General features: G+C 41.6%; 9 protein-coding genes and 1 long non-coding RNA gene across 14 annotated transcripts; 4 read left to right on the plus strand and 6 right to left on the minus strand.

Annotated features, from left to right (window-relative positions):
- Nucleotides 1-3531: 3531 nt before the first annotated feature.
- On the plus strand, nucleotides 3532-11957 carry LOC114357194 (otolith matrix protein 1-like). 2 transcript variants are annotated; one of them, XR_003656282.1, is made up of 6 exons: nucleotides 3532-3690; nucleotides 8394-8469; nucleotides 9176-9286; nucleotides 9855-9996; nucleotides 11250-11657; nucleotides 11848-11957. XR_003656282.1 is itself a non-coding variant. In XM_028310701.1 (5 exons), exons 1-5 carry the CDS (start codon nucleotides 3547-3549, stop codon nucleotides 11605-11607), a joined length of 831 nt encoding a protein of 276 aa, XP_028166502.1. In that variant the 5' UTR covers nucleotides 3532-3546; the 3' UTR covers nucleotides 11608-11710. The 2 variants fall into 2 exon arrangements, 1 of the variants encoding a protein (XP_028166502.1); XM_028310701.1 differs by lacking the exon at nucleotides 11848-11957 and having other exon boundaries at nucleotides 11250-11710.
- A 5828-nt stretch (nucleotides 11958-17785) lies between these two features.
- Nucleotides 17786-19948, minus strand: LOC114357198 (uncharacterized). Its single transcript, XR_003656283.1, has 2 exons — nucleotides 19834-19948; nucleotides 17786-18421 (listed from the first exon to the last, which is right to left on the minus strand). It is a non-coding gene; the product is annotated as an uncharacterized LOC114357198 (long non-coding RNA).
- A 325-nt stretch (nucleotides 19949-20273) lies between these two features.
- Nucleotides 20274-42996, minus strand: LOC114357185 (uncharacterized). Its single transcript, XM_028310691.1, has 16 exons — nucleotides 42427-42996; nucleotides 40424-40605; nucleotides 39521-39630; nucleotides 37703-37824; nucleotides 36496-36612; nucleotides 33068-33187; nucleotides 30875-30990; nucleotides 29390-29581; nucleotides 27712-27849; nucleotides 26083-26220; nucleotides 24933-25045; nucleotides 24008-24128; nucleotides 22729-22825; nucleotides 22324-22409; nucleotides 21537-21590; nucleotides 20274-20406 (listed from the first exon to the last, which is right to left on the minus strand). Exons 1-16 carry the CDS (start codon nucleotides 42677-42679, stop codon nucleotides 20281-20283), a joined length of 2085 nt encoding a protein of 694 aa, XP_028166492.1. The 5' UTR covers nucleotides 42680-42996; the 3' UTR covers nucleotides 20274-20280.
- Nucleotides 42997-43134: 138 nt separating this feature from the next.
- On the plus strand, nucleotides 43135-44999 carry LOC114357184 (4,5-DOPA dioxygenase extradiol-like). The gene has a single exon (XM_028310690.1). It carries the CDS (start codon nucleotides 43247-43249, stop codon nucleotides 44159-44161), a length of 915 nt encoding a protein of 304 aa, XP_028166491.1. The 5' UTR covers nucleotides 43135-43246; the 3' UTR covers nucleotides 44162-44999.
- Nucleotides 45000-47980: 2981 nt separating this feature from the next.
- Nucleotides 47981-64375, minus strand: LOC114357179 (modular serine protease-like). Of its 2 annotated transcripts, XM_028310682.1 has the most exons (19): nucleotides 64193-64375; nucleotides 61345-61396; nucleotides 60569-60685; nucleotides 59776-59835; nucleotides 57758-57874; nucleotides 57292-57423; nucleotides 57131-57184; nucleotides 56588-56704; nucleotides 55897-56028; nucleotides 55253-55436; nucleotides 54961-55031; nucleotides 54482-54690; nucleotides 54284-54349; nucleotides 53783-53926; nucleotides 52331-52489; nucleotides 51379-51503; nucleotides 49673-49849; nucleotides 49060-49219; nucleotides 47981-48752 (listed from the first exon to the last, which is right to left on the minus strand). In XM_028310682.1, exons 1-19 carry the CDS (start codon nucleotides 64224-64226, stop codon nucleotides 48562-48564), a joined length of 2301 nt encoding a protein of 766 aa, XP_028166483.1. In that variant the 5' UTR covers nucleotides 64227-64375; the 3' UTR covers nucleotides 47981-48561. The 2 variants fall into 2 exon arrangements, with proteins under 2 accessions (XP_028166483.1, XP_028166484.1); XM_028310683.1 differs by lacking the exon at nucleotides 59776-59835.
- A 3983-nt stretch (nucleotides 64376-68358) lies between these two features.
- On the minus strand, nucleotides 68359-81488 carry LOC114357181 (uncharacterized). Of its 2 annotated transcripts, XM_028310686.1 has the most exons (9): nucleotides 81389-81488; nucleotides 77143-77219; nucleotides 76277-76375; nucleotides 72414-72545; nucleotides 72051-72125; nucleotides 70755-70831; nucleotides 69797-69884; nucleotides 68862-69024; nucleotides 68359-68764 (listed from the first exon to the last, which is right to left on the minus strand). In XM_028310686.1, the coding sequence occupies exons 2-8, from the start codon at nucleotides 77212-77214 to the stop codon at nucleotides 68887-68889; spliced, it is 681 nt and encodes a 226-aa protein (XP_028166487.1). In that variant the 5' UTR covers nucleotides 77215-77219; nucleotides 81389-81488; the 3' UTR covers nucleotides 68359-68764; nucleotides 68862-68886. The 2 variants fall into 2 exon arrangements, with proteins under 2 accessions (XP_028166487.1, XP_028166488.1); XM_028310687.1 differs by lacking the exons at nucleotides 76277-76375; nucleotides 77143-77219; nucleotides 81389-81488 and adding an exon at nucleotides 72624-72713 and having other exon boundaries at nucleotides 72414-72589.
- Nucleotides 81489-82617: 1129 nt separating this feature from the next.
- LOC114357180 (modular serine protease-like) lies at nucleotides 82618-97892 on the plus strand. Its single transcript, XM_028310685.1, has 17 exons — nucleotides 82618-82774; nucleotides 84032-84071; nucleotides 85048-85164; nucleotides 85749-85880; nucleotides 85964-86017; nucleotides 86413-86529; nucleotides 89928-90059; nucleotides 90706-90889; nucleotides 91076-91146; nucleotides 91593-91801; nucleotides 91934-91999; nucleotides 92477-92620; nucleotides 93276-93440; nucleotides 94126-94250; nucleotides 95937-96113; nucleotides 97099-97258; nucleotides 97657-97892. Exons 1-17 carry the CDS (start codon nucleotides 82741-82743, stop codon nucleotides 97845-97847), a joined length of 2118 nt encoding a protein of 705 aa, XP_028166486.1. The 5' UTR covers nucleotides 82618-82740; the 3' UTR covers nucleotides 97848-97892.
- Nucleotides 97893-98844: 952 nt separating this feature from the next.
- On the minus strand, nucleotides 98845-107076 carry LOC114357204 (modular serine protease-like). The gene is made up of 9 exons (XM_028310716.1): nucleotides 106926-107076; nucleotides 105063-105104; nucleotides 104440-104640; nucleotides 103831-103992; nucleotides 103119-103243; nucleotides 102438-102671; nucleotides 101775-101922; nucleotides 100237-100300; nucleotides 98845-99306 (listed from the first exon to the last, which is right to left on the minus strand). Exons 1-9 carry the CDS (start codon nucleotides 106954-106956, stop codon nucleotides 99162-99164), a joined length of 1152 nt encoding a protein of 383 aa, XP_028166517.1. The 5' UTR covers nucleotides 106957-107076; the 3' UTR covers nucleotides 98845-99161.
- Nucleotides 107077-117167: 10091 nt separating this feature from the next.
- On the plus strand, nucleotides 117168-118873 carry LOC114357196 (ATP synthase subunit s, mitochondrial). Of its 2 annotated transcripts, none has more exons than XM_028310705.1 (4): nucleotides 117168-117289; nucleotides 117502-117796; nucleotides 118402-118665; nucleotides 118761-118873. In XM_028310705.1, the coding sequence occupies exons 1-4, from the start codon at nucleotides 117260-117262 to the stop codon at nucleotides 118787-118789; spliced, it is 618 nt and encodes a 205-aa protein (XP_028166506.1). In that variant the 5' UTR covers nucleotides 117168-117259; the 3' UTR covers nucleotides 118790-118873. The 2 variants fall into 2 exon arrangements, with proteins under 2 accessions (XP_028166506.1, XP_028166505.1); XM_028310704.1 differs by having other exon boundaries at nucleotides 118402-118683; nucleotides 118761-118808.
- On the minus strand, nucleotides 118865-120709 carry Dhod (dihydroorotate dehydrogenase 2). Its single transcript, XM_028310702.1, has 5 exons — nucleotides 120598-120709; nucleotides 120254-120463; nucleotides 119752-120146; nucleotides 119339-119673; nucleotides 118865-119263 (listed from the first exon to the last, which is right to left on the minus strand). Exons 1-5 carry the CDS (start codon nucleotides 120619-120621, stop codon nucleotides 119052-119054), a joined length of 1176 nt encoding a protein of 391 aa, XP_028166503.1. The 5' UTR covers nucleotides 120622-120709; the 3' UTR covers nucleotides 118865-119051.
- Between the last annotated feature and the right edge of the window lie 1187 nt (nucleotides 120710-121896).

The following is a 121896-nucleotide window of genomic DNA, read 5'->3' on the forward strand; positions in this document are numbered from 1 at the left end:
AGAGACAAAAAATAGACTTTATAGGGAGACAGACAGAGAAAGCAGAGTCATCCATCAGCTCGTCGATCCATTTCCCGCAGAGCGCGCGGTATGAGTGGCTTTGACGTAAGTAGAAAGAGAGACAAAACATACACTTTATAAGGAGACAGACAGAGACAACAGTCATCAGCTCCACGCAGTGCAACTACCAGCGCGCGGTCGGAGAGTTCTTCAGCGGCGCGTGCGCACCGGGCGCGCTGCACCACTCGCACACCATCTCCGACGCCTCGGACGTAAGTGGAGAGAGGGAGAAGATAGACTTTATAGGGAGACAGACAGAGAGAGATAAAAGATAGACTTGATAAGGAGACAGACAGAGAGTCATCAGCGAGCATAGCCATCTCCATAGCACACTGTGCAGCTTTCAGCTTCTTGAAGGTCTTTAGTGAGAGGCCACGTAAGAAACTAGGGAGACAGACAGAGAAAGCAGAGTCATCAGTTCTACCCAGTACAACTACCAGCGGTGGGAGTGGCTCTGACGTAAGTGGAGAGGGACAAAAGATTGACTTGATAAGGAGACAGACAGAGACAACACAGTCATCAGCGAGCATAGCCCTTTCCATAGCACACTATTCAACTTCCAGCTTATAAAGAAGGCCCTTTAGTGTCAGCAACAATTATAATATCAGCTCGACGTCCATATCTGACGCTTCTGAAGTAAGTAGAGAGAGAACAAAAGATCGACTTTACAGGGAGACAGACAGAGAGAACACAGTCATCAGCGAGCATAGCCCTTTCCATAGCACACTGTTCAACTTCCAGCTTCTTTATAAGGCCTTTAGTGTCAGCAACAATATCAGCTCGACCTCCATATCTGACGCTTCTGATGTAAGTGGAGAGAGAGATAAAAGATAGACTTTATAAGGAGCCAGACAGAGACAACAGTCATCAGCTCCTCGCAGTGCAACTACCAGCGCGCGGTCGGAGAGTTCTTCAGCGGCGCGTGCGCACCGGGCGCGCTGCACCACTCGCACACCATCTCCGACGCCTCGGACGTAAGTGGAGAGAGAAATATACTTTATAGGGAGACAGACAGAGAGAGATAAAAGATAGACTTGATAAGGAGACAGACAGAGAGTCATCAGCGAGCATAGCCATCTCCATAGCACACTGTTCAACTTCCAGCTTCTTGAAGGTCTTTAGTGAGAGGCCACGTAAGAAACTAGGGAGACAGACTGAGAAAGCAGAGTCATCAGTTCTACCCAGTACAACTACCAGCGGTGGGAGTGGCTCTGACGTAAGTGGAAAGAGAGACAAAAGCTAGACTTAGTAAGGAGAGAGACAGAGACAACAGTCATCAGCTCCACGCAGTGCAACTACCAGCGCGCTGTCGGAGAGTTCTTCTGTCACTCGCACACCATCTCCGACGCTTCGGACGTAAGTGGAGAGAGGGAGAGAGGGAGATAGAGAGGGAGAGAGACAGAAGATAGACTTTATAGGGAGACAGACAGAGAGAACAAACATCAGCTCGTCGCATTGCAACTACCAGCGCGCGGTGGGAGTGGGTCTGACGACGGTAGAGAGAGAGAGAGACAGAACATAGACTTTATAGGGAGACATACAGAGAAAACAGTCATCACCCAGTGCAACTACCAGCGCGCGGTGGGAGTGGCTCTGAGGTAAGTGGAGAGAAAAAAAAAGATTTTATAAGGAGACAGACAGGGAAAGTAAAGTCATCAGTTACTACTCAGTGCAACTACAAGCTCAGTGCTGCTACCAGCGGTGGGAGTGGCTTTGACGTAAGTAGAAAGAGAGACAAAAAATATGCTCGCTACAGGGCAACTACAAGTACGCGGTGGGAATGGCTCTGACGTAAGTAGAAAGAGAGACAAAACATAGACTTTATGAGGAGACAGACAGAGACAACGGTCATCAGCTCCACTCAGTGCAACTACCAGCGCGCGGTCGGAGAGTTCTTCAGCGGCGCGTGCGCACCGGGCGCGCTCCACCACTCGCACACCATCTCCGACGCTTCGGACGTAAGTGGAGAGAGAAGATAGACTTTATAGGGAGACAGACAGAGAGAGATAAAAGATAGACTTTATAAGGAGGGAGACAGAGAGAACTCAATCATCAGCGAGCAAAGCCCTTTCCATAGCACACTGTTCAACTTCTAGCTTCTTTATAAGGCCTTTAGTGTAAGCAACAATATCAGCTCGACCTCCATATCTGATGCCTCGGACGTACCTAAGTGGAGAGGGACAAAAGATAGACTTGATAAGGAGACAGACATAACACAGTCATCAGCGAGCATAGCCCTTTCTATAGCACACAACACAACTTCCAGCTTTTTGAAGGTCTTAGTGAGAGGCCACGAAAAAACACTTTAGTTGACGAAAACAAACAAAATCAGCTCGACCTCCATCTTGTACGTAAGTAGAGAGAGAGAGAGAGACAAAAAATATGCTCTTTATTGAGACAGAGAGAGAGATAATAGACAACAGCTCGCCGCAGTGTAACTACCAGCGCGCGGTAGGAGTGGCTGACGTAAGTAAAGAGAAAGAGACAAAACATAGGGAGAAACTTTATAGGGAGACAGACAGAGAGAAAAAAAAATAACTTTCTATAGCACACAACACAACTTCCAGCTTTTTGAAGGTCTTAGTGAGAGGCCACGAAAAAACACTTTAGTTGACGAAAACATACAAAATCAGCTCGACCTCCATCTTTGACGCCTTGGACGTAAGTGGAGAAAGAGAGAGACTAAAATCTAATAGACTTTATAAGGAGACAGACAAAGTAAGCAGTCATCCATCAGCTCGTTGCAGAGTAGGTAACTGCCAGCGCGCGGTAGGAGTCGCTCTGACGCAAGTGGAGAAAGAGAGAGAGACAGAAATAGACTTTATAGGAAGACAGACAGAGACAACAGTCATCAGCTCGTCGCAGTGCAACTACCAGCGCGCGGTCGGAGAGTTCTTCAGCGGCGCGTGCGCACCGGGCGCGCTGCACCACTCGCACACCATCTCCGACGCCTCGGACGTAAGTGGAGAGAGAGAGAGAGGGAGAGAGAGAGAGAGAGAGAGAGAAATTGTTGTGTTCCGGCAGTTAGAGGTAAGATAGCCAGTTCCTCTGTGGTTGAGGATTCCGGGTGAAGCTCGCTTCCACCTTCGGCCTGATCATCACTTACCATCAGGTGAGATACAGGCCAAGAGCTTCCTCGTTGTGGATAAAAAAAATAGATTTTATAAGGAGACAGACAGGGAAAGTAAAGTCATCAGTGTCACAGTCATCAGTGGGAGTCGCTCTGACGTAAGTAGAAAGAGAGACAAAAAATGTGCTCTATGATGAGACAGAGAGAGAGTATAGACATCAGCTCGCTGCAGGGAAACTACAAGCGCGCGGTAGGAGTGGCTCTGAGGTCATCAGCGAGCATAACCCTTTCCATAGCACACTGTGCAACATTCAGTTTCTTAATAAGGTCTTTAATGACAGGCCACGAAAGAAATACTTTAGTTGATATCAGCTCGACCACAATCTCTGCGAGTTAAGTATAGAGAGAGACAGAACATGTACTTTATAAGGAGCCAGACAGAGACAACAGTCATCAGCTCGTCGCAGTGCAACTACCAGCGCGCGGTCGGAGAGTTCTTCAGCGGCGCGTGCGCACCGGGCGCGCTGCACCACTCGCACACCATCTCCGACGCTTCGGACGTAAGTGGAGAGAGGGAGAGAAAAATAGACTTTATAGGGAGACAGACAGAGAGAGACAAAAGATAGACTTGATAAGGAGATAGAGAGAACACAGTCATCAGCGAGCAAAGCCCTTTTCATAGCACACTGTTCAACTTCTAGCTTCTTTATAAGGCCTTTAGTGTCAGCAACAATATCAGCTCGACCTCCATATCTGATGCCTCGGATGTACCTAAGTGGAGAGAGAAATAGACTTTATAGGGAGACAGACAGAGAGAACACAGTCATCAGCGAGCATAGCATCTCCATCGCACACTGTGCAACTTTCAGCTTTTTGAAGGTCTTTAGTGAGAGGCCACGTAAGAAACTAGGGAGACAGACAGAAAAAGCAGAGTCATCAGCTCCACCCGGTGCAACTACCAGCGGTGGGAGTGGCTCTGACGTAAGTGGAAAGAGAGACAAAAGGTAGACTTAGGAAGGAGAGAGACAGAGACAACAGTCATCAGCTCCACGCAGTGCAACTACCAGCGCGCTGTCGGAGAGTTCTTCTGTCACTCGCACACCATCTCCGACGCTTCGGACGTAAGTGGAGAGAGGGAGAGAGAGAGAGAGGGAGAGAGAGAGGGAGAGAGAGAGAAAGAGGGAGAGAGACAAAAGATAGACTTTATAAGGTGACAGAAAGAGAAAGCAGAGTCATCAGCTCGTCGCAGAGTAACTACCAGCGCGCGGTAGGAGTGGCTGACGTAAGTAAAGAGAAAGAGACAAAACATAGGGAGAAACTTTATAGGGAGACAGACAGAGAGAAAAAAAAAACTTTCTATAGCACACAACACAACTTCCAGCTTTTTGAAGGTCTTAGTGAGAGGTCACGAAAAAACACTTTAGTTGACGAAAACATACAAAATCAGCTCGACCTCCATCTTTGACGCCTTGGACGTAAGTGGAGAAAGAGAGAGACTAAAATTTAATAGACTTTATAAGGAGACAGGGAAAGTAAAGTCATCAGTGTCACAGTCATCAGTGGGAGTCGCTCTGACGTAAGTAGAAAGAGAGACAAAAAATGTGCTCTATGATGAGACAGAGAGAGAGTATAGACATCAGCTCGCTGCAGGGAAACTACAAGCGCGCGGTATGAGTGGCTCTGAGGTCATTAACGAGCATAGCCCTTTCCATAGCACACTGTGCAACATTCAGCTTCTTAATAAGGTCTTTAATGACAGGCCACGAAAGAAATACTTTAGTTGATATCAGCTCGACCACAATCTCTACGAAGTAAGTATAGAGAGAGACAGAACATACACTTTATAAGGAGCCAGACAGAGACAACAGTCATCAGCTCGTCGCAGTGCAACTACCAGCGCGCGGTCGGAGAGTTCTTCAGCGGCGCGTGCGCACCGGGCGCGCTGCACCACTCGCACACCATCTCCGACGCCTCGGACGTAAGTGGAGAGAGACAGAAGATAGACTTTATAGGGAGACAGACAGAGAGAGACAAAAGATAGACTTGATAAGGAGACAGACAGAGAGTCATCAGCGAGCATAGCCATCTCCATAGCACACTGTGCAGCTTTCAGCTTCTTGAAGGTCTTTAGTGAGAGGCCACGTAAGAAACTTGGGAGACAGACAGAGAAAGCAGAGTCATCAGTTCTACCCAGTACAACTACCAGCGGTGGGAGTGGCTCTGACGTAAGTGGAAAGAGAGACAAAAGGTAGACTTAGTAAGGAGAGAGACAGAGATAACAGTCATCAGCTCCACCCAGTGCAACTACCATCGGTGGGAATGGTACGTCAGAGCCATAGTAGAGAGAGAGAGAGAGAGAGAAAACATAGGCTTTATAGGGAGACAGACAGAGACAACAGTCATCAGCTCGTCGCAGTGCAACTACCAGCGCGCGGTCGGAGAGTTCTTCACCGGCGCGTGCGCACCGGGCGCGCTGCACCACTCGCACACCATCTCCGACGCTTCGGACGTAAGTGGAGAGAGAAGATAGGCTTTATAGGGAAACAGACAGAGAGAGACAAAAGATAGACTTGATAAGGAGGGAGACAGAGAGAACTCAATTATCAGCGAGCAAAGCCCTTTCCATAGCACACTGTTCAACTTCTAGCTTCTTTATAAGGCCTTTAGTGTCAGCAACAATATCAGCTCGACCTCCATATCTGATGCCTCGGACGTACCTAAGTGGAGAGGGACAGAAGATAGGCTTTATAGGGAGACAGACAGAGAGAACACAGTCATCAGCGAGCATAGCCCTTTCCATAGCACACTGTTCAACTTCCAGCTTCTTTATAAGGCCTTTAGTGTCAGCAACAATATCAGCTCGACCTCCATATCTGACGCTTCTGATGTAAGTGGAGAGAGAGATAAAAGATAGACTTAGTAAGGAGAGAGACAGAGACAACAGTCATCAGCTCCACGCAGTGCAACTACCAGCGCGCGGTCGGAGAGTTCTTCAGCGGCGCGTGCGCACCGGGCGCGCTGCACCACTCGCACACCATCTCCGACGCCTCGGACGTAAGTGGAGAGAGAGAGAGAGAAATTGTTGTGTTCCGGCAGTTAGAGGTAAGATAGCCAGTTCCTCTGTGGTTGAGGATTCCGGGTGAAGCTCGCTTCCACCTTCGGCCTGATCGTCACTTACCATCAGGTGAGATACAGGCCAAGAGCTTCCTCGTTGTGGATAAAAAAAATAGATTTTATAAGGAGACAGACAGGGAAAGTAAAGTCATCAGTGTCACAGTCATCAGTGGGAGTCGCTCTGACGTAAGTAGAAAGAGAGACTAAAAAATATGCTCTATGATGAGATAGCGAGAGAGAACAGATATTTTTTTTTTTTTGGATGGACCTTACTTTTAGCCGTGAGCGGCTTTTTCAGCTTCATCGGACAATAGGTGAGCGCAGATGGCTCTCAACCTCAAGAATAGATATCAGCTTGCTACAGTGTAACTACCAGCACGTGGTAGGATTGGCTCTGAGGTAAAGTAGAGAGAGAGAGAGAGACAAAAGATAGACTTTATAAGGAGACAGACAAAGTAAGCAGAGTCATCCATCAGCTCGTTGCAGAGTAGGTAACTACCAGCGCGCGGTAGGAGTGGCTCTGACGTAAATAGAAAGAGAGACAAAAAATAGACTTTATAGGGAGACAGACAGAGAAAGCAGAGTCATCCATCAGCTCGTCGATCCATTTCCCGCAGAGCGCGCGGTATGAGTGGCTTTGACGTAAGTAGAAAGAGAGACAAAACATACACTTTATAAGGAGCCAGACAGAGACAACAGTCATCAGCTCCACGCAGTGCAACTACCAGCGCGCGGTCGGAGAGTTCTTCAGCGGCGCGTGCGCACCGGGCGCGCTGCACCACTCGCACACCATCTCCGACGCTTCTGACGTAAGTGGAGAGAGACAGAAGATAGACTTTATAGGGAAACAGACAGAGAGAACACAGTCATCAGCGAGCATAGCCCTTTCTACAGCACACAACACAACTTCCAGCTTCTTTATAAGGCCTTTAGTAAGAGGCCACGAAAGCACACTTTTAGCACCACTCGCACACCATCTCGGACGCCTCGGATGTAAGTTAAACAAGAATTTTCTCTTGACCTGATGGAAGGTGATGATCAGGCCGAAGGTGGAAGCGTGCTTCACCCGGAATCCTCAACCACAGAGGAACTTTAACACGTTTGTATGTAATTACGCATGGCTTTGAAACGTCACGTTATATCTGTCGCTGTACTGGTTACATAGCACCACTGGGTGCCCACGACACAGGTTATTCCTAGTGTGAACCCGCAGACAAAGCAATATAATGTTTACCGATTTAATTGTTACCAATTTGTAAGTATTTGAAGGTGTACTTATGCGTAAACGGTGAGTAAATAAAATATTTGTATATTATGAAAGTATTGTGTGTTATTGTGTGTCAAAACTGTCAAGGAAGAAACAGAACTAACTATTCTCACTTAAGTACCTCTCGTTCCCACTGCTGCACTGCAACTTGATACTTTTGGCGACCTGCTTTTGCTAAGTAAAGTCAGTCTTCAGACATAAACCCTATCGAATTCTTCTAGTGAAGATTTATTTCGGTCATTGAGGTAGACATACTAGATACAAATAAGAGTTTGTCCACTCAATAAAAATCTAATACTTAAGCGCTTTCCTATTGGCAGCATTAGGTACTGAAACTTATTAACTGACATTTTACTGTTAGGTTGGTGAAAAGAAACCAACTCGGCCATATTGCCACAAATCTAAAGAAAAGGGATGCCTCGTCAAACGTGGAAAGGTCAGTTTCCTTTACCACACAGTGGTTTTGTTTTTCAAATTTAAATTGTTTAGTCATGGAATATGAGGTACATGTGACACCCTGCAAAGGCATGGCAAAACATCAGAGAGGGTTAGCCTTCAATAGAATCTAAATTCTTTATTTAGCCTTGTGCGTGGCTATTCGTGCTATTGGTCTATCACAAAAATTAAGAATATCGCGCGCATCCTATTTCAAAAACCGGGATTAAACTTTTGTGTGGTTTTCTCTATATCCTAACATAATACTTACCTATTTAAGTACCTGAGTACCTATTTAATTACTCGTGTCTCTCTGCGTTTGCTAATTAATTATTGCGCCTAATAAACTAACTAAATACTGTGCGCAAACGATGAAAGGGAAATTGACGTTTCCTAGACCTGCTTCCTTCACGAGCAATTTCATAAAATAATCTTTCGTTTTTTCAGCAATTCGACGCCACGACCCTGTGTACGGCTTGCAGACCCAACCTCAGCGTACTCAACGGAACTGACGTTTCAAACTGTGAGTATAGTATCTAAAAGGTAAAAGTACAAGTTCGAATCCGACTGACTACACGCAGCAGCAGCAGACCACGCGTCTCATCCGCTTTGCAACGGAGGGAAGTCGAACCTTAACTTCGAACTCCTCCTATGTTCTTCTGATTAATTTCGTTGCGGGTCCAATGACAGTTTAACTTTCCCCCGGGACAAACTTGACCTTCACTGGTTGGGTTTTTATGGCGGTCAAGCTGTAGATCCTGGCTACACAGGAGTTGCAGCGGTGGGAACGAGAGGTGGGACTGGGTTTCTATTGTATTTATATGAAATACGAGTAGCTTCAACGCGTCTGTAGCGAACGCTACAGTAGTTTCCGTCGCGACGACATCGCGACACGTCGTCTACTGCTGTTGCTTGTAGTCAACTTCTGAGCTTCTATAGATCGTTTCATCCACGACGACGCGCCCCACCAATTTTTGGTCGAAGGAAGCGCGGGGTGCGGGGAGTTTGATCCGAGCAATCCGAGCGGCATTATTATGTACATTGTGTGCGTGGATAATTTAGCGTGTACCGATAACACTCAAACATTAGCTGAAGAATGGTGGGGCGCGTCTTCGTTGATGAAACGAGAAACGATCTATGACTTGTACCGTATTACCTACGAGATCGATGTTAAAAAATGTTGATAGGGAGTGAGGTACTTAAGTAATTGCATTTTTTTCTTCTTCCAGTCACCTGTGCCTTCAACTCCTCCAACCTGTTCTTCGGGAACCAAGGATCCGTCAGCTGCCTCGCCAGCGAGCACACAGATGTCGCTGTCGTCGAGTTGCAAAACATTGACGGTAAGCATGAAGAGAACCTTAGAAAAAAAAATAATTGGAAACATGAGACTGAGATGAGATTTACTATTTCAAGTATTTTCCTACATTACAAAGTTACTAAATGTTATCGTTCTGAGACGGCCAAAGCTTAGCAAATCGAATAGAACCGGCCTATGCCCATAAGCACAAACATTACTGTGAGGTCTCACAGTGCGCGTGCATGCACAGGGTGACACACGAACCAATCACAGAGCTCTATTCAACGCTGTGCGTTCGATTTTCTGCTTCACTTATGCAAGCATCGTTTGTAAATATGATCTGGTTACTCCAAGCATTACTCCAAGTACTTAACCATTAATCTTTACTCAATTTTTTAATGAATGATGCAAGTGGTTACTGGCAAAAACAAATGGCAAATACCTACCTAGAACCCAACAGTAATTTTCACTATATTATGTAGATGCGGTCGAAAACGTATCTTCTTTGTCGTATAAAACTGGCATTTAGAATCACAAAAACATGCTTAATTTCTGAAAAATGTTGCCTTTGAAAGAAAGAATGAAAAAGTCACATTTAAATTCTGTCACAGCACAACTGCGAGCTCTGAACATTGACGGCACGCGATTCCGCGCGTTGTGCTCCAACAACACCCTGGCGCTGTTCCCTGGTACCAACATCGATGATGGCTGCCTCATCGCGCACGTGGTTGACGCTGAAGTCCTCACGAGAAGGTAAGAAAGACTTAAGCACGAACGCATGCAGATCGCCATCGCCGGCGCGATCATAGGCCAATGACAGGTCGCGCGATCCATGACAGTCCACGCGTCCATGCCTATGGTGTGGTTGAAGCTTTACACCATAGCAGTCCTAGACCAAAAAGGAAGAAAGACTATCTTCAAGAGAATATCAGGACCTTTAAATGATGCCGTGGTCCTCACGAGAAGGTAGCTTGTATCTATTAAAAGGAACAGAAAGCACTTTAAATAAAATAAATAAACCTTTATTGTCACCATAACAAAAAAATACAACTTTAACACAGCTTAACAATTAAAAATAAGGTGACAAGGGCATCCGGCTCAGCGTAAGCTGTACGGCACTAGGTCCATGCAGCGCTGGTTTTCAGCCGGTGCCAGTCTCCTGCACAGTAATACAGCGTACATAGGTAGGTGCAGTGATATAAGACAGCAACGATGTTGGTACTTTAGAAGTACCAACATCGTTGCTGTCTTATCGCGCATGTGGTGGATGCCGAGGTCCTGACGAGAAGGTAAGAACACTACACCTTAGCCATGGGCGTACCCAGCTTCCGGTACGCCCATGATCATAACAGCCTTCCCTAGATCTGAAAGATAATATTCAGGAGACTACGTCTATAAGTAAGAATTATGACGCTAACATCCTGACAAGAAGGTAAGAACATCTTGTGTTAACAGGACCAGAAATAATCAGTCTTTAGAAGAATGGAGATAGACTTGGAATGTGGTTCTTGCGTAGACTTGTCTTAGATCTACTATTTTTCGAGACTTGATAGTGACACACGACCTTTATACTCAGGGTGGATGCTCACGAAACTCAGATTTCCAGGATCTACGATTTGTCTGAACCAAGGCAGAAGTCTGGACCGACGACCTCATAAAGGTAGCAGGAAGGCGTTGGACGCAGGCCGCTACCAACCGGGCAACATGGAAAGCACTGGGGGAGGCCTATGTTCAGCAGTGGACGTCCTATGGCTGAGATGATGATGATGATGATGATGAAGGCAGACACTTGATAAGTGGCATCCTCCTTTCTAGCGTTTGAGATATTGTGAAAAAACAATCACTATGGTTAAAAGACTGACTTGACTTCTCTATTATGTAAGACAACAGAAAACGGTAGAAAGATGTAGCGCCTTTGTTAGATGCCTAGAGCGACCGCTCACTCGTTCCGCCCCTCGGCTAGCTCTAATATCAATAGAATCTAATGGTTCCCAAATTCTTTTCAGAAACGACCCAATCTTCAACAGCATCAACGTCTTCTTGGACGCGATCGACGAGCATTTCGGCTACAACGCTGTCTCTGAACAACTCATCAACATGCACATCTACGATCCCTTCGACGGGACCAGCGACCTTCTGTTCAAGGACTCCACCGTAGGCTTGACAGAACCTAACGTGTTCGTCTCCCATCAACCGGCTAGGAACTACATCAACTTATTCACCCATTTGGAGGCGTGCACCAGTGCAGCGACCACACCCACTCCTGGAATTATTCCGGGGGTGAATGGTTTGGCCAATAGGAATATTATGTCAGTCATGACCATGGCAGTTATGGGACTGATGGCCAGATTCGTGGTGTATTAGCGAGTTTAGAGTATGACCAACAGCACATCAAGAAAGCAATGTGGCATCTTACGGCCGGTTCACACATATTGTCTCCGTTTTATCGTGTACGATTTTTTTCGTCGATGGCGTATGTAGTTGTATGAGCGACTTCACACATGACACAGTATTCTGTATACAGTAATACATACATCGACGAAAAAAAAACGTACACGATAAAACGGAACAGTAAAACGGAGACATGTGTGAACCGGCCGTTAAGTAGGTTGTATTTATAAGTCAAGCGCTTAAATCAGTGCCAGGAGGGTGTTTTTGAGACGTTAGCGAGACTTCAGATATGCTCTACTAGCTTTCCGCCCACGGCTTCGCTTCGCCCGCGTGGAATTTTGTCTGTCACAGAAAAACTTTATCGCGCGCGTCCCTGTTTCAAAAACCGGGATAAAAACTATCCTATGTCCTTTCCCGGGACTCGAACTGTCTCTATGCCAAATTTCATCAAAATCGGTTCAGTGGTTTAGGCGTGAAAGCGAGACAGACAGACAGAGTTATTTTCGCATTTATAATATTAGTATAGATTTGTACGCTTTGTCACGTCATATTATGTCAATGTCACTCCTCCCGTGCTGCTCCCATGCCTCAGTTACTGAGTTGAGCGCTAGTTGACCCATAGCTAGAGACCCATAGGTGCCATTTTGGAACAAAAATTTAAAGTATGATGTGCTGTCACTGTAGGTACACAAAATAACTAATTTCTGCAATGGATTCTATTTCTTCAGGCCCAAAGTCCATAATGGATTGATGCAATTTGACATTTGAGGTTGGTTAATATGGCCGCCAAATCGAAGTACCACAGATTATGTACCTTAGTGAACTTTCAACTTAATTTCTTAGTAAAACAGTCTAAATTGAGGAATTAGTTATTTTGTGATGGTATTACCATTAAAAATATGGCTATTTCTTTATTGCCATATCAAAAGACGTTTCTGTGTCTTTTTAGTTATTTCATTATGAATGTAAATGTTTTTCAGTCCAGTAGTAATTCAGGCAGGTTAAAAATATGTATTACACCGATAAAATAGTGAATGTACAAAATTAAGATAAAGAACAGTCAGTATCAATTAGTTCGTGATACCTAGTGACCAAAAAGTTGATACCACCTTATTCCAATGAGGCGATTGACAGTACCTTACTCTATAGTGGCGCCATCCTGATGAGTGCAAATGCGATAGTCCTCCTACCACTTTAGCGCTCACAAGTTGGCGCCACTGTCTTCGCTACTAGCAAGTGACAGGTCCTTACTCTACAGTGGCGCCAACTGGTGAGCGCTAAAACGATAGCCCTCATTGTAACAAAGACGTGTTGCGAACTTTTTGGCTACTTTGACTTGACTTAAGGTCCTATGTCCCATAGATGGGGCAGAGGGCGTTCACAACAGTCCTCCATCGCGTTCGGTCTTGAGCTTCGCGTTTGATCTCGCTCCAAATCTTGCCGATTTTCTTTTGGCTACTTTGGGTGTCACGAACTATTTGGCGCTGACTGTACTAATATGAAAATAATGTTGTACTAGAAGGCCTTTTAACATTTAAGTAATAATGAAGTATAATGGACATTAGTGTATAAGTATTGTGTGTATTTGTGCAGGTAACAGTAGAGCATAAAGTTAAAATTTATATTTTTGTGATTTTAATAAATAAATACAGTTTCGTAATTTGTCGTTTTATTTATTTGGATATTTCTGCAGTTATTTAAGGAATTTGAATGAAAAATTGAGAAAATTACGCAAAATGTTGGATAATGTCAGAGAACTTAACAACTAAAGCTTGGTCCGTGAGCACGTAGAATTTTGTCCAATGACCCCAAGCTACCCATCCTTATCGCTCGCGCGTAATTATGTTGCTGTCGCGCTCGCACACACTCACTGCGGGCGCCCGTCGCACAGTCGCGACAGCAATATAATTATGCGCGAGCGATAAGGTTAGGTAGCTTGGCGTCATTGGACAAAATTCTACGTGCTCCGCGACCAGACTTAGTGATTTTCAGCTAACTTTGCATTAAATAAATGAGAGAACTTGGTCGAAAACGATTTTCACGCGAAGTTGCGTGCACTGTTAAGTATACGTTTAGCGCTTAACTCCGTCAGCACCTGAGGTATGGTAGGGTGATTTTGTGACAATTAAACGTCAGCGAGACTTCAGATTGAAGCTCTGTTCCGTCATATTACGTCAATGTCAGGCTAAAAACTCACGGCGGTTGTGAAATGCGGTTTTATTTCAAAAGTCACGGGAGCGGTTATTTGCGCGGTTATTCTAAGAACTCACGTCACTGGTACAAAATGGTCGCCCGCATACAACCGCGCCCGCTGCGGGCGAAAACCGCGTCGTGAGTTGTGCATTAGTTTTTACATAAGTATCTGCATTCTACAGAAGCTGCGGGCCCGCAACCGCCGGTGAAAATCGCGCCATAAGTTCTTAGCCTCACCCTAAGCGCTAGACCTAGTCAGAAATAAATACAAAAACATAATTAGTTCATAAAGTTTATTCGTACAATATTTATAAAATGCAACACTATACCTAAGTAATAAGTTACAGTACAAATGTAAATAAAACCGACCTATTCCACGTCCTGCAATAACAATTATTGTAAATTCATATCATTTGCTGATTATTATAATTATAATGTGACGTTATTTAAAAAATACTAGGTTGGAAATTGCTTTCAATGGCAACATTCCATTCCCAAACTTTCATCTCAGCACGATCGATCACGTCGCGCAACCGTCACGTCACGGACACGTCGCGTAACTTTCACGCCACAGTCACGTCACGATCACTACGCATTACCACGGCATTACTATCGCAACACACGCCACGACGCGTAACTGTCGCGTCACGGTCACGTCATGTTCACGCCAGTTGTGTGCCAGACTATACAGGGTGTTAGGTAAATGGGTATATGAGTCGACACTAGCCCATGTTAACATCCCAACTAATATTATAAATGCGAAAGTAACTCTGTCTGTCTGTCTGTCTGTCTGTCTGTCTGTCTGTCTGTCTGTTACGCTTTCCCGCTTAAACCTCGCAACCGATTTTGATGAAATTTGGCATAGAGATAGTTTGAGTCCCGGGAAAGAACATAGGATAGTTTTTATCCCGGTTTTTGAAACAGGGACGCGCGCGATAAAGTTTTTCTGTGACAGACAAAATTCCACGCGGGCGAAGCCGCGGGCGGAAAGCTAGTAGGCATATAAATGGTATGGTGAAGTCAGAAATTTGATATCATCATTTTAATTTTTTTAATTTTCATACAAAATAAATTTTATAAAATCCGGTTTGTATGAAAATTAATATGATTAAAATGAAGATATCAATTTTCTGACTTCACCATACCATTTATATGCCCATGTTAACATGGGCTAGTGTCGGATCATATACCCATTTACCTAACACCCTGTATTTACATTATTTATAGTAATCGATCCGTATTGTTGAATAGGAACTATTCCTTAACTATCTTAGAATTCGAATGTAAAAACATTAATGAACACATTATTTGTGTAAAAATACAACACACCTTCATTGATAACACATGCGCCGGCGCATCAAGCCAAACACTGTCTTAGTATAGTTGTAATACGAGCTAGTTTGGTGCAAAAGTGTTGAGTTTGATGCGCTGTCGACTGTAGGTACACTGGTTGAATATAACTTTCGTCTCCAATATTCGAAGAAAAGATAAAAATAATATGTGTATAATATATGTTACAAGAGCGGTATCTTAGAAACAAATACCTACTCCTTCCTTCGTATTCTATCTACGAATACTCCAATTGTGTGACACGATTATTAAAAAGACGGTAGCTTGCTTTGAAAACCGCGAGGGTTTCCTTGATTGAGCTCACTAGTTGGCGCGTGACAACAAAGTTGCGTCGCACAGTCGCGACAGCAATATAATTACGCGCGAGCGATAAGGATAGGTAGCTTGGGGTCATTGGACAAAATTCTACGTGCACCGCGACCAGACTTAGTGATTTCCAGCCAATAACTAAAACAATTTAAAATAAATTTCAATCATTTTATTGGTTCCAAACCGTTCCATATACACACGTACTTGTACAAATTTCAAAAGTGTATTCACACCATTGCGGGGCGTCCGCAGGGCTTACATCATTCTTGTTTGTATACAAGAGAATAACCTGGTACATACAATATACATTTTACACGAACATTACCAATGACGTAACAGACGTATAGACAATATTTTTTGGGATTTTACACTTACCACCAACGCCCCGCGTACGACCCGTTACAGTGTGAATATACCTCTACCGGCGGCAGTGTTGCCACCATATTTCAAACTTTATGTAGATTGAACAAGCTTCAAAATGCATTATTTTGATTAAAAAAAAAACAACAGTGAATAAATGGGGGTAAACATTATTTTTTATTTCGACGTAGGCAGTAAAAAATTACAAATATCAATCACTGAAATATCTATTTGGCTATTATGCACCTTACGCCCCCACAAATAGAGCACATTCTACTACAGTGTAGTGTAATACGGGAGAACAGGAAAAATTGACCACACGTTTTAAAGGAAAATAATAAAATGCAAAAAAGAGTCCCAAGATCACACTAATATTATAAAAGCGAAAGTTTGTGAGTAGTTTGGAACCTCAAAATGGTTGATCTTTGAGATGGAATGGAGGTTCATGATATACATGTGTATAAGTGCCCTGAAAACGTGCTTAAGTAGTACTAATATAGGGTTTGAATTGGGTCTATTCCACTTCGATCACCCAAAGTAGACTCCAAGCGACAGTTTGGTGTCGTTTGATCACCCATGGATAAGATAGCCTGGGTGATCAAAGTGGATTCCAGTTAAATTATTATTTTACTTTCCTTTGATGACATAATTATAAATAAATCACACCTCCTCTGAATAGTCACATGTCCAATTTGTTTGTTGCGGTTTTTAGAAAATATCATGAATGTTACAAAACAAAATATGTAAGTACAACAATTGGACATGTGACTGACTATTCAGAGGGCAGAGGAGGTGGGATTTATTTAAAGGTGATCAAATGAAACTAAAATAATAATTTATTGTCACCCAGGTCATCTTATCCATGGGTGATCAAAGCCAGGTGATCAAAATGTAATAGACCAAAAGTTGAATGTAGATCGCAGAAAAGAAATAAGTAATAATAGGTACAATTTTCCCAGTTCTCCTTTAATTTCTTGACCAATGTCTATTTCCATACAACATCATTTGTTAATTCATATAGCATCTCAACCATCTTATAAAATTAAAAATGAGATTTCCTAAAACAAAACCATTTGCCTCTAACAATCTTAGTCTACCATTACCTAGTTGTATTTATATAAAAGTTATATAATAATTATATACACCTTAATCTAGTTTATAGCTATTACATTTCACTAGCGATTCCCTTCCTTGCGTTGATATAATTTAAATACATTAGTTTCGTCAAATTAGATATACGTTTTTGTTGGTATTGACTGTATTGGCTACAGCAGCTGTATGACGGATTGTACAACGCCCCTAGCGGATTCTTTCAAGAAATAGAATCTTCATAGATTTTTTTGCGAAGTTCACTAAGCTCCCTGAATGTGTGCATTGTGTAAGATTCAGGCTGTCGAGCTTCCGAAGAACTTAAGTCGCTCTTGGGATAGCTCATGAGATGCCACCGTGGGTCACGAGTTCACGAATTATGCTTGTGGGGTCACTATGGTCACACTGCCTTGTGATTACTTGCTGAGAGTCACTTTTAGACAGCTCTTCACCACCGTGGGTACCACAATCGTCACCGTGGGTCACGACTTATGCTTGTGGGGTCACTATGGTCACACTGCCTTGTGATTACTTGCTGAGAGTCACTCTTAGACAGCTCTTCACCACCGTGGGTACCACAATCGTCACCGTGGGTCACGACTTATGCTTGTGGGGTCACTATGGTCACACTGCCTTGTGATTACTTGCTGAGAGAGTCACTCTTAGACAGCTCTTCATCACCGTGGGTCACGACTTATGCTTGTGGGGTCACTATGGTCACACTGCCTTGTGATTACTTGCTGAGAGTCACTCTTAGACAGCTCTTCACCACCGTGGGTACCACAATCGTCACCGTGGGTCACGACTTATGCTTGTGGGGTCACTATGGTCACACTGCCTTGTGATTACTTGCTGAGAGTCACTCTTAGACAGCTCTTCACCACCGTGGGTACCACAATCGTCACCGTGGGTCACGACTTATGCTTGTGGGGTCACTATGGTCACACTGCCTTGTGATTACTTGCTGAGAGACACTCTTAGACAGCTCTTCACCACCGTGGGTACCACAATCGTCACCGTGGGTCACGACTTATGCTTGTGGGGTCACTATGGTCACACTGCCTTGTGATTACTTGCTGAGAGTCACTCTTAGACAGCTCTTCACCACCGTGGGTACCACAATCGTCACCGTGGGTCACGACTTATGCTTGTGGGGTCACTATGGTCACACTGCCTTGTGATTACTTGCTGAGAGTCACTCTTAGACAGCTCTTCACCACCGTGGGTACCACAATCGTCACCGTGGGTCACGACTTATGCTTGTGGGGTCACTATGGTCACACTGCCTTGTGATTACTTGCTGAGAGACACTCTTAGACAGCTCTTCACCACCGTGGGTACCACAATCGTCACCGTGGGTCACGACTTATGCTTGTGGGGTCACTAGGGTCATATTGCCCAGTGCCCTCGTTGCCTCCGTAAAATATCACTTGCTGTGAGTCACGCTGTGACAGTTTATTAGAAGTACGTCACTATAGGTCACAACCTTGGACGAATAAACCACTGGACGCGTAACGAGTGACGTTTTCGCCTTTACCCCGCTAGCACTTACCATGGCTAAATTAGCCATGGTAAATGTTGTCAGGTTGTCACTTTGTCAGTATGACGCCAGCTCTCGAAGAGTAAAAATATCACGAAAAATGGGTAAATGCGCCGTACTTTATTCCAAAAATTATTCCTGTCACACAAGAAATGTTTCTTATCACGCGTAAGTACATTTTAAATCTATTATAGTAGCTATTTTTTCGTAAAATAAATAAAATTTGATATGTAAACAAAATATGATTACGTCATTTTAAAAAGTACTCATTGTACATGTAAATGCTTAAAACATGTAGCATATTTAATTTGGTTGGATTATAGGTTTCATTCATTCATTCACATCTCATTTTTTATGACGTAAAGGGCTTGAAAAATGTCGATAAGTTTATCGATATACCAAACAAACTGAAACTGAAATTATTCAAATTAGCATCACTTGACTTCTTTCTGAATCTCAGACATTTAGACCTCATTATTCAGGAGGAAGCACAAGCACCCACTCTAAGACTTAAAGGAAACGATCTATGAAAGCAAAACAAGGAGACAGGATATTCCGCGATTCTGCACAAAACCCTAAAAGAAATACCCCTCATCAACAGGATAGGTACCCTGTGTACACATCTTCGACCAAAGATAATATCCAGCTTACAGCGGAAACGCGAAATTGCTCTGGAATCAATGAAGTTAGGATATACCGACGTCTTCAAAACTGAAATAAGTACTAGGAGGTCTTCTCGAATGACCTAAACATAAGAATATCAACAACATTAGATAAGAATTAAATATTCTCAGATAGTGCATCCGTACTGCAAGCGCTACAAAGCAATACATTGTCATAATGTTATCAAATTGTGTTTCATGAAATGTATAGAAATAGGCTATTGATGAAACTTTTGTCCGTGACGTGAGACAGATTATAACATTTGTTGAGACCAAAAGCTAGTTAGCAGTCGATCGTAACAGAATATTACTTGTTTATTGCTTTACGAATTTGATAATGATAACACAGCCAAAAAATATTTCACCTAGTTACCTACCTATATGAATAATTTGTAATATTATTTGTACCTATGATTTACCAATGGCATTATAATAAACACGATACAATAATTAATTATAGTCTTTCAATTAAAGAAACTTTCAATATTAAATCAATCCATAATTCATTTATCTCGTTAGGTTCATTCATTCATTTATTTACATAACTATCGATAAAAAATTACGATCTTTTCCCAGCACTAAATGTCATTATTTGACAATTGTCAAACCTCTCCCCCCGCAAAAAGTGGTTGATCGTGTTTCCTTAGAAATCTTGTAGGTTTCGTGTCCAGTGGTTTATTCGTCCAAGGTCACAACATAATATGCCGAGTGTCATATTTCAATGGGCATCGCAATTTTGTGCGTTTTGACAGCTCATCAGATGTCACCGTGGGTCACGACATAGATTGAGCGGGGTACCGGGGCACATTGCAAGGGGCATTGCTATTGCGACAAGGTGACAAGGCTGTTACGACAAGGTGGCATGGCTATTGCGACAAGGTGACAAGGTTGTTGCGACAAGGTGACAAGGCTATTGCGACAAGGTGACCAGGCTATTGCGACAAGGTGACCAGGCTATTGCGTGCGACAAGGTTATTGCGACAAGGTGGCACTGCTTAGTACACTTATTCCTCCTCCAAACATAATATGTTTCTTTTCTTTTCTATTTTTTATGTGCGTTTTTGTCTTTGTGTGATGTTCAATGCAATGTTTCTGTCTCTCTCTTGTTACTTCTCCTGTGTGTGTACCACCAGCGACTCACTCTCACTGGTGTATCGCGTGGTGTGGTGTTAGAACGGCGCCGCCTGCTGGCAACACTGATGTGATAACGGGTGCTGCGCTCGTCACAGAGCCCACTCCGCCCACGTTGCCGCCGCAGAATATCACTTGCTGTGGAAGGAATTACAAAAACTTAATAAAAAGAAAAATTAGCAAAAAACTTAAATCATTAGGTGCGTTTGGCAAAAAAACGCTTATAAGCAAAATGGCGATTGCTAAGGCAGTTTTCGGCGAGGACACGTTTATAGTTCCAAAATACTGAACTGTCCTGTGCATGACATTGACAGTGGGGCGCCACCGTCAATACCGGATCGCTGGTTCCGATTTTTGCCATGTTGGAAACCCTATAGTTGAACGATGGTAGCGCCCCCTGTCATTGAGTTTGGTGGGACAGTTCAGCGTGGGTCATCTATACTAACATTTGCTAACTTCAATAGTGACGTGTTTCATTCATTTTTTAGCAGTGACAGTGCTAACCGCTTAGCGATCGCCATTTTGATTATAAGCGCTTCCAAGTGCTATTTTCCGGCAAACGCATTCGTTGCCTTTCAGCTAGTCTGTTCGCCGAGAGTTGATAAAAAAAAATATCAGAGGTTCTAAACTCATAATAAATTGCGGCCCGCTAATTATTTTTGTCGATATAATGAAAAAGTTGGTAGATTATCATTATTATCTCTTTTAAATTTACGGGAATTATTCCGGTTAGGGTATACGTGGGGATACGGATCAAACACGTGGCGTCCATGTGTTGGATAAAAAGTATTTCATTATTATCAAGTGGCTTATAGTGTATCCCAATGTTGGGCAAAGCCCTACCCACTGTCATACCATTCATGTCGGTCTTATGTAAAATTTTAATAAAACTATTCCGTTTCACACATTGCGGCCCGCCGGGCGCTTGACGACAGCTGCGTGGCTCGTACCATGGTACTCAGTGCGCGTTGTGACAAACGACGCCCACCATACAGAATGCGATAATTAAGCGACAGTCGCTATTGCAAGACATTTCATAATATTTATCAACTCTCGGCGAACAGACTTTAAGCGGACTAATGTTTTGAATTACTAAGGCCCGATTCGACCACTTTTATCCAAGAATAATCCCTGGTATAACTGGCACATTGACAATTTCAGTTAGGGTGGATTTTCGACCAAACAAGAGTATTGTTATACTGGTTATCGTTATAGTTACGGTCAAAGTTAGGTAGTGAAACTCAGCCTTAGTTTTATCACAAACTTACCGGTGGCTGGCCGGGCGTCGCTAGTACATACTGCTGTTGTCTGACACCTCCTACCTGGCGGATAAACAACGCAATTAATAATCGTATGTGACGGATTAGTTCGTGATAGGGATGTTATGGATATGTACTTTCGGTTACGGTTACGGATTTTTTTATTTTATTTCGGGTATTGAAAGTTTCGGTTAAGGTTACTGTAATATCTGTGCTTTAGAATGCAATAATTGTTGTCCAACAATTATGGCCGCACACTTTACATCGAATAAAAAGTAACGAAAAAATAAAAATTGATACTAGATGGCATTATAAAGGTAAATCAGGCTGTTATACCTTTACATATAATGCTATACAAAAAACAATTTAAACTGCCTACATCCGAAACTATCCGAAACTTTTGAATCGGTTACGGTTTCGGATATTCTTTTATTTTGGATATCCGAAAGTTTCGGTTACGGTTACGGATATCCATAACATCCCTGGTTCGATCCCTTTCAAAAAACAAAAAACTGGAAACAAATAGTGGGATTTATCTGGCAGATAAGTTTCTGAAAGGCTATAAGGTCAGCAATTCGTCTAAGTCAAAGTCAGATCTAGTAGATAAGTTCCTGATTTTCTTGAAGTTGGCCCAAGTAGTAGTCTATCTGATAGATAAGTTGCTGATAAACTGTCTGTCCAAGACCTTATCAGCAGGTGGTAAAACAATTCCCCGGCTTGCAGTTGTATTTGAGAGATAAGTTCCAGATAGTTTATCAGGCACTTTATCAGCAAGTAGTCAGTGTTGCCAGCTCACCTGGTGTATCTGCTGCGGCTGCTGCTGTATCTGGCGGTGTTGCCCGTCTGTTTCCACTACCACTTGCTCCATGAATGTACTGTTGCCTGTGAAATATTAAAAAACGTTATAAGAACAAAAAAATGACTTTTAAAATGACAAATATTTTGTCAACAATGGACTTTTAGGTAGGACTTTAATGATTTTGAAACAACCAAAAAACATTTCTTTTTTCAGTATAAGCAGAGTAAATACAAATGAGTAGGTCATCTTCATAGAAACGTACCGAGCGCGGTTTGTATGTGAGCGCGCAAACAAACCGCGCTCGGTGAGTTTCTATGAAGATGACCTACTCATTTGTATTTACTCTGGTATAAGTTACCTATTTTAGTTTAAAGTTAAGTAAGTTTAAGTTATTTAATTTACCTGTGTTATTACTAGTGGTCGTGTTTGGGTTGTTCTCACACCCGAACAAACAGTGCTGCACCGTCCACCGAGGCTCGAAGGGTATGTGTGTTTTCACCTGGAAACGAAATATAAAAATTAAAATATAACATGAAATCAACATCAAAAACATTGGCGGAGGCCTATGTTCAGCAGTGGACGTCCTATGGCTGAAATGATGATGATGATGAATATGAAAGAAACATGGTTTACTTGGTTCTTACACAAGAAAAACGCAGAGAAATATACAGGTGAGGAGAAGGTCCACAACGTATGAAGAAAAACCCAGAATCGATTGGGATTATATGGGTGTCAGTAGATTCATTATAACCCACTTTACCGCACCGAAAGCTCAATGTGCCCTGCCTATTGCTACTTCAGCTTGCTAATCTGACAGGCTATGTCAGCGACTTTTAATTCGTTTACGGATCTCCTCATTTATTTATTTATTTAAGGCACAGCTACAAAGAACTTCCACTGAAGGCGCCGGATTCAGTAGCGTTATTCACGTAACAAAACTTCAAAGACAACAAATCGCTGAGTTGCGATCCTATCGAGTAATCGTTCTATCAAAATGAACTTTGTGAATACGGATTTAGAACTGTTTTTCAATGGGACGACTTCTGAACGTCAGCGAGATCTTGACTGTCAAAATACGTGAATTAGGCCTCAAGTCGCTTCTAACCGGTAAATCTGGAAATCATTGGGGGAGGCATATGGTCAGCAGTGGACGTCCTGTGGCTGAAATGATGATGCACTCGATTCTCGTCCATAGTTAATATTACTATGAGGATAATAGTGCTGGTTGCGTAATAGTATAAGTTAATGTTAAGCAGTTGTATTTGCAATATTGCGCAATTGTTTGTTATCCCAAATAAAATAAAATAAAATAGTTCACAGGGGGACTGTCGTGGACTGAAATGATGAGTGATGATATTGCAGATCAAGCGCCGCAAGAGGAACTGGATTGGCCACACTCTCCGAAGGGACCCCGATCACATCCCCAAGCAGGCCCTGGATTGGAACTCCCAAGGAAAACGCAAACGTGGCGTTTGGATTGGAACCCCAAGGAAACTTGGAAGCGCACTGTAGCAGACGAGGCGAAGAAAATCGGCAAGACTTGGAGCGAGATTTAACGCGAAGCTCAAGACCGAACGCCATGGAGGACTGTTGTGGACGCCCTCTGCCCCATCTAGGGGACATAGGACCATACGTCAAAGTCATGTACGTCATGATGATGATGATGATGATGATGACGTACCTTTAGCTCGGTGGTGAGCATTAGTATATGGCGGCAAGGCAACCGGAACACCTTGCTGAACAAGCAGGAGCATTCTTGCGTGGATGTGCCGTACATGCAGATTGCTTGACTGCTTTGCCTTCTGCGAAAAATTAAAATACATTTTATTGGACAAAATCAATCAAAATCAAAAATTTTTATTCAGTTTAGACCACAAGTGACACTTATAAACGTCAAAATATAATAAATAATAAAAAAAGAAAAGGTAGCCCTTATGGGGCACTTTACATGTCACCTTATCTTTTGGGGGCCCTACCAGCGCTTAGAGACAAACATAATATGTTAACATAATAATTATATGGAACATAACGCCGGAACAAACTCAGTCACTACTAATTGCCAGAAATTATCTAACGGTAAGAATAACCAAATTCGAGTACATCAAATATGTGCAGACTGAACTGACCACGCATCCTTGTCATCAATAATAGTCTTGAACCTTGTAGTACCCAAAAATGAGATTGCAAACAGACCGTCAGATTTTACGACATTCGATCTCGTCAATTCGACTTCATGACAGCTCAACCCTATGACAAGTCGACTCCTACGATTTTGTTTAAAATAAAGAAAAGGGAAGGGGAGAAGATCACAATCATAATATTAATTTTTATAGCTCATTTCATTGTCAATATAATTATTGTATGCAGTCCCCGCTTGCTGTATACCGAGTATCGACCAATGAAAAACGACGGTCGAGACAATGGCCAATACGAATTATTTGCACAAATGTTTGCAAATGACCTAGCACAAATAATTTAAGCATAATTACAACCTCACAAAGGTAGAAGGCGCTGTATTCAGGAAATCATTGGGGGAGGCCTATGTTCAGCAGTGGACGTCCTGTGGCTGACCGGCATTACATTATGCATTTGGTATTATGTCGTACCTTCCACTGCGGTCGTCCAAGCACTTCTGCGCCAACTTAGTCTGGTGGCTCATCAAGTTGTAAGCGTACTGCGTTATGGTGTCCGTCGGCGACTGCTTTAGGGTTTCTGTGTCCTGGAGATTGGAAAAGATATTGATTAAATAATAAGCTAAATATTCTTGCGTCATTTAGTACTAACTGGGCATACGTACAGGGTAGAAACGATAAGCATAGGCGCAGACCATCTATTTTTCGTCGGTCGATAGTTTAGTCGGGCAGTTGATCAGTATGGGCAATGGGCATGTATGGGAGTGCGCACATTGCACCGATTTGATTTGGTACATTCTTCATACATTTTAAAATTGGGGACAAAATCGGTGGTCTGCGCCTAGTCTTAGTGATCTCACTCGATTATTTCTAAATCTAAACTATACAAGATATCCAAAAACTGATTACTGTTCCTGAAAGTGCTTTATCTAACGCTATCAATAATAAGTTACAGGATAAACTGGATCGATTCGAAAATTCATTGTTTCCAGCCTTCGGTAGAGGAAGAGGTCTCCCGTGTCGCTGCCATACCTCAGGCCTATGAGAAGTTTTCTTACCCTCAGCCCACTGATGGCGAAGTTCCTTCTCTCTTCTAGAGATTGATACCAGATTTCACCATCAATCCTTAATTTTTTAAGTGACGCTTATGAAAACAAAATTCCTGCTATGTGTTACTATAGGGGTCACTTAAAAATTAGGGATTGATGGTGAAAAAGGGCATGAGATTGTAAGACGAAACTCGCGACTGCATGTGGACAGAATGTATGAACCTTCAGTACCTAAAGATCGCGCGATTCGAAGCTCGCGAGTAAAAACGCGTCATCTAGACAGTCACAGTCGCTAAAACGCGCGATAAAAACCGCGCAACAGATTGTCTAAAGTCCTGTCGCCGAGCAGATGGAATTTCGTCCAATGACCCCAAGCTACCCATCCTTATCGCTCGCGCGTAATTATATTGCTGTCGCGACTGTGCGACGGGCGCCCGCAGTGAGTGTGCGAGCGCCACAGCAATATAATTTGACGCGAGTGATAAGTATGGGTAGCTTGGGGTCACTGGACGAAATTCGATCTGCTCGGCGACAGGACTTTAGTATACCAACTAAGAATTTTGTGAGAATCTTACCCGCAGCCTGCTGATGGCGAAGTTCCTTCGTTCTTCTTCCAGCTGGTTGGCCACGTTAAAGAACACAGACACAAACTCGTCCGGCTGCATCTGGCTCCGGACTAGGTTCTGGAACTTGGTCACCAGCCTCTCCAGACCCTGGGAAAGATGGACACTTTTTAAAGTACTGCGAAGATCCTTTGCTCCCAACCCGCCTGGCCTTCTCATAAAGTTAACGCTCGTGGTTGTTGCTCTATTGAATAGAGTGTTTTTCAACCTTTTTCATGACGTAACCCCCCTAGTATGAAAAAAATTTTTGCTACCCCTCGACCGCTCGCTTTTTTTAAGCCTTTTACAAAGATGTTGTAGGGAACGAATTCTTCAATTTATACAACATTTATGCATTTGTATAATTAGATTTCGGATAAATCTAGCTTTTAAACTTCTTTGGTATTTTTACTGAGGTAGTTTTTACCACCTCTCGCGACCCGGAGGCTTCGCGACCCCCCAGTGGGTCACGACCCACAGGTTGAAAAACACAGCTCTATTCCAAAGGAATAACAACTTGATGGGACATCTAGACGGGTTTGATGCAGACCGTCCTATTCGAAAATGCGATCCTATCGAGTAATCGTTCTATCAAAATGACCCTTGTGAATACGGATTTACAACTGTTTTTCAATGGGACGACTTCTGAACGTCAGCGAGATCTTGACTGTCAAAATACGTGAATTAGGCCACCGAAGCCTTTGACCGTCAAAAAAACAGGTTTCCGTGCCGCTCCTATACGATAGGCACTCAGTTAATTCTAATCTCGTCTTATGTTCCCACTGAAAATCAGTGTCTTGGCAGTCACACTGTCAAGATATTACTGAGTGGGTGACCTTTTTTGGCAACTAAAGTCCGATTTTTAATTCGACGGAATTCAGACAGCTGTCATTTTTTGACAATTCAGATGTAATAAGCCTTTTTTGCTTTGAATTAATAATAAATAATATGAAATGAAATTTCATCAAGTACAACTTATAAGAATGAACTATTGTTTGTTTTATGAATTCAATGTACACTAATTATTATGTACATTTTAGAGATTAAATAGAAAAAAACTTGTTTTTAACACAGTAAAACAACATATTATCATAAATGAAAATATGTATTGATCATCAATCATCATTATCGTCATCATAATCAACTTGGATTATAAAATTGGCATCTTGTTAAATTGATTATTTTATGAAGCTAAGATTTTATTAACAAAATTATTTTCATAAAAAAGGTTTGTAACCCATGGATTATTGGCCAGGGAGTCCAGTAATTGAAAAATAATTTCCCAATTTTTTTTGTAACTTCGAAAATATGATAATAAAAATTCAAATAACCATTTTGAAATGATCAGTACATTTTTAAGACTTAGTTTTTCAAGTGAAACCTTATATTCAAGAAAGGATTATTTTTTAATTTGTGAAAATGCTCTCCCTTCTTAGTGGGAATGTTTCAATGTTGCCAACACTTCTGAAATGTCAAAATTCCGTCGAATTAAAAATCAGAGTTTAAGTAATATTTTTTTAATGTATGTCTTTGTTCCCTGAATCTGTTGTTGTCAAAATAAAATTATTTACTTTCTTTCTTTCTTTGTGATGTATGCCTTACCTTATGTAATATATTAGTGTAGTTGTCAGCTTCCAGCCACGCGTCTAATTTCGCTATGGCGCCAGTGTTAGGTCGGGTCAGTATTTCCCACAGTCGTAACGTCCCCGCACCGGTGCCGATTATGCCGCGTTTCAGGACCTGAAACAATATAATAGTTGTATTTGGGAGTCGGTAAGAACCTATCTGAAGTCGGATCTGAGACGTGGTCGCTTACTATCGGCCTCATAAGATGGCCCAAGGTCATCCAAAGGGCGATGGAGTCCCCTGCGTGATCGAATCAGAAATGAGGAGATCCGTAGGAGAACCAGAGTGACTGATATAGTACGCAGAATTGCTAAAATCGAGTGGCAGTGGGCGGGGCACATAGCTCGAAGAGCTGATGGCCGCTGGGGCAGGAAAGTTCTTGAGGGGAGACCACGAGCCGGAAGACGTAGCGTGGGCAGGCCTCCCACTAGATGGACCGACGATCGCGGAAGGCGCCTGGATGCGAGCGGCGCAGGACCGGTGTTTGTGGAAATCCTTGGGGGAGGCCTTTGTCCAGCAGTGGACGTCTTTCGGCTGAAACGAACGAACGAAGAACCTATAAGACTACGGTCTCCTATAAAACGCTATAAGCAGCGTACGACGTCAGTATCAAACGTTCCTATCGACGTCCATAGTCAACAATACGTCTTTCAACGTCGGGCCGCGCGTAGCGTGCAGTGGCCGAGTGTAGCGTGCAGTGGCTGAGTGTAGCGTGTAGTGGCTGAGTGTAGCGTGTAGTGGCTGAGTGTAGCGTGTAGTGGCTGAGTGTAGCTTGTAGTGACTGAGTGTAGGGTGTTGTGGCCAAGTGTAGCGTGTAATGGCCAAGTGTAGCAGCCGCATGTAGCTTGCAGTGACCTTGTGGCCGCGTGTAGCGTAAAGTGGCCGCAGTTTCCGAGTGTAGCGTACAATGACGGAGTGTAGCGTATAGTCATCTGCAGTTGCGCCGGCGCGTGTTCTCCCCTCAATAAAGCGAGAGCGTACGTCTTGCATCGAGCCGCGACGTCTGCTATCGCGGGCGCGGACGCTGAATGGCCAGTAGTAGTGTAGCGTTCAGTGGCCGCGTGTAGCGTTCATTGTCGTTTTATAGTGGTCGCGTGTAGCGTACAGTGGCCGCATATATTCACCTGAAGTTGTGTGGGCGCGTGTTCTCCCCTCAATAAAGCGAGCGCATACGTCTTGCATCGAGCCGCGACGTCTGCTATCGCAGGCGCCCCGTCGTTGCGTCACGTATAACGTACAGAGCTCACGTGTAACGTGCAGTTGCCGCGTGTAGCGTGCAGTGGCCGTGTGTAGCGTGCAGTGGCCTTGTATAATGTAGCGTGTAGTGGACGAGTGTAGCGTATATTTACCTGCAGTTGCGCCGGCGCGTGTTCTCCCCTCAATAAAGCGAGCGCATAAGTCTTGCATCGGGCCGCGACGTCTGCTATCGCAGGCGCCGTGTTGGGCCGAGTGTAGAGTGCAGAGGTCACGTGTAGCGTTCAGTGGCCGCGTGTAACGTTCAGTGGACGAGTGTAGCGCGCAGTGGCCGAGTGTAGCAGCCGCGTGTAGCTTGCAGTGACCTTGTATAGTGGCCGCGTGTAGCGTAAAGTGGCCGCAGTTTCCGAGTGTAGCGCACAGTGGCCGAGTGTAGCGTACAGTGGCCGCATATATTCACCTGAAGTTGTGCCGGCGCGTGTTCTCCCCTCAATAAAGCGAGCGCATACGTCTTGCATCGGGCGGCGACGTCTGCTATCGCGGGCGCCCCGTCATTGCGTCGTGTCGCGTCGACGCATAGCGCTGCGCACGCGACCGACGCTTGCCAGACGGAGCAGGTCACGTGGGCCGATGGGAATGCTGTGCGGACAGCCTGGAAGAGATAAATAGTGTTATCAAATATGGTAGTCATGTCGTTACTCTGGTACTCACTACAGTTAGGCCGCTTGTAAACATCCGTTTTTTTGACCGGACAACGGCCCGATTTTTTCACCGGATTTAGCGGTTGTGTATGGTTTATAATGAACGTGTGCACATGCATCGGACATAGGTCCGGCGAGAAAATTGACAGCAAACAAAGGATATCCGTTTTTTGACGGAACAACGGTCCGTCGTCGTCCGGTGAAAAAACGGATGTCTACAAACGGCCTTATAGCACATAACTTATGACCGTATTCACAAACGATGCCTGCTTAAGTGATGCAGCAAATCGAACGCACATCGTTTGTGTGTCACTGTGCGTCCACGCGCACTGTGAGACCTCATAGTAATGTTTGTGAATACGGCTGTTAGTGCCTTAGAGGAGTCGCACGGGAGGGACGTCAAAGTCGTCAAACGTCAGCGAGACTTCAGATTTGCTTCAGTTTTATTATGTTCTGTCATGTCATAATACACCAATGTCACTTCTCGTGCCGCTAATATACCTCTGGCACTGATTGAGTTAAGACCTGTATAACCAACGTTAACTCACTTCATTAGCAAGCTGAAGTGGCACGTAGAATTTTGTCCAATGACCCCAAGCTACCCATCCTTATCGCTCGCGCGTAATTATATTGCTGTCGCGACTGTGCGACGGGCGGAGTCTTGGATGGGTAGCTTGGGGTCATTGGACAAAATTCTACGTGCTCGTGGACCAGACTATACAAAAAGTTACTATGTCACCATCTAGCTCGCTCGGGAATCCATTGAAAGAAAGAAAGAAAGAAGAATGGGGTTATTAGTTCCCATTTTTGCTATAGACGTTTCAGAATCGTTCAACAGCGTTAGCTTACCTGTTGACATTTAGTAGGGTCGCAGACGACACATCTCACGTGTCTCCAGGCCGGGTTGCAGGACTTGAACGTGTCTAGCAGCCACGTGAGATCGTAGTCTATGAGCGTTGATTTTTGATAGCTCACTATAGTCTGGTCTGCGAGCACGTAGAATTTTGACCAATGACCCTAAGCTACCCATCCTTATCGCTCGCGCGTAATTATGTTGCTGTCGCGCTCGCACACTCACTGCGGGCGCCCGTCGCACAGTCGTGACAGTAATATAATTACGCGCAAGCGATAAGGATGGTAGCTTGGGGTCATTGGACAAAATTCTACGTGTTCACAGACCGGGCTTTAGTTCTGATTTTTGCTATTTGACGTTTCAGAATCGCCCAACTACAGCGTTAACTCACCTGTTGGCATTTAGTAGGGTCGCAGACAACACATCTCACGTGTCTCCAGGCCGGGTTGCAGGATTTAAACGTGTCTAACAGCCACGTGAGATCATCATCTATGAGCGTTGATATGCCTGGAAATTGATTACAGTTAAACCGGTTGTCTGTTTAACTTATACAATAACCCATATCAAGAATGGTATGTCCCAGGCACCAAGCTATGGCGCCTGGAATAGTAATTTTTTTTCTGTTTTGAAAATAAGCAAAATAAAGTATTTGTTTAATATTAAGTTAGCGAATATTCGTTTTATAGTAGCGGAGTATTAAGCCTAGGCGCAGACCACCGACTTTTAGTTGGCCGATAGTTGGACCCGATTTTAATTTAAACTAGCTTTCCGCCCGCGGCTTCGCCCGCGTGGTTTGTTATTCCAAGTCTGATTCGTTTTTGTTATACCACGTTTTATAGTGACTGACGTTTCATGTCAAGTCACACGGGAATGCTGTCGAACGGGATAAAAAGTATCCTATGTCCTTCTCCTGGCTCTAAACTACCTCCCTGACAATTTTCAGCTAAATCGGTTCAGCCGTTCTTGAGTTATAAGTGGAGTAACTAACACGACTTTCTTTTATTATATAGATGAATAGAATAGAATTTCTTTATTGCGGTAAATGTGGTACAAAGTAGTGATAAACAATGAATGTCCGTTTCACACATCTAACCAACGACAATTGGCATGCAACATACAGTGAAACAGAAAGCACACAATTATGTCCAAATAAATAAGTCTCTAAGACTATAAAAATTCAACTAAAATAATTAATAAATTAATTAAGAATAGAACTATACCAAATCGGTGTAATGTGCGCACTTTCATACATGTCTATACTAGAATAGAATAGAATAGAAAGTAAGTATTTATTTGTCTCAAAACAGGTTTCATTTACAGTTTTTCACAGATACAAAAAATCATAAGAGACAAAAAGGTCTATGACTCAGTGATTGCAGGAGACCCACAAACCCTGTTATTCTGCCATAGCCAAGATATACATAAGTAAATAAATATTAATTTATAGGTACTTAAAATTACAATTTCCTAAAATTACAAATTGCTATGTGAACTTATAATTAGCCAGTGCCAGAGATTGCTCTTGAAGCAGCCAGTTGCGACATCTTTTGCGGAAGGTCGGTAGCGTAAGATCCAATGCGGCGCGAACCGGTGGTGGCAGGTCATTCCAAATTTTTGCAGCGGCAAATCTAAAGCAGCCCCCTAGCACTAGCCAATTTTATTTTTGGTATAAGTAGCTGATGCCCCCTGTATACTGATTAACAGTCCGACTCAACTATTGGCCGACAAAAAGTAGTTGGTCTACGTCTAGGCTAACTAAACAGTCGTGCTCTTGCAATGCAGACTAAAGATCATAGCAGACTTATCAACTCGGAAAGGGATCAACAACGTATCACCTTTCGCGCGCTAACAACCGACAGGCAAGGCGTTTACGTTACGGTGCGAATAAGTGTGCGTTGCTTGGAGTTTCATACTAAGAATACTGACCGCCTCGAGTTGATACGGTTACGATCCCTTTCCGTGTTGATAAGTGTGCTACGTGCTTTAATGACCAGCGGGTGTAGTGCGAGTTTACATCAAATGTATTCGATATCGAGTGCGTAAAAATGTATGACGGATCAAAATCAAATCAAAATAAAAAATCAAAAATATTTATTCGTAAAAATAATATATTAAATAATAAAAAAGAAAAGGTAGCCCTTATGGGGCACTTTACATGTCTCCTTATCTTTTGGGCCCTACCAGATTGACCATACCGGATTGTACAGCGCCCCTAGCGGATAATTTGAAAGACTAAAATCTTCATAGATTTTTTGACGCACTCGATATCGAATACATTTGATGTAAACTCACACTAAGGCCCAGAATACACGGTGAAACGCAATTGCGACGAAACTGCAACTTCTAGTTACTTTTGAGTTGCATCTAATTTTGTACTCAATCTAAGTTGTAGACCACACATGACGCGACCAGTTTGAAACCGGTTTGAAATGGTCGCGTCATGTGTGGTGGTTTCTCAACGGAATCTATGGCAGAAACTTAGATGCAACTCAAACTAACTAGAAGTTGCAGTTTCGTTGCAATTGCGTTTCACCGTGTGTTCTGGGCCTAAGCTCCCTGATGATGATGATGATGATCAACTTACCAGCGCTGACAATGACCGACTTGCCGTTCCCATCTTCAGCTAAGAACAGAGTGACGTAGTGCTTGACGCTTGGACTGCCCGCGCCGCCTACCGTCGGGATCGCGCTGTTGAACTCTATGCCTGGAGCAATAAGGTACAGTTTAGTAAAGCTTGGAGTGTTATAATTAAGAGGCTGCGCTGACGTATGCAGTTTTCTTTACCGATATGGTATAAAATCACAAGAAACAGTCGTTTTAAGGTGTCAAATGGAAGCAACTGGACACAAAAAATGTCTGATGTTTGCGCGAGACACGGCAGAAATTATATGAACAAAAATATCACTGGTGACTGTTATAGGTGTACCGCTTACCTCACTCAGTGCCTAAAGCATGGGAGCGTACTATGCCTTTGCCTACTAAAGGAAAGAAAAAACTCACCGGTTTTTTTTTAAACTAAAGACTGGGCTGTATAGGATTTATGCCTTTGCCTAAATCTGTTAAGGAACGATAAAAAAAAACTCACCAGTGTTATGGCGCAAGTACACTGCGAGAAAATGGCCAAGACGCGTAGACGTAATAGTGTGAACACCGTCTCGGTTACTTTTTCCTCTCTCCTCGCGTGTGTCGCTCATACTTCGGTGTGCGAGCTAGCGCTTCGACTGAGACAATTTGCAGCATAGTGTACTTGCGCCATTATAAAAACTGAAGACTGGGCTGTATGGCATATTATGCCCTTGCCTTTTTCTAATAAAAAAATCATCAAAAATCCTGTTGAAATAAGGGGCTGTTTAGCTACCGGTCTCCATCATTGGTTTAAGGTGTCATCCTCTTCAGAGTAAATTCCTGTCGAAATAGGGAACTCTTTAGCTCTAAAACCCACCGGTCTCTATGCACAGGAACTGAGGTACCGCGTTGAAGGCCAGCTGCATGCTGGGCGTGGTCAGGTACACGCACTGGATGCAGCCCGACTGGAGGCATGGCTGTATGATGTATGCCTTTGCCTATTCTTACAAAAGGATTTTAAAAAAAACCTAACGCGTCACTTAAAAAGGACTTGGCTGTATGGGATATTATGCCCTTGCCATAATCTGCTAAGGAGAGAAAATTAAAAATTCACTAGCCTTTGAAAAAAAATGAAGACTGAGCTGTATGGGATATTATGCACTTGCCATAATCTGCCAAGGAGAGAAAAGAAAAAAAAGTCACCAGCATTTTGAAACTGAAGGCCTGGCTGTATGGTATGCCTTTGCCTGCTAAAAGGAAGAATAGAAAAAAAAACTTACCATAATATTTACAAGAAAACTTGGCTGTATGGCGTATGCTTTTGCTACAAAAGAAAAAAAAATGAAAGACCTCCGCGTGACTTCCAAATTGAAGACAGCCCCCCTAGACAAAACGCACTTTTTGATCGAATCGAAAATCGAATCCGTCAAAACTCCATACAAAAAAGGGGCTTTTCGACCACTTTTCGACTGGTTTGCGATTATAATTTGCACTTTGTCTAGACCCACTGGGCTGTATGAAATATTATGCCCTTGCCTAAGGAGAGAAAAGAAAAAACTCACCAGTGTTAGGGCGCAAGTACACTGCGGGACGTAATAGTGTGAACACCGTCTCGGTTACTTTTTCCTTCCTCCCCGCGTGCGTCACTCATACTTCGGTGTGCATGCTAGTGCTTCGACTTGGACAATTTGCAGCATAGTGTACTTGCGCCATTATAAAAACTGAAGACTGGGCTGTATGGCATATTATGTCCTTGCCTTTTTCTAATAAAAAAATCATCAAAAATCCTGTTGAAATAAGGGGCTGTTTAGCTACCGGTCTCCATCATTGNTGTCATTGTTTTAGGGTGTCATCCTCTTCAGCGTAAATTCCTTTAGAATTAGGGGGCTCTTTAGCCCCAAAACCCACCGGTCTCTATGCACAGGAACTGAGGGACCGCGTTGAAGGCCAGCTGCATGCTGGGCGTGGTCAGGTACACGCACTGGATGCAGCCCGACTGGAGGCTTGGCTGTATGATGCATGCCTTTGCCTATTCTTACGAAAGGATTTAAAAAAAAACCTAACGCGTCACTTAAAAAGGACTTGGCTGTATGGGATATTATGCCCTTGCCATAATCTGCTAAGGAGAGAAAATTAAAAATTCACTAGCCTTTGAAAAAAAATGAAGACTGAGCTGTATGGGATATTATGCACTTGCCATAATCTGCCAAGGAGAGAAAAGAAAAAAAAGTCACCAGCATTTTGAAACTGAGGGCCTAGCTGTATGGTATTTATGCCTTTGCCTGCTAAAAGGAAGAATAGAAAAAAAACTTACCATAATATTTACAAGAAAACTTGGCTGTATGGCGTAAGCTTTTGCTACAAAAGAAAAAAAAATGAAAAACCTCCGCTTGACTTCCAAATTGAAGACTGGGCCGCATGAAATATTATGCCCTTGCCTAAGGAGAGAAAAGAAAAAACTCACCAGTGTTTAGGGCGCAAGTACACTGCGGGACGTAATAGTGTGAACACCGTCTCGGTTACTTTTTCCTCTCTCCTCGCGTGTGTCGCTCATACTTCGGTGTTCATGCTAGTGCTTCGACTTGGACAATTTGCAGCATAGTGTACTTCCGCCATTATAAAAACTGAAGACTGGGCTGTATAGCATATTATGCCCATGCCTTTTCCTAATAAAAAAAAAACTCCCCGGTCATTCTAAAATCCTGTTGAAATAGTTGGCTGTTTAGCTACCGGTCTCTGTCATTGGTTTAGGGTGTCATCCTCTTCAGCGTAAATTCCTGTTGAAATAGGGGGCTCTTTAGCTCTAAAACCCACCGGTCTCTATGCACAGGAACTGAGGCACCGCGTTGAAGGCCAGCTGCATGCTGGGCGTGGTCAGGTACACGCACTGGATGCAGCCCGACTGGAGGCTTGGCTGTATGGTGTATGCCTTTGCCTATTCTTACAAAAGGATTAAAAAAAAACCTAACGCGTCACTTAAAAAGGACTTGGCTGCATGGTGTATGCTTTTGCCTTTTTCTAAAAAAAAAAAACTCCCGTGTCACTTGCAAACCGAAGATTGGGCTGTATGAAATATTATGCCCTTGCCTAAGGAGAGAAAAGAAAAAACTCACCAGTGTTAGGGCGCAAGTACACTGCGGGACGTAATAGTGTGAACACCATCTTGGTTACTTTTTCCTTCCTCCCCGCGTGCGTCGCTCATACTTCGGTGTGCATGCTAGTGCTTCGACTTGGACAATTTGCAGCATAGTGTACTTGCGCCATTATAAAAACTGAAGACTGGGCTGTATGGCATATTATGCCCTTGCCTTTTCCTAATAAAAAAATCATCAAAAATCCTGTTGAAATAAGGGGCTGTTTAGCTACCGGTGTCTGTCATTGGTTTAGGTCATCCTCTTCAGGGTAAATTCCTGTTGAAATAGGGGACTCTTTAGCTCTAAAACCCACCGGTCTCTATGCACAGGAACTGAGGCACCGCGTTGAAGGCCAGCTGCATGCTGGGCGTGGTCAGATACACACATTGGATGCAGCCCGACGCAGAATGCAGGAGCTTCACGCCCGCGTCTGAAATACAAAGATATAAGTGAAATGTCAGTGTCTGAGGCCGCGTTCCCACTATGCCGGACCGGCCGATTTGCCGGAAACCGGACGCTGGACAGAGTTTTCACGTTACACCGGATCCCGCAAGAAAATAAGTCACTTAACAAGTCATAGTCATAAATGTTTATTGCAAACTCGTTCACACTGCTCCGATCCGGTGGTTCTGCCGGAACTTCGCAGTGACACAACCCTCGGCTAAAATGCCGGATCCGGGATAATGTGAATAGCTTCATATAAATTGTACAGCAACTAGCCCTTCCGGGAGTTTTACCGGTCCGGCGTAGTGGGAACCGGGCCTTACTCATCACGAAATCTCTGAAACTACAAGTGCTAGGAGTCTCAAATATTGCATGGGTTCCTTTTAGAACATAGGTGCTCACTAAAGGTAAGTCGCAGCGTCGACGCTGCTACGTTTTCTATATACTTTTTACTAGCTTTTGCCCGCGGCTTCACCCGCGTGAAATTTCGTTTGTCACAGATCGTCATAAATTATAGCCTCTATGTTATTCTTGGTTATAAACAATAATACTGTAAAGTTTCATCAAAATCCGTTCAGTAGTTTTTGCGTGAAAGAGTAACAAACGGCCAGACATTCAGACATCCAAACTTTCACATTTATAATATTAGTAGGATAGGACGACGAGACGCAGGGCAACGGACTAATGGGGTCTCAACCTAAGACGGGATTTTGCAAAATTCTACCCCAAAGGGCGTAATAACCGGGGTTAGAAGTTTATATGGAAGTTTTCACGCGTACAAAGTCGCGAGCGACCGCTAGTAATTGATAGATATGATTTTTTGACGATTTTTACGATATAAATAAAGATATTTTTGATTTTGATAATAAATGTTGTGGATAAAAAAAAATATAAATTCATCACTATGATTAGCAGTCGACTGCTAGACAGACATAGGCCTCCACAGTACTACAATATTTTGAATTATAAAAAAAAATAACCAATTTCTCGTTGTCTTTGGCATGTGGCATCCTTCCAGCTACCTGTCGAAGCTTTCGTAAGTGGAAATCAGGATTAATTTTGAGCATCAAACTCACCATAATTAAGCTGCAGCTTCCTCACAACGAAGTCGTACTTCTGGTTGAGCCAGCGCACAGCGAACGCTCCTATCGCGACCAACTGCTCCTCTGTAGTTATCACTTGGGGATCCGTTGTTCTGCTGTAATAGAAAATAGAAATAAAGAAAAACTTTGACTTTTTGTATGGAGACGTGTTTTTTTTTTATAATTTACTCCATCATGTAATCAGTCAGAACACTATAAGCAGATTTTTTGTGATTAAAAGCAATGAGCGCAGAATCCCCACTGGGAGTCCCTCCATGATTAATTCTGGCTCTCCATGTCCAGAAAGTGAAGACAAGTTTAAAAACGCACTACAAATTGTCATTGGCTTTCGGCCTTATAAATGTATTATGTCCGGGTTCGATTCCCAGTGGGGGCATATTTTTCTGTTCGGTTAGGTTGGTGGTACAGCCTGTTATAAGTCCGCATGGCTAGCTACCACCATCTTACTGTCTGTCATAACAACAATGTTAACAGCATTGTTGTGTTCCGGCAGTTGAAAGTAAGATAGCCAATTCCTCTGTGGTTGAGGATCCCGGGTGAACACTTTCCACAGGTACGATGCAGGCCATGATTTTCCTTGTTGTGGTTAAAAAGAAACCTGCTCAGTCAGTACGGAGTTAAATGCAAAGGCAAAAAGCAAGGCAAAGCAAGCTGAGGTAAGGGAGCACAGGAGGGTGTTTTTAAAACGTTATACGTCAGTGTAAGGCCTCAGCCTCGAACTTAGCGGGCAGCGGGGCGGCGGCGGCGGCGGCGGCGCGGTAGCGGGGCGGGCAACGCAGACCCGTTCTCGAAACCAGCGGGCAGCTCGCGCGGCGCTTTAGCGGCGAAGTGTTGTGTTCGGGGTTGTGTTGTCGAGATATTTGTTTTTATTCGCGAACGAAATGTCTGAACAACGGTGACAATTTTATTTCGATTTAAATTTATTCCTTACGCTGACTTCCTTACGTGAAAAATACAAAGAATATTTTGTAAATAATCGCATCAGTTACTAATTAATATGTGTAACATAATAAACAGTTGACATAATAAATCATTTTTATATTTACCTTCAATATTAAGTTCGTTTTTTATTTCTTCCCATAATTGGTTAATCACTCTTCTATGTTTATGGTTTACATCTTTGCTGTTCCATATAGGTCTCAAAGATTGCTGAAATTATTCGCTCTTACTCGTCCGAGGACATTTTGACACACGTAACAAAACAATTGGACAGCACTACCCTAGAATGCAGACGCGCGTTGCGCAGCGCGAGCGGTCGCCGCTAGACTGGAGTGCGTGCGCCGCCCGCTCGTTGCCCGCTCCCGCGCCGCTGTTTTCGAGAACCGATCTATTTGATTTTACGCATAAGATCCTGCCGCTTCCGCCCCGCGGCCGCTCCCGCGCCGCTGCCCGCTAAGTTCGAGGCTGAGGCCTAAGACTTCAGACTTGTATGCTCTGTCACGTCATTATGTCAATGTCACCCCTCCCGTGTCTCTCCTATACCTCAGGTACTAAGTTAAGCGCTACTTGACTTATGGTCCACAACAGTCCTCCATCGCGTTCGGTCTTGAGCTTCGTGTTTGATCTCGCTCCAAGTCTTGGCGATTTTCTTCGCCTCGTTAGTTAAGCGCTAGAACTAGTTCGTTCGTTTCAGCCAAATTATGTCCACTAAAGCCTCCCCCAAGGTTTTCCACAATGAAGGATCCTGCGCTGCCCGCATCCAGGCTCTTCCCGCGACCTCGTCGTCGACCGTCGGTCCACCTAGTAGGAGGCCTGCCCACGCTAGTATAGTAAATCAGTTTCACAGCGTACCTTTCCGTAGCCTCCGGGTTCTCGATGATGGCCACTTCATACTCCTGCTGCCCCTGGGTGCCGCTGATCTCATACTGCTGGTATGTGTTCGTCTGCTCTTCCACTTGTTGCTGGAAGAGACAGACAGATTAGACCTTGGAGGATATCATCATCATCATTCAGCCACAGGACGTCCACTGCTTAAGCCACGATAGCCGAACGGTGAAGGGGTCGGACTGGTCGACTCGCGATCCGGGGAACGCGGGTTCGGTCCCCGCCGGCTCGACTATTGTGGTGATTGTGGCTCGCTCATGATACAAACATATTTAGCTTAGTGCGAGGGGCTAACGGGACTATTAGTAATTTGTGTAATAACAAATAATTACTTAAAAAAAAATGCTGCACATAAGCTTCACCCAATAATTTCCATATCGCCCGGTTGGTAGTTTGGTAGTGGCTTGCATCCAGGACCTTCCTGCTTATGAGGTCATCAGTCTTTCTGTTACCACTATATACACTGAGTACTACAGTATATGTAGTTATTCAGTGTTTCTTTACGAGGTTGAAACAAAAATGAGGAGAACCGTAAATGAACTGTCGCTGTCATAGCCCGACGGATTAGCAAGCTGATGTGGCAATGGGCAGTCCACATAGTTCGCAGAACTGACGACCGATGGGGCAGCAAGGTTGTGGAGTGGAGGCCGCGTACCGGAAAACGCAGCGTTCGACGTCCACCCACAAGGTGGACCGACGACATCATCGTAAAGGTAGCAGGAAGGCGCTGGACGCAGGCCGCTACTAACCGGGCAACATGGAAAGCATTGGGGGAGGCCTATGTTCAGCAGTGGACGTCCTATGGCTGAGATGATGATGATGATGAGGTTGGTGCAACAGCCTTACTATGGATAGGTGGCAAATACTTACATTAGTATTAACCTCTGTAGTGTTCTGGACGAACGTAGCACTCTCTTCTTCCGGCTCCCCTTTCACGTCGTATATGGTCTCAGCCATGACAATCCGACCCGACTGGTCCATCGTCCACATGCCTCCGAAGGCAAAGTTGGACGGGTTACCGCTTTGTTCGTACAGTATTACTGTGTTCGGGCCTGGAATTCGAGATGCCATAGTCAGTTTATGTGTACTGTTTGTAAGGCCGATGTATAGGGAATATGCATGATTTTTTGATATCTTGATGAGTCTTGTCATTATTTTTATTTAATTTTAAGTAAAAAAATTACATACACAATCATAACATAACCTCATTTTAGAAGGTTAGTATGTAGTATGTATTGTCAGATCTAATGCTTTTCTTGTTTAAAATTCTCTAGAAAAAGTTTTTTTTTAATGGCCTCACTGGACTTAGTTGAAGAACACTGGTTTCTCTAATTGTAATCTTATGAAATCACACTCATCAGTTAATTGCATGCAATGTTTAAAGTACTCCTATATCTTTCTTATTTATAGTTTGATCCCAGTAGATATTTCTTTTAAAGATTGCATAAGCTTTAAGTAGATATATTATCTTGTAAAAACTATGCATGCATGCATATTCCCTATTCCATGCATTCAACCCCCTTACTGAAAAAAGTTATGTGCATGTAAAGCCCGGTCGCCGAGCACGTAGAATTTCGTCCAATGACCCCAAGCTACCCATCCTTATCGCTCGCGCGTAATTATATTGCTGTCGCGCTCGTACACTAACTGCGGCCGCCCGTCGCACAGTCGCGATGAGTCGCTAAGGATGGGTAGCTTGGGGTCATTGGACGAAATTCTACGTGTTCGGCGACCGGACTATAGAAGAGTAGTTTTAAAGGACATTTCCATAATGAATGTCACTTTAAAGTTAAACTAGGTTTTAACACAAGTTCACATAGTAAATGTAACTTTTAATAGTAAGGGGTAATACTTTGAAGTTCGCTGATGCAGGCATTCCTCTATCAAGGTTTATGGTCTCTCTCTATGATTATGAACTTTCAAGATGCTGAAAGTGATTAAAATGCATAATAATGATGATTTTTTTTATTTTACACCTGTAAAACCTATTGGGTGACTAAATGATAGGCTCGTATAATGGATGACGTAATCCTCATCTTGTTGTCTCCGCATTATTTACATTATTACCCATATCAAAGCCGATAAAATTATTTTGTTCGTGTTTATTGGCTTATAGTTTCAATGAAAGTCAACCATCTCAGATAATTTTGTGACTAATTATAGTCTTTTTTCAAATTGGCCAATTGGAACTAAGCAGCGTCTAATCTAGCTAAAGCCTGGTCCGTGAGCACGTAGAATTTTGTCCAATGACCCCAAGCTACCCATCCTTATCGCTCGCGCGTAATTATATTGCTGTCGCGACTGTGCGACTGCCACCCGCAATGAGTGTGCGAGCGCGATAGCAACATAATTACGCGCGAGCGATAAGGATGGGTAGCTTGGGGTCATTGGACAAAATTCTACGTGCTCACGGACCAGACTATAGTTGACGTTACAATTCGTTATATTCGATAGTTAGTATTTGCAGTAAATACTATTTATATGCTTAGTTTGATTATTTTGAGATTGTATACTTTCATTTTAATTTATAAACCACAGATTGCATTGAGCAGTAGGCAGAATGCTTTTTGCCCTTGCCTGCTCCTCGCAGAACATTAAAAAGAAAAGGAAGCCCAAACCAATAAGGCATTCGGTAAGCCAAGTATTTTCGTAATTAATGAAGCAGTTAGTGCTATTGTTAGTGATAAATGTGAAAAGCGCTTTGTTTTAGTGGACCCATGAAGCAAAAGCTTGTCTCAGTAGACTTTAAATCAGCGTTAAAACAAGTTATTTTATGACTAAATTATGACCCAAAAAACCATAAAACAGGGTCCTAAGAGCAGGTTATGAGTTCTAAATCGCGTTTTTTAACACTATGTTTACAAAATACTGACCTAATTGAACTGGCTCCCCTTTCATGTTGACAAACACTGGCTGTTCAAAGTTACCTTCGACCAGTTGTCCTGTGTGCACTATCTGCTGTCCCTGGTCCACAGGCACCTCCACAACTTGGTTCACTACCTCCACCTTCTCTTTATCACCCTCAGTCTTCGGCCTGTTTACCATGATTTTTGCTTTCTTCTCCGACTCCGCTGGTTCATCACTTTTCCGCTTTATAACCACTTTCTTCTTGTTTTTCTTGTCCATTTTTACACTTTACACCTTCGAATACCACTAGAACGCGCGAATAATGCGTAAAGACGCGTTTTTGTACAAATAATCAGCAGGAAATACGCCTCGCCCAAAATAAGGCATTGTCCCAGTTTTCTAATGTATTCTACATATATTTTTAACGAAACTTAGTTTGATGAATGTGTTCTAACTTTCTACAATACTTGCGAACAAACTTGCAGGTTAAAATACGCGAAAATCTAATCAGTTTGAAGAAATTTTGAAATTATGCTTGCGCGAAAAGGACAACTCAGAAAGACGCCATTTTTGTTCGTGCAAATCTCTTTCTCTTTCTAGCGTGTATTTCCGTTTCACTCTAGCAACTATTTCCCTCCTTTTTCTGTACATTTTCGTTCAGAAATTAGATCGAAGATAAGTGTTTTTTTTATAAACGAAAATGTCAAAACATGAATTTTTTATGGCAGCATGTGAAAGTCAATGAAACGTTAAAATAAGCGAGTCAAATACATAACCTTGGTGTAATCAACAAACTGCATTTTTTTGTATCATTATTTACTCTGACGTATTTAATTAGTCATATTCATGCTTATTTTGAATACACTTTCCATTCTACTTCAAGTGGCATTCATAGTGTGCATGACCTTAGTGTCTATGAACATTCTTCGATATTTTACTGGACCTCTTCGAAAAATGTCTGTGATCGCTCCAGCGCTGTTCGTGAACCACGGTGGGGGACCTTTACCACTTCTCGGGGACAAGGACCATGCAGAACTCACGAAACATTTGCGTGACGATGTGAAAAAGTACCTAGATTTGTCTACCACAAAGGCCATCATTCTTGTTACTGCCCATTGGGAAGAAGAGAGTGTGACTATATCTTCAGGTAAAAAACACAGTTTATACTTCGATTATTACGGTTTCCCAGCCGAATCGTACAAATACAAGTACGATGCTCCTGGTGACCCACACTTAGCTGCTCGTATTCAAGCAGCGTTACAAAAATCCAACATAAAGTCCAAACTTGATCCAGTTAGAGGCTGGGACCATGGAGTTTTCGTTCCTATGATGCTTATAAACCCTTCGGCAGACATTCCTATAATACAAGTGTCCGTACTGAGCAGCCAGGATCCTGAAGAACATTATAAATTGGGGGAAGTCTTATATCAGTTCCGGAAAGAAGGCGTGGCTGTGATGGGTTCCGGTATGTCTTACCATAACATGAGAGAATTTATGTACGGACGCCACGGGAAAGTTGTGAACGAAGAGTTCGATCAGTATTTGTATAAAGTTTGTACAGCCGAGGATGAGGTGAAGAGAAAAGAGGGACTTATATCGTGGCGTGATCAACCTGGAGCGACTCATCCGGTGCAAGCTGCGGAACATTTCATGCCGTTGATCGTAGTGGCAGGGGCGGGTGGGCCTAAAGCTGGTACGAGGGTCTTTAAGTGGGATATGAGCAATTCGTTCAGGTTGAGTGGTTACGTCTGGAAGGAATAGGTAGGATTTTAAGACACTATTCACAAATAGCTTTAAGATGTATTATTATGCAGAAACGTTGAAGTACATTTAAAAATATTATTTGCATTCTATTAATTTTTTACAAACGTTTTGGTGTTTATGACATGTTGATACCATAAATTAGAGAATCGAATTGTTAGACTAATTGAGAAATAAACGTCCAACTATACTCACAAACGCACCAGTAAGATAATGTTTATTTATTTATTAGGTATATCAACAGCTTACTGATTTATTAATAACTTAATACTATGGAAAGCCAATGTTATTTAAATAGAACCGAAAAATCGTTTGTGTTTGAGTCACACCTTTTTGTGTAACACTGTTGTCTGTTACCCATTGGTAAAAAAATACCGATTTGTAACACTGTTACTCAATGCCACATTTTTTTCCCATTGAGTGACAGTGTTTGTTTCATGAAATGCCGAAGGCAAATTAGCTTCTTGTTCAATTGATATTTCGACTATGATTGTTGCAATAGGGTGACCATCATAAAACACATGTTGGACAATACAATGGGTAAATTAGCCACACAGCAGTTTTCTGTTGGAGGAGTTTTTGATTGTTTTAAACTTTCATGGTCACTAACATTAGAATAATTATTTTTTAAGGGAAAATAATTATTCAAATTTTGTTATGGAAAATCTTATGTGAATTATGGTAACTATTATAATTTATTCATGGTGTTGAATCATACAATGAATTGCAACAAGGTTGTGGGTTTTCCTCACATTAATCATTTATCTATGTATTGTTGTTGTTTAAGAGTTGGTTAGTAATAAGGGATAAATAAATTATTTTTACATTGCCATGAAAATTGCTTTTTATTTACCAGTATTTAATTTTCTTAGACTAGGCGCAGACCACCCATTTTTAGTTGACCGATAGTTGTTGTGCCCGATTTTAAATTGTATGAAGAATCAGCCAAATGAAATCAGTGTAATGTGCGCACTTCCATACATACCCCTACTGATCAACTGCCCGACTAAACTATCGGCCGACGAAAAATCGATGGTCTGCACCTAAGCTTGAGGTCAGCCCCCCTAACAAGTTGCAAAATGTGACAGTTTTTATGTCAAAAGCTGGTCGAAAAGAAGGCCCTTTTCGATTTTCGATTCGATCAAATGCCACTCGTTAGACCAATGGTTTCTTTAAAATTAAGCATCTTCCATCATCATTATTTCAGCCACCAGACATCCACTGCCGAACATAGGCCTCCACCAATGATTTCCACATCGCTGGGTTGGTTGGTAGCGGCCTGCATCCAGCGTCTTCCTGCTACCTTTATGAGGTCGATGATACAGTATCTTTTGTAAGTAATTTTAATAAAATATAAGATGTTTAACAAAATAATTCCTGTCCCTTTCTAAATTTTTATTGTTCTACTCGTATCTTAGGTACAAAGGAGAAATAATAAACATAATCGGTATAAAAGTATTTAATATTTTTAGAAATCACTTGTATGAACACTATACCGACTTAATATTTGAAAGACTAAATTTTATTTTTTAAGAAAAATTGAGCAAATATTCAAAACTCTTTGTTTTTATTCATTGCGCACACCTTTGTTTTTCGTCGGCCGATAGTTTAGTCGGGCTGTTGATCAGTAGATATGGGCATGTTGGGAGTGCGCACACTACGCCCAGTGCCGTATTATCCATAAGGCACTTTAGGCCAGTGCCTAGGGGCCCACTATGACCAGGGGCCCAGCACTCCCGATAAAAACATGAAAAAAAAATGTTAAAGATTATTTTTATTCAACAATACTTAAACCACCTCAAAACTTCGCCTTATTTTGGTTTACACATTCAATCGTCATATTTCGATATTGTGGAACCTAATTCAATTTCGTAACGTTGGCATTACTGCTTTGGTTTACATGACAGGTCGACCGTCGACGCCCTTCAGAGGCTAAAAAGCCTCACTGTGGAGGCTAGGGAGAGGGGTGAGGGTGTGTTGGGTGTATCATTGGATAAAGTCAACGCTTTAAATACCATCCCTCATTCCAACATACTCTAGGCACTTAAACATCACAGAGTGCCTCAGTACCTTCGAGCGCTGCTGGCCGATGACTTACGGGACCGCGAAGTCCTGTATGTTAACAGAGACGGCCAGCTCAAACGGCGCGACGTAGCCAGCGGGGTTCCGCAGGGTTCGGTGCTCGGTCCACTCTTGTGGAACCTAGGCTTCAACTGGCTCCTCCGGGGCGTCCTTCTCGCGGGCATGAGTGTCATATGCTATGCGGATGACACTCTGGTCACTGCCTGGGGGAAGACATTTAGGGCCGCGGCATGGCTGGCGTCGGCGGGCGGCACATTAGTCGCTTGCAGAATACGACGCCTCGGCCTGAAAGTCTGGAGAAGACTGAGGCCCTCTTCTTTCCGGGGCCTCGCCAGCGCACCCCTCCCGATGCCCACATTGTAGTTGAGGACGTTAGGATTGACGTCAGATGCCAGATGAAATATCTGGGCCTCACGCTTGACGGGAGGTGGCATTTTAGCCTGCACTTCAACGGGCTAGCGCCACGCCTCCTCAAGGCAGCTGGCGGACTGAGTTCTGGCTCCTCCCGAATTTGGGAGGGCCACAAACGAGGTGTCGTCGACTTTATGCCGGCATTCTGAGGAGCATGGCGCTGTATGGCGCCCCAATCTGGGCGGAAGGAGGCGCAGGCCCCAGCGCAGAAAGTCGCAAGGACCTACCGCACCTGGCGTACTTTTGTCTGTCAACTATCACTGGATGGCAGACCAGAAGGCGCGTGGAAAGCGCCCGGCCCCGGAGCGGCGCGGCGCCGTCAGACAGGAAGCGCGCGAGATCATGATCGACCGCTGGAAGGAAGACATGACTCGTGCGCAGTTTGGCCGCCGCACTCTGGACGCCATTGGTCCCGTTCTGGACCAATTGTTGGAACGGCTGCACGGGTTCCTCACGTTCCGTCTGGCGCAGGTGCTGACCGGGCATGGCTGCAATCCCCGCTGTGCCACAAATGCGGCGCGGCGGATGACACGGTGCACCACACCCTTGCGGTCTGCACAGGCTGTGAGGAGCAGCGCCGTTTCCTCACTGCGGTCGTGGGCCGGGATCTTTCGCTTCCGAGCCTGGTCAACGCCATGCTGGGAAGTGAAGGATGCTGGATGGCGGTCGCCTTCTTTCGCGAAGAGGTCATCCTTCAGAAGGAGGCAGCGGAGCGCGAGCGGGAGAACGATCCTCTCGCGTCATCGCACCGCAGGCGGAGAAGGGGTAGAGAAGGCGGTTGTACGACCGTTCTACTGCAGGTGGCGGCCAGCAGGCCGGGGGTGCGGGGGCACCCTTGTCACCTCCGTCTGACGGGAACGGCTTAGCGTTTCGGGCATTCCCGTCAGACTCCCTCAAGGGGGGCGTGTAGGGTCCACCGTGTAGGCGAGCTGTCGCCGGTGGTGTCGCGGAAGTCTAAGGCTACGGCCGGATACTCGCGACACCCCCACTTGGGCGATGACGGAACGCCGCTGAGGTTTTAGTGGGTATACCCCGTCCTTTTCAGGACGGAGCAGCACCCTTTTAGGGCGCCGGGAGTCCCACACACCACCTTGTCCCCCGGTAGTGGTGACGGTGCGCAAATCATTTCCTCCGCGACAGATAAAGGGGGGCCCGAAGCGAGCTGTGCCTAGGGGCCCCGAGATGGTTAATCCGGCCCTGACTACGCCGATTCGATTTGACCGATTCTTCATAGGTACAATTTGAAATCGAGCACAACTATCGGCCAACTAAAAATCAACGGTGTGCGCCTACTCTTAATTTTATTACATTATTTTAAAACTAAGAATTATTAAACTAATAACACTGGCCGTTGACGTAAAGATTTCACCCAATACACTATCGTACAATCCGATTGAGCAAACTGCGCACCTCGCTGAATGCGACTCTCCTAGCACACACCTGGGCCCCGATTGCGCTAATTTGTAATGTCTCCAATTAATCATCTCTAGTCCACACTCCAGTAACACTTCATTTTCATTCCAGCTGATGTGCAATTTGGTATCGCGGTAAAAGTTCGCGCAAACAAAGACAAAACAACGGATTTATGCACTTTCCGTTAAAATTCCGAACACCTTATTTTTTAAACTAAAATGCATTATTATGTTCGTGAAGCGTTTGAGAGAAAGTAGCTTTCTGTCTGATTTACGAAAAGGAGCAGTTGCGCTTCGTTTACGTTTCAACCTCATTTCAACTAGCAAACTTATCGAAACAGCTGATTATCGTTCGTCGTCCAGTCGCGTTGCAGTAAAAATTTTATTAGCATAATCGGGGCGCAAGACTTGTAGCCAACTTGTGCCTTATGAAATAATGGACCAACGTTGGTACGAGCTTTGGCGGCAACGTGGATAAAGAAAACTGGCGTTAACCTAAATGTATTCTTTGATAAAATTCTCATGGCGCGAGATCTGTGTGAAGGTGGTGAGCCAGTTAACATTGCACAGGTGGTCGTCATCGGGAGCGGTGGAGACGATTCCTCTAAGGTAGTACCGGATCGTCCCCTTATCGGAATCAGGGAAGGCGAGCCCGCCGCCGCTGTCCCCTTTGCATAACGACGTCCCTAAAAATGGAACAAATTATAACGTATTAAGGCATCATCATAAAGGTATAGTCTGGTCTGTGAGCACGTAGAATTATGTCCAATGACCCCAAGCTACCCATCCTTATCGCTCGCGCGTAATTATGTTGCTGTTGCGCTCGCACACTCACTGCAGGCGCCCGTCGCACAGTCGCGACAGCAATATAATTACGCGCGAGCGATAAGGATGGGTAGCTTGGGGTCATTGGACAGAATTCTACGTGCTCATAGACCGTGCTTTAGTGAAGAAGTTAGATGTAAACTCATACTAAGCCCTCTGTTTACTCACCATTTTCATAACCAGCGCAGATTTTGTCTCCAGTTATATACGCCCTGAAGTCTGGAGGGGCCTTCGATTGGCACTCACTGATGGAGATGTAGGGCAGGTGCACCACCTTGAGGAATGGAGACTCTGGTTCATCGGCGCCGGTTAAGCCCCAGCCAGCCACCTAAAATTGTTGACGTTTATAATGAGGGCATAGTCCCACGGAGACAATCCTTTTTTTTTCAGGATATTAGGTAGCTACGTCTTTAATATTAACGTTCACACGAACATCCTGTTTAAAAATCTAATCCGCTCGAATTTGCAATTAGAATTTCGCTAGAAACATATCCCAGCTCTCGTTCCCACCGCTGCAACTCCTGTGTAGCCAGGATCGACAGCTTGACCGCCAATAACCCAACCAATGAAGGTCAAGTTTGTCCCGGGGGAAAATTAAACTGTCATTGGACCCGAGTCGACTTCCCTTCATTGCAAAGCTGATTACAGTCTATATTAAAACGTAGGCATACAAATCTGAAGGTCTGAAGTCTCGCTGACATTTGACCGTCACAAAATCACAGTCCTCAGGCAATGACTGAGATAAGCGCCTAATGAAGCCACAATAAAAAGTATTTCGTACCTTTCCTAAACTCTGTTCTTTCAGCTGTCGCTTCTCAAACAGCACGCCGAAATCGACGCACACCGGCCGAACTAAATTGGAGTAGGTTATTGTAGTTTGTAATAAGAGTATAGCGATGTCGTCCTGATAGTTGGTGGCTCCACCAAGAAAGTGAGGAGGCATTTTTATGTCCGCAACCTGCAAAGAAAATAGTATTTAAATAAGGCTCGGTTTCTACCAAAGCGGAGCGGAGAGAAGATTTTTGAATAGCTAATCAGATTCCACATCTCTACTCTGGGAGCATTCAAGTACCTATTAAGTACGTAACGCAATTTGGGGGGTCCCCCCGGTCTCGTAAAACGTTACAATGCGTTACAGGGGCGGGAGGGGGTCTTTCTTACAAGACGTTACGTAACATTGTTTCTTTTTTTAATACTTAATTAATAAAAATTTAGGGAATTAAAACTCTCAAATTGGCAACATTTTTCGTTTACGTTTTACGGGGAAGCCTTCGATTGTATTATAGTCATTTTTCATTTATTTTGTTCTCGCAAGTTGGCAAACCTTTAGGGTAAAAATGGTCACTTGAGTGTTAGGTACGTAACGTTAAGAGAGGGGGAGGGGGGGTACAGAAAAACGTTACGGTGCGTTACAAGGNTAAAACTCTCAAATTGGCAACATTTTTCGTTTACGTTTTACGGGGAAGCCTTCGATTGTATTATAGTCATTTTTCATTTATTTTGTTCTCGCAAGTTGGCAAACCTTTAGGGTAAAAATGGTCACTTGAGTGTTAGGTACGTAACGTTAAGAGAGGGGGAGGGGGGGTACAGAAAAACGTTACGGTGCGTTACAAGGGGGGGAGGGGGAGTCTAAAATCTTCAAAAATTGCGTACGCTCCCTCTGCAGTCTGCTCCGCTTCGGTTGAAATGGATCGAACGGAAAAATTTCGGGTGCACTTGTTTTTTTACAGAATTCGACAGTGGCGGCGCGGTGCGGAGAAGAGCGGAGAGGTGCGGAGTTTTGTACCAGAGCGTCGATGTGACGTCACTGCTGCCAGGTGCGCAGTTAATTCGACTAGTAGGTTGTATATTGCATTGAAAGGGTGAGGTCAGGTCGTACTCATTGGCTTACCCAGCTTCTGGCCTTCAGGTCAGATTTTTTTTAGGTCAGTGGTCTAACTTGACAGTCAAGATCTCGCTGACGTTCAGAAGTTGTCCCATTGAAAAACAGTTCTAAATCCGTATTCACAAGGGTAATTTTGATAGAACGATTACTCGATAGGATCGCAACTCAGTGTTTTGTTGTCGTTGAAGTTTTGTTACGTGAATAAGGCTACGGGTCTCTCTTGGGCGTATCCAGCTTCTGGCTTTCAAGTCAGATTTTTTTAAGTCAGTGTTTGTTGGGTGGGAAGCCAACAACGCGCGGGAGGAGACGTGCGGGCGGCGTACGATGACTAACGTCACCTCGGGCCGACAGCGTCATCATCGGCTGCGCTCGGGTCACACACTCTCCTTTTAGTANGTCGTGGGCTCTCGTACTATTTGGACACCACCGTCGATGCACGATTACCGCGTAGTCTAAGATTTCTATTTAGTTTTCTTGTAATTAGGCTGGCGAGAATACAGCACCTATTTTATACAGTCCGCTATTTTATTTTACACTAATATTCGTTAGGACCCTAACAGTGTTTGACTCCTTGGTACGCCAAAGGGTGAGGTCGTACTTACATGAGACTTCTGTACTCTTTTATCTTCTTCCAGCAACCACGGCCGGTATAGCTTGCCCAGCGCCACAGCGTAGTTGCTTGCAGGCTGCGCCTTGACGATGGTGTTGTTCCAGAAGCAATGGGCGGCTGGATAAAAAACAATAAATTCTCATTATTTCATACTAAGGTACAGATCGCAAGGCGATATGTATGTGTAAAATCTTTGAAAAAATCGCAAAATATGTTTGTACGGAAAAAACAATATACCTACTAAAACTGAATTGCACCACCTAGTGGGAGGCATGCCTAATACGCTGCGTCTTCCGACCCGCGGTCGCCACTCGAGAAATTTTCTGCCCAATGGCTATCGACTATCGTCTCTACGAGCTATGTGCCCCGCCCACTGCCACTTGATTTTAGCGATTCTGCGTGCTTATGTCGGTCACTAAGTATGGTTCTCCTGCGGATCTCCTCATTTCTGATTCGATCATGCAGGAAAACTCCGAGCATAGCCCGCTCCATCGCCGTTTGGGTGACCTTGAGCCTTCTTATGAGGTCCACCGGCGATCTGGTGTAGGACGCGGGAAGAGCTTGGATTTTTCAGACCATTTTGCCAGCCCTGCCACCCTATAGTTACGTCACTGATTTTTAGAGAAGTCATAATCATCATTATTTCAGCCGTAGGACGTCCACTGCTGAACATAGGCCTCCCCAACTGATTGGTAGCGGCCTGCATCCAGCGCCTTCCTGCTACCTTTATGATGTCGTCGGTCCAGCTTGTGGGTGGACGTCCCACTCCAGAACTTTGCTGCCCCACCGCCCATTAGTTCTGTGTACTATGTGCCCTGCCCATTGCCACTTCAGCTTGCTAATCCGTCGGGCTATGTCAGCGACTTTAGTTCGTTTAGATAAGTACTTAAGTGGTGGTTATTTTAGAACAGGCTCACTGATTACTTATGAAGTTTAGTACTCACCCGAAATGACAACTTTAGTGCTGACCAGAGACCCGCCGCAGATCTGCCTGTACGGCGTCGAGGTCGTCCTGTAAATTCCGGCGTGCCACGGCAACTCGGCCTTCTCCGCCGCCACGCCGCCGGAAATAAGACCGTCTCCAATGGCCACCACGCCGCATTCTGTAAGAACACGCCAAATAAAAAATAGTACACAAACAAAACCCTTCTTATTGTCGCGTCTATAACAAACCTACACAGTGTCAGCCCAAAACTCCGCCACAACACAAGAGTGACGATGTCAGTAGTCTTCATTAAGATTGAGTTGCACCATCTTACTGTCTTTACCTTTAACAAACGTCCAAAAATCTGTCAAAATCCATACAAAAAACACCAGTTATTGTTATAGTTGCCGTCAAAGTAAGTTGGTGCAAATGAGCCTAAATCTTCCTGCTGTTGTTTGAGCACGCAGGGCAGAGGCGGCGTAAGGCGTAGGCGACGTGGGCCACCGCCTACGGCCTCGCGGTACAAGGGGCCTCGCGCATCAAAAATTTTGAAAAAATGTATACAAGGTGGAGATGACAATATCACAATACGAACATTGACTATTAAATATAAATTCTTGATAGCTAAACAATGTAGTTAAAAATAAAAATATATTTTTTTCCAAACAAATTCAGCCATAATCAGACACAAAATTAAGCAACAACACGGTTTTAAGTGACGAACATTATTCTTTGGCGCAATATTCCTTTAAAAATAATCACTGAATCAAGAAATCAGAAACTGTCAATGTATAGACCTTTGACCCTTTTTTTATTATTTCATTATATATAAATCCGTCTTCAGGTCGCCACAGAACAAGGCCTCGCGAAATCTGTCTTGCCCACATCAAATTTAGGTCTTGCCCCGCCTCTGACGCAGGGTACGACTGTGCTTTGTCGACTGGGGAACAAAACACTTGCATTCCAAGTTTGAGCCATCCAAGAATCCTCACTTGAACACAAACCCCTGAAAATGTATAATTAATTACCTGTACCCGGTTAAATTAACTGCGCACCTGGCAGCCGTGACGTCACATCGACGCTCTGGTACGGAAGGCGAACGAGGGGAGGTGTGCGGGTGAGTGCGAGGAAGAGTCGCTTCCCAGCTCGTTCGGGTATGTAATTTATATTTTGCAATGTTGGTGATTTATGTACCAGCTACCCTCCATTATCATCGTCATCATTTCAGCCATAGGACGTCCACTGCTGAACATAGGCCTCCCCCAATGATTTCCATATTGATCGTTTGGTAGCGGGGTGTGTCCAGCGCCTTTCTGCTACCTTTATGATGTCGTCCACTTTGTGGGTGGACATCCCTCGCTGCGTTTTCCGCGGCCTCCACTCCAGAACCTTGCTGTCCCATCGGCCGTCAGTTCTGCGTACTATGTGCCAACTACCCTTGCATTGAAATAATAAATAAACAATGACTGACCTGGGAGGCAGCGAGCCGTGTAGTCCCAGCTGCCCGCTATGCAGCGCATATACGGTAGGTTCCCGTTGTAGTAGTAATCTGGTGTCCGGCAGTCCACCCGGATGACCGTGCCGGCCGGCTCATATTCGCCGCAAGGCCTGAAACCTGGACATTCGACGAAAATGATCATCATCAGGTCATTAGACTCCACTGCAAGAAGAACATGTCAAGGCAAATTGAAGACAAAACCTACACTCCCCACGCTGGCCAGACGGGGTGGGTAGGCCTGATTTTCGCGTATTAATTTCTCCCTCCGCCACTTACGAGTCTTACGACACCATACGGAGATTTTTAAAAAATACCTTAAGATTTTGGTCTTGCTGTTTTTTTTTAGTTAGCAAACTGTTTCCCTACTTTTAATGCCACTTGATAATGTGGATAATGTGTGATAGGCATAGGATACAGCTCCTTAATTTCAATCAACATCATTACAGAATAGATTTCTAAACTAACATTACTAACCTTCAGAATCGCCAGTCAGCAGACAGCGGTACGTCACGCTCTGGTCTTTGTTGAGTCTGCAGAACTCTGTTCCATGAAAGACATTGTTTTAACGCATTATACTGACGTGATAATAACAACACAAACAATACAGATCCGAAAATCGTTCACTGAGGAACCCCCACAATATCTTTGTACATTTATCATTTAGATACTTACGAACGCAATCTCCTACTTCAGGTGACCAGACGCCTTCCAAACAAAGCCTTTCTGTTGTGTCACCGATGATACTATAGCCAGGATAACACGTGACGTTGTAAGTTATGGTAGGGAAGGCTTGACCAGGTACCGCGGTTGGTTTGCCAACGACAGTGTAACTGCCGTGATCCGGGTATGGTGGTAGTACACAGGCGCCACCTGGTGCGGGACTGAGAAGAAAATAGATTAGAAAGAAAGAGAGGAAAGATTTTTATTTTTAGATTTTTTTCGTTCGTAAAGAACGAAGCATTTAGGGTATTTTATATTGCTTACTAAGTGACGGGTAGATAATTGCGATTTCTCACATTTATTCATTATGAATTGTCATAGTCATAAAAGTACTTCCTAGTTTCGTGCCAGGATTTTGTTTAAAAATTGTTAGTGAAAAAAAGATGGCGAACATTTTATGTAATAATAGATAGGTAGGTAGTGGTACTCACGTGGGTTTTACTGGCAGTATCCTGTTGCACAACTCGTCCGATTCATCGGAACCATCCGCACATTCTTGTTTCTGAAACATTTTGGAAGTTTTCATTTGTGATCAGGTAAGAATCTGGTCATAAGCAGCTTATGGCCGCCAGTCTGTGAAGGAACTAAGGTCACGATCCTCATCTGTGAGGGACCGAGGAAGAAGAATAGAAAAACTGAAGTACCCACCCCAGTAAATCTCAGAAATAGTACTAAATCTAATACTATATGACACTAAAGTTAAATAACCTTGCCAATGCTTACCCCATTGCAGTCCGCGCCCGAGTCGACGCAAGCGCCATACGCGCACTGAAACAGATGCGCGCTGCAGATGTTTCCAGCGCACGCGCGCACCGTCTCGTCAGACCCGTCGCCACAGTCTCTCACGCCGTCGCAGAGAAGATACGCTGCTATCTGCTGCCCGTTGTCACAGCGGAATTTGCCCGCGCTGCCAATTCATAATTTATTTTCAACATTTCCCTTAGTAGATAGTCCAGTCATAAGGTTCGAAATAGCGTGGTTACTTGGAATTCTCCGGGCGTCCAGGTAAAACTATTAAATGGTGGGACTTTGCTGCATAATTTAGACTATTGCCGGGATGCCAAGCTATTTCTATACCATAATTCAGGGAAAAGCAATGATTAGTTTAAAAGCCCCTCTTCCCCCTCCTCCTTTTCAATACCCAAACTAGCCAGCCTGGCGACTACGTCAAATTCTCCAACTGCCTCTGGTAAATAAGAGTGAATGCTTCTGCAGTGGAGACTTGAAAATTTAAGTTAAGTAAAGTCGACCATAAAGTGCCACGGTCTAAACTGATTTTGATTTTTGACCATTTGCCTCTGATAAATCAGAAAGGATCGTGCATTGGAGACCAAAATTATGATGATGAGAAAACAAGAGAACCGTACCTAACAGCAGACTCGTTGCGGCACCTGGGCAGGAGCTCGTCGGAATTATCAACGCACTCCTGAAGTCCGTTGCAGGGTGCTGTACCATCCACGCATGCGCCGTAAGTGCAGCGGAACCAGTTGGATTGGCAGCTGAAGAAAAAATCCAGATTAAAAATCATAACAACAACGTTAACAGCATTGCTATGTTCCAGCTGTTGGAGATAAGATAGCCAGTTCCTCTGTGGTTGAGAATTCCAGGGAAACTATTTCACCTTCAATCCTTTTTTGGACATCCATTACACGTCCCAAATATAGTCCAGCCCCCACTTCGGGACAACATCAGCTGGTGCTGAGAAGAAGTGGCGGTAGAAACTGTCACTTAATCTAACTATAATAATTGGGTAGTTGACACCAATTACCAAGAAATCCAAGACAAATTACAAATTAAACGCAAAGCTCAAGACCGAACGCGATGGAGGACTGTTGTGGACGCCCTCTGCCCTATCTAGGGGACATAGGACGAAATCAAGTAAGTCAAGTCACTATTTTGTCTTGTTGTCTTTTTGCAGGTTGCTGTGATGTGACCACAACCTTTTTTGAGACCTGGATCCGTGCCTTAAAATTACATGCTATTTTTGCTCGTCGCTGAGGCTGGCTTTAGATCACTTTGGATGTTATACTTCGATAGAAGAAAGAAGAAGTAACTTGCATGCTGTTTCTGCACAAAGGGAAGGTCTCGTCGCTGCCGTCTGGACAGTCGCGGATCCCGTCGCATTTTCCGTAGAAAGCGATGCACGTCCCGTCGCGGCACTGCCACTGGTTTTTGCTGAAAAAGTCATGTTTCAGAAATTGTGGTAATCTTTCTAAGACGGTCAGGTGAGGACACGAGCCTAGTGCTTTAATTTTCATCAATTGCAATCCATAATTTGCTGGAAGTTTTTGCTTGGAAATAAGTCTCCGAAAGTCGTAAGTAGGTAAGCACTATGTTTTTCAAACCCCATGATGTCTCTTAAACGAAATACTGATAGTGGCAGGTGGGATTTCTAAGGTTGACGTATAGGCAGAGTCAAACAAAAATACCGCATTTAATGGTCCACTCCAAGAGTGACATAAGAAGGGCTGTATTGCAGGAGAAATGGCGACGGATTGTGAAGCTTGCCACGAAACCAGGTGTGATGATCACGACCACTATGCCAAGAGTGTAGTGAGGAAGAAGAAGAAACAAAATCAAGGTACGGTTTATTGAGCTCACCTGCATCCCGCTTGTCTTTTCCATCGCCTCAAAACTTCACGCTTGTCCCGGGTCCTATGGAAGAAAAAAATTCAAAAGGTCAGATATTTTGCAAACCTTTGCTACTAAAAGTAAATGGTATGAACTTAGGATGAAAATGTATAGTACAGTTAGGTACTTACGAAAACGCTTGGGTCTTGTTATTGCATCTAGTTGAAGCTTCGTCATCATCAGCACAGTCTTTCACGCCGCTGCAGAGAGCCGAGCGATCTACGCATGCGCCGTAGTAGCATCTGTACGCGTTGGGTGGGCATCTAAAATTGATTTTATTAGTTTACTAACTGCCCATAGAAACACATTTCTCATAGAAACTTTATACACAAACAAAAGTCTCTTCGAGGTAACTGCCAGGCCACCCTTTGGGCAACCAGTTGTCATTAACTAGGTAAGCCTAAGTATCCAAGATCTTACAAAAATTGATGTGCCCCCAGTAAAGCATCATCTTACATTCTTTCCTCCCTTAGTTTTTTAAGTTCCCTGATTATGAACGCTACGTTTTTACTTTTTACAAATTTAAAATAGTTTTGTATGCCTTAGAATCCAATTCTTACTTATTATGAGAAATGGATTCTCCTCCAGCCTACTTACTGATTCCCGCTGCACAGCTCCACCGTCTCGTCGCTAGCGTCGGGGCAGTCCCTGATACCGTCGCATTTGCCTTTAATGTTGATGCAGAGTCCATTTTTGCACTGCCATTCATTTTTGCTGAAATAAAAAAAATACATTGGATTTTGATATTTCGTGCGTTTTGCTTTTCTCGACGATATCGTCAAAATCAAAATCAAAATTATCTTTATTTGTTTAGACTAATTAAATTAGTTCTTGCAAATCGTCAAATGCTCTTAAGGAGCCTATACATGTCTCATTCTTTTTTTGCCCTACCAGCGCTTCGAGACAAACATTTGGCAAGTGCTGAGAAGAAGCGCCGCAACAAACTCAGTCACCACTGTCTGCCGGTTTAAAAATAAAAAAAGTAGGAATTTACATACATTCAGAAGCAAGTTACTTACCACGCGCTCCCGTTGATAGAAGGTGGCCTTTAAGACGCCCATCTAGCACGAGACCGCGTGGCAGTTTTGAATAAATTTCTTTAGTGCCGTGCTAATTTCTAGGTTAATTGTTGCGTTTTGATACATATATTTTATGTCAGGTATATCTTTCCTTGACCAGTCCCCGAAGGCAGCGCCTGTTCACAGACATGACGTGTGAACCAGCCATCGCTTCACTCGACCATATTATAGGGAATGTAACGACCCGCCTCACACGCCACTACCCCAGAGACATTTTAGTGAGCATGACAAGTCTAAGACATCCTTCTGGCTAAGTGCCAGATATAAAACTATTTAGGAGACAAGGCAAGAAAACTCTAGAGAGAAAAGCAAGGCACCATAACAAAACCGTGTGGTAGTTTTAAATAAATTGTATATACTTATATTTAATGCCGTGCCACTGTCAAGTTGATTGTTAATTGTTATGTTAAAAAAATTAAGGTAGGTATATCTTGTCTTGACCAGTCCCCGAAGGCAGCGCCTGTTCACAGACATGACGTGTGAACCAGCGACTAAGGGAATATGCGAACATAAGGCCTCCCCAACACGTCTGGTAATCGAGGGAAGTGGAGGCTAAATCCTCGCTTTTGCCTTTGATAAATTAGAGAGGGACATGCTCCTGCAGAGGAGATTAAATGTCCTGATGATAATGATGAAGAAGGTGAAAATGAACCACCTAGTGCAAGTCGGATATGTGCAATAAATTGTGGATTATCCTCCTTTATCTATAACATCGGGTCATTTAGTCTCCAATGCAGTAGCACGACCCTCTCTAATATACTAGACGCAAATGGAGGATTTGGTCTGCAGTCCCCACGCTGGTCAGACGGGTTGGGGAGGCCTGTAATATTTTACTTATTTCTTCCCAATAATCTATCTATCTATCTTCTATATAAATAAAAATGAATTGCTGTTCGTTAGTCTGATTAAAACTCGAGAACAAAAAAGAACTTGCCGTTCCAAATTTCAGACTGCATAAGATCGGGAATTCATTTATGGGGAAATGTATTAAATTATTTAATAAATTACCACAAAAAAGGGCTACTATAAAGTCGATGATTATTTAAAAGATAAAAATGTTTGGGTTGCGTAACTGCCTAGCTCGCCTAAATATTATTATAACTATGTATTTTGAAAACCTGTAAACCTTTGAAAAAGAGGCTGACAATAGTGTCTGAGTTTCTTGCGCTGCTTCTTCTCAGCACTGGCCCATTTATTGTCCTGAAGCAGTGGTAGGGTTAATACTGGGACGTGTAAAAGTGCTTTTTTAAAGCCTACTTACAGAAATAAATGAGTTTTACTGAGTTTTACTGAGAGTTTTACTGAATTTTAGAAAGGCTGGGCCGATTGAGCTGATTTTGGTTTTAAAATGTTTGTCGTAGTCCAGGGTACCTAGGTCTAAACGGTGAGCAAATAAGGAAATTGCGATGGCTTATTTATTGCCTTTAAGGCGGAACAGAGTTCGCCGGGTCAGCTAGTAATGTATACTTTTTGTTCTAGTTTCTTAGTTTGTACATTTGTAATGACAAATTACATAAAGATACAAATTATACTAACCCACAAGGTGACTGGTTATCCGACCATAGTGACACCGAGTTACTTTCCAATGTAGATTCACTGTAAAAATAAGACATAGCATTACAAATTAGACCAAAATAACCAAGCAAGGCTCAAAGGGCGCTTTTAACAGCGAATAGTATTTCTTTATTGTGTACCAACAAGTATACTACTTTTTGTCCACGTGTATTCGGTTCTTACCATTTCTCAAATAGATATTTTTCTCTCCTTGTGATCGCTTTGCTAACATAGGTGACATTTTCCTAAAGATAATAATATAAAGGTGTCGGACTGGCCGATTCGAGATCCGAGGAACGCTGGTTCAAACCCTTCGCCAGTAGACGTGCTGTAGACCCTGGCTACACAGGAGTTGCAGTGGCGGGAAAGAGAGGTGGGAATAGTCCCGTTTAAACTACTGTGGTGAGTGAATCCACTCGTAACACTACATAGTCCTACACGAAGTTTAGACACGAAGGGTTAACGAATCCATTAATAATTGGTACAGTCATCATCATCATCATCAACAGCCCTTTACAGTCCACTGCTGGAATATGAGCCTCCTCCACTATAGTGAAGGGTTTTGCCATAATCTCCACGCTTGGCAGGCGGGTTGGAGATCGCAGTTTAAAAGATTGATGTTTTTCAGAGAGCGCTGCTGCCCGTTCTCTGTTTGATGTGTAGTCCCTAAGTCGCCTATTAAGACACCCGTGGGAAGAGTAGGGGTTGGTGACAAATGTATTCTAAACGGCTTTGTACGGTACATTACTTTATTCAATAAATAGTATTAACTCACTGAACAGAGTCACATTTGGACTCATCGCTGCCATCTTGACAGTCGTCAGTGCCATCACAGGCGGAGGTGACGTTGATGCACCGGCCATCGCTGCATTGGAACTCGGAGTAGCTGGAACTGGACAAACCAAGTAATTAGTACGACTTCCTGATACTAGATGGCGTTTTACAGTTAGGGTGGCTTTCTTAACCGCGGTGGCAAAATGTTCTACTCTAACCCTACACACAATATACCTACATCTACTTAGATTAAGTACAATGAGGAATACATGCGTTGATTTAGTTTTCTTAACTGCAGTAGTTAGATCTTTTACAGACATTATTACTTAACTTACTCGTATTACAAAAATCGAGACTAATTTAAATAAAGATTATTTAATAACCCAAAGGACATCCACTGCTGGACAAAGATCTCCTCCAAAGATTTCCGCATCCCTCCGCAACCTCGACTAAGATCGTCGGTCCACCAATGAGTGAGAGGCCTGCCTACACTACGTCTCCCAGTCTTCAGGTCATGGTCGTCGTGGAAATCCTTGGGAGAAGCTTTTATTGTCTAGCAGTGGATGTCTTTTGGTTGGATTAGGTTATATAGGAAAAGCTGTGTGGGACGTCCACTCACAAGGTGGACCGACGACCTCATAAAGATAGCAGGGAGGCGCTGGATGCAGACCGCTACCAACCGGGCTATGATAATCATTGGGGAGGCCTATGTTCAGCAGTGGACAACCTGTGGCTGAAATGATGATGATGATGACGTTGTTAAACGATTATTTTTACCTGCATGATGATTCTGCTACATTCACCGTCAAACACGAGGCTGCTGATATAGCTGCAAAGAAAAAACACGCTAAAAATCATAGCTTATAATATCCATTGATTCATTGCTATGTTACCATATTTAAAGCAAATAAATGTGTTGTGTTTTGTTCCGAGCTCAGATCATAGAAGGGAATAGATGTGAAACGGGGGCGTGGCGCGTGTCTCCGCGATATGCCCAGAAACGAACATCGCCCGCGACGCCAGGTTAGTCGCGATTCAGTCGTACTGAGGAAATGTTCTCCGATATTGTTGAATAATGCGTCGTAACGTGCAATAACATAAGTGAAACGAAGAACTACAGGAACAATGAAGTCATTTACCACATGTAAGTATTGCAAATCCATTGGTATTTTGCTTATAAATAAAAAAAACTAAACATTTTTACGAACGAATTCAGTGCCGTGACATTTACTGCGATATCGAAATTAGTGGTGATAAAAATTCAAACACGTTGTACATTGACGATTTAGTTAGCAACCACTTTATGTCACGCGTAACTACTGCGCAATGTATTTTATTTCTTCCGATATCCACTGACGCGTGAAAATACACAGTACGGCCGCATGTGCCGGTCGTAACATAGTGCAGGGCTCGTGTTCTAATACGGTTTCCTATTATCGATAAATAGAAGTAAATTATTATTTTCTATTTTCTAATTTTGAATGAAAAAATCATGAGTTGCTTGCGATTTTTAAGTTTTTACAAAAACAATAACAATAGTAGAAGGGATTAGTAACTGTCAACTATGTAATTACTATAAGAGCTAGTTGAAAGCCTAATATAGGCATTATTTTTGATAAACATAGGCGGTACGAATTTCGCCATAATTAAAAAGTTAATGCGCGATAGTAGTTAATAATAATTACAGTGATCCTGTTATTATTATTAAAGTAAATAATAATATATTACCAATATTGTAAATACTGGTAAAAATCGCAAGTACCTACTTAACCCATGACTTTTCATACAAACTTTGTCAGTCTATAACTTCTATACTCCATCGATAACGACATTGAGCTTTGGTTGGGGTAAATTAATATAAGGAAGGTAACTTCATTTAGTCCCAATAATTGATTCTGAGTTTTTCGTCCATACAAAATAGAACTGACTCCTTTATGCAAAAATCGTTAAAGAACATAATAATAACGTATAATAATAAAAAGGTTTTCATACAAGCATTTTTTAAACCAATTTCGAGCCTTGCCCCCAGGATTTAAAGTATCGATATCTTATCGACTCCATTTTATCTTTTTTCTCTCTAATTGCTTTTTTCAAAGTGTGCGTCACGTCACGCGGCCATTGATTGGCCATAAGGCACGCCTTCTGGCCAATCACAGCACTTTTAAGCCGGTTGCACATGTTGTCGTAGACTCTCAGTCGCTTTGTTTTTACACAGTTGAATGTGTGTGTGGGAGCTGTGGTGGGGGGAAATGTGGGGACACTGGTTCTCGTTGTAGTTACGCGCGACTTCATATCTATTCTCTTTCTATGATCTGAGGTTCCGAGCGATCTAAAGAACTGAATGACTATGTATGTATCTGTGGTATAAATATTACCTTTAAAATGGTACCATTTTTATTTGTCCTATATTAGTCTTTTGTGATCGCTCGAAACAAATAGGGTGATTCCATATTTCTGCTCGCGAATGTATTCTATTGTAGATAAACTATGACTTTTTGAGTAAAAAAATCTACCTATTAATAACTAGGTAATTAAGTTTTTATACAACCCGGTCGGGTTAGGGTCATGTCTCAACTGCAAGAGCCTTCTAATTTACCAGAGGCAAATGGAGGATTTGGCCTACAGCCTACACTCCCCGCGCTGGCCAGACGGGTTGGAAAGGCCTAATTTATGCCTACCTACGTACCTATAAACGGGACAATTCCCACCTCTCGTTCCCACCGCTGCAAATGTGTAGCCAGGATCTACAGCTTGACCGCCAATAACAACCCAACCAGTGAAGGCCAAGTTTGTCCCGGGGGAAAGTTAAACTGTCATTGGACCCACAACGAAATTAATCAGAAGAACATAGGAGTTCGAAGGTTGGACTCTCCAGTGCGAAACAGGTGACAGGTGACAAAATAGGTTTTTAATTTACGAGTAAAATACTGTTATTTTTAATATAATAAGTACGTTTTAAAATGTTTAAGATCCTATGATCAGGATACGTCTGCCTTATGACATAATTATAATTAATAGAAATAGGTACTAGGTAAATCTACACACAAGCAATTTTGACTTTTATTGTGAACCCAATAAAAGCAAAAGTAATTAATCCAAATTGAAACTTAATTGCATAAATCTGGTTATGTACCTAAACAGGAAAAAATATAGTTTAATGAAGTATTGGACTAGTAAGATATATGTATGTAGAGACTTTGCAATTATGTAGGAAAATGAATAAGTACTGAGCTGATAATACTAAAAGGAAAACAAAAGCACAAATTTTAATACCAAGCTATTTACTAAATGCCCAAGGAAGTACTTCAAAACATTAAGTATTTTACAATCTTTAAAGTATCAGGCAGTATTGTGAATGCAATAATTTATCTACCTACTTTGAATTTGCGCGCGTTAAATTATGATACATTTTGATTTAATCCTACAGGGCTAGTTTTTGTTTATGTACCTATTTTTATAGCATTATTATATGCTTAGACGTAGATTTTATTTTTGAGACAAAATTCGGCAGAAAAAAGCAAAAAATACATTGATTTATTTTTAGATTTTAGCCCAAGTAGAGTATAGAGTCGTTTAAAAATAAAGTATTATAAAGTGACTAACTTAATTACTTAAACAAACTTACCGCAAAATATGAGAGCCACGTGAAGATTTAACATTATCACAAAGAATTTAACGAGGGTTCAACGCATCACTAACTAAAACAAAACAAACGCGATTTTAGTCAACTATATTGTCATTTTGACATAATATGACCTCAGCGTCTGTCCAACGCGGGAAACCCGTCTTCACTGATCAAGTTACTATAGTTTTTAGTGTTTTTTTCCTTAAACTTGTATATTAATTGCTTACTCAAGCTATGCATGCGTGGTAGAATATTGCAAATTAAATTGAGCTTTTAATTAGACGCTAGCAAAAACGAAAATATAAATTGAGTGCCTTTGTAGTGTGATGCGGATCATGCGGATTTCAGCCCGCGTGAGGATGGTCCGCGTGCGTATAAGATCACGCTGCAGCGCTGTTGGCTGCACCACAGAATAATAATAAGTATGGCTGCACGCAGGCCGAAGGTGGAAGCAAGCCAAGCTTCACCCGGAATCCTCAACCACGGAGGAACTGGCTATCTTACCTCTAACTGCCGGAACACAACAAAGCTGTTAACATTGTTTTTATGGCGACAGACTTAGGTAAGATGGTGGTAGCTAGCCAGGCGTACTTAGAACAAGCCCTACCACCAACCAAACCGCCAACACAAAAATCTGCCCCCACTGGGAATCAACCCGGGAGACCACAGAGGCGGTAAAAACCCTAATGACGTCAGGATCAAACTTCATCATCTTAATCATGACGTCATTAAACGCCCGTATTCCAAACGATGCTTTGTAAAAGAAGCAGCAAATCGAACGCACAGCGTTGAATGGAGCTCTGTGATTGGTTCGCGTGTGACCCTGTGCGTCCACGCGCACTGTGAGACCTCATAGTAATGTTTGTGAATACGGGCGTTAGTCTTCACTGAAGTTCACTACAGGAGCACGGCCCTCTGTCATTACCAGAGATAATTATAGGATTCCAGCCCTATGCTGACCAGACGAGTTAGGCAAGTTTATTAAACTACAACTTTTTACTCTAGTCTTTATTTATACAGTGTGTCCGGTCACCAGTGTCCGACCCGTTAGGGCGCAGTAATATGATCAATTTTATCGACAAATCCACTAGAATAAAACAAGTTAATTTTTTTATTATCTGAGTCCGGGTGGATTCATTTATTTAGCAAAATCTACCGATGTACAGGACCTATATCTAAGTATAAAAGTGAGTTCGTTCGACAGCTAAAAAAGTAAGCAATAAGTTAGTGGCATCAAAAAGTTTACCAAAAGCTACCATTAAAATCTCTAAGAAACACTTGAAACGTAAAAAAATAAAGATTAGTAGATTTTAAAAATTCTTTCACCAATAGAAAGCCACATTATTGCTGAGTCGGGCGTAGCCGCGGGTGGAAAGCTAGTTATAGATACAAATAGATCCAGGACACTGGAAATCAGCTGGCTTTAGCACTGTAGCAGACTAGGCGAAGAAAATCGGCAAGACCTGTAGCGAGATCTAGCGCGAAGCTCAAGACCGAACGCGATGGAGGGCTCATTAAGACGGGATTTTGCAAAATTCAACCCCTAAGGGGGTAAAACGGGGTCCACGCGTACAAAGTCGCGGGCGGCCGCTAGTACCTACCTACTTGATATTAGAAGATAAGCATGCTAAAGCAAAAAATTGAGGTTCAGAAACCGGGTAATAACAACAGTAATTTTGTTGTATAATACTAAAAGAATACTCGAATTATGCATCGATTTTTTGCAAACCAGTTTCACATCCTGTGCTATGAGGATAAAGTTTGTTTCCGAATTATAAACAGCTCGCTCACCCGAAACCTACCTGAATCTAAGGTATTTTTATTAAAGTGATACCTGCTTCAATTTAAGGAACTTACCACGTCCCAAAGTGCCCTACCACCACTTTGGGAGAAGATTTTTTGACCATTACTTAGCTGTCCCGGCGAACTTCATACTGCCTATGTTCGTCTAAAATAATGTAGGATTCTAATGATGAAAGAATTTTTCAAATCAGTCCAGCAGAGTCGGAGCCTATTTACCTTCAAAAAACAATCTTTACTCTAGATATCACTCCCTTGTTTCTTCATACTGTAGGTGTATTTTGCAGTGGGTAACCTAATTTTCTAACAATCGATTGTATGCAGTGACCCAGTTCAAGAACCGTGGCGTGACCAACCACTAATATTGTACACCGGGAGAGGGTAGTGATGTGCTGTTGCCGGAAACAATACTGGCGTTTTTAATATCGTGTGGATTTCATCATGAACGTGGTATTGTCCCCCATGCGTGACACCCGCAAGGCCGCAAGTGTCCAGGACCCCAATTGCGCTAATTAGTAATGTCTCTAATTCATTCGCGTTTCATCTCCAGTAGCGTGCGACTTGCACTCCATTCTCATTCCAGCTGATATGCAATTCGGTATCACGATGAAGTTCACGCGCTAACAAAGATGAAACATCAGATTATGCACTTTCCATTAAAATTCCGAATACCTTATTTTTTAAACTAAAATTACTAACACAGCAAAATGTTTGTGAAGGTTTGACTTGCGTTTGAGAAAAAGTAGCTTTCTGTCAGCTTTTACGTAAAGGCGCAGTATGCCCTTAGTTTACTTTTAAGTGTCGTTTGAACTAGCAGTCAAAACTATATCGTGATACGGATTTGTCTGTAGCTGATTTTCGTTCGTAGTCAGTTTAACTTTCCCCCGGGACAAACTTGACCTTCATTGGTTGGGTTTTTGTGGCGGTCAAGCTGTAGATCCTGGCTACACAGGAGTTGCAGTGGTGGGAACGAGATGTGGGAATAGTCCCGTTTCGTTCGTAGTCCAATCGCTCGTTGCAGTTGAAATTTTTAGCGCAATCGAGGCCTAGGTAATATCCTACTTTGATATTGTTAGTCGAGTCACATGCTTGGAATTATTTAGGTTTATACTTTCTCTACCTACCTGATGTTGACTGGTAGAGAATTCCTCCCGGCATTTCTCCGCCACTTGTACATCAACCTACGTGCAAAAAGGATTCCAGAATTTCCAGATTCGCTACTAGGAACTTTCTCGGCATATTGTCGACATCAGTGGCAATATACAGATACATCCCTAGCCCTAAGGACTGTATGTAGGGGAGGCTTAAATGTGTAATGACATAATGCCCAATACCGAGTATCAGTGGTCAACATAATGGACATGTCGCGTATTACCTTGGGAAATAATAGGGTAATTGTAAAGAAGGGTAATCGAGGCCAGGGAGGGGTCCAATTTTAGGTTGGTCCACGGACCAAGTCACCCGATTGAATTTTAAATTTGTTTCTTCCGGCAACTACAAGATGTCCACTGCTGAACATAGGCCTCCCCCAATGATTTCCAGATTGGTCGGTTGGTAGCGGCCTGCATCCAGCGCCTTCTTGCAACCTATGAGGTCGTCTGTCCACATTGTGGGTGGAAGTCTCGCTGCACTTGCCGGTACGCGGCCTCCACTCCAGAACCTTGCTGCCCCATCGGCCGTCAGTTGTGCGTACTATGTGCCCTGCCCATTGCCACGTCAGCTTGCTAATCCGTCGGGCTATGTTAGCGACCTTAGTTCGTTTACGGATCTCCTCATCTGATATAATGTCGTAAAGAAACAATAAAATAAAACAATTCATACAAGATCATTTAATAAGAAATATTTATTACAAAGGCAGTGAGTAGAAAACAGAGGCGGGGCAAGACCTATGATGTGGGCAAGACAGATTTCGCGAGGCCTTGTTCTGTGGCGACCTGAAGACGGATTTATATATAATGAAATAATAAAAAAAAAGGGTCAAAGGTCTATACATTGACAGTTTCTGATTTCTTGATTCAGTGATTATTTTTAAAGGAATATTGCGCCAAAGAATAATGTTCGTCACTTAAAACCGTGTTGTTGCTTAATTTTGTGTCTGATTATGGCTGAATTTGTTTGGAAAAAAATATATTTTTATTTTTAACTACATTGTTTAATTATCAAGAATTTATATTTAATAGTCAATGTTCGTATTGTGATATTGTCATCTCCTCCTTGTATACATTTTTTCAAAATTTTTGATGCGCGAGGCCCCTTGTACCGCGAGGCCGTAGGCGGTGGCCCACGTCGCCTACGCCTTACGCCGCCTCTGGTAGAAAAGCAATTCTTATGTTAATTTCTTCTAAGTATTTTTAGTGGTCTACGTAATGTCATTGAGCTTGAACTATGTAAGCTAATTTTTTACATAATTTTACACCTATCAGATTAAAAAATAATGACTAGCAACTAGTTCGATTCCTGATAAGATCAGATCAGAAAATAGTCAACTCAATCCCCTTCATCCATCACCATCATCATCTCAGGCCTACATAGGCCTCCCCCAATGATTTGCATATTGCCCGGTTGGTAGCGGCCTGCATCCAGCGCCTTCCCGCAACCTTTATGAGGTCGTCGGTCCACCTTGAACTAAGATCTCTTATGATTTTTGTTCCACCCACCCCAACCTCCCCCGACCTAACACTACCATTAGTACGTCATCCGAACCGCCCTCGGGGGAGACTCGGGATAAGTGCCACGATCTCTTCCTTGGCGAAACCGGTCGATCTGGTGGCGCTGGAAAAAAATATTTTTTTTACATAAATACAGGGTATTGTCATATTGTACTTCCAAGCGAAATATCAGTAAAAAATCTAGTTCCAATTCCACTCACCGCCGCCGACGCGGCGCTGCGACCGCTAGCTGAGGAAGCGGGACGCACTGCGGCGCCGCCGTATGAGAGAGCAGGACGCCAGTATCAAGTGAGTTGCGGCCAGCAGCGCGTATATTGCCGTTTGGTACCTCTGCAGCCACGAGGATATTGCTTCGTGGCAGTTCTGGAAGAGGTTTTGAATTTTTGACAGTTGTCTTTGACCAGTGTTGCCAGTGATGGTATATGGATTTGAGACGTGGTCGCTTACTATGGGCCTCATGAGAAGGCACAAGGGCGATTTTTCCCTGCGTCATCTAATCAGAAATGAGGAGATCCGCAGGAGAACCAAAGTGACCGACATAGCCCACTATCTGGGACGTGGTCGCCTACTATGGGCTTCATAAGAACTCAAGCTCAATTAAAGGGCGATGGAGCGTGCTAAGCTTGGAGTTTTCCTGCGCGATCAAATCAGAAATGAGGAATCTCCTGCGGATCTCAGGAGAATTAAGTAGCAGTGTGAAGGGCTCATAGCTCGCAGAGATGATGGCCGCTGGGGCAGAAAAGTTCTCGAGTGGCGACCACGAGCCGGAAGACGTAGCGTGGAATCCATCCCCCTTTGAGAGACCTTGAGCCTTCTTATGAGTCGAAATACCGCAGTGTCTCAAGACAAAAGTCTTTGACCAGTGTGTGTTGTCAGAGATGGTATATGGTGATGGTGAGACGTGGTCGCTTACTATAATTATATTCTAAAAGACGTCGCACACTAATCAACCCGGAAAGGGATCGTATCAACTGGAGGCGGTCAGTACCTATTCTTTGTATGAAACTCCATACTGCAACGCACACTTATCCGCACCGTAACGTAAACGCCTCGCCTCGCGATTTTCAGCGCGCGAAAGGCGATACGGTGTTGATCCATTTCCGAGTTGATAAGTCTGCATGAGCTTTATTCTTACCTTTTTGTAAATATTACTAGAAGTGCAGTTGTTAGGGTACCCTCCTGGACCACAGCAGGACCAAGGCGGTCTATCAATTTCTGGAGACCTGGAAGTATAAAATATTAAGGCAGTTTACGAAAAGACGCACTTTCTCACAGCGACATCCCGTTTTTTGAAGGATCCCGTTTAATGGTAGGTAAGTTTAGGTTTTTTACTAAACATTCACACAGTTTTGAGATCCAGCAAAACTGAACTGCTGTGGACCGTGTGGACTGTGCTGAAAAGGACCCTTACTAAATAGTACCGAAGCTTTGGGGGGCTTTTGTCCAGCAATAGGCGATAGGTGTTGAAAGTCTTATGTTTGTACGAGAAATCAATCATTTTACAAAAAATAAATTAACACTTTTAAAGCATCAAAAGAAAAAAAACTCATCAAAAAACTACTTTTTAGGGTAAAATAAAGTGTATTTTTTGTCGATAGAAATTTACACAGGCGCAAAAAAGCTACAACCCGATAAACTATTGAGTATTGAGTATTGAGCTAACTGCGCACCTCGTTGGAATGCGACTCTCCCTCGCACTCACCCGCACACCTCCCCGCGCTCGCCCCGTCCGTACCAGAGTGATGTGACGTCACGGCCGCCAGATGCGCAGTTAACTCAACCAGGTTGTAGTTAAGTTATTATTTACTAGCTTTCCGCCCGCGGCTTCGCTCGCGTGGAATTTTGTCTGTCACAGAAAAACTTTATCGCGCGCGTCCCTGTTTCAAAAACCGGGATAAAAACTATCCTATGTTCTTTCCCGGGACTCAAACTATCTCTATGCCAAATTTCATCAAAATCGGTTGCGAGGTTTAAGCGAGAAAGCGTAACAGACAGACAGACAGACAGACAGACAGACAGACAGAGTTACTTTCGCATTTATAATATTATTGGGATATTGGGAAGTTGGGATTTTACAGAATAATAATACTCACGTGTTGTTGTGCTCACAGCATGTCAAAGCGAGTCGAATGGCGTGGGACCACTGGCCGTCTTCTTTGCGAACACCTTTCTAGAAGAACGAAAAATTCATTAGGTCATTTAGTTAGGTACCCTGGGCTCTCTAATTTACCATAGGCAAATGGAGGATTAGCAAGCTGAAGTGGCAATGGGCAGGGCACATAATACGCAGAACTGACGGCCGATGGGGCAGCAAGGTTCTGGAGTGGAGGCCGCGTACCGGAAAACGCTGCGTGGTACATCCACCTACAAGGTGGACCGACAACATCGTAAAGGTAGCAGGGAAGCGCTGGACGCAGGCCGCTACCAATCGATCAACGTGGAAAGCATTACGGGAGGCCTATGTTCAGCAGTGGACGTCCTATGGCTGAAATGATGATGATGATGATGATGAAATGGAGGATTTGGCCTACACTCCCCACGCTGGCCAGACGTATTCACATCTAAATAACTAACTCAAAGGTGACTGACTGACTGACTGACATAGTGATCTATCAACGCACAGCCCAAACCACTGGAACTACGAGCTGAAATTTGGCATGCAGGTAGATGTTATGACGTAGGCATCCGCTAAGAAAGGATTTTACGAAACTCCACCCCTAAGGGGGTAAAACGGGATCCACGCGTACGAAGTCGCGGGCGGCCGCTAGTTTGTAATAATCGCCTTTTAGAAGCCAATCGAGAAGAGTGGGGGTGGCCGTATTTTACTTTCTCAAGCACCACGGCACTGACTGTTAAACGCTAGACTGTTAATATACGAACGTCAAGCCTCTCAAACCAGTCTGACCATAGCATCGTAGGGAGTAACTAAGGAACTGCTAAAGTTCAAAAGATACAAAGCCTGTGCAGTGACTAGAATACTAACCGGCCACTGCAAACTAAACAAACACAAATCAAATATGAACATGACCGAGGAAACTCTGTGCAGATTCTGCCATACAGAAGAAGAAACGGCCATGCATGTTCTTTGCTCATGCGGCCCGCTTATGAGCAAAAGAAGTATCCATCTCGGGCGACACATCATGCACCCGGATGAGATAGCAAATATCACGCTCCAAAGAATCTGGAAATTTATAGACTCAACGGGACTAAGCAGTGAACTCTAAAGACAAGGGCTGCCACAATAGATCAAACCTGGTCGAGCTGGCGCAAATGAAGGCCCAAAACCAATAATAATAATAATAATAATCGTAGGGAGTGAAGGCCTAATCCTCCATTTGCATAAATTAGAGAGGGACTAAATGACCTGATGGTGAAAATATTTGACTGACCTCCATCAAACCAGAAGAGAAGTAGAAGAGCAGAGCACATTCTAGCAAGAGTAGAAGCAGCACCAGTGTTGCGTACTGTAAATGCAGCATAAACCAGAAAAAAATACAGTTTTAAATTCAAAATCTGGCATAAACAAGTGTAAAGAAAGAAAAAAAAAACTTTTAAGCGACACCCTTCTTTTAAAAAGACTAAGAAAATAAAAAAACAAAAGAGAAAAAGATTTAAAGACTATTAAAGAAATATTCTTCTTTCATAGAGAATAACAAAGAAATAGAAAATAAATGAAAATAAATTATAAAGCAACATCCTTCTACAAAGATAAGTACCTAGGTACCTACTTTTCTTTTTAACAAACGTCTTACCATAAAAAGCAAGAACTGTGACTTGGTAAGGGCCCCATAGAATCCCATGAAAGATATAAAGAAGAGGAATGTGGCCAGCACTGCTATGGCAACCCCAAGTTGGACTGTCAACACTTCTGGTTCTAGCAGCGCCTGTAACATAGGAATAAAATAATTAACTAATATTTTTTCAGGAACTTTACTTTTAGTAGACGTAGCCCTGATGATGACAATTTAACTGTGGTTTAACTTTCTCCAGGAACAAACTTAACCTCCTCATAAAAGGTAGCAAGATGGAGCTGGATGTAGGCCGCTACCAACTGGGCAATATGGAAATAATTGGCGGAGGCCTATGTTCAGCAGTGGACGTCCTGTGGCTAAAATGATGATTTACAAAAATATCCCATTAAGTCTTTGAGGATTCAACTTGCAATCCTCGAATCAGTAGACCGACACCATGTTCAGCTTAAAGTGCCATCGTATGTATTATTATTATTATTATTGGTTTTTGGGCCTTTATTTGCGCCAACTCGACCAGGTTTGATCTATTGTGGCAGCCCTTGTCTTTAGAGTTCACTGCTTAGTCCCGTTGAGTCTATAAATTTCCAGATTCTTTGGAGCGTGATATCTGCTATCTCATCCGGGTGCATGATGTGTCGCCCGAGATGGATACTTCTTTTGCTCATAAGCGGGCCGCATGAGCAAAGAACACGCATGGCCGTTTCTTCTTCTGTATGGCAGAATCTGCACAGAGTTTCCTCGGTCATGTTCATGTTCGATTTATGTTTGTTTAGTTTGCAGTGGCCGGTCAGTATTCTAGTCACTGCACAGGCTTTGTATCTTTTGAACTTACACGTATGTACAGTCAGCTTCAAATATTTCGTGACAACCAAAGTGGCCAGAAAGTTGACAACACAGACGTGTTAAATACTTTTTGGCTACTTTGGATATCATGAACTATTTGATGTTGATTAGTCTCTTCATATTTGAACAAAGGGTGAAACAATACCCCTCAAACTACTTCCTCGTAGCTATAATAACACAAGTAAACACGATTTTTGAGTCTGAGTTCTGTAGTGCTGATTTTGATTAATTTTGTCTAACTAAACTAGGAAAAAATACTTTTATCTAATAAAGTTTGCTTTTGTAGCAACTATGTAGAACGAAATTTCAAATTTTAAGAAAATCGAATAACTAATTCTAATTCAATCAAATGCGTAAACAAGAGATATACCTAACTTTAATTTATGTGTTAATCACTTTTATTTACAAAGAACAATAAAGATAAACGTCAAAAATGAAACAGAAAGAAGCTTTAAAAATGAAGATTTTTTTTTGTTTTTCTTCTGTTTATGTAGGAACTTTCACGTATTAGACTCCAAATGTCACCCATCATGTTTTCATTATATTGTCCTTGATAATGTTGTTCAAAATTCATCACATCTTGATGAAACCGTTCTCCTTGCTCTTCTGAATCTCCTTCTAAGGCCCAGAACAGACGGTGAAACGCAACTGCAACGAAACTGAAACTGCTAGTTACTTTGGAGTTCCATCTAAGTTTCTGCCATAGCGTCCGTAGAGAGACCACACATGACGCGACCAGTTTGAAACTTTCAGTTTCATTCATCAGAAAGTTGCAGTTTCATTGCAGTTGCGTTTTACCGTCTGTTCTGGGCCTAAGTTATCTTTAAACTCTTCTAAGTGAGCATCTAGCATATTATGTACTTTAAGGGACATTCTGCAACCCATGAGTTTGAAACTATTAAGCATATTAGAAATTAGATCTTTATAGTTTGCAGCTTTTTTATAGCCAAGAAATCCATGGATTACTGCTTTAAGACTGAGCCACGATTGTTTTTCGTGGGCGTTCAGTTACTCTGGGAATTTTTCACTGGCCATTATTTTTTTAATTTATGGACTGACGAAAATACCAGCTTTAACTTTTTCATTGTAAAATGCACAAAAGCAAACTTTATTTGCAATGCATAGAGCCTCTGGGTACTTTTAGATGTAGACAATCAGAAAATATCAATAAAATAACAAACTCAAAAAAAAAGTTTTTTTTTGTTGACTTGTGTAATTTAATAACCCGCCCCATGGGCTGCATGTCACGGCATGGACACGTGTGTATCATATCATACAACATGCAAGATCTGTGTTACGATAAAAAGGGCATATTTAATAGATTGTTATTAGATAGATGAATTAATCCATCTATACATACTTAAGTAAGTACTCTACGGGTTACCTTTCTCGTTTAACTAAATGAATGATGAGGCCCAGGGAAAATACAGAATAGTTAGTTTTATTCTTAGGATATGATCCCGATAGCATTCTTTGGTTTCGCTAGACCTAATAATAATATAAGTAGTCTAAATTGATGCTTTTGATTAGTCGAATTTCAATATTTAGATTTAATTTAGAACAGAATCTATGTTATAGATGGAATCTATTTATTCAAACCTTAAAATAAGATTTTTTTTTATCAACAACGAGGAAGCTCTTGGCCTGTATCTCACCTGATGGTAAGTGACGATCAGGCTGAAGGTGGAAGCGAGCTTCACCCGGAATCCTCAACCACGGAGGAACTGGCTATCTTACCTCTAACTGCCGGAACACAACAATGCTGTTAACATTGTTGTTATGGCGACAGACTTAGGTAAGATGGCGGTAGCTAGCCAGGAGGACTTAGAACGAGCCCTACCACCAACCAAACCGAACAGAAAAATCTGCCCCCACTGGGAATCGAACCCGGGACCTCTGCGTCTGACACCTGCTTCAGTCCTGTCTTACCACTAGACCACAAAGGTTATAAGGTAGATCATTTTCTAACAACTGAAGACAGCGTGCAAAATGCCCCGTTTGACATACATAGCAATCGCGTGACGTCACCTGACCCGGTCGTACCGGGTGGTGACATGCACCCGGGTTATCGGATTTTACTTATAGCGAACGGACGGCATCGCACCACCTCAAATAAAAATAAAACGCGGAGCTAGATGCTGTCAGAACCTAATTTGATGAAACCTAACAAAAAAGTTCATGATAAATTCTGTACTCCTAAAAACTCTTAATTAGACCGCCAACACCGACTAGGTGGACCGACGATCTGGTGAATGTCGCGTGAGGTGCCTGGATGCGGGCGGCGCAGGTCCGGTCTTTGTAGAAATCCCTGGAAAGCCTTGGTCCAGCAGTGAACGTCTTTCGGCTGAAACGAACGAACTTTTCTCCTATGGGGTACTTGATTCTCTACCACCATGCATGACAAGCCAAAACCCATTAACTTCACAACCAGGTCGCTTATTGTTCCCGTGCTGTCCCAAATTTCACGTGATACCGTATCTGTTACAGCGTTTAGCTATTATTTGTTTTGGGGTAATGATATTTTGTAATAGTTCGGTCATCTATTGGGCGCATCGATGAGAGCTTTTATAATAATTATGGACTTTTAAGTTAATAGCTCAGCCTGTAGACATGTTACAAAACGAAATTGATTCACGGAGCGAAGTGAAAACGCCTGAGCGAAGCGGTTTCGAAATGACTACTGTGATGTTTAAAACTTGTCTAGGGAGGTTGCTTCGCTTCGATTTTCTTTGTAAACTATAAGTAAAATAGGTTACGCTCTATAGCATACACCACGGGACTATTCCCACCTCTCGTTACCACCGCTGCAAGTCCTGTGTAGCCAGGATCTACAGCTTGACCGCCATAACCCAACCAGTGAAGGTCAAGTTTGTCCGGGGGAAAGTTAAAACTGTCATTGGACCCGCAACGAAATTAATCAGAAGAACATAGGAGGAGTCTCTCCAGTGCAAAGCGGATGACAGGTGACAAAACAAAGGTATTTTTGCTAGTAAAATGTGCAGAATCCTACAAGTTCTCACCATGACAGTGGGGCTCCCGGTGAACTGTATTGCAGTAGAGAGTGATGATGGAGAGGCTATCATCCATAGACTGAACGCGAACAGTAAGGTGCAGAATATCTGTAACAAAATTTGGTACTTTAGAATAGAATAGAACAAAAAATTTTACTATATTTAACTAGCTTTTGCCCGCGGCTTCGCCCGCGTGAAATTTTGTCAGTCACAGAAAAATTTATCGCGCGCGTCCCTGTTTTAAAAACCGGGATAAAACTATCCTATGTCCTTTCACGGGACTCAAGTAAACCCTCTATGCCAAAGATAAAAAAAAAAAAAATAAGCGTGACAGACAGACCTACTTTCGCACTTTTATTATATTTCGCATTTACATAGGGATTTTTGGCCACTAATATCAGTCAAAATCACTTTTAATACTGCTTTTTACCCGACTGCGCCAGAAGGAGGGTTATTGACGTTTATTTTCAATTGATCTTGAACTTTTCAAGTCCGAATCCACATCAATAATAGAGAATGTAATCGTACGCAGCCAAGGACTCGCCCTGGCCGAAGGTCGGTGGTGTGTTGCCTTCAATGTCTGACCTCGCGAATTTCGCCTTCAAATTTTATAGAAGCTTCTGTACGAGGTTTTACGAGCCAGCACAAAGTATTTCCACAAATACCTGCATGCCGAATTTCAGCCCGATCCGTCCAGTGCAAGTGGTTTGGGCTGTGCGTTGATAGATCACTATATCAGTCAGTCAGTCAATCACCTATGAGTATATTTATTTAAATTTATTTTGCTGCAAATGGAAATTGCTTCCAAAGTCAACAATCAATTCACAAAACTAAAACCCACAAACTCTCACAAAAACTCACTAAATCGTACGTACCATTATAATTAAGTTGATAACCATAAGAATTGCGGCTGCAATCTTGGAGGTCCTGCTAGTTTTCTCGTCCATTGTAGCTGAAAATAAAATTTCAGTCACTTTTAATCATGAAAATATTTAAGTACTTACAGACAACGCCACGTAAAGTTACTCTCTATTTAGTTACATTTTGGAAAGCAAAAATCCACTGTCGTAATCAGATTAAGATTCCATCCAACAAGTTATTTTTTTTCTAATGAAACAAACTTTTGCTATTCCCTTTTAAAGGCCCTCGCCCACGGCGACTTTTTTTACTAAATTTTGCTACTAACGCGCGTTAGTCGCATTTGCAACGCACTAAAGTGATGCCAAAGCGCTAATAACGCGCTACAACAGCGCCACTGCATCGCTACTTAAAGTCGCCGTGGGCGAGGGCCCTTACAGTACCTACCTATTGAAATAAAAAAATTGAGAATCGCATTTTATTTCTGCAAAAATATCGTTTAGAAGTTTCTAACCAGCCAGGTAGTCTGAAATTAGGTCTCTATTAATACAACCAACGAAAAGTTTCTCTAATCGAGATTAGTGTTTTTATTTCTGAAAAAAATAATGGTTCGAAACCAGTGTGAAAGTAGGCCCCCATTCAATGAAAACGATAAAGTTTTAATTAATTCATTAAAACTTTCCTTGCTCTATTTCAATAATGCGTTTTCTTCTGAACTTTTATTGCTATTTCCTAGTTTTATTAACACTTATCAAATGTAGGAAGATTGATATCGATATTGATATTGATATTGATATATAAATATCCGACTTTCAATTTTTTTTTTCATTCTAGCTGTGCCACGTGCCGCTACTTTGCACGCGTGATAATTAGTTTGAATAATGTTTCATGTTTTTGCAACATTTTCCTTTACTACTCTGCCCCTATTGGCTCTATAGGGTGATGATAAATAGCCTAAAGCCTTATTCGCTTTTGTATTCATTATTGTATTGGTTTGGCTAATATGCTAGAACCTTCACGATACGACCAATAGTAAATGTTGCGAAAACGGCAAAAAATATTCAAACAATTTTCACGCGTACAAAGTCGCGGGCACAGCTAGATTTGTATAAATTCCTAAACAGCACGCAATTTATAACTAACGTTATTCAAGCCCGTTTTCCATCGCCAAAGAGGTATGAACAGGAATGCCTAGCGGAGGTCTTCATGTACATAAAATAGGATTGCTTTTCCACCGAGCAAGAGTTCGGGAGTAGGTATTGATTTGAGGAGCGAACTCATTTTACTCTTTTTGCCCTCTTTGTCATTTTCGCTCAACTCTGTTCGTGTAAACAGATCTCGTACGTAGGTATGCATTTTTGTATTGCAAGGTCAACAGAGTTATTTGTATTATTCAAGCAATATCTATGTATTTTATGCAGTATAGGTTAGTGTCTGTGACTTCCACTCGGCATGGGGCGCATTAAAATCAGGGTCGTGGCCTTCCTCACCGGGGGCCACGGCATATGCTGAGTATTGCTGAGTGGAGTCCCATTGCGATGGGCATCGCTGTTGCGACAGGGTGGCACTGCTCAGTTCACTTTTTCTTTCCTTGTAATGTTTAAATGTGCTATTTAAACGTTGTCTAGTACCCATAGTAAAAGCTTTGCTTAGTTAGGGACTGAAGCGTAGTATAAAATGTCCAAGGATATTTATTTATTCATTTATTTATTTCTGTCTTTTTTCCATCTACCTTTCTTGTCCTTAGTAATGTTCATCGTAATAAATGTTTCTTTATTTCTTTGCTCGCTCCGCTTGCGGTGGAAAACGGGCTTCAAAACTGTTGAACCGGCATTGTCTCCATGATGGATGGTACAAACACCATGACAATTGACAAACTATGGCCTGGATACGACATGGCAAGGTCACAGCAATTGGGTCAGTGAATATGAGTAATTTTAGAAGTTTGTGTATTTGACGTTAAATCAATGGTTGTTTTTAGGTTTGATTTCGAGTTATGTGATCGACAGTCGTTTATTTTTGTTTGATATTAAGGTCATAGGATTTTTTTTTCTTTATTACAACTAGACAGACGACTTACGACGAATATCCAGGCACATAGAAAAACAGCACTCGGTTATTCGGGGAGCTTTTGATCTCTTTATAAAATCCTACAACTTCATTTAAATTACCTACTTGCTTAAGTACTTTTAGTTCAGTACCACCAAAATTAATTAAAAAAATATAAAAATCGACTTACACTCATTATATTATTATTATCATATTACTTATTAATTATACAAAAAATTTCAAGAATATTTTTGGTGTTAGATTGGATTAGACCCTTGATTTATAGTATTTGTAGCTCATTACCAATAAATAAATCAGTAGCTTCTAAAAATACTGCAAATAATAATAGACTAGACTTTTAATTTTACCCTTTTGGCCTTTTAATTTTAAATAATAGGACCACTTGTGTGTATTGTACTTTTCACGACTCTTGTATACAAAATACTTCATAGAAAACTTTAGCGTACATACTAAACACAGTTGAATTCACAGAAATATTAAAACACAAGCGGTCATAGCCCCGTAACTGCAGACCTTGCATTATAGATGACACACGCCAACGTTCCCAAGGGAACTACCAACTGGCTTCCAGGAGGACTTTACATGTCTAATAATAGCTAATTACAAAATAGACGTTTTTAGAAATTTTTAGAAAGAAAAACAAAAAAGCAAAACAAAAAAGCTAGGCATTTTGACATTGATTCAGTAAGATAAGAAGAAGCAAAAAATAAAAATAATGCATGCATTTATGTAATTTAATTAATTCCAAAATAGGTCACATTATTTTAGAATTCCTGGCAGTTTATGTAAAAATAATTTGACAGACAGCCATTTAAAATAAAAAAGTGGAATCTTTTTAATTTCGTTCGTGGCATTTCACAATTTTCCATGGGCAACATGCCAGATTTAATTAATTAAAAAGAGGTTTTGTATGTGTTTACTTAGAAAAATCCTGGTTGCTTTTCAAGAAAATATTTTGACAGACAGCCATTAAAAAAAAGTTAAAATCTTTTTAATTTTCCGCCACGGCATTTCATGATTTTTTCTTGCACTTCATGCCAGTATCTTAATGGAAAGAGCTCGCATAAAGAAAGGAGGCTCGTATAGAAAAAACGTTTGATAAATAATAATTATTAATATTCTTGATTATACATAGCCAGTTTGGGTTTGTAAATAAATTATTGTTATATTATAAAGATTTTCTATTATACAGGGTAGAAGTTTGTAATGCCACCTGGAGGGAAAGTACTCTTAATACTGTAGACAGAAAATTTTACTCAAAGAAAACATTTATTTATTTAAAATCTTTATTGCACACATAATAAATAGTGGTACAACAGGCGCGCTTAATGCCATGTGGCATTCTCTTCCAGATAATCAATCAGCTGACCAGAAAGTTAAACATTCCTATAATATTGAAAAAAAAAAGAGAACTGTTTTACTAATTCAAATTCTTTATTGCATATTAAAAAAAATAATAAATTTACGATTTTCTGTAAATAATTATAATAATAAAATTTAAGATTTCATGGTTTTCCTTTCATTTGATTTATCAAGTTTGTTAGAGAGATTTCATCCTCATACTTAACCCTAACGATCGATGCCATAAAAATACAGGGTTATCATATTCCCTGATGATGAGATGAGATGACATGGTTGGATTCCCGGGTGTGACAAGCAATTTTTTGAAAATCTTTCTTTGAGTACAATTATTTATCTACAGTACTTTCCCTCCAGGTGGCATTACTAAATCCACCCTTTAAGTTAATGAAAACTAAAAATAGCTTTCAATAAAGCTGCGGCGTGATCAAGCTCATGATTTTGTTAATTAATTAATCAAGGAAATCCAATCCGCGTTCGCGTTTTATTATTCAAGAATGCCTGTGTGGCGTTTCGGCCATTGCTATCATAATATTTTTTATTTTATCAGGGCTTTTTGTTCACACAGAGACATCCCGTTTTTTGCAGGATCCAGTTTCCCACAAAAAATCGATATACTAATATTACCTATAAATGTGAAAGTTTGTATGGATGTCTGGATGTTAACATGTAATGTTACTCTTTCACGCAAAAACTACGAAACGGATTTTGATGAAACTTTACAGTATTGTTGATTATGACCCAGAATAGCTATAATTTATGGCGATCTGTGACAAACTACATAACATGCAACGCAAAAGAATTTGTGCAATGAAAATTTATTTATTTTCTTACCTGCTAGCGATCTATCTTCTTAAATATATTAACCTATGTTATTAACTACACACATTAATAACTTATTATTATAAAAGTCATAAAATGTTTCTCACATTATTATAAAAGTACCTACTGTAACATTATTTTAATAACTTTTCCAGTAAACTTTAAAAATCCATATAACTTTAATATTTTCAGCAGACGTGATTTTTTTTTAGTTATTTTTATATTAGAAACCTATATTTTTATATCTAACAAACGTTCATGATAACTACAAAACTGAACAAAGTAACGTAAAGTTTCCCGCGTTTACAGAATGGAGGGCGGCGCGCCCTATCGGCAACGCGGTTTGATAAATACTGAAAAGAAAACGTACTGAAGTCGCGCTCGAACACAATGCTCGATTCTTTATTGCTTCCATAATATTTATAAAGATGTTACAGTTAGCCTTTAGCGCCTTTTTGATGCGGATTTTTGGCACGCGTGCGGATCTGGTCTGCATTTCATTATTTCTTACACGTTTTTCCTATTACACGGGCTACACGCATGCGGAACGCGGATTGACGCTGTCAATACGAAATCTTTGTCCTATTCGGACCTTCCGTACGCGTTTCGAAATCCGCATCACAGGAAAATGGCTTGTATTATTTTTAAACTGCTAGCGTCTTACCCACGGCGTATGTGACTGCACCAGACAGTCTGCCAACAGAGAGAGATGGCGGGAGATCGTGCGGAGAGTTGTATCCGCCTCTACAACCGATGTGAACAACGCCTCAACGTGACCACGACTACTCTGCCAAGAGCGTAACGAATAAGAAGAAGAAGTCTAATTCAAGCTCCAATTTTATTTGCAATCAAAATCAAACATAATTTATTCAGTTTATAGACTGGACCAATTAGCTCTTAAGGGGCTCTTTTGTCTCCTTATCTTTTAGGCCCTACCAGCGCTTCGAAACAAACGCAAGTGCTGAGAAGAAACGCCGGAACAAACTATCGCCCGTATCCACAAACGATGCTTGCTTTAGTGAAGCAGCAAATCGAACGCACAGCGTTGAATAGAGCTCTGTGATCGGTTCATGTGTCACCCTGTGCGTTCACGCGCACTATGAGACCTCATAGTAGGTAATGTTTGTGAATACGGGCATTAATCTCACATCATTGTAGGCATAAATAGCTGGAAATAGAAACAATTAAATACAGGTTTGAGAAATAAACATAAAAACTATAGTACATTGCTCAGTGAAGACGGGTTTCTCGTCTCGCACAGACGCTGAGGTCATTTTGTATCAAAATGACAATTTAACTACAATCGCGTTTTGGTTTTGTTTTAATTAGTGATGCGTTGAACCCTTGTTTAATTCTTTGTGATAATGTTAAATCTTTACTTTTTCCTCATATTTTGCGGTAAGTTGGTTTATTATGTAATTTAGTTAGTCACTTGTATGATAATTTATTTTTTTAAACGGCTCTATTACTCGTTCTTAGGTGAAAATCGAAAAATAAATCAAATTACTTATTTGCTTTTTTCTATTGAATAATTTTGTCTCAAGACTAAAATTTACTTGAAGGTATGAAAATAATGATTTATGATAATAATTGAAGACTAAGCCCTATAAGGTAAAATGTATCTTAACTAACGCGCGAAAATTCAAAGTAGGATATTATTGTCATCTATCATAAAACTTATGAATCTTTTCTATGGACATAATTAAGTTGTTCGATGCGTCTTACCTTCAGTGTCAGTGTGACGTGCAAATTTTGGGACACCCTGTATTATGCGGCGTTTATAATGTCTTTGGTCCACTTTGTTGTTGTTTGTTTGCCACAAATAATTAATTATGTTTTATTAGCTAAGTAGGTATTAATTTTCCTGTATAATTGCAAATTGTCTTCACATTTTATCTTACTACTCCAATACTTCATTAAGTAAGTATATTTTTTCCTGTTTAAGACGTAGTTTTTAGGTATTACGTACTTAACTTAATTTCTGCAAGGAAGTATTAATTTGGCTTAATTACTTTTGCTTTTATTGGGATCACAACAATAAAAGTCAAAATTGCATGTGCTTTGTACTTTAATAAGTATTACTATAGTCTAGTCTGCGAGCACGTAGAATTTTGTCCAATGACCCCAAGCTACCCATCCATATTGCTCGCGCGCTGCAATATGGCGCGCGTTGCTGTCGCGCTCGCACACTCACTGCGGGCGCCCGTCGCACAGTCGCGACAGCAATATAATTAAGGTTGGTGGGTAGCTTGGGGTCATTGGACAAAATTCTACGTGCTCGCAGACCGGGCTTTAGTCTGATCATAGGTTTTCAAACATTTTAAACATTACCCGCTTTTAAATTTTAAACAACAATTTAGTTATATTACTCGTAATTAGGTAACCATTAAATACCATTATTTTTTCACCTGTCATTCGCTTGAACTGGAGAGCAGTTTGAACCTTCGAACTCCTATATTTTTCTGATTAATTTCGTTGCGGGTCGAATGACAGTTTAACTTTCCCCCGGGACAAACTTGACCTTCACTGGTTGGGTTTTTATTGCGGTCAAGCAGTAGATCCTGGCTACACAGGAGTTGCAGCGGTGGGAACGAGAGGTGGGAATAGTCCCGTACTCCAATACTTCAATTAACTATACAATTTTTTCCTGTTTAGCCTCGTGTTTGACGGTGAATGCAGCACAATCACCATGCAGGTAAAAATCATCGTCTATTTGTAACAACGTCATCATCATCATCATCATCATCATGTAAGCCACAGGACGTTCACTGATGAACATAGGTCCAATGATTTCCACATCACCCGGTTTGTAGCGATCTGCTTGCAGCGCCTTCCTGCTACCTTTATGACGTCGTCGGTCTTTCTGGGTGGACGTACCACGCTGCGTTTCCCATACAACCCAAATCCAACCAAAGGACGTCCACTGCTGGACGGTTTCTCCCAAGGATTTCCACAACGACCGTATACCTGAAGACGTTTTCCAACGTAGTATAGGCCTCTCACTCATTGGTGGACCGACGATCTTGGTAGAGGTTGCGGAAAGCGCGGTAGCGAGGGACTAGTCGTTGTCCAGCAGTGGAATAGTGCCGACTTGCACTAGGTTGTTCTTTTTCACATTCATCATGAAGCCGCGTCTGTGGTCTAGTGGTAAGACCACCTGCTTCAGACGCAGAGGTCCCGGGTTCGATTCCCAGTGGGGGCAGATTTTTCTGTTCGGTTTGGTTGGTGGTAGGGCTTGTTCTAAGTCCGGCTGGCTAGCTACCACCATCTAGCCTAGGTCTGTCGCCATAACAACCATGTTAACAGCATTGTTGTGTTCCGGCAGTTAGAGGTAAGATAGCCAGTTCCTCCGTGGTTGAAGATTCCGGGTGAAGCTCGCTTCCACCTTCGACTTGATCGTCACTTACCATCAGGTGAGATATAGGCCAAGAGCTTCCTCGTTGTGGATAAAAAAAAATCATCATTATCATCAGGTCATTTAATATTTTCTGCAGGAGCACGTCCCTCTCTAATTTAAGGCAAAATAGAGGATTTGGCCTACACTCCCCACGATAATCAGACACTTTGGGGAGGCCTTATGTTCGCATATTCCCTTAGTCGCCGTGACGATATCATCGAGAAAAGCAAAACGCCGAAATATCAAAATCCAATTTAAATAATGTTGTTTTCAGCAAGAATGAATGGCAGTGTAAAAACGGACTCTGCATCAACATTAAAGGCAAATGCGACGGTACCAGGGACTGCCCCGACGCTAGCGACGAGACGGTAGAGCTGTGCAGCGGGAATCAGTAAGTAGGCTGGAGGAGAATCCATTTCCCATTATAATAAGTAAGAATTAGTTTCTTAGGCATAGAAAACTATTTTGAAATTCTAGAAAGTTAAAAAGTAGCGTTCTTAATCAGCGAACTTAACCGAGGGATGAATGTAGAGACGATGCCTTACTGGGGGCACGTAAATTTTTGAAAGATCTTAGATAGTTACTTATTTAAGCTTTAACCAAACCAATGCGTGCCAATGACAGGACGCACGACCAATGACAGGACGCGTTTCCTGTCATTGGCGATCTGCACGCGTTGGTTTGGTTGAAGCTTTAGGCTTAGTTAACAGCAACTGGTTACCCAAAAGCTGGTCTGGCAGTTACCTCGAAGAAACTTTCGTTTGTGTCTAATACTCTACTGTAAATATTCTAGTCTTGTAAAAAAAACTCTAGAACGGCTTTATTTCAATATTTTTTATGTGCTAAAAAAACTGAAAATCCTTTTCCTATGAGAGTTTGCCTCTAGCGCAAATACATAGTTTGAAATTTTCTATGGATAAGAGCAAGACAATCATGATGATGCAGCTATTAATTAATCGATCAAACCAATTTCAGGTGTCCACCCAACGCGTACAGATGCCACTACGGCGCATGCGTAGATCGCTCGGCTCTCTGCACCGGCGTGGAAGACTGTGCTGATGATGCAGAAGCTTCAACTAGATGCAATAACAAGACCAAAGCCTTTTCGTAAGTACCTTATGCTACTGGTTTCTGGTCGATCATAACACTAAGCAAAATATATGATTTTCGATTTTTTATCTTATCCGTAGGACCCGGGTTAAGCGTGATGTTTTGGGACGATGGAAAAGACAAGCGGGATGCAGGTGAGTTCTGAACCCGTCCTTTTTTTAGGCTCTTACCAGTGTCGTGGCCTTCCTCACCGTGGGCCGCGGCACGGCATATGCTGAGTGGTGTCCCATTGCGATGGCCATCGCTGTTGCGACAGGGTGGCACTGCTCACTTCACTTTCTTTTCCATTGTTAAGTTTTATGTGTTACCTCTGTCTTTTTTTAGTTACATTTTTTGTAAAATACGAGTTTAAGAACATCACTGTTACATACCTACATCACCAACCGTATGCATACCAATAAAGCAGGTGATATCCCTATTCTTACTTCATTGTAATCCCACAATGGCCGGTTGGTTTCAAAAACTGGCCTGCATTCACCCTCTTAGAACTATCGCCACAATTTCTGAAAATATTTAATGACTTTTCCAGCAAAAACGAGTGGCAGTGCCGTTACGGGACGTGCATAGATTTCTACGGGAAATGTGACGGGATCCGCGACTGTCCAGACGGCAGCGATGAAACCTTCCCTTTGTGTAGAAACACCATGTAAGTAGCTTCTTCTTTCTTCTCATAGTGGTCTAATAAGGCAAATAAATTATAATAAAAAAAAAACTAAAAACACGCTTTTAATTACTGCACTAAAAGGCCAAAAAGAAGTTCCTATGGCTACCTCCTGACTTCATCATCAGGACACTGGACATCATCTAGCACTTAAGTGCTCGAAAAGACAAATCCAGAGACCCCAAACTCGATGAGTTTTCGCAGCTTCATTTAGGAGTTCCTATGGCCACCTTCCAGTCCCATCATTAGACCAGTTCAATGGTACCATTATGGTACCATAACTAGGGCGGTGCCAGACTGCCAGCGGTGCCCAGGCACAGGGCGCAGACCCTGGAGGGGCGCAGAAATGACCCGACCAGTATCTAGTTTTGTTTCATGCATGGTAGTTAGTAGGTACATTTTGTTTTATTGCGAACTAGCTGACCCGGCGAACTTCGTACCGCCTTAGCGTAGAGATTTGCTTAATATTTTTTTCCGTAAGAACCATCCTTGGACTTCCACAAACATTTAAAAAAAAGAATTATCGAAATCGATTCAGCCGTTCACACGTGATGCCGTGACAACGCGAAACGGGTTTCATTTTTATATATATAGAAGAAGATATGGTGTAGACGCAGGACCGTGCATTGTGGAAAACCTTGGAGGAGGCCTTTGTCCAGCAGTGGACGTCATTTGGCTGAAACGAACGATGGTGTAGACGCGCCCTCTGTACTATCTATATCTATTGATCTATATGGCATTTTTCAAGCGATCTTGAAACAACAACACTTGTAAAGGTGGTTTTATATTTGTTTGATGTGTCGTGACGTGACGACGCGTCAGAACGGTATCGGTTTCATACATTTAGTACTAGCTGGTGCCCGCGACTTCGTCTGCGCAGGATTAGTATTTCGAACAATATGTTTATAAATTGTAGCCTATGTATTATTCTGATGTATAAGCTATATTATTGTAAAGTTTCATTAAAATCCATTCAGTAATTTTTGCGTGAAAGAGTAACAAACATCCATCCATCATCCATACAAACTTTCGCGTTTATAATATTAGTAGGATGGTAACGTTCACACTAGTGCGTAACGTGTTGTGTTGTGATGGCTTATGTATGGAACCGATACAGTTCTGACGCGTCACGTCACGACACATCAGACAAATATAAATCCACCTTGTCTTGCTCGCAATATTACATACACAAACAAAAGTACCTATACCGTAACTATGAGACAATTTCTGTCTATATTCATTTGGAGGGCGCCACTTCTAACTTAGAAGTTCTAAGCAAATCTGACAATCTAGCTGAGGAGATGTACAGTCGCAGAATGAAAAGGTTCGTCACCTTAGTGTCGGTTTTCGCTTGCACTAGCTACTGTAAGAGTCAAACCTGCCAACATAACAGTGCAAGAAACAGAGCTGCTAACATTTAAATAAATATGACGTTTGCTGATGAATAAGGTTTTGCTTGTTTATTTTTCTATCCCATCAGTGCAATGTTACAAAATGTAGTTTTTTTTATATAAAAATAACAATGGCAGGTTGACCCAACAAGAAGGTTTTATTTAGTTTATCAATCATAATAATTAGAGATGANATAATAATGTTCTTGACAAGATAAATCGACTTTGATCTGAATAATTTTGAACTTTACTGACGAACAGTTAAAGATTATTTTCTCTAACTCGAGATTATTCTGTAACATAGTTTCAAAAGGTAATATGTGCTCGCGATTCGTTGAAGGAATCAATTTGAAAACTGACGAACCTTTTCATTCCGCGACTGTACATATAGTTCACGTTACGCTGTCATTGCTGTCAGCCACATTCATTGGTCCTCCCTCTATCTTTGATTTTATTCATTAACTACGTGCGGCGTAACTGACGCACTAGCGTGCGAGAGATAGATAGAAAATTTATCGTTCGACAAGAGTGAAAAGGATGACTTACAAAACTAAACGATTTACAAACGTTCCATTCTGCCGCGCCGTCCCACCAAATGTTCGGGGATTCCCCGAAACATCGAGAATCACGCATTCAGATAGCCGCAGTGTTGCCAGAAGGTTACTTTTGTAACCTTTGAGGTTACTTTTGAACTGCATTGGTTACTTTTAGTGTTTAAAAAAAAAAAGGTTACACTAATGAAAAGGTTACGTTTAGGTGATTTTTCAGAAATTGTAGAATTAACTTTTACAGGTTATTCAGTAAAAAATATTAATAGTGACAATTTAAAAATTATGTCATAAACTGCATTTAAACATGAATTTGATTTATTATTTGTTATAAAAAATGAGTTTTAGCCAATGTTTTTCGATAGTGAAACGCAAATCCATGAAACGTTTTTATACGACCGGTCACTTTTCGGTCTTTATGGAATGGTCAAAATTTCGAATTTAGGTAAATGATTGATGATCAATTGTATTCATTTTCCATCCATGAACAACCTTACACAATCGCTCCGCACCCGTAGAAGGTTACTTTTTATTGAAAAAGTTACATTTTTTTATATTTGTGGTAATTTCTGACAAGAGCATTTTTCAAGGGCGCAGTTTTGAAAGCTCGCACCGGGCGCATAAAAGGCTAGTTACGGCACTGGTACCATAATATTGTATTGTCATCTAATCTACATACATTATAGTTGTAAAGTATCATGATGATACAAGAATTAGAAGTGGGTGTAATTCAGATTCTTAGATTCCATTACATAGTTAGTTACATACACGACGCCTTATAAAAGCGTGTTGAAATTGGGGCACACTGAAAACCAGCATCTTGGCCTTCGTCTTCACTAGTGTCATACCCAACTGGCAACAAAAAATCGAATTCTACAGCAAATAATTGAAAACTTAACTCATTTTTTTTATTTTTTTTTATTTATTATTCATTATTGAGCAATTACATATTTGATCCAAATAGAGTCCTAAATCCTCTTTAGGTTTGTCTAGACACTATTGTTCTCTATACAAATAAAAACAAACGTTTTAGTATAAGCATTCACAACACTTTCAGATGTACAAAACATTATTTTAGCGAGTGCGCACTACGATGACGAAAGACTCGACGTTCGATCGCGATCGCAGACCGCACCAGACCGGTTGGGTACGCATTGTCCTTGTGTGCGTAGATAATACACAAAGCCCCGTCCAGTCGTCCGCCACACGCATCTGCGCTTGTTTTCAGGGTGTGTTTTACAGAAGAACACAACATAATTTTTAATGTGTCTTGGATTTCTTGATTAACTTAGTGTCAAAGATACCCAATTATTAATAGTTGAATTGAGTGACTGAGTTTCTACCGCCATTTCTTCCTAGCACCAGCCAGTGGTAGGGCAAGCTTTATTTGGGACGTGTAGCTCATCTTATGTAGCTGTGCCTAAAATTTGGATTTCTTCTTCAGCTGCGATTCCAGCTGGTTCCGCTGCACTTACGGCGCATGCGTAGACAGCAGGGCACCCTGCAACGGACTCAAGGAGTGCACTGACAATTCTGACGAGCTCCTGCCCATTTGCCGCAACGAAACTGCGGTTAGGTAAGGTTTTTTTTATTTTCTCGTCATCATTTCGACGATTGACCTCTTTATCGAAGTTGGTCGCTTACTAATGGGCCTCATAAGAAGGCTCATGTCACCCAAAGGACGATGGAGCGTGCTATGCCTGCGTGATCGAATCAGAAATGAGGAGATCCGCAGGAGAACCAAGTGACTGACATAGCCCGCAGAGCACTAAATTCAAGTGGCAGTGGGCGAGGCACATAGCTCGCAGAGCTGATGGTCGCTGGGGCAGAAAAGTTCTCGAGTTCGAATGGTGACTACGAGTCGGAAGACGTAGGACCGGAGCCAATTCACCGATTATTACGTTAATTTATTTAAAGTAGATTTGTCACGTGTTTCTGTCACTGTAAGCCAAATCAAAATGTTGGAAATAAATTGACTGAATTTGCTTGACTTACTTGACTTATGGTCCTATGTCCCCTAGATGGGGCAGAGAGCGTCCACCACAGTCCTCCAGCGCGTTCGGTCTTGCCGATCTTCTTCGCCTTGTCTGCCACAGTGCGCCGCCAAGTTTGCTTGGGGCGACCACGTTTGCGTTTTCCTTGGGGGTTCCAATCCAGAGCCTGCTTGGGGATGTGATCGGGATCCCTTCGGAAAGTGTGGCCAATCCACTTTGAATTTGCAGCGGAGGTAAATTCCACTGCCAGAACGGGCAGAAGATAGCGGCGTATCTTCTCTGCGACGGCATCAGCGACTGCGGCGACGGGTCGGACGAGACAGTGCGCGCATGCGCTGGCAACATCTGCAGCACTCATCTGTTTCAGTGCGCGTATGGCGCCTGCGTCGACCCGGGCGCGGATTGTAATGGGGTAAGCATTTTAGGTTATTGAGGGGGGACCACACTCTCACATCAGGGGGGGGGGGAATAGTGTCATCACTACTTATGTATAAATCTTTAAATACCTCTTGTACTGATTCTTACTTCTATTTTACTTCTTCTATTCTTACCTGATCACATAATATTATTACAAATAAAAACTTCTAAAATGTTTCAGAAACAAGACTGTGTGGATGGTTCCGATGAATCGGACGAGTTGTGCAACAGAATTTGGCATCCAAACTCCACGTGAGTATAGATCGTTTCATCCACGAAGACGCGCCCCACCATTCTTTCGCTAATGTTTGAGTGTTATCGGTACACGCTAAAATTATCCATGAGTGTACACGCATACTACAATAATGACGCTCGGATTACTCGGATCAAACTCCCCGCACCCCACGCTTCTCTCGTGTGCCTCGACCAAAAATTGGTGGGGCGCGTTTTCGTCGATACCATGAACATACCATCAACGCCAAATTTTTTTTTTCAAATACAAAATCTTGGCACAAAACTAGAAAGTACTTTTATGACTACACAAGCAATATATACAATGAAAAACATGTGAGAAATCGTAATTATCCGTCACTTATAGGTTTAGTAAGCAATATAAAATAAAAGCATTAATTTGTTCTGTGTAAGAAAGAAAAAAAATATAAAGCTATTCCTCTCTTTCTTTCTATTTTCTTCCTCAGTCCCGCACCAGGTGGCGCCTGTGTACTACCACCATACCCAGACCACGGCAGTTACGTTGTCATCGGCAAACCTAACGCGGTTCCTGGTCAAGCCTTCCCTAGCGTAGCCTACAACGTCACGTGTCACCCTGGCTACAGTATCATCGGTGACAAAACAGAAAGGGTATGTTTGGAAGGCGCCTGGTCACCTGAAGTGGGAGATTGCGTTCGTAAGTATCCAAATGATAAGTGAACAAAGATATTGCGGGGGTTCCTCTGGGAACGATTTTCGGACCTGTGTTGTTTGTGTTGTTATTATCACGTTAATATAATGCGTTAAAACAATGTCTTTCACGGAACAGAGTTCTGCAGACTCAACAAAGACCAGAGCGTGACTTACCGCTGTCTGCTGGCTGGCACTTCTGAAGGTTAGTAAACTTAGTTTAGGAATCTATACTGTGACGATGTCGATCGAAATGAAAGGGCCCGCTGCCTGTAGGACACAGAATTAATTTTTATTTCATAGTATTAAGATTAAGTTGCACCAACTTTTTTTAAGTCTGTAATAAATATCCACCGCTGGGTTACCAGTGTTTTTTGCATGAAGTTTGACTGACTTTTGATGTTTAATATTAACCCAATCCAATCACACACATTATCAAGTGGCTTTAAAAGTAGGGAAACATTTTACTGATTAAAAAAAGCAGCAAGACCACAATCTTAAGGGATTTTTAAAATATATAATTATGGTTTCGTAAGTGAAGAGAGAAATTAATACGCGAACAGGTCTCCCCACCCCATCTGGCCAGCGTGGGGAGTGTAGGTTTTGTCTTCCATTTGCCTTAACAGGTTCCTCTTGCAGTGGAGTCTAAATGACCTGATGATGATTCTCGTCTAATATCCAGGTTTCAGGCCTTGCGGCGAGTATGAGCCGACCGGGACAGTTATCCGGGTTGACTGCCGGGCTCCAAATTACTATTACAACGGGAACCTACCGTATATGCACTGCGAAGCGGGCACCTGGGACTACACGGCTCGCTGCCTTCCAGGTCAGTCACTGTTTATTTCATCATCATTTCAGCCTTAGGACGTCTACTGATAAACATAGACATAGGCCTCCCCCAATGGTTTCCACAATGGCCAGTTGGTGGCGGCCTGCATCCAGCACCTTGAGGTATGTCACTAACTGTTTAAATTGTTTTTTACTTGTAGGAACCTATAAGTGGTTTGCTTGTTGCCTATCTTATGTCATTATTACACACTGTAAAACCCTGGTTTTCCTAAATAAATAAATAAAAATAAAAAGTATGAGTTTATTTATTTATTTCAGGGCAATATAATAGGTACATGGCGCGCGACCTTCACCATATTGTCGGTCTACCTAGTAAGTGCGGCCCACACTACGTCTTCCAGCCCGTGCAGGCAGCACAAGACCGGTCGTTGTGGAATCCTTGGGGGAGGTCTTTATCCAGTTTTTTGAAAAGATCATTCAGTTCACACGCACATTCTTACCATCACTTCGAACCAGGCCATTTGGTTCAAGAATTACCGGTACTGAAGCGCTAGCAAGAGACCTGCGTATGATGTCATTGAGGCTGGCGTGACGGGAAAATCTCCCGGCACTTCTGCTGCATGACAGTCTGTGATGACCAAGGGAGTCAACCATGTTTTGTATACAATTTTTTATTTAGCGTGACTTTACAGAATGCGGCGTGGTGCCCGTTAAACACAGTCTAACATCCGGCGCCGGCGGCGTGGCGGCGATGACGGCCGAGTTGCCGTGGCACGCCGGAATTTACAGGACGACTTCGACGCCGTACAGGCAGATCTGCGGCGGGTCTCTGGTCAGCGCTAAAGTTGTCATTTCGGGTCAGTCATTTCGGGTTGTCATTTCAGTCAGTATAAAGTGTGCTTACCATGAGCTTACGTTAGGTACTCTCTAACTTTAACGGTAACTATAACGATATCTGGTGCTTTTTGTATGGAGATTGACAGATTTTTGACGTTCGTCAAAGTTGGAGTAAGATGATGCACCTCAGCCTAAATGTATGACATAATACATATTGTATAAAATAGCGCCATTAGCGTCTACGTGTTCAAAGAACTAAAATGATTTTTTTGACGTTCCCGCTAGCGAGCACACCTAACGTAAACTCATGGTAAGTATACGAGCCCGTTCCAAAATAACCACCAAAATTACCTGCATCTCTTGAAAGAACACAAATAAGTAGGTTTTGGAATATGGAGTCGCATTTTGAGAAAGCAAAGCAAGAGAACCAAATTACTAGGATAGACTAGTTAACTGCCTACTCTCACGGCTGACTCCTCACCATGTATCACCAAGAGCCTCTCTCTTGGTGATACATGCCCCTACCTCGGGGGATTAAAAAATATCAAAAAAACATCATGTGATTAGTGGACGCTCCTTAGGCACGCGTATAAACAGTGTAAAGGCGCGGCGACGGCGCGGCGGCGGCGTGGTAGCGGCGTCGTGTGCAGGAGCGCTTAGGTTAGCTGGCTGGGTGAAAAATAACGAGAATATGTCATTTTCCAGCCGCCCATTGCTTCTGGAACAACACCATAGGAAAAAAGCAGCCTGCACGCAACTACGCTGTGGCGCTGGGCAAGCTATACCGGCCGTGGATGCTGGAAGAAGATAAGAGAGTACAGAAGTCTGATGTAAGTGACCTTCACTGGTTGGGTTTTTATTGGCGGTCAAGCTGTAGATCCTGGCTACACAGAAGTTGCGGCGGTGAAACGAGAGCGCAAAAAAATCAGTCACTATTGTCAGCTTCCTTTTCAAGGGTATAGAACAGGTTAAATCTTACTCATACTGCTTGAAAAGATGTTATGTCAACATACTTGGGTAAAATCACCAACCAAACCCCTTTTTTTTTAAATTAGCCCACTGGGAATCGAACACGGGAACTCTCGGCCGAATACTGAAACACTACTCAAATCTGTCACTCAGCTGACGGGCTCCTAAATTTAAGTATCCTTCAATTTTAAATGGTATTCTTAAACGCTACTCAACGGATTTGAAGCCGTGATCAGCTAAGCAGCTCTCAAATGTTTACATAATGGCAATATTTACCAAAAAAAGTATGTTTTCATTTACACAAATGATAACTTTACGTCTTTTATCCATTACACGCAGCATCGTTTGGTTATGTATTGTCTTTTATGGAAATATACTCAATCAACTTAACATAGAACAGTTTATTTTTAGTTTCTATTATATATAAATTTCGTTTTATCATATAAAAANCCTGCGATTAGATCTAGGTATTTTCTCGAGGCTCGAAAGAAATGATAACGATGACACACATTATTTACCACTATTTAGGTCGTTTTAGGTATAACAATAGGATTTAAGATACCGCGCAAGCACTCTCAAATTTAACAGCTGCATAAGACGATTTGACAGTTGTTTGAGTAGGTAATGCTTAGCGTTGAATGGCGTTTCAGTATGCGAAAATTCATTTAAGTGGCGTTTGAGTGCAACTTAATTTGAGAGGTGCTTAAAAATTGAGAACTGCTCAGATATTGTTTTGAGTATGCGAAATGTAAGTTTAGGAGCTGCTTAACTATTTGAGAAGCCGTCAAATATTTAAATGGCGTTTCAGTATTCGGCCGTCTGTCTCTAGAGCAGGTAGTCTTGCCACTAGACCATACCTAGGTCTCGCTCAGTCAGTGCCTGAGGTAAGGCAGCGGCACGGGAGGGTGTCATTGAGATAATGCTCTGTCACGTCATAAATGTCAATGTCCTCCCGAGGCGTTCCCATACCTCAGACTTAGGCCCAGTTTTTTGATTCATAGTTTAAATAACAAATTGTTAAATTTTGCGACTAATGGTTAAATATTAACAAAATGTTAACTAATAGTTAAAAAATGTACTTAAAGTCAAGCTAACCATTGTTCGAAAAACATTTTTTCCTAACATTTAACCACTTGTCATTTGACATCTGTCAAATTTAACTATTGGTTATTTTAACTACGAATCAAAAAACCGGGCCTAGGCATTGATAGATAGATAGATATAAGGATTATTTGCAAAACACATTGACACACAATAAGCAAAAAGTAAGATTAATAAACACAGGAGTAGCAGGAAATAAAAATAAAATTTTACAATAAAACAATTTGAATTTGAAAGATATACCTAGTAGGTACATTACAAGGAATAAAAAAGAAAATCCTGCGCTAAGGTGTAAGTGTGCCGCAGCGATGCAAAAAAGCAGAGAGCTCAGTGTAGACACTGCTCTAAAAATGAGCAGAACACTGGTTTTCAGCTCTTGCTTGAAAAAAAGAAGGAAGACGTACGAGAATGGTAGAGAATAAGGTGTGCATTGCTCTTCTTTGCAGGTTGCAGACATAAAACTACCCCCTCATTTTCTCGGTGGAGCCACAAACTATCAGGAAGACATCGCTATACTCATATTAAAAACTACAGTAACCTATTCCATTTATGTTCGGCCGGTGTGCGTCGATTTCGGCGTGTTGTTTGAGAAGCGACAGCTGAAAGAACAGAGCTTGGGAAAGGTAATCACAACTTTTTATCATGGCTTTTGGTCTAACGCTTACCTACTTAACTCAGTTCTTCCAGAGTAAATACAAATGAGCAGGATTAGCGGTGAGGTGCGCTGAATTTTGTCAGTGAGTGCGTGCGCGCCGCATAAGTATTGGCGCGCGCTCACATACAAACCGCGCTCGGTGCGTTTCTATGAAGATGACCTACTCATTTTTATTTACTCTTGTTCTTCTGATTAATTTCGTTGCGGGTGCAATGGCAGTTTAAACTTTCCCCCGGGACAAACTTGACCTTCACTGGTTGGGTTATTGGCGGTCAAGCTGTAGATCCTGGCTACACAGGAGTTGCAGCGGTGGGAACGAGAGGTGGGAATAGTCCCGTTTACTCAGCCAGTGTCTAAGGTATGAGAGCGGCGTGAAAGGGTTTTTTTGAGACGCTAAACGTCACCGAGGATACCCCTTATCTAACTCTAACCGTAACTATTACGATAACCGGTGTTTTTGTATGGAGTTTGACAGATTTTTGACAAGATGGTGCAACCCAGCTTTAGTATGTAAAATTACTACTGCTAAGGATTTCTGGGGTGGGCACGAAACAACAAATTTTGAGAACGTCAACATCATAGGGCACACTGAAAACCAGCGCCGTGGCCTTCCTCACCGTGGGCCACGGCATATGCTGTGTGGAGTCCCATTGCGTTGGGCATCGCTGTGCGACAGGGTAGCACTGCTCAGCTCACTTTTGCTCGTATTCACAAACATTACTGTGAGGTCTCACAGTGCGCGCGTGGGCGCAAAGGGTGACACGAACCAATCACAGAACTCTATTCAACGCTGTGCGTTCGATTTGCTGCTTCACTTAAGCAAGCATCGTTTGTGAATACGGGCGTTTCTCTACCATTATTATGTTACCTCTGTCTTTTTATCATTTATTTGTCTTTTTGTCTTTGTGTGATGTTCATAGCAATAAATGTTTCTATCTTTCTTACACCAAAAGGTGGCTGGCTGGGGCTTAACCGGTCCGGATGGTCCAGAGTCCCCAACCCTCCAAGTATTGCACCTGCCCTACGTCTCAATCGAGGAATGTCAGTCGAAGGCCCCTCCTGGCTTCACGACGTATATCACTGGAGACAAAATCTGCGCTGGTTATGAAAATGGTGAGTGAAGCTCACTCAAGCAAGGTGGACCGACGACGTCATAAATGTAGCAGGAAGGCGCTGGACGCAGGCCGCTACCAACCGGGCAGTATGGAAAGCATTTGGGAATGCCTATGTTCAGCAGTGGACGTCCTGTAGCTGAGATGATGATAATGTTGATGATGAAGATGAGTGAAGCTCAAAGTTGCACAGCGTGCTATGGAAAGGGCTATGCCGTTTCTTTACGAGATCGAATCAGAAATGAGGAGATTCTTAAACCGTATCGTACGCAGAACTGACGGCCGATGGGGCAGCAAGGTTCTGGAGTACTGCGACCGATGACATCGTAAAGCAGGAAAGTTGCACGTGGTCTGATCACGTGAGCGGCCGCTAGTACATCATATTTTATTCATTTTCAGGGACAGCATTATGCAAAGGGGACAGTGGTGGCGGGCTGGCCTTCCCCGAATCCGATAAGGGGACGATCCGGTACTACCTTAGAGGCATCGCGTCCACCGCTCCCGATGACGACCACCTGTGCAATGTTAACTGGCTCACCACCTTCACACAGATCTCGCGCCATGAGAATTTCATCAAAGAATACATTTAGGTTTACGTTATCTATCAGTGCCTCACGTTACCGCCAATGCTGGTAGTTGGTACCAACGTTGGTCGGAGTTCTTGCAACTCATGAAGGCAAGTGAGCTTTCCATATGGACAGAGAGCGTGGGGAGGAGAGAAACTTTCTCTTCTTAAGCAGACGGGTGTAACGCGTAATGGAATGTATCGTGTAATGTAATGAAAATAGTATGGGCAGCACTTTAAATGTAATGCTCGTTGTGCCGTCCACACGTAGAATTCGTGATACATTACACGTTATTTTATATTACACATTACACCCATCCTTTAATTATTTTTTTAACAAAAATATGTCATTCAAAAGGTATAACGTGACTAAAGGATTAATAAAACAACCGATGGGATTTTTATGTTGCAATTTATTTTTTTATTATTAAAATACCTATGAAACAATTTTCATTTTTCAACAGTAGTCTAATTAGTAGTACTTATTAAGTCTTTCATTTGTAGCCTGAATGCCCAAGGAGCTCTCGTTTTATACTTAGCAGTTTGGCACCCCTGTCGAATAACTGGACCTGTGGGTCTAAACAAAGTGCAAATTATGATCGCAAACCAGTCGAAAAGTGGTCGAAAAGCCCCTTTTTTGTATGGAGTTTTGACAGATTCGATTTTCGATTCGATCAAAAAGTGCGTTTTGTCTAGGGGGGCTGAGGTGGAATTGTGTAAAGCAATCGTAATTTTGATAGTTCATAACGTACGATAAAGTCAGATAAACAAAGCGTTTGACAGAATAATCGTACGTTATAAACTGTCAAATGATAACGATTGCCTTACACAATTCCTGACTGATAACTCTACAGTGGCGCCATCATAGTGAGTGTAAATACAATAGTCTTTCACACCGCTTCAGCGCTCACCAGTTGGCGCCACTATCTTAGTCACTAAAGTCCGGTCGCCGAGTATGTAGAATTTCGTCCAATGACCCCAAGCTACCCATCCTTATCGCTCGCGCGTAATTATATCAAACCTACACAGTGTCAGCCCAAAAGCTACAAGAGTGGCGCCAATTGGAGAGAGCGAATAACTACGGTAGCCCGAAATTTTACTTAAAATTATTGTGTGTTTTTTAATCTACATACTATCAAAAATACATTAAAGAAGAAAAGAACTCAGAACAATATTAAAGTCATCATAGCAGACTTATCAACTCGGAAAAGGGTTGTCGCAACTGTCAACCGCGAGGCGTTTACGTTACGGATCGGAAGTGTGCGTTGCAGTATGGAGTTTCATACAAAGAATACTGACCGCCTCGCGTTGATACGGTTACGATCCCTTTCCGGGTTGATTATTTTGCTGTGTTGATGTTTTCCTTAATAAATAGCTCGTGCTTAGAGATCTGAGTGTACGTTTGTAAAGAGTTCTCTGTACACAAGAAGTCCTCGGATGAAGTAGGCGCTGTAGAAACTAAACCGCGGAGGTAGTAGCGTGTCCTGTAGAGATGAGACGTATTTACTAGAACAGATCCACACACTAGGTATTTTACAGTACTAAGTGGCACCTATTCCAATTTTTAAAATACTTGATCCACCTAGTATTTTTTAAATTACACGATTTCCGACCCTACCATCAAAGTAATAGAGGTTATTATTGCATAATCCGTAGTCGTGTATTACGCACACCGCGTATTTCTCGCTAAGTATTTTTTAAATTACACGATTTCCGACCCTACCATCAAAGTAATAGAGGTTATTATTGCATAATCCGTAGTCGTGTATTACGCGCACTGCGTATTTCTCGCTAAGCTTATGTGCGAACGTAGCGATTCACTCCGTCTCTGTCTGACAAACAAATTTGAGCGCAGGCAGGTGTGAGATAGGAATAGGTGTTTGATGTATTACGTAATTTAAACTCTATTTGTACACAGGTAAGGTTTTGAATATTTTAATTTTTGTTCTCTCTCATCCAGCTCACTCCTTGTTGACTAGCCGGTAAAAAACCAGTTTTTATTCTTCCGACAGGTTTGTTTTGGTTTGTTGTCACGCGTCCGTGATAATTGCATAAATAAAAAATAGAAAAAAATATGTAAATATTTTTATAAAATTGATATCTTTTAAATACGCCAACTTTTAAGTTGACAGTCCTAAGCCTGTTGAAGTATGAAGGGAGGATATCAATCAATCAACAACCAGCAAAAACATTATTATTCAATTTCAAATTGCATTATTAATACTACGAGTGGATCTTTTCAAAGAAAATTGTATTTTAAAGTCATAATACGTGGATTAGTCCGCACTAGTCGCGTCAAGTATGGTAAATTACTACGTACTAAGTGGAACAGGTATTTGGATCACGTATTAATAAATACTTGGAATAGGTGCACCTAGTATCAAATTTACCTAGTATAACCCATCTCTAGTGTCCTGCCTCTCTCCATGGAAGGGAAAGAGAGACCAGCACCACCATCACCTCTGCACAGGCCGGTTCCTGCAAGCAAGAAAAGATGGTTTTTAACGATCAAGCTGTTTTTTTATTTATTTTTATCCACAACGAGGAAGCTCTTGGCCTGTATCTCACCTGATGGTAAGTAATGATCAGGTCGAAGGTGGAAGCGAGCTTCACCCGGAATCCTCAACCACGGAGGAACTGGCTATCTTACCTCTAACTGCCGGAACACAACAATGCTGTTAACATTGTTGTTATGGCGACAGACTTAGGTAAGATGGTGGAAGCTAGCCAAGCGGACTTAGAACCAGCTCTACCACGGTGGTGGGGCTTGTTCTAAGTCCGCCTTGGTGGTAGAACCACCAACCAAACCGAACAGAAAAATCTGGCCCCACAGGGAATCGAACCCGGGACCTCTGCGTCTGAAGCAGGTGGTCTTACCAGTAGACCACACAGGTGGTTAGCTCTTGGCCTGAGGTATACCTCGAAGCGCACCCATTTTGCGGCGCACCTCTAAAGTGTATCTAAATTATTGTTCCTCGAAGGCTTCGAGTCGAAGCCCACCTATGTTATGTTGCCCTGGTAACTACTTTTTATTCATCTTAGTAGACTTAAAGTTCAAAATCTTTTTAATGGTAAACATAGGTGCGCTTTGAAGAACAGTTTAGGTGCGCTTCGAAATAGGTGCGCTTCGAGGAATGTCTCCTTGGCCTGCATCTCATTTGGTGATCAGAACAAGGTAGAACTTGGAAGCGAGCTACACTCACAAGTTATTCCTGACCTGACATGTCATCCCTGGGGTGCTATTATTAGTAGGTATCATCATTTAAAATAGCGGTAGGTAGATACCTAACCTTCGGCAGCCGAACATCCTGGGGTAGGGACTAGACCAGGGGTTCCCTAACTTATTTGATACGCGCCCCCTTTCGACCATACAAAAAATTCCGCGCCCCCCCTCCTCCAGTCAAGATTATTTATTGGTCGTATCGTGCAGTCTAGAATACATTCTCTCAGCGTTCGCAGGTTTTTTATACTTAAGGACACAGATGGCCCGCGCCCTCCTTTAAAGGTCTTTGCGCCTCCCCTGGGGGCGCGCCCCCCACTTTGGGAACCAATGGACTAGACCATTCTGGAGTCTAGTTCTAGCAGCGCGTCGCATTCGCACAGTAGGTGTTTCATGGACTCCGCATGTTCTCCACATGCTCGACCGCTGTCGTCAACGTAGCCATTATAAATAACATCATCATCATCATCATTTTAGCCATAGGACGTCCACTGCTTTCCACAATGATTTCCACAATGGCCGATTGGTGGCGGCCTGCATCCAGCGCCTTCCCGCTACTTTTATAAGGTCGTCGATCCACCTTGTGGGTGTACGTCCTACGCTGCGCTTTCCGGTACATGGCATCCACTCCAGAACCTTGCTGCCCCATCGGCCGTAAGTTCTACACAAACAAATGATTTCTATTCTATTCTATTCTTGCCCATTGCTCACCAAATTGCAAAAATCGCTCACCATTTGTAAATCCAGTGCAGATTTTATCTGAAGTTAGAAACTCTCTGAAATCTGGAGGAGATTCAGCGATACACTGCTCGATAGGAAAATACATCATTTCGGTGACTTTGTAAGTTTTGCTCGGCTTTATTCCACCCCAACTGGCGACCTGAAGAAAACAAAACAAAAAGAAGATGTATATGTTAATAGTATTGGAAAAAAGTACTCTAGTAAGTAGTAAGTTAAGGTGCGTTGAAGATTCGCGTGACGTTACGCCGTGCTACGCTCCAACCACGCACTGACGTCACCGGCCTCCTCGTTTGAGCTTTGGCGGCTTTTCAATGATTTGAATAAGTGTAGGTTATAAAAAATACGTCGTGTCTGTTATTTTTTGATAATTTAACTGACCTACTAATTCAAACTCTTGATTTAGGGTCGTCGCACATTTATCAACCCGGAAAGGGATCGTAACCGTATCAACTCGAGGCGGCCAGTATTCTTTGTATGAAACTCCATAAGTACTGCAACGTACACTCTTATCCGCACCGTAACGTAAACACCATCGCGTTTGACAGCTCGCGAAAGCCGATGCGGTGTTGATCCCTTTCCGAGTAGATAAGTCTGCTTTGAACTTTTACCCTGGACACATGCTATAATTTGGAAGTATTAAAGATATGCTATTACCTTCCCCAGGGAGTTTTCTTTTAATTGCTGTCGCTCGAAGATTACGTTGAAGTCCAGACACACCGGTCGAACATGAGGACTGAAGGTGATCTCCTTGGCCAACACCAGCACTGCCAAGTCGTCCTGGTAGTTCGTCACACCGCCACGGAAACGGGCTGGCAGTTTTATTTCAGCGACCTGAGAAAATATGTTTTTTAATGCCGAACAAAGCAGGTCATCATCATCATCATCATTTCAGCCTCAAAACAGGCAGTGGCGATATAGTATACCTACATACGTTCGTTCGTTTCAGCCGAAAAGACGTCCACTGCTGGACAAAGGCCTCCCCCGAGGATTTCCGCAAAGACATAGCCCGCAGTATCGCTAAAATTAAGTGGCAGTGGGCGGGGCACAAAGCTCGTAGAGCTGATGGCCGTTGGGGCAGGAAAGTTCTTGAGTGGCGACCACGGGCTGGAAGATATAGCGTGGGCAGGCCTCCCACTAGGTGGACCGACGATCTAGTGAAGGTCGCGGGAAGAGCCTGGATGCGGGCAGCGCAGGACCGTTAATTGTGGAAAACCTTGGGGGAGGCCTTTATCCAGCAGTGGACGTCATTTGGCTGAGACGAACGACGAACTTAATATTTTATGGGCAGGACAAGCGGTACCTGATGGTTATTATAGGGCTATTAGGGACACTTACGTCAGATTTCTGTGCGTGCTGGTCTTCTGGGGCGGCCCAAGGCCGGTGAGTCTTGCCGACAGCCACCGCGAAGTCCTCAGCCTTCAGTGCAGTTTCCTTGACCCCGTCCCAGAAACAATGTGCAGCTGAAAATTGGGTAATTGTCACCATTTACCAAAAATTACAAGACCACTTCTTTAAAACACTTTAATGTAGCTTGCGAGTAAGACTAGAGCATTACTTGTAACAGAACAACAGTCGCTCTATGATTATGTACTGGACATAGGCCTCCCCCCATGATTTTCAGAATGGCCGGTTGGCAGCGGCCTGCATCCAGCGCTTTTCTGCAACTTTTACCTGTCGCCAGTCCACCTTGTGGGTGGACGTCCCACGCAATGTTTCATCATCATCATCATCATCATCATCATCTCAGCCATAGGACGTCCACTGCTGAACATAGGCCTCCCCTAATGCTTTCTATGTTACCTGGTTGGTAGCGACCTGCGTCTAGCGCCTTCCTGCTAACTTTATGATGTCGTTGGTCCACGCTGCGTTTTCGGGTACGCGGCCTCCACTCCAGAACCTTGCTGCCCCATCGGCCGTCAGTTCTGTGTACTATGTGCCCTGCCCATTGCCACCTTCAGCTTGCTAATCTAATCACGCAATGTCAGTTGTCACTTCAGCTTGATACTGATAATACCGTTCTTAATTTAGCTGTCACTTGCTTATTTACCTGATAAAACGACTTTCTTCGTGACCAAAGTAACTGCACAGCGGAACTGATAAGGGGTAGTGGTCTTCTTGTACACGGCACCATGCCAGGGCAGCTCAGTGCTGTCAGGGCTGTCGGATCCTGAATCCAGGGGTATCGGCATTGGCGAAGGCGTTCCACATTCTGAAAAAAAAAAAACAATAATTTTGGACATTTACGGGTCTATTTCCTACCACCTGTCGTTCCCACCGCTGCAACTCCTGTGTAGCCAAGGGTCTACGGCTTGACCGGCAATAAAAACACAACCAAAGTCTTTGTCCCGGGGAAGAAATTGTCATTGGACCCGCAATGACGCGCTGCGCCATTAGTTTCAAACAAAAACTAAGCAAAGTTTAACCTATCGAAATTGATTGATTTCCAGGCTCGAATTTTCATTTTATTTTTGCAAATAGGCCTTAAGATAGTTATAATGCTATGCAAAAAACAATTTAAACTGCCTACATCCGAAACTATCCGAAACTTTTGAATCGGTTACGGTTTCGGATATTTTTTTATTTCGGATATCCGAAAGTTTCGATTACGGTTACGGATATCCATAACATCCCTGGTTTGAATCATTACTTAATTTACCTGGCAGGCACTTAGCAATGTAGTCCCAACTGCCATCAATGCAACGCATGAAAGGAAAAGTTCCCGAGTAGTAGTATACGGGAGCAGAGCACTCCGGTCGGACCACAGTCCCCGATGGCACAGACTCTTCGCAGACGCGAGACCCGTCGCCTTCCACACAGTAGTACGTCACGCTTGGGTCTTTACGCAGTTTGCACAGGCCTGGGAAAAACAGAAACAGTTTAAAAAGTAACCCGGCTGCGGAAAAAACATTGTCCCGATGCAGTAGTAGGGTTAATTACTCGGATGTGTAAAAGTGCTTTTTAAAAGCCTACTATAGTCTGGTCTCTGAGCACGTAGAATTTTGTCCAATGACCCCAAGCTCCTCCCTTACTTCCTTTCCTACTGACCCCTATCCTTATCGCTCGCGCGTAATTATATTGCTGTCGCGACTGTGCGACGGGCGCCTGCAGTGAGTGTGCGAGCGCAACAGCAACATAATTATGCGCGAGCGATAAGGATGAGTAGCTTGGGGTCATTGGACAAAATTCTACGTGCTCAGAGACCAGGCTTTCTAACAGAAATAAAATGAGTTTTATGAGTTTTTCCTTTTATAATATTAGTGTACATAAATTAGTACTTACGATCATTTTGAGCGAATGCACACGAAAGAAGAGTTGCGATTGCTGAAAATAAATAAAAGTAATTAAAATTTTGAAATATTTTTCATGAATGGACAAGATATTATACAGGGTGACTTTGCAAACAGTAGCTGAATTTTTTGAGCGACTCAGAATCAGTGACATAATCGATTTACGTAAAGAAAACTTTTTTTTATTATATTTACTTACATTATTTCTATCCGCTGCGCGCGATTTCTAAATGACACACGTGGATAAAATATACTTCGTTCATAGAACAATACATTTTTTTTCGAAAAAATACTAACTAGGTAGGTATACGACTAAAAATAATTATAAAGTTATGTCCATATCATCCATTTGCGACGACACTGTGATATATCAAAAACAGTGGTTTTACAGNCTCTTTTATTTTGCTTTTTGTTTTAGAAGAACACTGTGATAAGTATGACGTGCCACATTGTCGAATAAAATAAAAATATTTTAAAAACTTACCTTTGTCATCAATACCGCGGTATCCTCTAGATGTCACGTTTTTCTTAAAAACGAAGAGCACCTCACATCTCAAAGCGCAGGTGGCAACTGAACTGTCACAGTGTCGAAGCCAACTAGATCGCCGAACGAGCCAGCGCTATAACGTAATATTTTGTCTCTTTCTCTCATAGTATTGTTGTTTTTGGAGTAACAAATACCCTGTTTTTGGAGATAAAAGAACGCAAGATCGCAGTTCAGAATTTCGGTAAAACAAAAAATCGTATATGTCGAGATGTCACAGTGTCGTCGCAAATGGGCGATATACTGTTCTATAAGTTCGTAAAGGTAGCAGGGAAGCGCTGGACGCAGGCTGCTACCAATTGATCATCGTGGAAAGCATTGGGGGAGGCCTATGTTCAGCAGTGGACGCCCTATGACTGAAATGATGATGATGATGATAACTGTTCTATAGAGCTTATTAAAAAAATTGCAACTGTTTGCAATATTTCACCCTGTTATATCTGAAATCAAAATAGACACCGAACCCTGGACAACGGGACGTCCCAATAAAACTGGGCATCTGCCACCGGAATACCAACAGACTAGTTTTAAAGTCGCTATTAAAGAATACTGGTTTGCCCAGTTGCCTTTTATGCATCAACAAGGAAAATATACAGGAAATAAGTAGTTAGGTAGGTAAGATGATGATGATTTTTTAATTTATAAACAACATGACTCCCATAGTATAACTAAACTAAATTGTAGTAATTTTTGACCCGTCAAAGCGAAAGGTCACTGACTGACTCACTCATTCATCATGAAATCTCACAAACTACAAGTGCTAGGAGTCTCAAATTTTGAACGAAAGAATAAAATAAATTACGGGACTCAGTAGCGGCGTAAGGGGGGGGCGGTGGGGGCGGACCGCCCCGGGTGCCAACCAATGCTACGCCGCCACTGACGGGACTATTCCCACCTCTCGTTCCCACCATTGCAACTCCTGTGTAGCCAGGATCTACAGCTTGACCGCCATAAAAACCCAACCAATGAAGGTCAAGTTTGTCCCGGGGGAAAGTTAAACTGTCATTGGACCCGCAAGGAAATTAATCAGAAGAACATAGGAGGAGTTCGAAATTAAGGTTCGACTTCCCTCCACCACTAGGGACTTGTAATCTCATAGAAGAATAATAAAGTAAATTGTAAAAAAATGTATTATATTATGCATAGAGACAGACAAAGTTGTTATAAAATTAATCGGGCTGCGTTCAGTTTGCACTGACCGCAGACCGGCAGAACACATCCAGTGTGCAGATCAAAAACCATACAAGTTTTAAAAAATATTCTTTAAAAAGTATCTTGTACGTTTTTTAAATAAATCATTTTAAAACTTACCAATAGCAATCACAACGATTGAATTGTTCATCTTGTATTTAACAAGAATTCACTGAATTTTATTTTATTTTACAAACTTACAGCTGAGTAGATAATACCACTATAATAACATTAAGAAGAACTGTTCGCTTAAGGAAAACTCAAAGGACTGAGTATTTTCAACTTAAGACCGGCATATTTATCCTTCTATCCATCCACTAGGGCAGTGGTTCCCAAAGTTGTCTGGGCTACGAGCTACGACTCATCCAATACAAGTTCCCAAACTCGGGACCCACCTATAGGAAATTTAACCGTTATTATTATTATTATTGGTTTTTTGGGCCTTCATTTGCGCCAGCTCGACCAGGTTTGATCTATTGTGGCAGCCCTTGTGTTTAGAGTTCACTGCTTGAGTCTATAAAGATAAACGGTCATCTGTGACCCAGGCCCGACAGAAACGAGACATACCTCAGTTTTTTTGTCATGTCTTAATTAGTTATATTATATTATATTTTTTATATTCGAAATCTATGTACCTATAACACCAAAATATTTCCCTTTGTTTTTATTTAGGCGTTATACAAAAACTAATACTAATCGTCGGCCGTTTGGTGTAGTGGTTCAGAACGGACTACTATGCCGAGAGGTCCCGGGTTCGATTCCCGGCCGGGCAGAAATTGAAATGATGAATTTTAATTTCTATGACGGGTCTGGGTGTTACTATGTAAATATGTATGTATTTAAAAAAAAAGTATATAAGTAGTATATCCGTTAATCTAGCACCCATAACACAAGCATATTAATTGCTTACTTTGGGGCTAGATGGCGCTGTGTGAGATTGTCCAAAGATATATTTTTTTTTTTAATACAAAATGCCTATTATCACCAAAATTGGTAAATGTATGTACCTAAATGTCTATTACAGCTGCTATGGAATGTATCTAGGTGACCTGGAGATACAGCCGGATTATACAGGGTGGAAACGAGAAGTTACAAAATTCCATAATCTGTAACCTATTATTGCTACCATTTGAAAGAGCTCGTGAAGCACTTTCAGAATCAGTAACTAGTTTTTCGATATCTTGTATAGTTTAGAAATAATCGAGTGAGATCACTTATCGTTCCATATGTATAACCACCCTGTATAATCCGGCTGTATGTGTGTCGCCTGAGATGGATACTTCTTTTGCTCATAGGCAGGCCGCATGAGCAAAGAACATGCATGGCCGTTTCTTCTTCTGTATGGCAGAATCTGCACAGAGTTCCTCGTGCTTAACCGTTACCAATATACCTAAATAAAGGACTCGGATCGGTAGTGTGGTGTGTCGATTTACAGGCAGGGCCCACTCTGTTCGCTCGCGACCCACCACTGTGCACTGGGTCGCGACCCATAGTTTGGGAAACCCTGCACTAGGGTTTCGCAAAGTGAGGTACGCAAACCCATAGGGGTTCGCCATTGGACGGCAGGGGGTTCGCGACAATATTTATAATGGTGGCAGCTTGGAATTATGGTTGAATTGTCCAAAATAACTCCTAAAATTGACTCCATTTGCAACAAGAAATATACAGGGTGGAATTTTGTATTACCATTGGAGGGAAAGTACTCTTAATATTGTAGATATAATTTTTTTCTCAAAGAAAACATTCCTTTATTTTTGAAAAGAAACAGAACTGCATTCAAAGATTTCCAAACAACTAAAATCTGTTAAAAATTACACCCTGTATTTTTATTTCATCGATCGTTAAGTGTAAGGATGGAATCTCTCTAACAAACTTGATAAATCAAATGAAAGGAAAACCATGAATTCTTAAATCATTTTAGTTACGAGTATGTACAGGAAATTGTATGGTATGGTAGAGAATTTTCGAAAATCTTTGCAGTTCTCTTTCTTTTCAAAAATTAAGGAAAATCAGTAAAACTTTCTACCTACAGTATTATGAGTACTTTCCCTCCAGGTATCATTACAAAATTCCACCCTGTAATATACTCATCACATTGATAAAACAAGGGTCCATGGAGCCGAATGGTTGAGAAACCCTGCACTAGGGACCCGACTTCGCATGGGTCATCATCCTTCTATGATCTGAGGTCATCATCATCATCATCATCATTTCAGTGGGTGCGTGACAGTTTATATAAGTTTATATGATATAAATTCATTTCAATAACGTTATATTGTATAATAAACGTATGTTATAATAACACTTGATATAATTTTTTAACATATAATGTTTACTTCATATAATAAATCATTTCTAATAATATCATTTCAGATACCAATCACAACGCATAAAGACATTTGATATAAACCTTACTTAATCTAAGACTCATTTGATGTAATTTTGTTTAATATAAATATTATTTCACATAACCATTACTTGTAATAAATATTATTTGTTATACTCTTTAATTGATATAATTTCTGATAGATATAACTTTAAGTATGTTCTTCTTTAGCTTGACTTATAAATGACTTTAGTGACAAAAACGAATCGCCGTAAAACCGACTCCACGTAGTCTTGTCTGCCCTACCCCTAGAGTGTAATTTAGAAGCGCGTAGGCACGGAGGGGCGAGGCGGCCCGCGGGCTGAGGAGCAGGTGGCTGGAAGCGAGGCGCCGCGGCTGAGGCTGGCCGGCGAAGCCGGCCAGCAAGCCGAAGACGCGGTGTCGAGCGAAAGCCATCTGCGACGATTAGCACGCGAGGGACCGCCAGAGCCCCGCAGTGCCGGAGCCGTGACAGAAGTCTCAAGTTTTTAGTCAAATTTGCATGCTGCATGCCTGCTTGCTTGCTTGCTTGCTTGCCTGCTTGCTTGCTTGCTTGCTTGCCTGCTTGCTTGCCTGCTTGCTTGCCTGCATGCTAGCTTGCTTGCTTGCTCGCTTGCTTGCTTGCTTGCTGCATGCAATGCTTATTATAACAAATGAACTTTATATAAAATTATTATTGTTATATGATTTAAGTTTTATAGGAAAAGAATTTTATCTCATTTGATTGTTCGACATTTTATTTTTATATGATTTGAATGTTATTTGTTTTAAATAGTATACATTGTAAGTTTTATAGAAAATATTCATTATATCAAACCATTTTATATCAGTTAATAGTTATTTGTCTTAAAATTATTCGTTTTAAAATTATATTATTCGTTTATTATAGTAAATAATTATTATATTAAACGATTTTATATAATTTGATGTTATATCCTCTAAGTATTACATGATATGTAGTTATATCATACATTACACACCCCATTTCAGTCATAGAACGTCCACTACTGAACATAGGCCTCCCCCAATGATTTCCATGTTGACCGGTTTCACGGCCTCCACTCCAGAACCTTGAGATTGGTATCGGCCGATTCTTCATACAAATTAGAATCGGGCCCACCCAACTATCGGCCAACTAAGGACAAATTTTTGCTGCCCAGTGAATAAACAGATTGGGTTGTGATTTTCCTCATTTGCACCCATGTTTTCCAATTTGCATATTAATTCTATTGTTGTTTCCTGTACCAGTGTATTAGTTGAAAACTCAACTCGTTTTAATTTCTTGACATGAAGACATAGGAAAGGTTCGGTCAAACCAACGCGATCACACGCGATCAGTTAGTTGCGGTTTGATCTGATCCGTCCATCTCATTGGTGATCTACCACGTGGTCTGGTGCTCTCAACTTTTCCCTGCACTACAAGACGCTCTATGGATGGAGATACATCGCACCCTTAATAATATAGGGGCACAACTCAAAATTTTTGGTTTTTTACTTTTTGTACTAGAGAGGCATATTTTCGTCAGTTCTACAAGATGGCTTTCACAGAAATCGAAAACAATGATCAGATTAAAGAGTTCTACATTTCGTGCCCCTTCCATACTTTCATCTATCTTCCCGCTAGAAGGGCTGAATCAGAGACATGCCGATATTTGTCGAATCCGGCCCCCGCGACTGTGGTCCAATTTGGAGTTGTGCCTTTGTGTGACAAACTTTTAAGTAAGTGTTAGTGAGCTAAGTCTAATTAATTCCATATATTTCTAATAATATGTTACATTTTCATTTTTATTACATTGATAAAGTCCCGTTAATCATAGAAAATTATAAAATATAACTTTAACTTTAGTTAGGCGGACCATGGATGGGTGTTTGTAGTTAAATTTATAACTCTCCTATAAAAGTAATTTGCTTCTTGGTATTAATTTTCATACCTATTGGTTGATTAGGAGCCTATAGAATGTTTTATCGCGATGCTAAGAAATAAAGCGGTGGTTATGAAATACTTCCCGACAAATAAACTAATGATTTATAAAATAAGAGACATACCTACGTGTTAAGGCTATTAACGTTCGCTCGGGGCTCGGGTTGGCTTTTTTCTTTGTTTATTTCATGAATAAACGCACTAGTCAGCCAAAAGGTGAATTACTTTAATATGTTAGTGTTATAATTTATAATTATATTCTTTAATTTATTACGGTCACATAAATTGATGCTAATTAATCACTCAGATTCTGAGGACTGAGGATACATCGAATTTATTTTAAAATTATCTTTTCACGTATTAAGTTACTACAATTTTACTGATCAGCTATTAGACCTTGAAATTTTCAGTTTGTCTAAATTTAAGTTCTAAAGTGCTTTTTGTCTTAAAAATGTGAGTTCGTAATGTAATCTTGTGTTAACACCAGTTTTTATTAATATGTGGCAAATATTGTACACAAAAGCAAAGAAAAAAGATCACGGAGTTTGTGATAACAAACCAAGCATACTCTGGGATAAAAATTGTACAAAATAATAAATATTGGGTGTCCAATATCGTCGTAAACCTTGTGTACCTAGACTCTTTGCAATACTGAAGTCAAGCAGGACGTAAAGGGCTTCTATTTGGAGGGCCAAAGATATGTATTGAGCTTTCTAATCACTAAAATGATCAAAAGCAAAATGATGATGAGTACGGAAAAATTAAAAGCAGCTATCTTCGATGGACTGCAAATCCGTGCTCTTATAAAAGACTGTATTTGTAAACCATATAACACAAATTGAATCTGAAGCATGGCTAAGGTGCTTTAGTAGTAAAATATTTTTTGGGGAATGTTAGAACACCAGAATAGATATTCTTGTGTTCAAAATTGGTTGCTAAAATCCTTCAAAAATTACACACGCCAATTTGAGTATTAAATTGTATTTTTTACAATAGCCATTTGAACTGATTCCCACATAATGTGGGTGATTATAGTAAGGGACAAGGAGAACGGTTCCTTCCACCAGGACAGCAGGATAGTGGAAAAAAGATACCAAGGTACTGGCTGTTGGACTTTAATAAGTGATTATCCTGAACAAATCCATAACAGAAAACCTTACAGAAAAAGTTTTTGTAGGTTTTTTCTTTATTTGATAAAAAGCATATTTTTTATAGGGTAAGAGTCCCTATCTATCTAAGTAAAAATATTTTGAATGCATAAAATTAGTATTTTCATGTCGGTTTTCTCAGAGAAATAGCTAATAGTCTTTATTTTAATCTAATTCGACATATCTAATAATTTTCTAGTATTCAGCACCCTACTCTTATACTGAATTGGCTATAAGCTACTATACCGCACAATAACTGTCCCCAATGTTATTGGGCGTAAATCAATATAAAAATCGAATAATACACTTATTTTTAAATATTAGAGAGCAATATTAGGGAATATGCCATATAAAACAATTCAGCCTAAGGATTAGATGGGCACAAGTACAAGTAATACCCAAAATCACAACAACAGAAATAGTAAAATAAAGGCCTAACTTTGAAATATTTTTTTAAACAATTTTTTTACATACTTATAATCAATATTTTCAAAAATGTCTCATGTCAAATTATATAACAGATACCAGTGATGAAGTATGCTTAATTTGAAAGTTGTAGCTGATAAAATAAACATTTTAGAGCCAATTATGTAAAAAACCGCGATCCGCCGATTGGTTTTTTGGCTTTTCCCAAAAAACTGAATTTTGGAGTTGTGCCCATTCATTATTAAGGGTGCGACATGGCCGAAGAAGGTCCAAATGCGTGACTGAACCGTGGTTGATAGGCGCTGTCTGATGCCGACTTGGTATCCCTAGAATAGTAAATTTTAATTCCCATTTTTATTAGCCAATCGCCGAACCTTAATTCTGATCGCCATCGCTGCACGCCGGCTGATCGCGTGTGATCGCGTTAGTTTGGCTGAACCTTAACTGTATTATTATTATCATATTAGGCTGGAAGACGTAGCGTGGGCAGGCCTCCTACTAGGTGGACCGACGATCTCGTAAAGGTCGCGGGAAGAGCCTGGATGCGGGCAGCGCAGGACCGTGCATTGTGGAAAACCTTGGAGGAGGCCTTTGTCCAGCAGTGGACGTCATTTGGCTGAAACGAACGAACGAACGAACGATTAGGTACTTAATAATTCTCGTTTACACAAATATTATTATGTAGGTATTCTGTCACCGTGAAATACTCAGTTTATTAATAACGCGTGAGTTTGAAACTAACAGTGCAGGTTAAAGTTGTATTCTAACTAAGTCAGATTATAATCTGACGGCATCCACAATTTTACGGCGACCTTTCGTTTAAAAAAGCCAGAATATGACGCCCACTGCTGGACAAAGGCCACCCCCAAGGATTTCCATAGCGACCGGTCCTGCGCCGCCCGCATCAAGGCACCTCCCGCGACCTTCACCAGATCGTCGGTCCACCTAGTGGGAGTCCTGCCCACGCTTCGTCTTCGTAGACTTTTCCGCCCCAGAGGCAGAGTACTTTGTTTTTTCTATGCTAAAGGCAAAAATACGTATTATACAAAGTGTTAGGTAAATGGGTATATGAGCCGACACTAGCCCATGTTAACATGGTCATATAAATGGTATGGTGAAGTCAGAAATTTGATATCATCATTTTATTTTTTTAAATTTTCATACAAAATAAATTTTATAAAATCCGATTTGTACGAAAATTAAAATAATTAAAATGAAGATATAAATTTTCTGACTTCACCATACCATTTATATGACCATGTTAACATGGGCTAGTGTCGGCTCATATACCCTTTTACCTAACACCCTGTATACAGGGTAGAGGTGGGCGCCACGCCGGCGCGCCGCCGCCGCCGCGAATTTTTTCACGCCGCCGCCGCCGACGACCAGCTGTCGGCGCGCCGATACTGATATTGTACCAACTATTTGCAATTAATTCCTTTCCTATACTATACTTTCTGGATTTGTGTTTCGAACGCAGAAGAAGTAACTAAATATTTATTCTTTAATGCCATATAAATTGATACACAAGGCGAAGTAAATGCCGTTGACATACTAATAAATTGATTGAATAACTTAATAATAACTATATTAACAGTTAATTCAAGTTGCTGCTTGGTCTAGTAAATAACAGATCGCGAGAGGCGCCGCTCCCTCTTGCTGTCAAGAAAAAAATCGGAGCCTTCGTCTGGCATGACTATACTTTAAGAGAATCACTCACACAGAGAATGCAAATGGGAACCACAAACTCTGGAAGGCAACAAAGTACATCCNGACAATGCCGGAAATTGGCGTCTTTTTTTTTCGCGCGGCCATCGACCAAACCTTGTTTTTTGATTACAAAATAGTGTAATAAACCAAACTTACTATGACATGTATACCTCTAAACTCAGTCTGAACTGAGTTACGAGCATTAGAAGTTTGATGATTTTCATACTAGATTTGCTTTTTGCGCGCAAGTTTTGTAAGAAATTGCAATAAAAAGTGGCAAAATCTGACATTTTATTCGGAAGGATTCGATTTTCCAAAAGTGTGACTAGTCTATTCTACTAATAGACCCACTGATCGCGTTCGAAGCACCTTGGCAGCACTATACTCGTCACGACATGCAACGAGACAATGGGCCAACTATCCGGCCGCCGGATATCCGGCTATCCGGCCTAGCATCTGGCCGGATATCCGGTATCCGGTATCCGGCCAAACAACTATCCGTTTCATCTCTAGTCCCGATGATACTTCGATTTTCTTACAAGAATAACGTGACATATAAATAATTTCTCTTTTATTTTGCTTTTTGTTTTAGAAGAACACTGTGATAAGTATGACGTGCCACATTGTCGAATAAAATAAAAATATTTTAAAAACTTACCTTTGTCATCAATACCGCGGTATCCTCTAGATGTCACGTTTTTCTTAAAAACGAAGAGCACCTCACATCTCAAAGCGCAGGTGGCAACTGAACTGTCACAGTGTCGAAGCCAACTAGATCGCCGAACGAGCCAGCGCTATAACGTAATATTTTGTCTCTTTCTCTCATAGTATTGTTGTTTTTGGAGTAACAAATACCCTGTTTTTGGAGATAAAAGAACGCAAGATCGCGGTTCAGAATTTCGGTAAAACAAAAAATTTAATTAATTTTGCGTGGATTCCTAGTCATACCAATATTCCAGGAAATGATAAAGCTGATAAGCTGGCCAATGAAGCGGTTGAGTGTGGAGATATACATCCGTACACAAATTATTGCCATGACTTAACGGCAGCCCTTCCCAAAGCTTATCTCAAATCTGCCTGGGATGAGAATTGGGAGTTCACTAGCCAATCTAAGGGGAAACATTACAAGCTCATTCAACCATCCATCCTTTGTAAACCATGGTTTGTTAAAATGAATCTTTCCAAAACAGTTACTACCATTTTAACTAGAATGCGACTTGGTCACGTGTGCACTCCAGCACACTTGGCTAAAATTCATGTACTTGATAATGATTCGTGCATTTGTGGTTCTGGCGTCGGAGACTTAAATCACATATTTTTTTACTGTTGCCTATATGATCGTTCCTCTTTTATTAGTTCTCTTTTAGCCATTAAAATTCCTTTTCCTACATCCATCACTTGCCTATTATATACCAATAACATTGATGTTTATAATATCCTAGCCGAATTTATTACCCATAATAATATAAAATTGTAAATAGTAATGTATATTGTACTTATGTAAATATTATTTTATTTTTATTATTTTGTAATTATATCACACCTAAATTGATCCTATGAAAACCATCCTTTGTTCCGTTTCCATCCGTAATTGATTCGTTTCCCTACCTTTTAACTTTAACCCAATCCCACCCTGTCTAAACGCAATGTCCGCAAAACTTATGGCAAAACTGAACGCAAAAATCAAGAACCCTGTCGTGGCTAAACGCAATCCGCGAGAGCCATAAAGAAAAAAAAAAAGTATTGGAATTTATCGACTAAAGTCGCTGTTTGGAAGCAAGTTTGATCGTAGTATGGAAGTTTCCGTACCCTGCTCCAATCCAAATCCAATCCAATCTCAGAATCCAATTTTTTTGACGACCGAGTCGACTGACATTAGTGACATTTGACAGTTTTGACACTGTTGACAAATTGAATTTTTTTTTGTTCGAATCTTCTCTGCAAAGACATGCCATAAAGCCAAGTCTTCAGTTTCTTAGTTCGATCAACGAAAGTTGAGGCGAATGTAGTATTTGAGCACAAACAACCATTTTCACTGCAATTTCATGCATGAAACTGCATTTACTTACCCACCAATCGTGGGAACGGAGCTATATGGGGCTCTTTACGCTAGAAGGGTGGAGTTTACCCACTTAACCGACGGACAGTAGCCGGAGCCAAAAGAGACGGAGCCGCGAGTATTGTCCTGTGGGAAATGCATCCTAGTCACGGCTCGTTATGGAGCGAGCTGTGCATTTACCCCACCAATCGTGGGAATGGAGCTATAATATGGGGTTCTTGGTTCTTCACGCTAGAAGAGTGGAGTTTACCCACATAACCGACAGACGAGACGAGGAGGTCACACCAATTCACAATTGCACCCCTTAATAAGCCTTCTTTCCTTTGTTTTCTTGCCTTAAACACCAAAACTATGTGCGCCTTTGATTGAGGGACATTCAGCGGCGCTGCTGACAGAGCCAGAGGTCAACTTTATTTTTATACGTCCTTCTGTGACCTCATCTTTCCAGTGTTTGTATTGTACAAGAAAAGGAGCCATACGTGCTCCCAACTTAATTGAAAGTCAAATAGAGGCGCTTACTTATGGATAGAAGCTGAACAAAAATATACAGAAACATTATTGTGATGTCTTTCTTTTTTAAACTAAACAGAGATTTAATTACTTAATGAACTTCCATGAACATTTATTTATTTACTTATTAATAAAAAATAAAGTTTCTAAATTAATTCCCTGTAGTTCTTCTTTTTGCCGATTCCAAAATAACTTGGTAGCACTAAGTATCGTTGTCATGTTTAGTCTGTGCCACTCCCGGCAAAATGACAAATGACATGTTGTTTGTTTTGATTAAAATTTGAGAAAATTTTACCAGTCAAAAATCTAGATAAAATGCTTTCTTCAACAGTTCTGCGGCACGTAGTAAGTAATTTTCATGATTACCATTCCGCTAGTTTGTTTGCATATTTGGTAAATGGTCATTGGTCATAATTTGGGAATAGAGAAGACGGTGACTCATTTTTTACTTTCTGTTTATTGAATTATTTCCCTGTCTAATCGAATAACTAATACAAATATTAAGCTACTAACAAGGTTGTGCCAAAGTTTAGCGTAATCATTTCTTTTTTTTTCAGAGCCATTCACGAAATACTGCGAAACTATTTGTACCTAGAAATAGTCAAGTCCGAACTTTCTGGGAATATGTGAACATGATGTTTAATAAACCAGATCCCAAGCGTATAGAACAAGTTGGTCCGGATAGAGCGTGTGCAGAGTGGGTTTTGAGAAATGGTGGCAAAGTGGTTTGGGCAAACGGCAATACTCTTGCAGACTACAATGCCTTGCCACCTGAAGATCAGGGAGTGCCTAAACTGTTGGAAATAGATGGAACAGATTCATCTATTTCACACTATGGGTTTTCGCATTTAAGTAAGTTATAGCAGGCCTGTTCATCTCCGCGAGTTTACATCGAAAACAAAACACGCACGATTGCCCCCTACAAGAGTACTATTCGACAAGGCCTCACATACGAGCGAACATTGACTCACGCACGCGTATTCTTGTGTATGATAAAAAAAAATAAAGAAAATGGTGTACTAAATACTGTGCAGTATTTAACTGCCTAAATAATAATAAAAACACAGAATGTACTTTTTTAAGTTGCCTCAAGACACTGAGAGGTAAATAAGTAGTTAATATTATTCATGATAATTCATGCTAAATCATGTATTTCCTCCGCCATTTTCTGCAGATTGGCACCTCACGTCACATCATTTTACCGAAGTCAGCCCTATAGCTTCGGCGCAGTACCGATCACTGACGTTTGTCAACAAAACTTCTGACAAACTTGCTTGACTCTTGAGACAAGCTAAATTACACCATATTGTTAATGACATTGAGCATACATTTTCTTAAATACCTTCGCGAAGTAAAACTTCTGTACGTAGTACTTATTATTATTCTGTGGTTATAGTATTACTACAAATATTTATCTGTTACTGTTTGTGACTTTTAAAAAATTGATATTTTTTTAGGTGGATGCGATCTCTTGCAAAAAATTATTCTCCACAATGACAACTATATTGATGATAGAGCTATGCAAGGTCTGTCACATGGCAAAGACACACTACTGCATGTTCAAGTGTCTAAATGTCCCAGTGTCACTGATATTGGGTTGAAGGAGATAAAAGTGCTTGGCAAGCTGCAGTCTTTGGTGCTATTTGATTTGATTAGTGTTTCTAATCTTGAAGAATGCAAGAATTATTTAAAATCTCAGCTACCCAAATGCAATATAAAAGGTAACCAAGAGGATAAAGGTAACTTTAGATGAGTACTTTCAAAACACTATTGTTACTTACAATAAAATTAAAAATAATAATAATTTTTTTTTCAGGTAACCCAGAAATAAAAGAACCAGTCTGAGGTACAACATTTATTCAATTTTTATATGAAAAATATGTCAACAACTTTCGAGTTCTATTAATTTAATTAATAATATTTATTCTATTCAAATAAATTATTGCAGTTACTATAATAGTTTGTACTTTTTAATCTTCATTCTATGTCCTATTAACTTAGTGTATCACTTAGTCTCATTTACTGTATTGGAATTGCATTTTAGATGTTTGTGAAATTTCTATCTGGTTTTCTGATATACATAATTTACCATTCAACTTATCTTAATCTATTGTACTCCTTTACCAACTGCTTCATTTACATTTTTATATCCATTTTTTTCAAGTAAATCAGCCAATTCGGTTTTGATTTTGGTCACCACTGGAGGCCCATGATATATTAGGGCTGTGTATATTTGTACTATGCTAGCACCTGCTAGAATTTTTTCAAAAGCATCTTGGCCATTGAATATTCCACCAACCCCTATTATAGGTATTTTTCCTAGAACAAAATAATAAATTAAATTAAAGTTTTGAACATTATGTATAAAGGTAAAAATTAAACTTTGTAAAATACCTTTTGTTAACTTATACATATTTTTTATCATTTCAGTGGACTTATTTGACAACGGCTTTCCACTAAGACCACCTGTTTCATTTGAAAACTCTTTGTTTAAAAGAGATGACCTATCAATTGTTGTATTGGATATAATAAGCCCATCAACAGCACTCTCTTTTCTTGTGATAACAGACACAATATCTTTCATTTCCTCCGTGCTTAGGTCTGGAGCAAGTTTTAGTAGTAGCGGTGGTTTATTGCCAGATATTGATTGCCGAACTTTGTTTACTCCAGTTAGCAGTTCTTTGAGTTCTTCCTTATTTTGTAATGACCTTAATCCAGGAGTGTTGGGACTGAAAGAAATGCCAACATAATTACTTTACTGTACATTAAAAGTTATAACAAGTGCTCATAAAATTTAATAAGCTCACCTGCTAATATTTATAACAAAATAATCTGCAACATTGCTAAACTTCTTGATTCCTTGTACATAGTCCTCAGTGGCATTATCAGAAAGTTTATTTTTTCCTAGATTTATGCCTAGAAGTCCCTTTTCTAAGAGAGTCTTGTCTAAACTATTTAGTTTTTTCAATACTTCATCATGTCCTTCACTGTTAAATCCATATCTGTTGATTACAGCCTTGTCTTCAGGTAGTCGAAAAACTCTAGGTTTTGGATTGCCAGGTTGAGCTTCTGGTGTCACTGAACCAATTTCCACAACAGAAAAACCAATAGTTCTCAGTGGCAGCACAGCATCACCGTGTTTGTCGAATCCTGCTGCTATACCAATAGGGTTACTTAATTCGTATTGAAGAAATTTTGTACGCTGAAAAGAAAAGAACAAATTTTTTAATTAATAAATTAAACGTTCTAATACATAGCAACAAAGAATTAAATTAATTTTAAAACTAAAACCATATACACAAAACTTACTAGAATATTTGGATCTTCATAAGATTCACGAGGAAATAGACCATATTTTAAAGCCGATACACCAATTTTATGTGCCCATTCTGGATCTATAAACTGACTTGCAGGTTGAAGAACTTTGTCATAGTAACCATTAAAATCTTTCTTGAAGTAAATGCATTGATAAGCTACAGATCCACCTAGGGTCAGGTAGCATAGTGATTTTATCTTGTTCTGAAAATAGGTTCAGTGGTTCAGTAAGTAATTTTATTGTCAATAACCTAAAATATTTGATTATTCTCAAATTTATTTGAAAATTGCCGCTTATGCCATTTTAGAAGAAGTCAACTAATATTGCAGATTCTCACCACAGCTTGTTTTTTGGAACTCATTTTTTATCTTAGTCTCCAAATTAGTTTAGATTCCTATTAAATTTAATATCGCAGACTCCGAGACGAAAACAAACATATTATACCGAAGTTACCAAATGAGCACAGATTGACAGATAACTATATATCCAAATGAGGTACCTAGTGCTGCCCGAGTCTGCCTGACTGACATTACATATCGAGTATCGATACTCTCTCACTGTGGTGATCGAGTTAAATCAACTATGGGTATTTCGCCAAAAATGGTCAATTTTGCCTAATTTCCTTGGCACGAATTTTATTTTTGTTTTTAACTATTTTTAGTTTCCCATTGCATTAATTAGTAAAAACTAAGCTAAAATATCTAGAAGGGGTGTCATAATTCGTTTTAGAAACAAAGTTATGAGGTCATAAATTTTTGGTAGCCAAGGAAATTATTATAAATATTTTTTTCTCTAAGTTTTCTTCTGTGGTTTGCTTTTTTTTTGTTCGACCTATTTTTGTGTACTTTCGCAAGCAAACATGCCAATGAATATTATATCATTACGACCTTTTTACACAACTAAGGAAGATAAATGCAGAAGATTGAGTTAAAAGTTAAAAACAAGTTTTTCTATAACTATTCTGATACCTATTTCTTAAAATATAAATTTTAAACTTATTCCAATAAAGAAATACTCAAAATTTGACTTTACGCCGAATTATTAATGGTCTTTTATAATTTCCTAGGCCATTTTATGCCACGGAAAACAAGGAAATTAGGGTCAAAGAAATTAGATTTATGCCTAAAAGACACCACAGACAAAAACCTATTTACCCTATGCATTTACTATTTAAATCATGGGTTTACCCCTACAGACACTACATTTGTGTAAATAAACAATAAAATTAAACCATTGTTTATGTGCAAAAAACCGTCCAAAGAAATTGACTTTTTAGTAAACAAAAACCCAAGGAGGGACCTATTTATGCGATTTGTCGCGAAACTGATCAACGACGTACTGTCCTGCCTCAATGGCCTCTTGGGACGAAATGGCCGAGTGTAGTGGTGCAGTGCGTTACATTCTAAGTTTTTTCGTTTCGTTACAACAATGGTCAAAACGAAGACCCAGGGAAATTATACTTTTGACCTGGACAAGAACTTAACTTCACTTTATTTTCTTCCTTTAAGTATTTGACATTTAAAGTTTTTATTTTCCGATAGCCAAACGTTTCTCAAATGTAAAGAGAGTGCTATTAGAATTAAATTACGCTTCAATTTGTTATAATGAGCCTTCATTTTGGCAAACAACAGTAATG

The sequence above is a fragment of the Ostrinia furnacalis genome, unplaced genomic scaffold, assembly GCF_004193835.3.
Source record: "Ostrinia furnacalis isolate ACB-3 unplaced genomic scaffold, ASM419383v2 OfSCF3063, whole genome shotgun sequence".
In the NCBI taxonomy this organism is placed as follows: domain Eukaryota; kingdom Metazoa; phylum Arthropoda; class Insecta; order Lepidoptera; family Crambidae; genus Ostrinia; species Ostrinia furnacalis.

Bases quoted from the DNA above. Each gene is read 5' to 3' on its own strand.
- LOC114357179 (XM_028310682.1), bottom strand. From the start codon at position 64,226: ATGTTAAATCTTCACGTGGCTCTCATATTTTGCG. The intron at 61,397-64,192 runs GTAAGTTTGTTT...TTTTCTTTGCAG, and splicing joins CGTGGCTCTCATATTTTGCG to CTATATCAGCAGCCTCGTGT. The intron at 57,875-59,775 runs GTTAGTATAATT...TTTTTATTTCAG, and splicing joins GATAACCAGTCACCTTGTGG to CAAAAATGAATGGCAGTGCA.
- LOC114357204 (XM_028310716.1), bottom strand. From the start codon at position 106,956: ATGAACAATTCAATCGTTGTGATTGCTATTG. The intron at 103,993-104,439 runs GTAAATTAAGTA...TTTTTTTTTCAG, and splicing joins CATTGCTAAGTGCCTGCCAG to AATGTGGAACGCCTTCGCCA. The intron at 99,307-100,236 runs GACACTAGAGAT...TCATCTCTACAG, and splicing joins CCTTCCATGGAGAGAGGCAG to GACACGCTACTACCTCCGCG.
- LOC114357184 (XM_028310690.1), top strand. From the start codon at position 43,247: ATGCTTATTTTGAATACACTTTCCATTCTACTTCAAGTGGCATTCATA.
- LOC114357185 (XM_028310691.1), bottom strand. From the start codon at position 42,679: ATGGACAAGAAAAACAAGAAGAAAGTGGTTATAAAGCGGAAAAGTGAT. The intron at 33,188-36,495 runs GTGGGTTTTAGA...TTATTGCTCCAG, and splicing joins GTTCCTGTGCATAGAGACCG to GCATAGAGTTCAACAGCGCG. The intron at 22,826-24,007 runs GTACGTCATCAT...TTTCGTTTCCAG, and splicing joins TGCTCACCACCGAGCTAAAG to GTGAAAACACACATACCCTT.
- LOC114357180 (XM_028310685.1), top strand. From the start codon at position 82,741: ATGTTAAATCTTTACTTTTTCCTCATATTTTGCG. The intron at 90,890-91,075 runs GTAAGCATTTTA...AAAATGTTTCAG, and splicing joins CGGGCGCGGATTGTAATGGG to AAACAAGACTGTGTGGATGG. The intron at 97,259-97,656 runs GTGAGTGAAGCT...ATTCATTTTCAG, and splicing joins CTGCGCTGGTTATGAAAATG to GGACAGCATTATGCAAAGGG.
- LOC114357181 (XM_028310686.1), bottom strand. From the start codon at position 77,214: ATGGACGAGAAAACTAGCAGGACCTCCAAGATTGCAGCCGCAATTCTT. The intron at 76,376-77,142 runs GTACGTACGATT...ATTTTGTTACAG, and splicing joins TTATCAACTTAATTATAATG to ATATTCTGCACCTTACTGTT. The intron at 69,025-69,796 runs GTAAGAATAAAG...AACCTCTTCCAG, and splicing joins CTAGTAATATTTACAAAAAG to AACTGCCACGAAGCAATATC.
- Dhod (XM_028310702.1), bottom strand. From the start codon at position 120,621: ATGAGTTCCAAAAAACAAGCTGTG. The intron at 120,147-120,253 runs GTAAGTTTTGTG...TTTTCTTTTCAG, and splicing joins ATGAAGATCCAAATATTCTA to CGTACAAAATTTCTTCAATA. The intron at 119,674-119,751 runs GTGAGCTTATTA...CATTTCTTTCAG, and splicing joins TTTGTTATAAATATTAGCAG to TCCCAACACTCCTGGATTAA.
- LOC114357194 (XM_028310701.1), top strand. From the start codon at position 3,547: ATGTACTTTATAAGGAGCCAGACAGAGACAACAGTCATCAGCTCGTCG. The intron at 3,691-8,393 runs GTAAGTGGAGAG...TCGTTTTTTCAG, and splicing joins CCATCTCCGACGCTTCGGAC to CAATTCGACGCCACGACCCT. The intron at 8,470-9,175 runs GTGAGTATAGTA...TTCTTCTTCCAG, and splicing joins CGGAACTGACGTTTCAAACT to TCACCTGTGCCTTCAACTCC.
- LOC114357196 (XM_028310704.1), top strand. From the start codon at position 117,260: ATGCTTTCTTCAACAGTTCTGCGGCACGTA. The intron at 117,290-117,501 runs GTAAGTAATTTT...TTTTTTTTTCAG, and splicing joins CAACAGTTCTGCGGCACGTA to AGCCATTCACGAAATACTGC. The intron at 118,684-118,760 runs GTAACTTTAGAT...TTTTTTTTTCAG, and splicing joins AGGTAACCAAGAGGATAAAG to GTAACCCAGAAATAAAAGAA.